The sequence below is a fragment of the Excalfactoria chinensis genome, chromosome 2 (assembly GCF_039878825.1).
Source record: "Excalfactoria chinensis isolate bCotChi1 chromosome 2, bCotChi1.hap2, whole genome shotgun sequence".
Lineage (NCBI taxonomy): Eukaryota > Metazoa > Chordata > Aves > Galliformes > Phasianidae > Excalfactoria > Excalfactoria chinensis.
The window spans coordinates 51,415,877-51,560,055 of record NC_092826.1 but is presented as its reverse complement, the minus strand read 5'-3'; the positions used below and the strand labels follow the sequence as shown (position 1 = coordinate 51,560,055).

General features: G+C 35.7%; 1 protein-coding gene across 2 annotated transcripts; it reads right to left on the bottom strand.

Moving 5' to 3' along the window:
• Nucleotides 1–38,633: 38,633 nt before the first annotated feature.
• Nucleotides 38,634–128,706, bottom strand: CDH7 (cadherin 7). 2 transcript variants are annotated; one of them, XM_072328487.1, is made up of 12 exons: nt 128,299–128,706; nt 119,174–119,573; nt 90,067–90,361; nt 82,420–82,539; nt 78,587–78,754; nt 77,146–77,333; nt 67,414–67,667; nt 62,875–63,011; nt 61,546–61,667; nt 59,599–59,716; nt 52,214–52,465; nt 38,634–41,892 (listed from the first exon to the last, which is right to left on the bottom strand). In XM_072328487.1, exons 2-12 carry the CDS (start codon nt 119,381–119,383, stop codon nt 41,399–41,401), a joined length of 2,358 nt encoding a protein of 785 aa, XP_072184588.1. In that variant the 5' UTR covers nt 119,384–119,573; nt 128,299–128,706; the 3' UTR covers nt 38,634–41,398. The 2 variants fall into 2 exon arrangements, with proteins under 2 accessions (XP_072184588.1, XP_072184589.1); XM_072328488.1 differs by lacking the exons at nt 38,634–41,892; nt 52,214–52,465 and adding an exon at nt 53,135–53,178.
• Between the last annotated feature and the right edge of the window lie 15,473 nt (nt 128,707–144,179).

The following is a 144,179-nucleotide window of genomic DNA, read 5'->3' as shown; positions in this document are numbered from 1 at the left end:
CTCCAAATTTCACTTCAATTACTGTTCGGTGATATTTATTTCTCTCTTGTATATTTACACAAAATATAAAGCTTCACTTCAACAAAAATCTTTTGTTTCCCCCCAGCTAAGTGAGGGTCATGCTCGCAATTTTTGCTTCATACTTTAAACTCAAAGGTTAAAATATGGTGTTTAAACGTTGAAAGAGAAGTCTCAATGAAGAAATTGGGGTCTTTGACCTCAATCTCTGCTTCTTGGGGTGGTGGGGGCAGGAAATCTTTCTGCGTTTTCTAGTTGAATCACAGTAACCCACACCTGACAATTTTAACCTATTAGGTTTTGGACATTTTCAGGTAAGATCAAAAGTACAAAAGCCTGTGAAAATAACATTGAAGTTTTGTCTATCTTTAAAATATAATAGGACAACTATTTAATTTCAAAAAGAAGTTATATTTTGTTTGCAATGAAGTATGATATGTTTTCCATAATTTACTTTCTCACATTCCGAATTAATCTGATTTTATTCCAAATTAAATTTGTGTTTATATTGTATATGGTCATAGGAGACAGCAACCATAGATGCGGGTAGTGATTGATATGAAAGTAGTGGACAATCATGGAAAAAATGAGAGAAGGAAATGATTACATAAAACTCACATAGGAGATAATAATAAAGATTGTTGAGAGGAAAACCACTTAAAATCTCATTAAAAGCATGGGTTATATTTTTTAATACTATTATTCTGTAGAAATTAGCCTTAGTTTTCTGAAGCATAAACAGTGAAAACACTGAAGAAAAATCATAAGCCTAAGACAGATTCGCTTACAAATATATTGTGACGCATTTCTATAAAGAAAGTTAGAGTCTCTTATTTTTAACGTGACTTGATAAGTTGTAAAATAGGAAAAAAGGAAGGAGGAACATGTATTAATACCCAGCTTTACCTCCAAATATATTGAAATACTATTATATCAGCAATCTTTTTTGACCTTTTTTCTTCCAGATAAAGTGTTAAAGATTATTATTTCAGCAAATAGCTCCAGGATTTTCTGAAACCTGGGTTTAAATGGATTTTTTTTAAATGCCTTTATGACATGCTTATAAAATTAAATTTATCTGATGAGTTAGTCAAACAGTAACTTCCACTGCAAATAAAAGGTTCATTGGAGTTTCACTGTTCCACAGTGAAAAGTAAAGGCATATCTGAAAAAAAGATGTTGACCTTATTTATTATTTTTTTGTTTGTTTGTTTGTGTGAATGTGTGTGTGTTTGCATGTGTGTGGTTTTTAATCAATAAGGACAGGATTAAACATTCCTTATGAAACAATAAGAAGTTACATTTAATCAGTACATAGTTGTGCTTCTAGGTTTTCTTTTACTTCAGTGAAGAGTTTGTACACATACAGTAACATCTTTTCTTTTTTTTTTCCTCAGCAAATCTTCAATATTACAGTTCAGATTTTCTGACAGAAGTTTCCTTGTAGTGAATCTGAGCTACTCTTTTTGTTTCCAACCTTCATTCATCTTTTCTTTACAGGTCAGAAGATACTGGGTGGGGATACAATCATTTATGACACAAGAAAGAATAGGTGGGATTTGTTAGAGAAAGGTAACTTAGAAGTGTTCTGAAATAATGCCAAACTCAAAACCACAACTGAAATGTCACTGTTTTACTGCTAAACAGCTGCTGATTATATAGGATATGTTAATACTTTTCATTCTATTTCCAAATTATAACTAAAGTATTAGTATATTATGAATCTTATTCATAATGCCTTATACCTTAAAGAAATAAAGTCACTATTCAGTTTGTTTCATTTGTATATGTAGAAGAGTAAATTTGTGTTCTCCTGGAAATAAAAACTTTAGTTGTTTTCTAAACAAAACAGAACAAAACAAAACAAAAACAAAACAAAACAAAATAAAAACCTTGAAAGTCAGAACATGGTATTTTTTTAGTTATTTTTTAGCCTCATGCATAATTAGCAAATAATCTGTACAAACATATTTTGTTTTGCTCTAGAAGTCATTAATAATTTAGTCATTAATGTGATATCATGGGTTTTATCATGGGTTTTATTCAACAAACAAAAATGAAGGGGGAGTCCACAGTTGAAATGTAATTAGACATATGCAATCAACATTTGTTTGAATGTAACCTTTTCTCAAGGAAAGGAGAAGCAGAAAGGACAGTGTAGAGACAAAAAGAACAGAGCTGAAGAATAAAATAGTATTTTCCCTTTTCCACTCAAAATTCCAAGTGACTGTTTTTTTTTTTCTATTTCCCAAGAATAATTTAGATGGCATTTTAAAACTGACTAAGTTCATCTAATTGAGAATAGAGAAAAGCAGAATCTTTTAGAAGGCATAATATTCCCTTCCTATTGCCTAAGAGCAAAAAGGATTCTATCCTACATCAGAGGCAATAAAAGAATACATTCCATGCTATTCCATGCAGGAGCAAGTTCAAAATATATATTTTAAATTCACCATTTCACATCCCAGTGTTTAGCTGCAGCAAGATTTTACAGTGCATTTCTATTAGAGAATAGAAATAAAATTGCAATTAGAAACTGGAACTTACTTATACAATATGAATTTGATCTATAATTTTCTCATGTTAGCATAGGCTACCTATGGAGCAACAGAATTTCTTTAAATTTCAAAAATTCAATTAAAAGAAGTTGAGTAAAAGAGGAAATAATATCTTAAATCACCAAAACTATTATATCATTGAACTATTATATCATAGAAAGTGTTAAGTTGGAAGGAACCTCAAAGACCTTCTACTTACAGTCCCCATGCTGTGCATTCCCACCCACCAAATCAAGTAACCTGGGGTCCCATCCATCCTGGGCTTTGAACATCTCCAGGAATGGGGCACTACAAGTTCTCTGGGCAACCTGTTCCAGCGCCTCACTGCTCTCTGTGTACAGTCTTTCATCCTAACATTTAAGTTAATTTTTCTTTTCTGTCTCCCTCCCACTTAGAAGCTTCTTTCAAGCACTGGAAGGCCACAATAAGGCCTCCTTGGACCATTATGCTCTCCAGTCTGAACAGGTGCAGCTTCTTCAGCCGTGTTCATAACAGAGGTGTTCCAGCACACAATGCTGATTCATATCTAGCTTTTTGCCCATCAAGACCTTAAGCTTAATATATATATTTTTTCCCGGTCAAATTCAATTCATGTATAATTTCAAATTAATGGTAGGTAAGGTCAAGGAATTCTTATAATTTCCAGCTCCACAGACATTTGCAAATTCTGTATTATTATCTTTTACATTGTTTAACATCCACAGTTTATTCTTCTCTTTATTCCTACTTCAATTGCATTCAACTCTTACTTTTCTTAAACCCAAAAAGAAAAATAACTTCTAAAAAAACCCTCATGATGTGTTTATATATGTAATTCAACATACAGTTTGACTGAAAAGGTTGGTACACAAAAGAACTTTTAAAAATATTTCATACTACTGGTATTCTGGAAAGAATGTAAATGTGGTTGTTTAGTTATTTTTTAAAAACTGTATGGTCTGTGAAAGTGCATGTTGTTTTACTATCTTGGGTTTCTTTGGAGTGTCAAGACATTTTAATCACCTTACTTGTATATACTAACTTAGTTTTGGATAATCTTCCTGAAGAAAATAATTCACTGAAAGAACTGAAATTACCTAATACAATTCACATTAAAAGGACAAGTGTTTTGAGGTTCCAGCTTTTCTAGCTAATCAACAATAGGATTCCCTGACCAGTTCTAGAGGTCAACAGTGGAAGTAATTTTTCTCAGGCAGTTATTCAGGACAGTTTAAATCTTCGCATATACTGAGAGTTTGTATTTTGCCTTTCTGTGTCATGTTCAAGATGCCTCAAAATGTCTCATGGGTTCTGTCATAATTCTCCAGTTCTTTATTTATATTCTGCCTTAAGCCACTCTGGATTGACAAAGTAATCCACATTTTCATTGCTGTCCAAAAAAACTGCTGACTTACTTATCTTTTCAATATGTAATAATTCCATTATAATCCTAAAGTCCAGTAGTACTAGTTGAATTAGCTAGATTAAAAGCAACACAGAATGAAGTGAAATTATTCTATGTTGGCACAAATATCAAAGGGTTTTAATTAGTAATAAATTAACAGAACATGTGACAAGGAACTTTTTGATAACAAGGACAAAAACTGAAAAAAAAATGCATTTTTATGATGCAGAAAAGTAGTATATAATGAAGTTTTAGCACTAAATTTATATTTACTTAACTAATTTCCTGTTGTATCTGCAATGCCTTAAACTGCTTTGATGGATCACAATCAAACAGCATACTAATATTTAGCTATGTAAATAGTTTTACATTTCTTTTCACATATCTAAACCCAATATATGGTTCAGTAGATCAGGACCATATTTTTTAAAGTTAGTTAATGATCTATTAGCACAATTAAAGACAATTTACCTGGTTTTGTGTACATCCAATAAATAATATCAAGATTCTGTAGCTTATCTGCTCATTCTGTTTTTATCTATGCAGACTTAGTATCAATCTTACTTCACAAGACCTCCTTTGTCCTTGAAATTTGCTTAACAAGCTGTTCATTCTTTGGTTGAATTCTAAGCACACAAAAAGCCAGTCTGCTGATTTTCCCAGAATTTAAGCTGAATCAGCCGTTGAAATAATTTTGACATCTACAATACTGGAAATATTATGTTTTGCAAATCCAAACTGAAGGCATCTTCAAGTCTCAAAATTGAATTCATTATTTTAATTAAATGAACATTATGTTTCGTTTGAAAATGTTATCTGGAGAACTCCCTCCAGCTTTCAGCTCCCAACCACAAGAAAGGCACCATCAAAAGACAAAACTCAGCAGCTGAGTTAGCCCACCAAGCTGAGCACAAAGAATGCAAGGAGAGGCTAAGAGAGCTCTGCAAGTTCTGTCTGGAGGGGAGACAGCTTCAGGGAGCTTTTGCCAGCTTTATACTGCTGACAGCAACTACTTCATCTATGGTTACACACATGATCAAAACAGACTCTTATAGAATGTCAGTGACAAAAGGCAAAAGTTAAACATGAAAAATTGTAATGATTATAGGATTTATTTTATTTTAGATTATAAGGGCCTAATCAGGTTCTATTTTGAGGAAATGAATCTTGAACACCTTTAAGTCTTGAGTCTAGAACCCTTAAGGTGTGGCAGACACAAGTCTGAGCAACCTGTTTTGACTAGGTTTTTTATTCTTTTCATGGGGTCAGACTAAATTCAATCTGAATAATTCTATGATTCTACCATATGTAACTCTTATTCTTAGATTCATCACTTATGTAAATAGAAATAAAAATTACAATATTTTTCATACTGTACTAAGCATTGTTATTTGTTTGTGACTCCTATTTCAATCAACTAACTGTACAGAATATCATCAGATAATAACACTTGTTTGGGTTTGTGCACATAACTTCCATTAGAGTAATCGTAGTGTACTGTTGAAAATTAGTTGTATTAAGAGCACAGGAACAAATGATTCCATAGTTTGATAAAAGTAACTTAATTTCAATTATTGGGTAGCAAATATTGTAGAATAAAAGGAATCACAGAACCAACCTGTGCTTCTGTTCTAGAGGCAGATCAAGATAAGAAGCAGTGAGGTGGACAACTAATGTCCTTAATTATGGGCAGAAGTCAGACAGCAAGATGAAACTCAACCTTACTGGGGTCAGTTGAAGATCCTGCAGTGTACTCAGTCTTCCCTGCATGTCAGCAGAACAGAAACAGGTACCATTCTTTCCCCAGACATTTCCAGAAATTTCCCTTATTTTAAGATACTATAGCTTTTGGCAAAGGGAAGGTTTTCTAACATAGTTCATATAGATTTTGAGGGGCTTTTCACATAGGGTTTATAGTGAATTAAAAGCCAGCTAAGTATGTTCAGTTCATTGTTGTCTTTTATCTTGCATAATCTTTTCTATGGCAAGTAACACAAATGTTCTCTTTTGGTAGTTTTTTTCATTTGCTTACCACTCAACACATCCTGATAAGTAATATTGAATAAAGTCAAGGACAATAGAGGATAAAACATAAAAAAAAAAAAAAAAAAAAAAAAAAAAAAAAAAGTTAGTACTAATAAAGTTAATGTTCACTAATAGATGCCAGGCAATCGATTATTATGATTGATTAGGTATGGCAATTAATTTCTAGTCTACATAGATGCCTACAGTTTAGTAGCTGACACAACTTGCTATTTATAATGACCACATTATCTTATTTTGAATGTGGTTGGTATAAAAAATACCAGTTATGTAGCCCAGCAGCAGCCTCTGAATATTCTTGAGTAAAATGCAAATAATGTTTCTAATAACTGCTTGTTTATGTTTGCTGATTGCAATACATCCCATTCAGAGATTTGGGAAGATTATGTTAGCAACTACATGTGACATGCTGGTTTAACACTTAGGAATGCCATAAAAAGGAAGAAATGTGCACCAGCTTTCCTTTTTACTTTCAACTCCAGTGTTTGGAAAATTAAGTTTTTAATCAGCTTTGCTCATAAGTGTTTTCTAGGGATTTTATTCAGATATATTTAACAGCATGACAAAATGTAGCTGTAAGAGGCATTTGTTGCCAAAAAAAAATTAAATTCTGACATATAATTATAGTTTACCTATTATCTTTCAATGCACAGTATGGCACTGTGCTATGCTTCGAGAAATAAGGAAGATAAGAGAATATAAAGAAGGAATGTCTCCTGTAATGGGATTACAAAATCAGACAGACTCTTATGTAAATTTACTAATTACTACAAGACCCTCCTAAAGTGGAATGTTGAAGAAAACCAATGATTGTTATATAAGTTTCATTGCTAAATACAGGGTGAGTGTGAAAATTAAGACTAATTTTTAAACAATTTAGATATCCTAACATCATAGATTCTTTTGCTATTGGCATTAATCATTTTATTCTACAACAATCCCATAGCCATTGATGTTCTGCTTCCCTATTCTAGTACAAGTACCTGTGCATGAAGATTGCATTTCATTCTTAAAATATATGTGTAGGGCATTAGTTCTGAAAAGGAGATGGAAGTATTGCTCTGCTTCAAAGGCTAAGTTTTTTTTAAAGAGTGTCTATTTAAATCTACCACAGTAATTTTCTCCAAGCTCACCTACTTATTGAATGCTTTCTAAATGATTACTGATGTTTCAATCAATGAAAACTATCATTAAAAAAAATGCTTCTTATATGTTAGATGTGGAAATACTTATTAATACATATTGTATATATAATACTTTATATATATAATACACATTTCTGATTCCAAATAATTTTTAATTCCCATAGCATTCATAAGCAATGAAACTGTGCCCATTCATAAAAGCTGAAGACAGTCTGTATAAAGATAAGAAATACTTTTTATGTACTTATTTACTTTTACAGAGAGTAAATGAAAGGTAACTAGCATTCTGTTCCTATGAAAAGAAAAAAATGATTTTTTTTTTATTTTTTATTTTTTTACTTTCTATGTAAACAATATTAAGATACAATCAAGAAAGAAAACTACACTGGTTCTTCATCGGGCCCTGATGGGATGCATCCATGTGCACTGAGGGAGCTGGTAGAGCGGATTGCTGAACCACTCTCTATCATGTCTTGGAGAACAGGAGAGGTGCCTGAAGACTAGAGGATACCCAGGGTCAATATGGTCTTCAGAAAGGGCAAGAAGAAGGATTCAGGAAACTACAGGCCAGTTAGTCTCATCTCTGTCCCTGTAAAGGTGATAGAACAGCTTGTTCTAGACACTATCTCCAAGCAACTGGAAGAGAAGAAGGTCATCGGAAATAGTCTGCATGGATTCTTCAAGGGAAAATCATGCTCAACCAACCTCGTAGCCTTCTATGATGTCATCACCATCCAGGTAGAAGAGGGGAGAGTAGTGGATGTCATTTACCTTGACTTCAGCAAAGCTTTTTATACTATCTCCCATGACATACTGACAACAAAGCTGAGAAAGTGTGGGATAGATGAGTAGGCAGTGAGGTGGTTTGAGACCTGGCTGACTGGCTGGGCAAGGTGGGTAATACCAGAGGGTGGTAATCAGCAGTCCAGAGCCTAGTTGGAGACCTGTGACTAGAGGTGTTCCCCAGGGGACAGTGCTGAGACTGGTTGTGAAGGACAGATCTGGTTTTCTTTTGTTGTCTCAAAGCTTGCTTCGTGAGGTTTTTCTGATGATAAGACTCTGACTGGCGACTGCTAACTATCTAGGGTGAATGGTGGTTGCTATTGTGCCATCTCTGCTTATGATTGCAAAGATAAGCAGAGACAGGACAAGCAGTCTTTTTCAGGGGTGCTGCTTGAAGGAGCTGACCACTGCAGAAGGCGGTAATGCTTGTGTCTGGTAAACAGAGGCACCACCAACCCCTGTTGGCTTATGTGTGGGCCAGGAATGTCACAAAAGCTGGTTTTAAACCATTTTACAAAGAGTGTTTGCCTTCAGAAGATGCTTGTTTAGACATTCAGTGTTTGTTCGAGATATCCTCAAACTTCAAAGAAGAAGAAAAACAACCCCACCGAAATGGGGGATAAAAGGCCCTCGCTAAACTGGGGATTTTGGGTGACGAACTTTGGAGATGAATTTTGGAGACGATCTAGGAGACGATCTATGGAGACGAACTTTGGAGACGATCTCCCAGAAACACCTTTGACGGAGAATTCCCTGAGGGGAAAACCTCTTCGGAAGGCCGGCTTGCTGCAGTGCTTCCTGACTTTCTCCCATCCCCCGCGGTGATCAGACGAGTTCCTGAAATCAATGGACCTAATGTGTACCTCGCTGGACCCACGGTGGTGACTATCTCTCTTGCTCCCTACAGACTCCTTGCTTTATTTTTCCTACTTTTCCTATCGCCCACCTTCCCTTCCCCATCTCCCTAAAACGGCCAGGACTTTAATAAACTGGTTGGACCAACATTTGAACCGTTGCTTCTTAATCTCACGCCGGGTATATACACATATCAAAGAACCTTGCCTCTCTCCTGCAAATTGGAGCGAGACACTGGTCATGTTCAATATCTCCATTGATGACCTTGATGAGGGGATAGTTTCCACCCTCAGAAAGTATGCTGATAATGCAGAGCTGGTAGAAGTGGCTGAGTTGCCATTCAGCAAGTCCTGGACATACTGTAGAGCTGAGATGAGGTTAAATAACATCAAGTGTAGAGTCTTGCACCTGGGAAAGAAGAACCACAAGTATCAGTACAGGTTAGGACATGACCTGCTGGAGAGGAGCTCTGCATAGAAGGACCTGGGTGTCCTGGTGAATGACAGGTTGGCCATGAGCCAGCAGTGTACCCTGATGGCCAAGAAGGCCAATGGGATTCCAGGATGCATTAAAAAGAGCATGGCCAGCAGGTCAAGGGAGATGATCCTCACCCTCTACTCCTCCCTGGTCAGACCTCACCTGGAGTACTGTATCCAGTTCTGGACACCCCGGTAAAAAAACAGATGGGGATCTCCTGGAGAGAGCTCAGCTGAGGGCCACAAAGATAATAAAGAGCCTGGAGCATCTCCCCTATGAGGAAAAACTGAGTAACTTGGGTGCGTTCAGCCTTGAGAGAAGAAGACTCAGAGGTGATCTTTATGTTTATAAATATCTTAAGTGCGAGAGTCAGAGAGACATGGCCAACCCCTATTCAGTAGTCCATAGGGAAAGGACAAAGGAAAATGGCCATATATATGAGCATAGGAAGTTATGCATTAATATGTGAAGGAACTTCTTCACAGTAAGGGTGATGGAGCAATGGAACAGGTTGCCACCCAGGGAGGTTGTGGATTCTCCTCTGGAGATGTTGAAGACCCTTCTGGATACCTACCTGTGCAGCCTGCTGTAGGGGGCCTGCTTTGCACGGGGGTTGGATTCAGTGATCTTTGGAGGTCCCTTCCAGCCCCTACAATTCTTTGATTCTGTGATTCAAGAGAGAAAACTGTGAACTGCAATACCACACTTAAGAGATGAATACATTTTAAGAGTTATTCACTGAACAGGGAAGTGGTTATCATGCAGGCTGAGAATTCTTTTACAGTGCCAGACAGCTTCATGTGTTTGCCTTTAAAACTACATTTAGGAATTTCCCTCCCCAAAAAAACTATTCCTTCTTTCAGCTTCTTGTTTTCAGTTACATTCATTTCCTCGCCCAGACACACTCAACTTTGCTTTAGAACTAGTAAGAATTCATTTCAGGATGGAATAGGTAAGTACTGCCAGAATTCCTTTGCCCTATCTGCATTATTTATTAATTCTGGAAATAATTGTAAAATATACATAATAATAGTTCAAAGTAAATGGAAACTGACTTTAAAATATTATTGATACATTTTGCTATTACTATCACATATGTTTTTTGGGTTCTGTTTTCTATGTCTTGCCTTAATTGGATGTAGGGTACAGTGTGTTTATCTATTTTGAGTTCATGTGAAGAACTAATTTATGTTGAAAACAGTATTCTCAGTGTAAATAAATGCAATTAAAGAACATATGCAGATTTCTATGTTTCTAGTTAATTATTAATTTGCTCTTACATTATATTGTCTTGTGTTCTGTGTATAGTCGTTATCATACAAATTCTTACTATATATTTCTGCAATGATATTATTTAGTACAGTATAAATTGTGTAAAAGAAATAATATAAGAAATATTTGTGCTAAGAAAACCAGCACTGTTCAGTCTGTAAAAGCATAATACATTTAATAGCATTGGCAAAGTTATGATATTTTGAAATATAAAAAATAAAATTTTCTTGTTATTCACCTATTGCAATAGTGACTACATGGATTTGCCCAAATCCTAACACAGCATTAAGCAGTAATATGGCAGCCTTTGCATATTAACTAAGTTTTATTATAAACTTTCAGTCCATAAATAAATAAATGAAATGTTGCTAATGCCAATGTAATTGTTTTGGAAAGAAAGGAGCAAATGACTGTGAAATTCTGGAAATAAACTAAAGATTTTTTTTCCATAATGTTCATATGTTTCAGATAGTACTCAAGCTCATTAGCTTGCTTTTTTCAAACCTATTGGTTTCAAGAAAATGTGTTATGCAGAAAGGAGCACTTGGATGATATAATTTAGATATGTAAAATCTGATAATTTTCTTCCTCACTAGTTCACTTTCACTTGGGCTTAGTAAAAGTAGAACTGTGTATCAAATATTCATTGTACAATGAACAATTCTATTTTTTGCTAATGCTTAATCGAAACTGATTGAGAAAGGAAGAGAAATATTCCTTTCATAATGCAATTGGCTTTCTTCACACTCTCCAAAATAATATCAGGGCTTCTAAATTGAGGAACCCCAATCCATAATATGAAACAGGTTTCCAGTTTAATTATATTTTCTAGCATTTTAAATTAGTAATAGTTAATGAGAAGTCACTGAGAGTTTCCTTAAAATTTAGATATATTAGTAGTCAATATTAGCTTAGGGTTAGTGTGATAATGAATTTTATTTTATTTTATTCTGGAACAGACATTATTGATGCTTGTATGGGAAAACTAGCATAAAAGCCACATAAACTGCATCAAGTGTGATCAACAGTGAAACACTGAAGAATGTGAACTACAGACTAAACATCTTCTAATTGATGATTTTTTTTTTTTTTTTTTGTCTATATAACTGTAAAAGTTCATTTCTCTGTCTTCTGATTTGGGGTCCTGATACTGTCAATTAAGTTAATGTGAGTTGTAAGCAGCAAGTATGGCTGCCTGCCTTCTGCATACTTTTTCCTCAGTATAGTTATAGCTTTAGACATCCAATTTGCTTATAATTATCACTATATTCAAGTACATATAGGTAATATTGTATGAGTCATATTAATATATCAGATAAGAGGGACATTTAACCCAATGAGAATAATGGAATCACAGGCATAGGTCAAGAGATAGTGATTGAAAATATTCACCCTTGAGTAGGAATAGGCAATATTATTAGACTCATTCTCTGTATCTTTAAGTGCCACTAATAAAAAAAAAAAAAACAAACAAAAAAAACAAAAACAAAAAACAATTAACTTGCATCCAGAAATTTTCTACTCCAGAATTTTTTTAATGGCCATGTTAAATTAAATTTGAAGCATATGATTTCTGAATATTCCATCCAGCTTACTACTATTTAGGTTAAGGCTACAAGAATCAAGTTGTTTAATACATTTCATACACATTGCTAGCACTTTCAGTAGACACAAACTTATGCACTGCACGGCATTCAATATTCCCCATGCAAATGCTTACATGAAATAATGAATAAAAATGCTTATGATTTTAATATTTTCATCATGACATTTAGAACTGTGTAAACATAGCAAGGTTTTCAAAAAATGAATTAGCATGAAGAACAATTATTTTTAAAATGTCATGACCTAGACAAATACTGATTTCCTTAATGAGATTGGAAATACACTCCATGCATCATGAAAGTGAAAACAGAAAATTATGCCATTTTAAACTAAATTGCTTTTATCATGGACCTCTTTGTAAAAGGGAAATGACATGCAACAAAATTTAAAAGATGGGATTAGTGGAGACAATTCAGATTTGTCAATGCACTGTTTAAGGAAACTGGGTATTAATGCAAAACTTAACTTAAAAAAACACATAGAATTATAGTGCTGGGCTATACTCTTAAGTAACACACTGGTTTTGTTTACAAAATAGATGGAAGAAAGAATATACTTCAGAATTAACACCAGTATCAATTTTCCTAGTAACAAAATAAATAAATAAATAAATAAATAAATAAATAAATAAAATAAATCATAGCTAATAAATTTAATAGTTCTATGAAAGGAAACTTGTTAGATGAATCTAGCTCTATCTCTGATAAACTCATACTGAATGTTATTCTACCTTCCATTTATAACTGCGGTTTTAATTACTTAATTTTTAGAAATTCTTTCTAAAACATAGTATATGATTAATGTAAAACTATGTAGCCTTTGGTCCCATGGATTAATTTTATCTTTTTATAAAGTTAGGACACTTTATCCCCTTCAGGACATATGTAAAATACATATGATGAGAAGTTATGTGTTTCTTTCCAAATCCTAAATAAAAACTATTACTTTTTTTTTTTTTTTCTTTTTTTTTTTTTTTTTGGTCTGATTGATTTTAATATATTTTCATAATGATCCTATTTGTTCTTTTTCTTTCCATTCTTGATTTTATATGTGCATTGAAATTTCGTTGTTTGCTATTAGACACTTAAATCTAAAACTTCTGTTATTTCCTTCATCAATCATTTTATCATTCTTTGTTCACATACTTCAAGTCACTATTTTAATCAATCTCTTCAATAATTACATCCTTCATAATGTAGTATCAATTCTCTGACATGTTCCTGAGTTAGTCAAATGTTTGTTTTTTCACCTGTCAAACTCCCCTCTTTAAAAAAAATAAGATCTTTCCAATTCAATGTCATAGTCCCAGTTTGAGTTCACAGTTTTCATTTCCTGCATACATAGTTCAAGAAACTGTATTTCTTTATCTAGGCTGTTGGTGTTTATTTCAGGGCGTATTAGTTGCTTCTTAGAGATCACATAAAATTTTTCCATTAACTTCAGTCGTCTGCATGTTAAACATTATTTTATAACTTTTTTTGTTTTCTGCATTTACTTGGTCACTTGTTTATCCACATTATTTGTAAAGTTGTATAGACTTCAACACTATTCTATCTAGCATTACTGTTTATTGAGATAAATATTTTTATTTTGACCTAAGACAGCTAAAAGAGAAGCCAATAGTATTTTATTTTACTGGAATTCTATTAGATGATTTTATGTTTTGAACAGTGTTCCAGCCCAAGAATAAGCCTGATAAAATACTCCTAGCAAAGAAAGATATTCTTGTGTTATGTACTAAAAACAAACATAAAAAATATAAAAGTCTTTATCAATTTACTTCTTCATATGTGAGTTTTAACTTTCTAGTTGCAGTTGTCAACTAATGAACCACTACACAAAGAAAGTCAGTCTTTGATGTGAGGATAATACAATATATCCTCTATTTTCTTTATAGTTTATTCAAGTGCATTCATAAAGTCTTAATAGAGTTAATTTTATTCATTTATTTGCAGGTATAAGAGAATAATATGATCTGCAAATTTTAATACACTTGGAAATAATAACTTAGATTTCATTTTATTCAAAAATATTTACTGGGATAAGTATTCAAAAACAAATTCCAAGGCTATGCATTGATAATGACCAGAACCAAATTTGTCAATAATTGATAAGTTTCTTGTTCTAACAAGACTCAAAATTGTTAGCAAAATATTTATCATGTTGACTACAAATATTGCTTCAATAATTCTGCTGTAGTAATAAACTACATATTCTCATTATTAAACATCTTCAGTTTTGTATGCAATCCATAGAACTTTACACACTGGGGAAATCTTGTATTATAAAAAATACTATTTTTGAATTTCTGTTCTCAAAAATGAAAATGTGAAAAACAAAATCCACATCAGTGGATGTCATCTGTAATAAGTGCAGAGCATTCTGATCAGTTTGACTGGCTGGATCAAATAATTCTTTTTGCTAGTCTCTGAGGGAATTTGCATTATACAGTCAGTGTCCCAGTTATAAAGCTGTCAGCGTTCACTGTTTGCCCAGAGAGTATATTACACCTGGGCAAGGAAAAAATGTCTACAGAGAAATCCTGACTCAATTAATTAATTATTTTTTAAATGTGTGATTCACAATCTAAATGTTTTATCAAGCTATCTTGTTAATAGGTGCAAATTACAATTAGACAAGCAAATGCACAGGAAAAGATGCCACCAAAAAATCTTGTATCAGAAAAGACTTTGTGCTAAAGTACTAAATTGTAAATGTTAAGTAGCTAGAGTTCAGTGTCTACTATTGTTCTGAACAAGGCTTTGCAATACTTAAAAAATGGGGTATCCGATCACAGACTACTCATACACTGCTGACCACAATAATTATGCTTCACTTCTTTTCCATCTGGATGCCACCTTGAGCTTCTTTCTACTTTCTAGAAGCTTTTTTTGCAGATGAGACACTTCTGGTACATAGACAGAATGAAGCATAATATACATGGGGTGTCCAAATATAAGGAAGCAGCAAGGGCTGATGGCTCCATGAAGACCTTGATGATCAGTGAGGTGATCCAGAAAAAATGAGTAATAGCATGGCTGGCAGGGCAGGGATCTCATAGTTGTGAGATGTGCTAACACTGGAATTTTTTTTTGAAATAGATCAAGAGACTACATTTCTAAAGCTCCTTTAAGAGAAACCATAACAGCAGCACAGCTGATGTGACTGGTAATGTTAGGGTTTTGTTAGTGACAAAATGTTGTCATTCTGGTTTCTGCAACAGACTTCCCCAAATTCCCTCTTCAGAAGAATGGCATGCGATTCTCTCATTATTCTTTGCTGTATTTGAAGGAAAACAAAAATGTGTAAAAATGTTAAGATCTTTATGCTTTGTAATCTTCTGAATGACAGCTATTCCCCTCTTCCCCTCCCCCCCCCCCCTAGAAATTTTGCACTATAGAAAAAAACAACAGAACTCTCCTGAAAAGAAAAAAGAAAAAAATCGTCAATATTTTAAGAAGCTATTAAAAAATTGAGAACTGCTTACGCCACCACATAAAAATACAGAATAAGAATCACAAAAAGCAAAACAAAACAAAACAAAACAACAACAACAACAAAAAACACAACAAAAAAACAAAAAACAGAACTCTTTTTCTTACGACATTCTGTAATTTGGGAGAAAAATGTCCTTCTTTGTAAGAGGCAATTTCAAACATTCCTTTTCAAAAAGATACTGGAAAATAGTATCTAAAAAACCTCTGATAGTCTTGACTTCTTTTCTGAAGACTGTTTTCTCAGATTTTTTTTTTCAGATCAGAAATCTAAATTCTAAAAGCCTCAGTGAAAGGAAATATCCACTAGGATCTCAATGAATCCAGATGTATCACAATGTCTTACCCTTAGAGTTCAGGATTGTTTCCCTTTAGCTGACAATGAAAGCTGTTGCAAACCAAATCAAAATCATGGAGGAATATGGGTTCTGAAGAGGAGCTGACTTCTGTGTGATCTGTGATGATATATAACACCACAGAAAGAATTTGAGAGAACAAATAAATAATGCCTAAAGAGTTTGGTGCAGATCATTGTAAACAAGGACAAACTTTATATTTCATGCACAAAACTCACAAGAGTCAGAGACAGGAGACCTCCTGTCTTCTCTTTGCAGAATTCATGCCAAAACTCTCTGCATTATAAGTACTTGCACAACAATAGTTATTATCATGGCAAATGGAACAGTCTGTTCCAAGTTACCCTAAAAATTTCATAAGTATATGCTCAAACAAAATGAAGATAATGCATTTCCTATGTTTTGAGAAAAAAAAAAACAAAAACGCATTAGTCTTTAAGAAACTATATCTGAGGTTCCTAGTTCCTTCAAATGTACATAATAGGGAAGCCATTAGGTAACTGGGTCGTTTCATAGAAGTTAAAATAGATACAGAGCATGGTGTATTTTCAGATTCAGTAGAAACTCAAATCTCTAACAGAAATATCTGTTGGCATAAGAGAAACAATATGAATCAAATTGAAATATAATGTCAATTTTCCTAATAGAGGCAAACAAAGTGAATGTAAGGTGAGAGCTAAATTAAAATATTTGTCATCCAGCAGCTTTTTGATAGAATCCTTGCGTGCAGATTGACAAATTTTTATATTAGATTTGAGTGGCTGAAATAAGATGGTCATTTTCAGCAAATATATTAGTAAATGATTAAAAAGAAAACATATTTTACTAGTGTCTCATCTCACTTGGGTTGTAAGGGAGGTGAGTATTTTTTTATTTGCTTTCAGTGAGGGCCATACAGTGGTGGGGTCACTGTCTCAGCCACTTTAATGACCTGGGGAACATGACAAGATTCATCAAGCAATTTATTCAGTATACTATCCTCAGTATTCTGTAACAATGAGAGCTACACAAAATCACAAGTTGGGAAAATCTGGTAACAGTAAAAACCACACAAATAGCAGTGCAATCACATAAAACATCAAAAACAAGGGAAATTTGGTAATAGCAAAAATCACAAATAACAACAAGGCTTGGTGTATCTAATTAGAAAGTAATACATACAGTCACCTCTAAGGTATCCAGTGATGGAGCCTTCACTTCTTTGGTCTGAGAGAGGAAGGTCCAACTGGAGACTTTCCAAACACATACCATCTTTGAGTTCTTCTGGGGGGGCTCATTCATCACTTAGGGCCAAGGAATTCCCCCAGATGAGTGGGGAGCATTCTTCAAGATCTCAGGTAGCTGACCAAGCAGAGCATCTACATACTATGCCTGACCTTTATTTGAACTTGTTCCTATGCATTTTCTGTTGTTTGCTTGGGGTTACATAATTATCACAGGGGGGAATGCATGTAAGGCACTGGGGAGTCATGTGGTGTTCTCTTGCTTTCCTTTGGCTATTCTCCCTGCTGCTTGACATGACTGTCTTGTCTACATCTCAGCATTAGCATAAGGCCTTCTTTTTTAGACAGTCTCTTTTTCATTACATCTGATTTGGTCAATCCCAATTCTAATTATATTGTACTATACTGTCTTATCTTGTTTTTTCAATACTCTATTTAGTAAATTAGTTCATTTCTCATCACTGTTGCCCCCTTTTTTTTTTTTTTTCAAATAATTTGGGATCCCCTGTTTTCCTATCTCTGGAGGCGTGGACTCTGAGAAATCCCTCCACCCCACTCATCACAGAACCAGGCCAAACCAGCACATAAGCCACTGACAAAGTCACTCCCCCAAAAAGTTATCTCTCTAACTTGAGAGATAATTAAATGGTCTAATTGTCTTCTCTGGACAGTTTCTGAGAAGGCTTAATGTTTGAAGTTATTCCTGTGCAAATATGCCTAGAATCAATAAGGAAGAGAAAACACTCTAATGTTACTTCAGGATTTAACACTGGGCAGGGTGATATGTGGAAAACTGGAAAACTCTCACTGAACTGCTATGGAAATATGTTTTATTTATTTGTTGGTTGGTTGGTTGGTTTGTCGTTCTGTAATTCCAGCTTTTCTGTCTTTGGAGAGTCATAAACTCTTGATTCATACTGTTTATATATGTAGTTCACAAGCTTACTGATAGGTTTGAAAATCTTAATTACCTAAAAGAGATAAATGAAATTACATTTTTTTACAGCAGATTTAATAAGGAATTTCAGTTTTTACATGAGGATATTTTCTTATATGATGCAAATGACCAGAAATAAATAAGTAAATAAATAAATAAATAATAAAAAAGGCCCTGCTATAGCTGTGTGTAATAACTAAATCATAAATAACTATGTGGTACATTTGGAAATGGAGAAGAGTAAACAAAATGTCCATTTTCTATGGTCCTCTCTGCCTTGTGATAAATTTTTAATAGTTTTTTTTGCACCTGGAAATGAGAAATTACCTGCTATGTGTTAATGTGTATAATGGAATAATTTAAAATTCCATTAAATTCAATTAATTATTTAACTAAAGATTTTTAAATGTACTCATCTTCCTAAGAGCAATGAATCAGAGCATTTCCAGTTTCTGACCAGAAACAACTACAAGTTATACATAAAGTGTTAATGTAGAATAAGGAGTGGTTATGAATCTAGAAGTTAAATAGATGAAGGATTCAGTCACAACTGCAGATTTAGCTTGGCATATAATTATGACCCACTGAATTCAAAATATATCTTGAATATTATTTTGAAAATGAATCTGAACGGTTGTTAATTAGGGAAGAATTGGCAGAAAGTCTGCAAAAATCTCAGTTCAAAAAACACCTCATCTTTATAGTAGGTTATTTTAATCAATAGACATACATATATTTCCCCTGCTGGAATGAGTTACAGCACGTAGACAGGGGAAACTTCATTGTTATTTTAATTATGCTACCTGATAAGAACTTTTATTTACTTATCATTTTAAAGGACATCAATATTTAACTATGTGTGTGGTTTACATTTTACTATATAGGTGCTTACAGTGTGGAAGGCCAGCACCATCTCGGGAGGGAGACAGACGGAGGGAGGGGATTATCCCACTCTGCCATTGTAAGATCATAGAATCATCGAATGGCTTGGGCTGGAAGAGACCCCAGGGATCATCAAGTTCCAGCTCCTCTGCCATAGGCAGAGCCACCAACCTTCATGTCTGGTAGCCAGGTTGTCCAGGACCCCATCCAACCCAGCTGAATACCTCTGGGAACATCCACAACCTCTCCGGGCAGCCCGTTTCACGACCTCACCACTCTCTCTGAAGAACTTTGCCCTGACATCCATTCTATACCCTCCCTCCTTGAGATCAAAACCATTCCCCCTATCCTGTCACTATCTACCCAAGTAAAAACTTGATTCCCCTCCCATTTTAAATACCGGAAGGCTGCAATGAGGTCTCCTTACAGCCTTCTCCAGCCTGAGCAATCACAGTTCCCTATGCCTGTCTTCACAGGGCAGGTGTTCAAAGGGCAGCAGCGTCTCTCATATGAAGAATGCCTGAGGGAGCTGGGCTTGTTCAGCTGGTAGAAGAAAAGGCTCTGGAGAAACCACATGGTGGCTTCCAGTACATAACGAGAGAGTGCAAGCAGGAAGGAGACTTTTTATGTGACCTGGTTGTGATAGACAAGAAGGAATAGTTTTAAACTGAAAGAAAAGAGGTTTAGATTCAATATGAGGGGGAAGTTTGATATTCAGAGGGCAGGGAGGCATTGGCACGCTGCCCAGAGAAGTTGTGGTTACTTCATCTCTGGAGGTGTGCAAGGCCAGATTGTATGGGGGTCCTGGGTAGCTGACACTGTGGGTGGCAGCCCTGCCCATGACTGGGAGGCTGGAACTAGGTAGTTTTAGATGTCCCTACCAACCCAAGCCATTCTATGATTCTAAGAACAGTTTTCTGTTTTGTATTATAGAGATTAATTCATGCTCTTGTTTTGGGAAATAAATTAATGAACTCTATTTGGCATTGTATCTCCCTTAAACTATTTCTGTAGTATATACTCTCCAATTTTTTAAATCCCTAAACAATGATATTTATAGTTTCCCAGAAGCAAAAGTCACTAATTTTCTTTCCATATCTCTGGGGCTTTTAAAGTCTAATCCAATCAATGGAGATTTGATTGGTTGCCAAATATTGTGTAAAAAAATAAAAATAAAATAATAATAATAAGAAGAAGAAGGTTAAAAGAAAGAAGCACAAGAATGAAGTGATAACAGGAGAAATCTGGTTAAAAAAATACCTGCTGCATAGCTGTCCTTGCTGGTATATGTATCTTGAAAGGTATGAATCTGCTAAGTCTGATGTGGAGAGAAAAGTACAGTAAAATCAAAAGCTTGTTAATAAAATTGTTGAGATGCCAGTTCCACAAAAAATAATTCCTTATGGGGGAAAGAAAAAAAAAAAAAAAAAAAAAAGTGAATGAAAGGTGTTCCTGTCAACAATAACTGATGAAATTGAGGTAACTGCATTGTTAGTGTCAAAGGAAGAAACATGAAGAAAAAAAAATAATAAAAAATAAAATAAAAAAAAAAAATTAGAAGTAATATCAGTCTTGAAAATCAAAGGAATAAATGATATACCTAATAATAACTACAGCCATGACTCCCTTTATGTTTTTGGTTATTTTTAAGGAAAAAAAAAAATCAAATGAAACACTAGAAAAAAAAAAAAAGAGTAGCATTTTAGGGAATAACTTAAAAGTTGAGATGTAAGTGAATTTAAAATGACAGTATCACAGGGCTTTGAGAAAGAATATTACATTCAGTATTGAATAGAGGCCCATCCTTGTCATGTTTGTTATAATTCAATGAAGTATAGATAGGTGTAATTTCAAAGTAAATTTTGAAGGTTACTGAGTCCACTGTTCTGCCCAAAGGAGGGTTAAATTCAGCCTGAAATCAGGTTGTCCAGCTGAGTTCTGAAAATGTTTCGATTACAGTAAGAGATAGTTTGGAAAAACAGCTTGAGCTAGAAAGCTAAGATTTTAGCAATTCTGAATATATTCATTTTTCTCATGAATTGAGAAAGGTTGCATGTTCAGTCCACATTCACCAGTCTGCTATACTTGTAATTCATCTTTTAAAGAGATTAGGTTAGTTCCAGTCTGCACTATGTAATAAAAAGTCTTGTGTCATATACATGGATCTTGTAATGCTGAGAGTTATGCTGACAAGGACTTTAAATTCATTCATATCTGGCACTATTTATAAAAGAAACAGAAGCCCAGGCAAATACCAGCTGGTGGAAGGAAAACACTCAGAATGAATTTTGGGAAATAAATTAAAGGAATCAAAGGATAGTAGGAAGTAGTTTACATTTTAAAAATGAGGAAGATCTGTTGAAACAGCAAGTATCCAGTACAGAAAATTCATTCAGAGTTCAAGAAGCAAGCTCCTTCTGAGGAACACTCCACATTCTTTTGCAGGCACAAAATAGTAGATGTAGAAAGATATTGGCTAAAGAATAAAACTGAAAGATCTTAAATATAACAACAACAACAAGAAAACAAAAAGAACCAGAAGTGTAAACCCACTTGAAATGTTAAACCAGAGCCAGGTTTGGTAAAAATAAAGAGTTTTAAAGATATAAGTAATCCAAAGTTTCAGTGGTTGTTTTTTTTTGTTTTGTTTTTGTTTTTTTTTTGTTTGTTTGTTTTGTTTTGTTTGTTTGTTTTGTTTTGTTTTTCCTGTAAAAATAACTAAATAAATATTTTTTAAATATTTAAAATCAAAAGGTAAATGGATATATTCTTTTTTACATATGCATTTTTGCCAACCCTTTAGCCAGCGTAGGTGTTAATGTTTCTCAGGTGATAATTACTTTCCCTGTTATGACAGTCTGTAACACATTTCTTACTCTCCTCTTGTCTAACCTTTTATTTTGCTTAACACAAATTGAGTCTGAAAATATATTAAAACCGATAATCATAATGAAGTTAAACTCATGGTGTCATCTCCTGGAGTTCTTTCTATGTCAGTTTCTTCCTTCCTAAGGCTTATAATTAATTTAGACCTCTTGGCTGATCTGGTTTCTCTATTTACTTTCCTGGTTGAGGTCTGGCCATGGCCTAGTTCCCTCCAAGGTGTTGGGGCTGCCCTGGTATTCCCAGCTGCCCTGTGGGATGAGCCTGAATGCAAGGACCTTCACTAATGGACCAAGTTTCATAAAACCAGAGTACACTGGCTTCTACAGTGGACTGGGAATGAAACAGCAGATCATTGGCCCTGACAGCTTTCAACCTGTTCTTAGGCTGTGCTTCAGCACAGTGTAGAACTAATATCAAAACTGAATAAACACTGAAGGAGTACAAGAAGATGGGAGTTACTTAATTATTTTCAATTGGTTTTATTCGCTGACATTTTAAGCACTAATTTAGTTTCCAGAGTTCTCTCCTCCTCTCTCCCTTGATGACATTGGGACTTCTGCCAGTTTTTTATTGCTTTGGGTCCTTGCTGTGTTGTTTGAAAAAGGAGAGCATTAGCAGGTGAAAAGTTTAAAATCTATTTTAGTCAAGTGACTACATGGGGGCAGGATAGCATTTGAAAGCTTTGCACTTTATTTGGGGAAGGTAAGAGAGACCAAAGGAGTCAGCTCATCTGCAGTAGACTGAAACTTTGCCAGATTTATGTATGTGTGCTATATATAGACTCTGCAGCCACACACCATGCAAATGTACAAAAAAGCCTTCGTTGCAATGTGAAAAATGAATAAATGAAGAAAAAGCCTACAGTGTCATTTGGATTAATAAAAAGAGAAATGTTTGTCTTCCAAAAAAGGAGGGCTGGTTGTTTTTCTTGCTGCTGCTTTTCTGTTGTTGAAACAGGATGAAAAAATTAAGATAAATCTTATTAGACGAGATAAAAAAAGGCCAGCAGACAGAACTGACAAGAAAAAACATGTGGAGTTTTAGATACCATAATCCATTTATAGGTACAGCCATTTTCGGATGAACGTTTCTTAAGAAGTCACTTGCAAACATTTGCAGAACTCCCTGCAGTTGTCAGCTAGATTGGTCCCAGGTATTCTTACCCTTCACTGCGTAAATGCTGACACCTTATTTTTTTCTTAAATCCACAAGCTATTAATTACTGACAACTTGCCTTCTGCCTCTGTGGTACCTTGGTGACTGAAAGATCTGTTCCAAGTTCAAAATTTGTCATCTAATGTTATGTCAGGGTTTTGCTGCTCCTTTTGTTTGCAGTTTAATAATTTAAATGTTACAGCTATCTGGTCTGAATCAACATTTCTGTTTTGCTCAGCCTGTACAGCTTGAAACCATAGACAGATTTTTGGTGCCAGTGTTTTCAGTGTTATAGTCAGCATAGTCAGTGACTATGCATATTAGCCATCTCGATCAAAAACTTTGTGAATCTGTTCTTTTCCTTTCATATGGCTGAAAAAAAACCAAACTGCTACTACTAATAATAATAAAAACTAGCAACAAAAACAAACAGACAAACAAAAAAACCCACCACCACCAACAGCACAGCTACACACACGCACAAAAAAACCCCCTACAACTCATGCTAAAACCTGCTGAATGATTTGTGATGAGTTCACTGAAAATGGTAGCGATTTATATTGATTTTCCTGGAAGGCAGCATTTTTTTTGCATTAAACATTAATAAAAATTACTAGACATTCCTGTATCGAAATCCTGCATTATAACAGTTAAAAATGATTCTATTAAATGCCCATATTAATAGAAAAATGAGCATATATGTAACTTAGATAAAAGCACAGCTGGATATTTATGAGACATCAGTTTTCTATAAATATAGAAATTTGCTAATTATCACTTATGCAGCTTGTGCAGTTGCAATAAGCACAGCTGGGGAATGCTGGTGTGGCTGTTTCATTGGCTAAAAACCTAAACTTCAGATTTACAGGTCTTTGCTTGTTCTCAGCTGCATCTTTATTCTACATGGGGTGGAGTTGTGGAGTCAGAAAGATGCAGTTCAGTCTTGGCAATTAGTGGTTCATGTTCTAGGGCTAGTGGAGTCAGCTTAACTGTGATCCCAGTCTATGCCTTGGGATCAAATCATGGATATTTTTTCAGAATGGAATCACTGAAAAGACTACACAAAAATGTCAGCATGAAAATAATTTTACATCCCCTCCAAACTACATTTCCTAGCTCCTATAATAAAAATCTGGAATTATCACACAGAAATTAAGTACTGCTTCCTTGTTTTATTGCTTCATATCTTTGTTTCTTCTCACTTTCTTCTTTCCTTCCCTGCTTCCTTCTGTCTTTTTACTGTTTAAACTAATGGACAATATAGTATGGAAGCATAGTAAGTATAAAGCGATAAACAGCTAACCTGATCTAATATGCAGGAGGCTCTAATTACTTTAAAATTAGCTGGCTACATAGACATCTGGTGGCTAACATTTAAAATTGACTCCTACTAATTAAATATGAGACATTCATGCTCAAACTTGATTTATAGCTGTGCGAGCTCAGAACAATTTGACTGGACAGAAATTGTAATATAGTTTCAAAAAGAGAGAGGATGAGAGAAAGGTAGAAAGGAAGGAAGGGAGGAAGGAAGGGAGGAAGGAAGGGAGGAAGGAAGGGAGGAAGGAAGGGAGGAAGGAAGGAAGGAAGGAAGGAAGGAAGGAAGGAAGGAAGGAAGGAAGGAAGGAAGGAAGGAAGGAAGGAAGGAAGGAAGGAAGGAAGGAAGGAAGGAAGGAAGGAAGGAAGGAAGGAAGGAAGGAAGGAAGGAAGGAAGGAAGGAAGGAAGGGAGGGAGGGAGGGAGGGAGGGAGGGAGGGAGGGAGGGAGGGAGGGAGGGAGGGAGGGAGGGAGGGAGGGAGGGAGGGAGGGAGAAAGAGGAAAGGGGGAGGGGAAACAAAGTGAAGTGAAGCAAATTGTTTGATGTATTTCTTTGTAGTTCCTGTCAGTTTGGACTCCTGAACTAACACAGGACTACTGTTTTCTGATTGCACCCTCCAGTAAGCTGTAATCCTTGAAAGGGTCAGATAGTCTTGTTTTTCCAGTACCTCCATCATGATCTGACACAATTATCCTTAAATTCAGAATTGTCTTTAACTACATAACTCCTGTTCAAGAAAGTTGTCTCCACATACTGACTGGAATTGTTGTTGCTTTACATTCACCTTTGAAAATGGCTAGCTGCACCAGGAACAGCTGAATACCACACTGTGAAAATAACTGTACATTTATTCCAGTTTACTTCCTCTTTCCCTTTTATAATCCAGAGATGCACTTTTTGAAAATTGTATAGGTTCATGATCTGTGCCTTTGATCCATTTAAAACATTCTGCAAAATTCATAGGTGGAGAAGTCTTGTAACCACCAAGTGAAACCAATCATTGAGCTATACATTTTTCACTTTTGATTACAGGGTCCTTTAGTCTGAGCCATGGTCATTCTAATGTTACTATTAGCATCATGATCTGGTAACCTGATATATCTATCAAAATGTTCAAGGCTTTTTTGAATGACATCATTTTCTTGTTATCTAAAATGTCAATGTAGTATTAAAAATTGTTTACATTAAAAATGTTGCCATGTCTCAAAAATACAGAAAAATGTGGCTACTCTACATTCTGCAATTTCATCTAGTCATTCTTGTCACTTATTTGGTTACAAAAACTTAAGAACAAAAAGGTACTGGGGGGGGGGGGGAGGAGGAGGAGGAAAGTACCAAAAGGCATTATCTACCATGACTGAAGGGCTCTACTTTCAATTTGTGAACAAAAAATATAAGAATGAATGAAAACAAAATGGTTAATCACAATTTATAAAAATATTCAAAAAAATGCAGTTGCAATAGAATATCTGCAGTCCTTTACTGTAAATTTCCCATAAAAAAATGTGACAGACAAATTAAGTTCAGCAAGATAATAAAACCATAGAATCAGAGAATCCTTAGAATTCAAAGGGACCTTTAAAAGGTCATCTATTTCAGCTCCCAACAGGGAGAAGCACGGCTAGACCACGTTGCCCAGGGCCTTATCCAGCCTCACCTTCAAAATCTCCAGGGATGAGACATCCACCACATCACTGGGCAACCTGTACCAGTGCTTCACCACCCTCACTGGAAAAGATCTTTTCCTTATATCAAACCTAAATCTACCCTCTTTGAACTTAAAACTGTTTTCCTTATTCTATCACCACAGACCCAGCTGAAGTCTGTCTCCTGCTTTCCTGTAGCTCCCCTATAGATAGTGATAGGCAACTGTCAGGTCACCTTGGAGCAGAGCTGTCTCTTCTCCAGGCTCGAAAGCCCCAGCAATTTCATCCTTTCCTGACAGGAGAGGTGATCATTTTTGTGGCCTTCCCCTGGATGCACTCCAACAGGTCCATATCTCTCCTGTACTGAGGACTCCACATCTGGATGCAGGTGAAGCCAGGTGAAGCCTCAGCTATGCAGAGTATAAGGGCAGGATCACCTCCCTTGATCTGTGTTGAATACTTTCATCCCTCAGCTTATATTGGTAAGATATACTTAGAGACTATAAAAAATGAAGAAATAGATGTTTTGTATTCATTCTGTGCATTGATGGATATTTTAGTTCACTAGTACTTTGAGCAATAATAACTAGATACATTAGAGTGCTCAGAAGTGATACAGAAAGAATTTTTTTTCTAAACCCGTATATAAATTTAAAGTATATTTTCTGCACAGATTATTACGTTACAGCATGTAAAAAAAATATAATTTTAAGCAGTTTTAAATGCAATGGCAAACTACTGGAAAAGTCATACATTTTGAATATTTTAACACCTGCTTGAATTCATAATTAGAATTTAATGCCATTGTGAACAGTGGATAAAAAAGTGATAGCTCATTCAAATGCATGTGCTTGTTATTATTCTATAGTTTCTAACTTCAATATAAAATGTCGTTTTCATTTTCTTTCCTGGTCTGAATCCACACTGCCCTAGGAAATAACTATCTTATGTGCAAAGTGTTAGTATGATCAGAATAGCCATATTTTATAAACACTCTGAAAAGCTGTAAAAAAAAGTATACTGCCTTCAGGCAGTAGAGAATTGGATTCCATATCTACTGAGCATTGTACACTACTGGCTAGTGCCCAGTTTCACAAAGGTAAAAGATGAACAAAAGATTTATTGACAGCTGTTTTATCAGACAATGAAACCTTAATCAAATGCTCTCTGTTGCTCATCCTGACTTTCCGATCAACTTGGTTTTGTTCTTGTTTTTACCAATATACAGAAACACAGATCATTCTGAAGGAAGCAGAGATGGAGATTGCCAGCAGAGTGCATTTATTTTCCCAGCAAACTTTTTCTTAGTTTTCTTAGTCTAACAAGCTAGAAACCAACTAAAATAACTAACTGCTGATGTTAGAAATGTTATGGGTCTGAATGACTTTCTGCACTGACTCATCCCTTGAAAGTTACACCTGCTTTTCGGAATTACTGTTGAGAAAGGCACATTGTGTTACCTCGGAAACAGCTGTGGCTGCATGTGTATATATTTAGATAGAAGGTATTCTGCTTCCTTCTCATTTCTGTTTGATATGCCATTTGCTTTTCATTTAAGCTGTTAATGCAGTCAGTCCCTTGCTATCACATCTGCTCCCTTATGCTCTTGAGTCTAGACAGCTGCAGAAGATGGTGCTGTAAGGATGTATATTTGGTGACACAGCACCATTTCTGTTATATCTAAAAGTTCTCCAGAAGAAAGAGAATTATATTATTAACATACTTAGGAGCAGAAAGAAAAATTGTACAGACCATCTTTAGAGGATATAATATTTCATCGAGACAGGTCAACTAATAACATCACACAAGGTGACTTCATTTCCTTTCATTTCACTTCACAATTGAGACCAAGGTTATTTGTCTATAAGACAGATGCTTGGCAGGAATGAGATCTAGCCAGGAAAAAAGGAGACTGAAATTATGGAATCTTATTCCTGTTACTGGAATTGAATTGCTGTGTGGCCTTGGGTAAGTCAATTCAACTGTCTGTGCTTCAGGTCTCAGTTTCTTCTGTGTAAATCAAGCTGTATTATCTAGCTAGATGCAATTAAGCTGGAAAAATACTTTGAATTCTTCACTCAGAACATCCAATAAAAATTTATAGTTTAATCACAGACTACTATTCTCATTCTACAATAACCTTTCCCCAGTTAAGGGAAACAATTGTATTGCTGATTTACAGGTAACAGGTCAGAAAAATTAATCTGACATTATAAAACATTCTGCTTTCTGTAGATGAGTGGAATTTATTTCAAAAATGCATACTTTAGAAAGCCATTATGTGTAAATTTCTAAACACTGCTTCAAAACAAATACAAAAGAACTGAGAACATATGACCTACAGTTCCTGTTACTTCCTTACTAAAATCAATCAGAGAAAGCTGAGGAAGAATCAAGAACTGAGAAATAATATGAAAAGAATGGGCATACAATTCTGTTTTCATAATGACTTATTCTTTCTTCTTTTAGAAAATAAAAAATAGGAAAATTGCTCATTGAAAATGTGAAAATCTCATTGTTTCTTCTTCAGTATTAATAGTATGATTTACCTTTGTTTAATCTCAGTTAATCTTCTTCCCTCTCTAAACTCACAACATTTGTTCTCCATTCCTTTCCTGAAACACTATAAAGAAAAATAATGGAAATGCCTTCTAAATTTCTTGTCTCCTGTGCCATGCAGCACAGAATAGCAGCAGTTAAAATTGAGTAATAAAGTCTGTGCACAAATATCATAAGGCAAGAGCCTGTCAGAGTTAGCTGCCTTTTGCCAATTAAGTACTGAGAAAGTGGGTTTGAGTGAAATATAGTTTGAGTGCAATCATAGGTTAATGGTAATAGGTAGATTCAGATATTCATCCAGAGATGATATAAACTGGGAAACAGTATCAGTACTGGGGGAAAAAAATATGTGTGTGTGTGTGTATAAAGTTGAAATTGTTTGCAATTATTTGGAAAGTAAGTATACAAGCAGTATTCAAGATCCTCTAACAACTAGACTAGCGCTCTTTTTAATATCAATCTTACATTTTTAAAATATTACATGTATTTTGCCAATTCTTAAATACTATATATTTATTTTCTTTATTGGTGTTATTTAATGACTTAAAAAATAAAAATTACGGTAACTGTGGTATTATCTCTGTTATCAACTTGGGAAAACAGTCAAGAATATAGATAAAACATAGATATAGGAACATATAAGGAAGGAAATAGAATCTGTAGGAAAACAAAGAAACAAAACTATAGCTGTATAGGCTAGTGTTCATTATAGATTATTATTTATACAACATTTAATTGAATGCACACACACAAAAAAAATCTGAATCTGAATGAGTCACAAGTCACAACAGAATCATATTTCAATAGAACACAGTCTCCATTATTTCCATATGAGAAAAAAGCTACAAAATTATATGGAAATATAGCTAAGGTCATCACAGACATTGTAACTTTCTTATTCCATAAATAAATAAATAAATAAATAAATAAATAAATAAATAAATAAATAAATAAATAAAAATGTAGGCACTTGGTACATGAAACCAGGTAGCTAAGGAAACTGCAAAGCAAATGAAACCAGTGTTCCAATATTTTCTGCCACTAAGCCTTGGCAGCGTCTTCTTGACAACTAGTTTAATGATATGTGATGATCACTTGAGTGTTTGAGCAAGAAATGACGAGAGTGCACTTGAAAAACTTTTAATATTGTTAGAGCCACTTGAGAACCTGTACAGAAGCCTTTGACAAGTCTACAAAAGGATGAAAAAGGATGGAAAGAAAAAAAAAAAAAAAAAGGGAAACAACAGCAACAAAAAAAATAAGTATTCATCTAGGAGGCAATCTCAGAGATATGTAACTTCTGTGTAAAGCCAAACAAGTAGGGTTTATATTTTTGGTCATTAAAATTTAAGACTTACTTCAACAGCCTTTGAAAATTTAAATCAGTTGAATAAGCCTTTCATCATGATCATTAAGTTTGGTGTTTTTTTTTTTTCATATGCATTCCCTTCTTTGGTAATGTTCTCAATCTTTGTGTTAAAAGGAAAATTTTAGAAAAGCTATAACAGAACTTTGTTTACAAAGAGTCTTCTAATTATGAATTATTAATGACGATGTTCTGTGTGTATGGCCATGTACAGTGTTGTCTTCTATGACAGATCATTCTTGTCCTTTTTATAATAGATAGATAGATAGATAGATAGATAGATAGATAGATAGATAGATAGATATAGATAGATAGAGATATTTGCAAAGAAAGTCATGAAGTCTCACTATTAATTTTACTATGTTTTCTAACACTATTTTTCACTATTATCTCATGGTCATGCACAGTCTTTCTCTGCACCTAATGCAGGTTATTTGCACAATTATGAGGTGATTAAGACTGTGTGGAATATTTTGAGTATGATCTTGTAAACACATTACACAGTGGGAGGAATGTTTTCCCATCACCGCTGAGAATACTGCAAGGCCACTCAGAATCTGTTAGCCTTTTCAGAGGCATGTCACACGTTCTCCCTATGACTCACCAGTGTATTTAGATTTCTGCTTCGGTTTCATAAAATTCATATAATTTCTATTTAAACCTAAAGTGCATATATTTATACTTTACATTATTTACTTCCATTATTTATTCCAGAAGTTCATTTGATACTTTTAATTACTGAATTGATTTTCCTGAGTATAGATAATAACTTCTATTTTGTGTTACCTGAAAACCACAGACTACACATTTACTTCCTGAAGACAGGTCACTAATAAAATTATTAAACAAATGTACCCCAAAAGTAACCACTGAGGAAAATCATTCTCTAATTTACTTCCAGTCAGATCTATTTGATGTAACTGCTGCCAGTCTTCTATTACCAGCTAATTGTAATTTCTCTTGAGTATTGAACTTTTGAAATACCATGTTCCATAGAGACTGTATCAACTTCTTTCTTAGAATCATAGAATCATAGAATGGCCTGGGTTGAAAAGGACCATGATGATTATCTAGTTTCAACCTCCCTGCTATGTGCAGGGTCACCAACAACCAGACCAGGCTGCCCAGAGACACATCCAGCATGGCTTTAAAAAACAAACAAACAAACAAACAAACAACAACAAAAAAACTTCTTTTTTTTTTTTTTTTTTTTTTTTTTTTCTTAAAGCTAGATATGTTGGACTGATGGGACTATGATGATCTGATACATCAGCCATTTTAAAATATGTGTATCTACATGTATTTATAAACAGATGTATGAAGTAAACCAAATGTGATATCTCTTTAATGCAATTTTGTGACTTGCTCAAGACTCAGGGAATTTCCATGGATTTGGTAGCATTGTCTACAAAATATGTTTAAGTATTTTCCACATTTGGAGAGCATTCCTTTATAATACATGACTCTCAGTTTCAAGTGATAGCTACTTCAAGGAATAGATTTTTCATGAATAAAGGATAACAGAGTATCCTGACTTCGTTAGAGTATGCAGTCTAAGCTTTGTCTCCATTTTATCTCAGATATCCTTATTTCTATTGCATCCTCTACCTTTCAATTCCTTTATTTATTTATTTGTTATTTATTTTGGTTACCAATATTTTTTCTCTTTAATAGTAACTTAAAATAAATAAATAAAAATAAAAAACCAAAAATCTGAGGCAGAATATCCCTTTGGAAGCTGCAATAGGTTAATGTTGATCTGTAACCCTTTCTATTACATACTCGTATTACTTTTCTCCTTTTTCCACCTCGTCCACCTCTTTCTATTTTTATCATTATCACTTATTGTTGTACTTTTCCTTCAAAAGTTCAACTGAACTAGATTTTGACTAATTTCACTTTATTTTCAAACACTTCTTGCAGATTCTTCTTTCATTCTTTGTCTTGTCATTTTAACATTCTTTCAGAAATATTCTTTCATGCAGTAAATTTCATACTTTTCCCATCTCCATTTTTATGCCTTCCCGCTTTGAGTACAAGCTCCTCAAGTACTAAAAAAAAAAAATAAATACATCTCTAATTTAATAATTACTTTTCACCTGATTTCAGTGTAACTGCTAGAAGTTTTGAAAGATAAGCATGGCATCTCTATAATACCAGGAAGGTATTATGGATCTTAACTTGAAATATCTTTGCTTAGTCTAATATTTTCTTTTGTTCCTAATGCTCTTTTAATAATGTTGGATTAACAGTTTATTATCATCTGAAGCTTTCTTGAACTTTCTCTTTTATGGCTTTTGCAGGTTTTCTTCAGTGACATGACTAAAAGAAGAAAAATTACATCAAGGAAGCATTTTGAAATGATATGGAAAGACATTGAGTATTTTAGTGTCTATGTTAATTCCATATTTTTCTTTCCTTGATGAGACTGCCAAAAAAGATGTTAATTTAATGGTCAGCAGTAATGTGAACACTTATCCTCTGTGAACTTGTTTCAAATCAGAAATCATTTGATGTAGACTCCTTGACAGACAACCCATAGGTAATGTCTTTTAGAAATTACTGACTAGCATCTTCTTTCCACTCAGAACTGTTTGCCTAGATATAGTGTCTTCCTGTTTTATTTTTAATTTCATAGAATCAAAGAAACTGTAGGGGTTGGAAAGAACCTTTGGAGATCACCCAGTCCTACCCCCTGTCAAAGCAGGTAATGTAGGGCAAGTTGGGCAGCAAAACATCCAGGCAGGTTTTGATCATCTCCAGAGAAGAAGACTCCACAACTTATCTGAGCAGTCTGTGCCAGTGCTCTGTCACTCTCAGAATAAATTTTTTCTCATATTCAGAAGGAACTTCCTGTGTTCCAGTTTGCTTACATTTCCCATTGTCCTGTCACTGGGCAAGTCACATCGTTTTAGCCTAGCATCATGCCAGCTTTCATGTGCTTGTTCTTCTGTCTGATGGATGCAAATATTGTGTTATACAAGAGCCTTGGATAAGAAGAGTAAAAACAATATTTTCTCTGTCTTGTAATGTATAGAAAATATTATAGGAAAACTATATATTAAAAAAAAATAAGATTATTCGTGAGATATTACTGCTGTATTCTAAGCCAAGATATCTTGCTACTCTATACTATGTCTGATTATACGCCTGAGCTAATAATTCAGTCAAAATGCAAAATTCTTTAAAAACAAAACAAAACAAAACAAAAAAACCACACATGAATAGTTAAAAACAAAACAAAACAACAACAACAAAAGAACCTACTATATCATTTGTGATGTAGCACTTAGAGGCATAACAATTTTAAAATAATTAGAAATTATAAGATAGTTTATTGTGAACTACCAAAGGTTCCCAGGAAAGTTTAAGGAGGCTTTATAAATAATGTAATTTTAATGAGAAATGTACAGTTTAAGTTTCATGTAATATTTTGGACATTTGTAGATAAAAGATTAGTATGATCACTTTCCTTATAATAACAAAATAAGTAAAAAGTTAGTTATGTATGGCCATTTACTTCTGTTAACTAGATTTCCTAATATAGAGAGTCTTGCCATATTTGGTTGCCTAAAAAGTGATGTGCTCAGATGTCTAGAATATGAAGGAACAGCTCTGCTTCTAGTCCTTAGATGTGATTAGTTACCCTGCTCTGGATCATGCACCTGAATACCTTTGAAGAGCTAACTGTAGCCTTATTTGCTTAGAGACATCCTGTTCTCTGGGTTGATTCACTGTCATTCTAGTACAAAGTTATTGCCAAGACTGTAGGTTTTGGAAGTACGTATTTTAAAATTTACAAAACTATAGTTTTTTATGATTAAATGGCAAATAGTGTAATTGAACTCTTCCTACTCTGATGGAGCTTCAAAGTCAATAAATTTTAAATTTACTAATCTCTGATTAGTTAAATGTTAGACTTAACAAAATACATTTCATTTTAGGAGGATTCCATTGTTGAAATAAATTTAAAGATAAAAATATAAATTTTCCAAACCTTTTTTGATAGCTTACAAAGATGGCTTCTTTGAATGTAATATTATTTATCACTAGCATGGTCATTGCTTTGTATGCATGTTTTTCTAATGCCTAATCAGTTTCAGGAATGCTTGATGACTCCTGATTCTCCCTTGTCATCATATTATATAACACCAAAATTACATAGTCTCTGTCTTCGGAGCTGTTTACTCCTGACCACTGGAAAAAATAAATAATAATAATAATAATTACAACAACCCCACATTTATTATGTAAATATTACCGAGCTATTTTTATTCTCAAAAAATACAGGAAACACTCATTTCCTCTTCAGAGCTCTATAACAGATGCTGAAGATGGATGAATCAAACAACCAGAGCAAAGCAGTGATGAAGCTGGGCAGATAACTTATTTTTCTGACTAATGTCCACTAATGTCTCATTTTCCTGGCATTAGTAGTAGTAGTTGCAAATTTAATAGTAGCATATGTTTATGTTTTGAAGGTCTGACAAGATTCTGGAACTGAGTATATGAAGTACGATACAAAAATAATTCAATTAGATAAATCATTCATCTTGGAATTAACTTGAGAAAGAGGTAAATAATAGATGCATGAAGGAAAGGATGTAGAATGAGACAGAAAGACCTTGTCATTTTGCTTGGTTTCCACACATCATCAGGCTTATGTTGACTGTACTGTAGGTGAAAACAGACTGACAGTCAACCACAGCTTTGGTATGCAGGAACATGGAATCATAGACTCATGGAATTATTAAGGTTGGTGAAGACCGTCAATATTATCAGGTCCAACCAGCAACTCATCTTCACCATGCCCAATAAATCTCAGTACCACATCTACGCTTTTCTTAAACACCTCCAAGATGCTGTCTCTGCAGTCTCCCTGGGCAGCCTGTTCTAATGCTTCATTACTCTTTCTGAGATTTTTTTTTCGTGATATCCAATCTGAACCATCCCTGTGTCTATCTCTTCATGAGTGCAAGTTAACCAGAATACAAGAAATGTTCAGTTTTTGAATTTGTGGGTTTTTTTTAAACATAAAGACCATATCAGGATGAAGTGTTTTGTAACAGATGGTGATAAATGGCTAAATGAACTTGACTAAAGTCTGTGTCACTGAAGGATGATGCCTCCCCTGTTTCTGTCTTGCTTTCAGTTATTCGCAGTTATATTTACATACACATTCATTATAGATGTTAAACACAAAAAGTTTCCCTTCCAGTCTTCTCTGCATATATATCTACCCATAAACACAAACAAATATATATATACATATTTGTTATATCTTTTTATTTCCAAGACACTGTGCCTTTCAAATGTTGAAATAGTCCTAGATTTTTATTGCAGTTATTTGTATTTGTACGGAAATTGTTTCATGAAAATTCTTTGTGTATATGCCAACATGTTCTATGTTAATGTTGGAGTACTAATAAAGTATATTGACCTGTGTTAAGCCACAGTAAAAAAGAAATATTGATTTCATACATAATATATTAATCTATTTCTCATGATGAGCTGTTTCTAGGTATCAATTTTTCATATTATTTTATTTTGCTATCATATAATAAGTTACAGTGAAAGATAAATCATAGTTTTCTACCTTGAAGCAAGTTTTTCAAGGTCATATAGCAGTAATTCTATATCTTTTTCTAATTCTTGAGCTTTGACTTTGATGCTAGATTGTTCTCCTTTTACCTTCTACATGTAACTACTACAAAAGATAATGAATGTGTACCCAAAACAGCAAAATGATATATTAGCAAAAGATTAAGTGCCATACATTATCTTTGAGGAGACAGAGGACAGAAGAGGAGAAAGGAAGAGAAGTGGGGGACAAAATGTTTAACTGAACATCTTTTTTTTTTTTTTTTTTTTTTTTTTTCCCCACTGTTTGAATGTTTACATTGTCCTTGGTAGCAAATACACAGTACTTTCTCATTCCTGTAGCTGTATCCTATATGTCACAGTAAAAATCTACTAGAAATTTAAGGGAAGAAAATTGTGAACATACATTCAGACACTCATACATAGAAATGGTAACCACATCAATAGATTAGATGTCATATGAGATATCCATTCAGGAGTTCATTACAAACAAACATGGAAAAAAACAAAACAAAACAAAACCTTTGAGGAAGAGCAAGCTACATATTAAGATTTCCACTTAAATTTTTAATCTTTCTTCTTTCTCCTTTTTTTTTTTTTTTTTTTTTTTTTTTTTTTAATGAAGATGAGACTAGGCCTAGTACTCTAGAATACTGGAAGATATCCTTCCACTTTATGGAAATATTATTACCTCAGAGGAAATTATATTCCAGTAGCATCTGGTAAAAAGTTATTTTTCACATCATTAGGTCATGTATGAAGCAATAAGAATACCAGGTGCTCTTAATTTTACTGTCTTATTATTTTTTTTTTTCTACCTTCCCTTTCTGTGTTAGTAAAATCTCAAGAAACAGAAAAGCAACTGACTGCGAAACAGGGAAATTATGATCTGTTTAGGTTGTATCTACAGTCATGGACATAAATGAAGCTACAGATGGTCATAAAGTAATGTTAAAAAAGAAGTGTCATAATTTGATTTTGGTGGCATAGAAATTCTTTATATCCTTATTTATAGGAAGGAAGAGCTATATTTAGCATGTGCACTTATATCAGAAATGAACTTTGTCAGCAAGGGTACTGTTTGCTGCAGCAAGGTTGTGTGAACAACACTGGTAGAAAATAGTTTATACTATGAAAAAAAATATTCCACTAAGGTATTTGCATTACCATAAAAAGAAGAGGACTGCAGCTCCTAGAAAGGGAAAGAACAGTAAGAGATTTTGCATAAAGAAAGAGCATCCTGTTCAATTTGGCACTCTTTCACTTTGATTCTGTCAGTGGTCATTTACCAGTCTCTCCTAACAATGTATAAATCTTCATGCCTATTGAAACTCATCTTGCCTGTACTTCAGCATGATCAGGATTTTACCTAGTATCTAGGTACATCAGTAAACACTTAATGTAATTTTGAGTGTGATAATAATAAAGGATGTATTGATGATTAAGTAACTATGAGAACATTAAAATTCAGACTGATCATTCTTGTCAGATGTAAATGGTCTGTAATACCTGGCTAGCTGTCATGTTCATAAATGAGTAGCTGGTCTCAATGACAGGAAAAGATGATATCAATCTTCTAGGAAGCACTGAGGGATGGCAATGGTTAAAGTATAGTAGTAAAAGTCAGTGCACATGAACACATTCTGAATGCATGATGTGTTACTATTTGTAAATATTACCCCTTTTCACATGGCTCAGGAACATAATATAATTAATAATGCTGAAACTGCTCAGTAAAGAACCTCAGTCATTCTAAAATCTAACCTAAGTCTGTAAATTTTACTGATCGTAGTGGTATCAAAAGACAGCATGTGTCAAGTTCTTAGATTACATGTGTATCCTGATTTGAATGGTACCAATAGCAGATTTACTGCAGTGTTTGATTTGTTTCACTGCAGTCTGCTGCTGAGGCATTTAACTGTTTCCCTGTAGTTTCCTGACATCAGTGTAAGGATACATTTCAGGACTTCCTTCTTTGCCATTAGTGGAAGAGAAGGTGAGTTCTAGTTTAGACTGCAGAAAAGTCAGGATATACTTGGCTGTTATTTTGATGGGAAGAAGAAAAAATTATTAAAAAATAAGTGTTAACTTATCCAAACATAGGCCTTTCATCAAGAGTAACAGCATTATCAGAAAAAAAAAAAAAAAAAAAAAAAAAGCCCCAAACAGCAACAACAAAAAACACCAACAAACACCAACATAAAATTTCACAGGTGAAAGAGGGAAAGAAAGGGGAGGGGGTGGGAGAGGGTGGGGAAGGAAGAGGACAGGAGGGCAGAGAATGGGACGGGGGGGAAGAGGGGAGGAAAGGGAAGGGAGAAGAAGAAAGGAAAAAAAAAAAAAAAAGAATCGGATATGTTTTGTTACTGATATATGCTGATGCATGTAGAGCTAATAGGATAAAAAAATAATGAGGACATGTTCAATTTTAAGAGAAATTCCTATGAATCACAGTCACACCTACCTTTTGAAACAATGAAAAGAACAACACGCAAATAAGAATCAATAATACATTATTTTTGAATTCTTTGGAGTATATGAATTTTCATATAATTATCTTGAAATTTCTGAAGTTCTGCATTGATTGTATCAGGCCAGTCAGAGGAATTATTAGGCTTAGTAAAACATGTGTTGTAGATGAATGGGAATATAACTTAATACAGTAAATATACCACATTTACTAGATTATTTTAAATAAAAAAATATACATGTAGATCAAAATGTCCACTACCTACAACAATGTAGCTCTTTTGAATTTTAGAGATTTTACCCAGGTCAAAGCTGAGTCTTGACTTAAATCTTCATGATGTAATACATGTATTAGCTCTCTTAAAACCATACACTTTTAAAGGGCCTTGGATGTCTCAGTTTAAAAAAAGACTGTTCAGTTGTCATAAAGAAGAAGGAAACAGGTGATTGTATTTCACGATATGTTAGAAGTTGATTCAGAGTTTGAGAAATTAAGTAGGAATTGTGGCCTGTAGGTCATACTGGAATTTTTAGAATGATCAGCTAACAAATAAAATGGAAATTCTTTTAAAACAGCATTTCTAGTTAATTAGTTCGAATAATTCTTAATTTTTTCTTGGATATGATATATATTTCTTATATTTTCCAGTATTTGTTCAGTAAAATATAATTTATGAAATCAAACTGTCACAACAGTAAAAGAAGAATTTGAATCAGAATATAGCCCATGAAAACCCATATATGAGGTAAGTTACAGAGAGCATTATGTAGTGAATGTATTTTCATACCATATGTATATATTATAGTAACATCTGTCACCAAATATTTGCAATTTCTCTCTTTCTCTCTTACTGCAATAATATGTTAATAGGATAGCATACTTTATGTAAACAAACAAACAAACAAAAACTGGATTATTTTAGAACTGTGCAACAGTAAACAAATATAACCAGAGTTTGAACAGTGTTAAATGGACAGAAACGTTGTTTTTTTTTTCCCCCACAGAAAGCACATACATACACAAAAATAAAACCAGATTTAAATTTCCTCCAAGTGCTGTGTGCAAAAATCATCATTGTTGACTTGTAATCCAGATTAAGGAATTATCTTCCCATAAACAAAAAGAATAAAAAACTGTTTGGTTTTTTTTTGGTACCTTGCTGATTTAACGGTTTCTTAACTATACCTCACTCTCACTGAACTACAAACACATGGATCACTCTCCTTTTTTTTCCTTTGTTGTTTTTGTTCATTGTTTTTTATTGAAAAATTGTACACATATGACTAAAAGTCATGGGCAATATCTTTCAGTTCCATTACAAAATCTGTCATATATATATATACGTGAATATATATATATATGTGTATATATATATATATATTTAGTACAACTAGAAGCAAATCTACTGAATTGTGTGAATCAATGATTGTCTACCAAAATGTAACCCAAAATTAAATATCTATGTTGCAGATTATTAAAATTATTTTGTTTTTCTCTGATGAAGCTGAAGGCCATTTTCACTTAGTTAATTGATACTGACAGGATACAAAAAACCTAAAAACTTAATTTCCCTTTTCCCAGCCTTGTGTAACCCATACATCAGAATTTTAGTACAGCAATCTTTCTTTCAGAAAAAAGTACTTTTAGAGTAAGCATCATTCTTTTTGGAGTACATTCTATTAACAGATAAAATCCTACAAACAATTCTGAATACCTCTCAGTAATTGCTGGCAAGTCAAATCATTGCTAGGTATAAGTGATTTTTCAGGAGCAGAGTCTAACTTAGGAATTCATCTACAGATAACCTAAAACAAAACATTCTGAAAGAATACTTAAAAACACTAGTTTACTGGTATATACGCCTTATTATCTAATAATAAATCATGAAGATGAAGTACAAATAGTCAGAATCATAAAAAAAAATGTCTTATTCTAAGAAATCCTACTTAAAATGATACAGTATTTTAACCAACAGCAGTTATCCTTCTATTTTGGCACTCCTGAACCAGTGTAGAAATTATATGCATTGAGAAAACACTTCTGGGGAAAATACATATATGCAGCAAGATATAAAGTTGGTTTCTGGAGTTAATAGTATTACATTGCTTAACATAATAAAGAAATTTAAAAGTCTTTCACTGTGATTCATCAGCAGCAAAAGATAAAGGGAGGGAGAAAAGCAGTCTTTGAAGCATATAGGATGTTTAACCTTGAAATTAAATCTTGCTTTAATAACACTCTCAGCTACCTCTGTAGTCATCTTCCCAAAAATGCAAAGTACAGATATTTTGTTAAATGTCTCAGATGTAATGGCTCAAAAGAACAACTGCATGTCCTTGTAGCTGCTCTCCTTTCTGAGAGATGAATGGTGGGCTCCATTTCTGTACTGTAATTTCTCCATTTCCATGCTTCATTTCCTACATTTATCTGAGACTGGAGAAAAAATCAGCATGTTCTGACAAGTCTAATACCATGAGGCAGTAAAATGGACCTGGATTTAGTGGAGATTAGAGCTCCAAAATAAATATAACGCTTTGTGTCAAATAATAATAAAAAAGGATAAATTCTCCTGTACAAATCAGAAGAGATAATAAAAAATAACAAATAGATAGCAACACCTTAATTATACCTACATGAGCATCACAAAACTTTTCAACCTTAAGAACAGGATATCCCTCCATACTTCTCATTTTATGTGGCTTCTAAAATACTCCATCATGTTGATGACAAATTTGGAATTTTGTAAAATAAATTGCAATTTTATTTTTCATAAATTTACCCAGAAATTTACAGAGATTTTCCATTAAATTAATTTGAAAGAAAACAGGGACAAACAACAAATTATCAGAATTTATGTTTGTTTTCACGTCTGTCTTCTGCTTTTAGCTTAGGAAGCTGTATACAACATGGTAATGAAAATTTGCTACAGAGTTTTCATTTGCAAGTGCTATATGTTGTAATGTACTGGGATATGTATTTTAAAATAAAATTCATGCTTTTAACACATAATCTTTGTGTTCTAGACATAGAAATACTGTGAAGGCATCTGCAGAGTGTAATTGCCTCATTGAGGTCACAGTGCATAGCATACTCTTGAAAGTGAGTTACCTCTGCAAGTATTTAAGGGTTGCTATCTATTTGAATGTGTCTGAGCATTTCATTTTATTAAAAATGATATCAAATGCTCATATACTTTGTGATCAGTGCAGTCTCTAGGACAAGTCTAATGAAGGTATGCTCCACCAAGGCAAAAAAAGAACCTAAAAGATTAAAAATGGAGAAGTATTTACAACTTTCTTCTGTCTGTAAGGTTGAGATATTTTGATTTAGTATTCCTCAGTGCATTTTCAGAGAAAGATTCCAAGGCTATGAGTACAAGCAGTCTGGACCACTTCCATACATATCTGCAAGCCTTTTAAAGCGAGGGCCCCAGTCACTGAGGTAATCATAGTTCTGATCAGAGTTTGAGCTTATTGAATCTAATGAGCTGAGTGACTCTGCCACTGAGCCATTCCCTTCAAATGCATATGTCTGCAGGGAGTCGTAGGGTGGTGCACAAGGGTCAACGTCAGCTTCTTTTAGTCTCTCCCAGATAAATTCCCTAAAAATGACATTATCTGGGATGCTTTTAAAAGTTGGTCTGCTCAAGAACTGAATCTCAGGTGTCACATCCCTCCTGGTCTTGGTGTCTCGGATGATGTTGAGGTTTCTTAAGGCAGCCATGTCAAAAGCCTCGGTGTCTTCTTCTCCACCACCCTCATCATCATATCTAACAATATTTTCTCTGATATCTCTCTCTTCATCAAAAATGAGGGGCTCTTTTTTCCGTCGCCTCATGGTGACAATCAGCAAGACAAGGACTGGAATACAAAAAGATTGAAGTTTTAGAAATGTTAAAGTTTGCTCATATTTTTCATAGGGGTGGAAGCACTCATTAATTTATATGGTAAAGACAAAAGGAAATTGAAGGCAATTTATGCAGTTAGACTTCAAATCTAGCAGGTTCTAAAGTGGCTTTTAAACTATGAGCTTTTTAGTTGTTAAAGAATTTATTTCCAAAGCCATTCTGAATTAATGTCTTCATTTCTAATTCTATATCCTATGTTATCTGCTAAACATAAATTTCAGGACTGATTCAGTCTCACTATACAATCTTACAGCCATGAAATAAAAAAGGGACCTTTTCTTGTACTCCTAATTGCCTAAGCAGTAAAAGCACATTCTTGATCGATGGGCCAAGGTTAATGGAATGAGTTTCAACGGGGCCAAGTGTCGGGTCCTGCATTTTGGTCATAACAACCCCAGGCAATCCTACAGGCTTGGGGAGGTGTGGCTGGAAAGCTCCCAGACGGAAAGGGACCTTGGTGTGCTGATGGACGGTCGGCTGGATATGAGCCGGCAGTGTGCCCGGGTGGCCAAGAGGGCCAATGGCATCCTGGCTTGTATCAGGAATGGTGTGGTGAGCAGGACTAAGGAAGTCATCCTGCCCCTGTGCTCAGCATTGGTGGGGCCTCACCTCGAGTGCTGTGTCCAGTTTTGGGCACCTCAGCACAAGAAGGACATGGAGGTACTGGAGCAGGTCCAGAGAAGGGCAACGAGGCTTGTTAAGGGCTTGGAGAATCAGCCCTATGAGGAGAGACTAAGGAAGCTGGGGCTGTTTAGTCTGAGGAAGAGGAGGCTGAGGGGAGACCTTATTGCTGTCTTCCAGTACCTGAAAGGTTCTTACAGTGAGAGTGGGGCAGGTCTATTCTCACTACTGACTTGTGACAGGACGAGGGGAAATGGCCTCAAGTTGCGCCAGGGCAAGTTTAGGTTGGATATTAGAAAGAACTTCTTTACAGAAAGGGTGGTTAGGTACTGGAATGGGCTCCCCAAGGAGGTGGTTGAATCGCCATCCCTGGATGTGTTTAAGAGCCGCTTGGATGTGGTACTCAGGGATATGATTTAGCAGAGGTTTGTTGTTGTGGTATTGTTTTGTGGTTGTTTTTTAAGAGATAGGCTACTGGTTAGGCTGCGGTTGGACTTGATGATCTTCAAGGTCTTTTCCAACCTGAGTGATTCTATGATTCTATGATTCTATAAAGTAACTCAATAGAATTTAACAACCACAGTTTGGGAAGTGTCTGAACTAAAGCATATGGGCAATCTCTTCTGGGGGAAAAAAAATAAAACACCACCCACTTTACTAGATCAGGGAAGACTGAATTGTTAACCCATGTGTAAGACTCTCTTACAGACATTCAAAGAATCTTTAGGTAAGACTCTTCTTTCCTTTTTAAGTCCAAAGCACTGTACTTAAGGTAAATGAATTATTAATAATGAGAACTGTCAGCACTGAATTTTACTGGATCATCTAGCATAAGAAAAGGTTATAATTTTTAAATTCTAGTTTTTAATATCTCCTTTAGGTCTAAAGTTAATGTTAAACTATGGTGACAAAAATACTGTGAGCAACAAAGACAAGACTTTCCTTTTTCAAGTACAGATTTGATAAAGAAGCATCACTAATGGCATACAAAACTTGGAAGCCAATAAAATTTTACTCATATGTGGGACATGAATCATCCTCCTACAAAACAATTAAATTATCTTGTAGCATCAGGATACCATTTGCTGAGATGATACTTATAGAAAAGAGAAGGCACTGCTATCACTGTTAAAAAATATTAGTAACTTGAACACTAAACATAATTCCACAATCAATTGATCCATTCTGATTTACTGCTTATTTTAATCTTAGGTATATATTTCTATACGTATTCACATGTCTCTGGTTTGACATCTATTCTTAAGAGTACTTTGATATGACTGCTAAATGCTTCACAAACTTCTGGAAAATAAAAAGCTCATTTAGATATAATCAAGTATGAACTTCTCTTGGCAGTCTCAAAATCATCCTCTATAAATTGTTCAGTTCACTCTAAAAGTAATACCTCTTATTTATTTGCATGGAAACAACAACAGATGAACTTCACCACCCATCACCTCGCTGTGCTCTCATTATTTTTAGTCTCCATAAATGTTCAGCAAGCATTTATTAATGTCCATGGAGGTATCCAGTGACAAGCCTTTTCTTTGTGTGCACTTCCATGTCAGATGCTGTTCTGTCAGACTGCCCTTCTGCTGTCATCTGTCACATGACAACAGAATGTAATGGAGTATTGGTGGGAGGGTTCAACCTCTACTGCCATACAGCCAGCATCTACCTCTGATGTTGTGGGCCAACATCATGAAATAGGAGGTTTTACTTTCAGAGCAGCCCTTATATAACACAGGACACTCTTGAAAGCCTTTCCATGCCGGAATTTTTAAAAGCAATATCAATCCAGTTATCATGAGTCATAATTTAACGTGAGGATGACTTGATTAGAATTAAACAAGTTATTCCGAGATGTTATGTGTAGAAATCCATGTTATACTTACACAGACATTGTAATATTGTTTCAAATAGGCTAAGGAGTAAGCTGTTTAAAGGCAGGCCTGCAAAACTTTTTTTTTTTTTTTTATTTCCCTTTGGAGTCATGTATGTCTAAAAATAATTCTGGAAAAAAGTTTCTCTTTCCTTTTTCTTCCTTTTTCTTTTTCCTCTTTCTTTTTCTTTTTTTTTTTTTTTTTTTCTTTCCCCCTAACAAATATATATATATATAAAATATATATTGAAAGCACAAGTCTAATGATCCATCTACTAACTTGTGACTCTATCCTATTGCTATATCAGCATCACTCTTTCACTTTTAGCCCCTTGGCATCTCCCTGAATCTTGTCTATTGAATTAATACACCACTGGTTTAGGGCACTTTGTTTCAACAACATTTACATAAGCAGTTGGAAAATATAGGACTTTGACCTTTAAAGTGTTTTTTATGAAATTTCAAAATATTCTGATATTTCTAAAATAGAAATTGAGTAGTAGATATAACAGCAGTATTATTCTCATACTAAATTTATCAGACAACAGTTGCACTCTTACAGCTTTTTCCTATTATAACAAATATTTTTAAGTGAAAGACAAATTACTTTGCTGACAGTGTTAATACACATATAAGTCAAAAAATAAACATATATTTTTTGAGTATTTTTAATATTTACTCCACAATTTTTCTTGCCATGTAGGTAAGCAGACAATGATTTTCTTTAATCAAGAGTAAAAGTGTTTTTCCACTACTGTTATTCTTAACAATCTTCATTTTGAAAGTTAAATAACTGTTAATAAGTGAAAAAATATGAAGCTCTGTAGGCAGGTCTGCCTGAAGGAGCAATAAAAATCAAGATGCAATGAATGTTTTATGCAGTATTCCTTGTACATTACACACTTGCTTGAAGCCAGGAGAAACTTGGAATACTTCTAAAGATTAAATCTTTTAGCATTCAGATGGCTTTGTGAGATTATTAATTTCTAGCCCTTCCAGCAACAGTGAACAATGTTTAACCACTCAATGAACAAAGTTTTTAGTTGCATTTTAGCAACTGCAGAGATGAATACAAGTGCAAAACAAATTTCACTGATATCTAAATCAAGTGAAAATTATTTTAAAACTGATCACATTCTCACCAAGTCATGGATTTTTTTCTCCTATATTTATTGCAAAAGCAGAGGTAAGACAAAATAATTAGTGAGTGGAGGTGATAGCCAAGCCACTTTCCATCATCCATCAGAGCTGCTTGTTGACCGGTGAGGTCCCAGAAAACTGGAGTCTTGCCAATGCAACTCCCATCTACAAGAAGGGGTATAAGGAGGATCTGGGGAACAGGCTTGTTAGCCTGACCTCGTTGCCATGGAAGGTTATGGAGCAGATTGTATTGTAGATGTCACACAGCATGTGCAGGACAACAAGGGGAAGAGGCCTAGCCAGCATGGGTTCATGAAGTCAGGTCTTGCTTGACCAACCTGATCTCCTTCTGTGATCTACTGACCCATCTGGTGGATGAGGGAAAAGCTGTTGATGTAGTCTACCTAGACCAACAAAGCCTTTGACACCATCTCCCACAGTATTCTCCTGCAGAAGGTGGCAGCCTGTGACTTGGACAGGTACATTCTTGGCTGGGTAAGGAATTGGCTGGAGGTCCAGGCCCAGAGAGTGGTGGTGAATGAAGCTAAATCCAACTGGTGGCCTGTCATGTGCAGTGTTTCCCAGGGGTCAGTGCTGGGGCCTGTCCTCTTCAATATCTTTATTGATGACCTGGATGAGGGCATTGATTGCACCCTCAGTAAGTTTGGAGATGACACCTAGTTGGCTGGAAGTGTTGATCTGCCTCTTCTCTCATGTAACTGGTGATAGGACTAGAGGGAATGGCTTCAAGCTGTGCCAGAGGAGATTCAGGCTGGACATTAGGAAGTACTACTTCTTTGAAAGAGTGGTCAGGCAGTGGAATGGGCTGCCCACGGGGGTGGTGGAGTCACCGACCCTGGAGGTGTTCAAGGAACATTTGAAAATTGTGTTGAAGGACATGCTCTAGTGAGAACTATTGTTGATGGGTGGATGGTTGGACTGGGTGATCCTGTGGGTCTTTTCCAACATTGGTGATTCTATGATTCTATGAGTGGCTGAACATCTAGAAAAAATTATTCTAGGCACTTTAGAGAAGAAAAAAATAACAAAAACAAACAAACAAAACACAAAACAAAACAAAGAAACAATCATAGTTGAAATGTTTTAGGGACAAATGTATTGCCTTTGGCTCTATACTGATACATTGAATGAATGCTAGCAAGAGATGCCAGGACTGATTTTGTGTGTGATTTAACAACTAAATTAATAACTGATATTGGAAGTAACTAAGGATTAATACTGAATAACTACAACTAATTGAAATGCATCTAAACTAACATTTTGTTTGGATTTACCTGAATTGGTAAAAATGTTGATTTTGTTTAACAGGTAAAACAGTCAAGAAAACTTGTCACTTGCATTTGTGTGATAGAGTGTAATTTTTTGTGTGTGTTTGTACAACTATAATCATAGCATTGATAGTGTCAGTTAAGCTAGATCAGTTTTTAAAATAATATTGAACAAAGGAAGATATTTTTGCTTTGACACGTTGCAGTGTGTTTAATGGAATTATTTTGAAATTTCCAATTTAGTGCAGTCTAGTGAAAAGTGAGGCTCGGGTTACCCATGCATACTTCTCTATTTCTGTCCTTTTCACAGAATCACAGAATCACAGAATTATAGGGGTTGGAAGGGACCTCTAGAGATCATCGAGTCCAACCCCCCTGCCAAAGCAGGCTGCCTACACCACGTCGCACAGGTAGGCGTCCAGGCGTGTCTTGAATATCTCCAGAGAAGGAGACTCCACCACCTCCCTGGGCAGCCTGTTCCAGTGCTCCGTCACCCTCACCGTAAAGAAGTTCTTGCGCACATTCGTGCGGAACTTCCTATGCTGGAGTTTCAGCCCGTTGCCCCTAGTCCTGTCCCCACGCACTACTGAAAAGAGACCAGCCTCGCCACTATAGCTCCCACACCCCAGGTATTTATAAACCTGGATCAAGTCCCCTCTCAGCCTTCTTTTCTCAAGGCTAAACAGACCCAGTTCCCTAAGTCTCTCCTCGTAGGGGAGATGGTCCAGGCCCTTCACCATCTTTGTGGCCCTCCGCTGGACTCTTTCCAAGAGATCCCTGTCTTTTTTGTACTGGGGAGCCCAGAACTGGACACAGTATTCCAGATGAGGCCTCACCAGGGCAGAGTAGAGGGGGAGGATCACCTCCCTTGACCTGCTGGCTACGCTCTTTTTAATGCACCCCAGAATGCCATTGGCCTTTTTGGCTACAAGGGCACACTGCTGGCTCATGGCCAACCTGTCGTCCACCAGAACGCCCAGGTCCCTCTCAGCAGAGCTCCTTTCCAGCAGGTCTTCCCCCAACCTGTACTGGTGTATGCAATTATTTCTACCGAGATGCAAGACTCTACACTTGCTTATGTTAAACCTCATCCGGTTTCTTAGTGCCCAGCTCTCCAGCCTGTCCAGGTCTCTCTGAATGGCCGCACAGCCTTCAGGCGTGTCAGCCAATCCTCCCAGCTTCCTTTTGTACTTAAGGAAACTGCAGCATAATTATAAAGAAGCTTTAATAGCTTTAAGACAACCTGAAGAAGCCTACATGCAGAGATGTACAGAAAGTGATAGACTTAAATCACAAGCATTACCAGGCCCTGTAAACACTACACACCTAAGGCTGGCATTTACTATAACAATAAGTCACCACAGCTGCAAGTGAACATGCACATTTTTTTATGTCTTAGCTGTGTCGTGAGTTATAAAGCCGAAGACTGAAATCTTTTACCCATCTAAGTACCACACTAATAACCTACTTAGTTTAGTTGTATATTGCAGTTACTAGTACAATCAGATGAGGTCTAGGAAACCAGAAACCATGGCTTAAGAAATCTGTGTTTAATTCCCAGTTAACAAGCTTTGTGTATAACAGTTGCTTAATCATTTTGGATTGCTATTCTCAAAACAACTGTAACTTCTGATTGCCCAGACTTGTTGACCTTAGTAAGGTATATAATTTTGAGAAAACAAGCTCTGCATTGCATATTCAGCCATCTTTTACATGACTCAATTTGAATTACCTCCAGATTGAAACAGTTACTGATTTATCGGTTCTCCAACTGGAGGAAAAAGAGCCATACATATTAAGCTGTTCCATCCTTTACCCATTTTATTTATTTAAAGAATAAGATCCTTATGACCTCGACTGTTTCTTCCTGCTTAAGAATTACACTATAAGATGTGTTGATTTAATTAGGTTCTTCCAAGTGCTGGGAGAATAACTTATCTGTTTCTCAAGTGAAAATAATAATAATTTAACTATATATTTTCAAATTAAATCTATATACTATTAAATTATAAAATCTAATCCCCCTCCCCCCCCCCAAACAAAAAAAAAAAAAAAACAACAACAGCAACAACAACAACAACAAAAAAAGATTTCCTTTACCACTTCTAAGGAAAGTCAGGAAATTAAAGGAAGAGGTTATACTCAGAAGTATGGAAGGTTAAAATCAAGAAAGTGAATTATGTCAATCTAGCTCCCTGTTGCTTAAATACAAAGAAAATCTTTAACTTCTTGAATATAATTGGGTTATCTACATTATTCGTGTGTGTATGTATGATTTTATGCATATATTTTATACAAAAAGAACTTTTAACATAAGAAATTGTTGTGTCTCACAGATGATAACTGAAAAATAAACTACCATGAATTGAATTATCGTGTAATTTTAAGAAGTAAATTAAATCTTCCTTATTTCTCTAGGAAAAGAGAAATATATAAAAATATTCTAAAAAGAATATAAACGAGCTTTCCATATGTTTTTTTATAGAATAAATTGCAAGCTCTTCTTTATAATGTTTTTTTCTTTAAAGCACAACCTCACTGCAAAGTGTATAATTATGAAATGAAGGTTTTTGATTAATTAACAAAGTACTGGAATTTTCTTGTGAAAGAAAATTTAGGATTTAATCTCTATCAGTCAATCTATGGAGTGAAATATATTTCAGTAAAAAGTCTATAACTTTTAAAATTGTTTTACTTTGAACCAAATAGATCTTACTGTGTTATATGTGATCGTAATGAATTCATATGATGTAGTAATAATTTTTCTTCTTAGCATTAGCGAAAACTTTGTTCTTATCTAAAACTTATCAGTTATTTAAGTTAAAATAATTACACTGAGAAATCTCATTGAGACAATCTGAGTCTTCACAAAGACAAATGATTATTCATTAGACACATGGTTCTTAGGGGCAAAAACAAATATTCAAGCACATCATACTAACATTAAGCAGATAAAAGCTTGTTGAGAATTCAAGATATTATCACCAGAATACATGTTCTCATGACATTTTTACATTTGTGCAAATCTCATCCATCCTTATGAACAGGTGAAGTCTATTTTTTATGCAGTACTAGTTAATCTTCCGGATTATTACTGTTATTATTATTTTTTCTCAGGAAAGTATGTGAAAGGGAAATGGGACTATAAAGGAAGTTCCTAGCAGTACACCCACAAAATTCATCCAGAAACTGCCCTCTGGTAAAAAATGAGAGGAAGAAAAACTCTGGAATCAGACAAGCAAGAATTGCTTGGCGTTTCACTGGGGATACATGATCCTTAGGCATCTCTTACCTGTGAAGATTGAAACTTGGCTGGGAACAAAACATCTTCAGTATCTAACATCAAAATGCAGGACTCAAAGCCAAGGTTAACATACAAATACGGCATGAACTGTGCCTGCAACTTTGAATTGTACCCCAAAAGAATAGTTTAGAAGGGAAACAATGAGAGCACATTGAAATATTTACTTGCATAAATAGTGCTGACACATTCATATTAGAAAGTCCAATTCCTTGACAACTAAAATCAATGGCAAGGCAGTCATCTGCCAGATTCCTCTTGAGTGCACAGCTCACTACTGAAAATCTGTGTCCATACAGTTTACCATCAGATCTTTAATCTAGAGGTGATTGGAATGAAAGTTCTGGTTACTTTACTGGTTGTGTTTAAGGCCTGGTATACTAAGTAGAATAAGCGAGTTATTATTACCTGATAAGGTGCTGTATCTTCACTGAAAGCTCTTCTTTAATACATAAGACTGAAAAGCACATGCCCAGGACAGCCCAACTTTTAGCTGTGATAGTTTCGTATGCATTTTTCAGAAATTATTTATATATATATATATAATTTATATAATTATTTTTATACGTATGTATCTATTTCAGTTTGGGATCAAATGAATTCCTGTTGTTACAGAATTCTTAAATACATTTGACTTGTGCTTTTAATGGATAATGTTCTACTAATGTCAATGTCATTTGACAAAAGAACCTAGCATCATGCATCACTTAGAACTGTACCATTAATTTGTATGTACAAATAAAGTTCATTTGGAAATACAGATGACCTAGAAATACTGAAAGAAAAAAATGTATTTAAAAATGTTTATTAAAATTGTTAACAATTCCATGTCTTCTTAAGTTTAGGCCTGACCACATGTTAAAGTAAGATTGAACAATCTTTTGTCATTGGCCTTTTTTTTTTTTTTTTTTTTTTTTTTTGTCACAAAGTAGCAGAAGGAACATTTATTTTTAGGAGAAGGAATATTTTCTTCTAATGTTTATGATGAAAAAAACCCACAAAGTCAATGAGAATTCTCCTCTATGTGGTTAAAATGCTGCCACAAACAAAAGCACCAACAAAAATCTCTTGATCTGATACAAGTTACTTGGATAACAGTAACAGATAATTCACCACTGAGACTGCCTGAATTTGGAAAGACTTTAGCCTTCTCCTTCATCTTGGGCTGATGGTGTGAATCCAGCAAATAGCGAAATCTCTCCAATGATAGCAACACTCAAGAGAATTCCTGTGTGCTGAACTGGAACAGCTGGGACCCTTTTAATATCATATCTTTCTGACACCAAGTGAAATTACACCTCTTCTCATCTGCATCCCACAGATACAAGGGTGGTTCTTCATCTTTATTCCTTGATTTAGGCTTGTAATGGTATCATGCAGGCACATTGTTTAAGGATTTGGCACAAAATGAGAAATGCTAACTAAACTAGGCTCTTGACAATTCTTTACTGTTTGCATACTGATTGCTCTCAATCTTTTATACAGCTGTAGTTTCACTCCATAACATAAAATTCAACCATGCCTTTAGTTGCAAGCTTAACAAAAGATCATTCTGTAGATTTTCAATTAAATACAATAAGTTTTATCACTAAATTATATCAATTGTATTTCCTGTCTTTTGTTCACTACAATTAAATAAATAAATAAATAATGTTTTAAGAGTTATATCTCTGAAAAGATCTCACTGATCTGAAAATGACCAGCTATTACACTAAACTGGAGAAATACTTCCAGAAACTGTATTGTCTACTTCTTAAATAATACATTTGTTGCAAATGATCTTTTCCATCTAATGTTATTTCATATATGCCTCTGGAGGCAGCTTGTAAAAGAAACAAAATATTTGAACTTGTAAATCCCAGACTGAGGATTTTGTGTAGTTCATAATGCAAAATACTGTTCTGCTTGCAATGTTAGATATTCTACTTAAAAAAATGTAGTGATTAAAAAAAAAAAACAACAAAGGGGGAGGGGGGGAAGATCTGTATATATATATATATTTTGTTACTTAAATGAAAACTAATAATGATGGAAGACTTACCTAGCAGTGTTAAAACACAAGCCAATATTGCTATCAGGGCTCCAGTGCTAAGTCCTGCAGGCAAGATGTATGCCTCTGCATTGCATGTCTGAGCAATACCATCTGCATCGCAATCACAGACTCTTATGGTGAGGGTATTAGTGCTACTAAGTGAAGGTGATCCACTGTCGACAATGAATATTGGCAAGTAGAAAACAGATTGTTCCTGTCTTCGAAAACCATTTCTTCTGGTTAATACAGTTGCAGTGTTATCTAGGTGAAGGAATAAAAGGATAAAAGTAAAATACTTGGTCTTACTAGAACATAAATAATACAGGCTTTTACTCAAAAGAATTTAGAGGCACATTCGTATTATTTCAATGAACTTACATTTCCTGGTGATACATTCCTTTATCTACAGAGGCAGGATCAGATGAAAATTTAAGTTCAACTAAACAGAAATATTTATATTTTTGGGACAGATTGTTTCCAAATTGCAGAAGTCTATTTGGTTTTACTTTGCTCACACTGCCACAGTCTTGATGTATAGTTGAAGATGTGATTATTGTAGAGGGGAAGAAAAAAGTCATACTCAATAATTAGATTAAGTATTTGCATATATTTCATGTCTTATTTTCAAAGTTCTGTAACAACTACTTGTAGTATAGATAGTATAGAAGTAATGAGCACATTCATAGGTGAGAAGGCTCTGAAGACCAGTGACTGATTTTTTTTTTTTAAAGTAAAAAAGAAATTACCCAATTGGCAAACAAATACAAGTAATGTCACATATAATAAAGACATGCACTTGTTTTCCATCTCAGCCAAGATTCAACAAGCTGATTAATATAATCAATCTGAAATGTGTGCTGCAGTGCTGCTCTAAGCTGGGTGACTAAAAAGTCCATGTGTTCCAGAAAATATTTGCAAAACTCACTGTGTTCAATACTGGTTGACCGCTCCTGAGAGGTAGGGAGATACATCTCCTAGAAATGTATAGAAAAGGTTGGTCGGTCGGTCTGTCTATCTATCATCTAGCTATCTATCTTTCTATAGATAGACACTGATAGTCTGGTAGAGGTAACTTATTGTGTCATCTATTATGACCTTTCTGAAAAACCATACAAACATTTCTTCATATAGAACCGTATGCGATATGTATAAAACTAAATAATGCCAGAGAGGCAACTGCTGCACTGTCTTAACTCCACTGATTTTACTAGCATTAGAAGGATCTATTATTGACCTTAGCATACTACAAGTTTTTTGAAAAAGAAACTTTTTATTGAGTACTTTACAGTACTTGCAACAGTATCAGATTTCTAAGAAATATATTATTTTGATCATTATTTACAGTTCTTCATTTCAAACTGTAAGCTTCTTGAATGAAGAACATTACATATGTCGGTAACTACATGCAAGAAAAGGCAATAAATAGCTGTGTGAGAGATCTATTTTAGGTCACATGTACAAAGTAAAAAATCCTCAAAGTCTGTAAAACATTACACTTTAGTCCACCATATGTCTCTTTTGTCTTATTAATAAAAATAACTTTGCAACTTTGCAACCTTGGTTAGTACTGGTACATGAAATAGCAATGCAAAAGTAAGGTAGTTTTACTCTTTAGTTCTGGTCCAAAAGTAATGCCTTCAATTTTATTTTGTTGGCTCACAACCTCTGAGGGGAATGTTGGTGATATGGCAGGAAAGGCTGAACCTTCCCACGAATATTTTGTTACATTTTATTGCCATGCAACACACTGCAGCAGAGGGGCCGTCTGACAAAATGCTGTTTGAAATGAAAGTGTGTATGAATAAAAGGTGTAGAATTGAATGTCTTCATGTGGAAAAAAAATGGCACCCACTCATATTAATCAGTGCTTGCTGAACATTTATGGAAGCCAAACACAGGATGTGAGAATAGCTGAAGGAGTGAGTGGTGTGATTCAACAGTGGCTACAGCAACAGACATTCACCTCTACTGGTGCCAGTTTTTACAGGCAACGCACACAGGCTTTTGTTCATCACTGGCAAAAATTCATGGCTGTTGGTGGTGACTGTGCTGAGAAATAGGTTTTGGTATCTGAAAATATGTTCTACCAAATAATTTTATTGTGCTCTTTGTGTTGGTTGTATTTTCCATGGAAATAAATAGAAGGAGTTACATTCAGAGTGACAGTGACCTGTGTAGTTCTCCTTGCCTCAGCTCATAGCTAAACTGACTCATAACCAGCTAGTGCAAAAAGAGCACTAATTAGAAGCATGTTCTCAGATATTTTAACTAATAGAAATGTGATGTCAATGGGAGTCTTTTCTGTTGTAGATGCTAACGAGGCTGAACCTTATAGTACAAGCATATAGGCGATAGCGGGGCTTTTTCGGGATGTGACGGTGATAGTAATCCAGCCTCTTCCGTCTCAAGCCCTGTGAATCACATTGGCGCGCATTTCAAACGTGCCCTAGGGGGCGTAGACGAAGTAGTAAGGTATATAAGGTATTGATTACTCCTAATAAACGCCATTTTGCCACGTTTCTTGATGAGTCACGGTGGTCTTTTGGCTCTGGCAGAGGTTTCGCAAGAAGCTGGGAAATTGGGGGTTTCCGAGTCACGGCAACATATGGTGCCCCGTGTGAGGAACCCCTAAATTCCTAGGCATTTTTCTATTTTTACTTCTATTCTTACTTCTTCTTCATTGCTTTATAGGGTGTACAGAGGGGACGGCTGTGCACCCCTAAAAGCAGCTCGGGGGGACGACGAGGTGCTTTTAGCTTATCAGGTTCACCGGGGGGACGACGGGGGACCTGTTTCCTTTTCCTTCTTTCTTTTTCAGAGCAAGAATCCGCTGCGTGGCGAGCGGGGGCGTGGCGAGCGGCGGCGATATTCCGCGGTAGGAAACCTGAGTGAGCAACGGGAGCGGGAATCGTGGAGCGGAGTGTTGGGGCAGTGAGTCAGGCAGCTGCCGAGCTTGTGACCTGGGGCGTGATCCTGGGTGCTCTTGGAACACTTGTTGAATCGTGTTTGTTAGTTGGGCTTGTGTTTGACCCGGAGCAGCCGGGAGGGCGGCCGGGAAAAGCGGCTGAGGACGGTAGGACCCAGGAGAGCCGTCTGGGGAGGCGGCGGAGAGATGGGACGGGGTCCGGAAGAAGTGGAGAAGAAAAAGTTAAAGACGGCGAAGATGGGACGGGGTCCGGGAGAAGCGGAGAAGAAAAAGTTAAAAGATGGCGAATTCCAATCGACCACACCCCCTCTCAACCGCCAAGTGGACACTTCAGCCCCATATCCTTTGTCATTAGGGGGTGGGGAGTGCGGGCGCGCGGTTAATTCGAGCGGTTGGGGAAGTAGGCGTGTTCCAGACCCGGGGGGGGGAAGTAGGCGTGTTCCAGACCCGGGGGGGGGAATGGAAGTAGATGGAAGTATGGTGCCGTTTTCAGTGTGCCGCCAGCAGAGTAGCCCGGTCCAGCAAGTTTCGGCCGGTGGGCCGGCTTCGGGTCGGGGGGGGCGGCGGCGCGGCTGTGGGCAGCGACGGGATAGCCCGCCGCCATCGAGATCGCCAGAGGGCGTGGAGTGGAACCATGGCACCGCCCAGTGGGATGGAGGGTACCGGCGTGATACCGCCTTGGGAGGCGTGGAGTGCAATCGTGGCACCACCTGCACAGAGCCGGGGGGGCGGCGGGCGCGCGGTGCGGCGCCCCGCTGCCCGCGCCCGCCCTCCGCCGGCACTTCCGCATTCCCTCCGTCCCAGGGGGCAGCCCGCCTGGCGCGCGGGGGGCCGGGGCTCGATTCCCCGGCGCGGAGCCGCTCCACCTTCCGGCACCGGGCTGCCGGCTGCTGCCGCGAGTTCCGTTTGCCCCTGGCTTTAAACACACTAGAGACATTAACGGCGCATGGCCCTGTGCTTCCTCACGACACTGAAAGCCTCGCATACGTGATCCTCAAGCTGGTGCAATATACACTCTGGAAAGAGGGGTGGATGACTGAGCTTGGGAGGGGGGTGGCAGCTGAACAAGATGATCCCTTTCACCCTGTACATGGTATAGACATGCAAGAGGGAATTAGAGCAGAGTGCTTGGAATATAAGTTTAGCACTGAGGTGATGCAGCTGGTGGGTCTTGATATTCAACCACGTGTTAAGAAACTATGGAATATGCAGAAATTGGTAGGAGCCCTCCAGTGGGTTCGGGGTGCTTTGGGGATACCTTCTCGTTTGATGAAGCCCTTGTATGGTCAGCTAAAGGGATCTGACCCAAAAGAACCCCAAAATCCGTCTAGCAAAATGGCTGCAGCTTGGCAAAAGATCTTACAGAGCTGCATGGAAGGATTGCTTGCACAGTGGGACACTGCTCAAGGCCTTGAAATGGCCCAGCTAGCTCAGTTGGTAGAGCATGAGACTCTTGATCTCAGGATGGTGGTTTGGCAGGATTCCAACCGTAGTTCACAGGCTGCTGTCTTCACAAACCGAATGGTCAGCGTGCAGATGCTTGAGGTGATGGCTGTGACGGTCGCAGTGCACCTCTGGCGAATGATACCCTCTAACACTGTTGCTGACTCCATCTTTGCAGCCAAGCAGTTGGCCCGGATGGACCGGGAGGACTTCCCAAGTTCAGAGGCTGCTGGAATTTTAGATGAGACCTTGGCCTCTCACACGGCTCCTGTTGCATCCTTATATGTGTGTGGTCACTCTGAGGTGCCAAGCCTTTTTACCAGAGGTAATGCAATAGCAGATACAGTTGCCAGCACTCCTGTCTTTGGCCTAGGGTCACTGCAGATCTGGCAAACTGGTGTCATCTGGGAGCCTTGCTTGTCTCCCCGTCAATGGCTGGCTATTGCTGTGAATACCTCCTCTACTGTCATCACGGCCACTCAGCATGTCGGGTCTGGCTTGACTGCAGTCCGATACCATTTGGCAACTGCTGTTGCTATGGTCGGTTTGTCCAGTCACGTTGAGACTGACAATAGGTCCTGCTTCACTTCTCGTTTTACTCAAGAATGGTTGGTGAAGACTGACTATGGGAAGTGGGATAAGAGTTCTTTTCTTACAGGAGCAGTTGGTGGGGAGTCCGAATCTGGTACCTGAGACTGTTCTGCTGCTGTTGGTCTCAGTGATTAGTACCGCTCGAACAACAAGCGCGGGAACCTTCTGGATTCAGTCTAGAATTGTCGGGTCTCAGCCAGCAGTAGATTCACACTTATCTGTATTTGCAACTTCACTTATCTTTTAGGATGTGTTCTTCTTTTCCTATAGAGTGTGATTCTAGTTACCTAGTCACTACATATCGATTACACGTTAATGTAATGATGGTGCATGTTGCCGTGTGCTGATGAGCTGATGGACGCTATCGAGGCTACGGATGGAAGACTTTTGACTACTGTTCATCATACAGAGAAGATGCATCATGCAAGAAGGATGAAGAATAGAAAGAAGAATGACGAAGAATGAAGAAGAATAGAAAACATCATGGATGAGAACTGTTTCTCGGATGGTTCCAGACATCAAAGGGACTATCTTAATATACAGTTCATTTAGTTGTGGTATTGTTTTCTTTTGCACAAATGTAACTTGCACTACTCATTATATCGGATAGAGCTTTTAAGGTTTATATAAAGTCTATAGAGAGTAGTTATATTAAGAGTAATATATTGATACAGTAATAGAGTTATGATAAGAGTAATATATTAATATCGTTAGAGTTGCATTAAGATTAGTATTAGTCTTACTAAGGTTAGATTTAACTAAGTAGATAAGTAATTCAGTTAAACTGAGCACAATAGTATAAGTATATTGCATAGAACATATAGAATAATATCAAATTTATAGTAGATTATACTTGGGATTTGAGTGTTCACATTGAAAAGGGATAAATTGTTGTCTTGGGGGGCGGGGAGATGTTGTAGATGCTAACGAGGCTGAACCTTATAGTACAAGCATATAGGCGATAGCGGGGCTTTTTCGGGATGTGACGGTGATAGTAATCCAGCCTCTTCCGTCTCAAGCCCTGTGAATCACATTGGCGCGCATTTCAAACGTGCCCTAGGGGGCGTAGACGAAGTAGTAAGGTATATAAGGTATTGATTACTCCTAATAAACGCCATTTTGCCACGTTTCTTGATGAGTCACGGTGGTCTTTTGGCTCTGGCAGAGGTTTCGCAAGAAGCTGGGAAATTGGGGGTTTCCGAGTCACGGCAACATGGAAAGGCTGAACCTTCCCACGAATATTTTGTTACATTTTATTGCCATGCAACACACTGCAGCAGAGGGGCCGTCTGACAAAATGCTGTTTGAAATGAAAGTGTGTATGAATAAAAGGTGTAGAATTGAATGTCTTCATGTGGAAAAAAAATGGCACCCACTCATATTAATCAGTGCTTGCTGAACATTTATGGAAGCCAAACACAGGATGTGAGAATAGCTGAAGGAGTGAGTGGTGTGATTCAACAGTGGCTACAGCAACAGACATTCACCTCTACTGGTGCCAGTTTTTACAGGCAACGCACACAGGCTTTTGTTCATCACTGGCAAAAATTCATGGCTGTTGGTGGTGACTGTGCTGAGAAATAGGTTTTGGTATCTGAAAATATGTTCTACCAAATAATTTTATTGTGCTCTTTGTGTTGGTTGTATTTTCCATGGAAATAAATAGAAGGAGTTACATTCAGAGTGACAGTGACCTGTGTAGTTCTCCTTGCCTCAGCTCATAGCTAAACTGACTCATAACCAGCTAGTGCAAAAAGAGCACTAATTAGAAGCATGTTCTCAGATATTTTAACTAATAGAAATGTGATGTCAATGGGAGTCTTTTCATAAGTCTGTCGGAAATGTTAGTAAGAAGTCTGCATAAATACTGCAGGCAGCTTCTATTTTCAAAATCATTTTTCAGTAGGTTGCATGCCTATTGAAAATGTGTGGTTTTTTTCAGTAGGCTGCATGCCTATTGAAAATGTGTGGGTTTTTGTTTGTTTGTTTGTTTTTTAAAGAATCCCTGTGCACTTTTTTTTTTTTTTTTTTTTTTTTTTTTTTTTTTTTAATGCCTTGAGTTATTTTAATAAAACATGAATTCCTGGACATTTTTCATTTACTGCCCCAAGGTAATATCTAGACAAAAATGCATAAATACAGTGGGAAAATGTGAAAAAGAGCAACTTCTGGGAAAAAAAAAAATGAAAAAAATAATAAAAAAAGTGAAGCTCATGTTTGGGTCAAGGATTTAAATGATGCAGACAACAGCTTTATTCCCTTGACAGATAGTCTACAGATAGAATTAATTTAGGGGCTGATTCTGCTTTAATTTACATCCTTACCAGAACAGAATTTTATGTATGTCATAATCAGTACAATATATTCAAAACACAAGGTGTTAGACATGAATATTTACTCAAATGAAAAGGTTCTGTTGCCTTTATATTCTTACCTTTGTTGTCCTGAAGTGTAAAATTATGGTTATTTGCTGCTTCTGCTGTTAAACTGAAGTAGAACTGATGACCATTTGGTGGGTCATCTTTATCAATTGCACTGATTTTCTGGATGATCTGTTTTGAGATACATAGGTATTTCATTGTTTGGCACTTGAAGGAGCATTCATACATGCACATTATATAACCTCTCTATTACTACTGAAGTGTCAAGACTCACTTGAATCCTCTTGTTTCGGTTTTCTTAACTTCCAAGCATGTGTAGATATTACTATTAAGTAAAACATGACTTTTCCTTACTTTCCCTGTACTTGAAATTTATTCAATAAAAGTAATGCTCTGCAGGACCTCAAGATAACTAGTTCCTGTCATTTGTCAGTGTTTAAAGTCATAACGGCGTAGTGGTGGAAGAAGTGCTTCTGAATATCCAGAACACAACCCTCTTGTAGTTATCATTTTTTGCAATCAATATTGCACTGTAATATTCTGCAAATAAGAGATTATTATTTTAATTATTTCTATGCACTTTTTTTAAATTTTATTTTAAAGAGAAAAAGAAGTATGAAAAACAAAATGACAAATCCTATGTATAATAATATTTTTTTTTCTTTTTTTTCACTTTTTAAATTTTATTTTGTAAAATTCAGTCAAAAATTATCTCTAAGAGATTTTAATATTGCTTACAATCCTTAAAGGAATAAATACTATGACATATAAGTTCTGACTGGACCACAGGGACAAGAAGCAGATACGCCAATAGAACATTCTTAATCTATTCCTGTGTTTCTCATGAATGTGAGCTAACAAATGTAGTTTTTTTCTGCTGAGAATTTAATTTTTTCTGTACTTTCGAAATGTATAATAAACAGCATCATCCACAGAAAGGAAAATATTCTGGAAGAAAGCGCAAAAGTATAAAGAATCACAGGGAGTATATAGGATCTGTGTGAGTAAGTCATCTACTAGCTTTCTGGGAGAGAGAAGGGAGAATTAGATGTCTTATGAATTAAAATCGAAAAGTTAAAATGTGACAGACACTAGGGATAAACAGCATCAGAGTCTAGGACTATGATGAACTTTATTAAGTTATTTGAACCTAAGACTATTTGGAAGTTATGTTAGGAATTAAAAACACTAAAGAGTTTGCTCTCTTGTGAAAATTGTACTTTATGATCCATACCGCCTAAGAAAAATAAAAGTGTATATTCATTTCAGAAAATATAGGAACTTTGACTTCGAACTAGGTCAGTGTTGGAACCACTTCCCAGTAAAATAATGAGGAAGTAAGTATTCTTAACATTATTTAAAACACAAGAACTTAGCAAAATGTATTAATTATGCTGTAAGGAAATTAGAAGTTTTAGAATATAGAATATGTCATTTTTATATCTTCATTTTTCTCTTGAGTTTATACATCTTATAGAATCATAGAATGGCTTGGGTTGGAAGGGAATTCAAAAATCATTAAGGTCCCACCCTCTTGCTGCAGGCAGGGTTACCAACCACTAGATCAAGCACTAGATTATGTTGCCCAGGGCTCCATGCATCCTGGCCTTGAACACATTCAGGGACAGGGCATCCACAGACTCTCTGGGAAACCTGTTCCAGCATCTCACCACCCTCTCAGTGAAAAGCTTTCCCCTGACATCAAATCAAAATCTTTCCTCCCTTAGTTTAAAAACATTCTTCCTTGTCCTATCACTATACAGCCATGTAAAAATTTGACCACAACACTCTGGCTGCAACCTTCCAATTCCTTATCCACCAAACAATCCACCCTTCCACCACTAGGTAGGGAAAACTAAGAAAAATTTGCTTGTGCTGCATATCAAAGCATCATTCTTACTGCCCTAAGTTGATTCTATTTTATCTCAAAGCTGTAAGGAATTAAAAAAAAAAATTAATGTCTAACTGATAAAAATAAACGTTAGTATCAAGAACTATACCTGACCAGGTTGAGCATTTTCACAGACAGTTGTCTCATACTCCATGGCAAACTCAGGGGCATTGTCATTGATGTCAAGGATAGTTATGGCTACATATCCTCTCCCAATTTGTGCTGGATTCTCTATTAAAAATATAAATATATTAAAAAAATAGCCAACAATGTAATTAACTCTATGACAATTTTCTTTGGGTCAGTATGATCTGAATTTGCATTGTTTTGCATAAGCTTGCCAAATCAATTTCAAACCCTCTTAGAAAGTAAAGGAAAGATCTTAGTTTAATTTTCTGGACCAAATTAAAACATTTGCGTTTTTCAATAGTGTCAATGAAATAAAGATTTTATTTTTTCAAGTTTTCAAGGCTAATTTGAAAATTTAACTCATTAATCAGAGCATTGATTTGTATCATATGAAAAGATAATAGCAAAGTGATGTACAAACATCAGCAGGGGTGCATAGTGAGACAAAACAGCACTATTCATATCAGGAATAGCCAGTAATCTTTGTTAAATTCAAATTAAGAAGTTAAAAACAGAATTCTTTCAGCTATGCTAAAAACAAAAAACAAAACAAAAACACCCACAAAACAAAACAAAAACAAAGAAAAAGAACAATCCAAAAAAAGAAAAAAAAAAACAAAAAACAACCAAAAACAAACATGGGGGGAGAATGTAAAACCCAAAGTATTTAATGTGTATACAGAAGTATACCGATCAGCAGTGTTATTAATTGATGCATGCTTCTAGATAAAATGTGATTTTGTGCAAGACCAAATGCCACCATTTAGTTGGTGGATGAACCTCAAGCAGTATATATTTGGTAGAATAAAGAAAATTATCTTCTGTGTATATTGTATCAATTTTGTTACATAAAACTCTGACTTGGATAGACTACAGTACTGCTATTTACTGATTTTTACCACTTTTATCTATTAGTGATATAGCAGGACAGAATTAAAAAATGCACAAATATTAAAAAATGTATCTATCTTTTAGTGTACTACAAATTTTCTTAAACATTAAAAATTTTTAAAGAAATACATTCAAACATGGATCACAATGTTTGTTTGTTTCATTTTTCTTTTTATTCCATGTGTGAAATATCAAGAAATTTTGACACCAACTTTCCCCTCTATTGATATAAAAGGGATCTACTTTTGGGCAAAGCTGAGCCAGTGAGTGACACTGATTGCAGTTCTGTGATAACTTATTTAAGAAAAGGTACAAAATGTTGCACAGCAGCTGGGAAATGAGGGAGAAAATGCGAGATCCCAACTAAACCTGAAGTTTTGTACATAAGCAGTTCATCAGTCTTTTAATTATTACTTACGACTCTCCATAGCCAAGACTGTAATGTTATGAACAGCATTAGTTTCCCTGTCCAAAGACTTGGCAGTTGTAATGACTCCGCTGTTGGCATCAATATTGAAATACCTCTCAAGGTCTGTGTTTCGATCTATTGAATACCTAGGTGAAGGATGAAAGAAAACTTTTGATTTATGTTCAATTATAGCTTGTAAAAATGTTTCATTGATTTCTCATTAGAAAGACAGAGCTTCCATTGTTTCCCCATATTGAGCTTAGTTTTGTCCATTTTCTCCAGGGTTTTAAAAGAAGCAAAGCTGTAAGTAAAGGCAAGAGTATGCAGGCTAGTCAATGAAAGACCTGCCCTGACCATGGAAGGCTCTGTTACCTCAAGTAAGGCTATAGGATTTCCTTCTCTCTTCATCTCAGTCATAATGGAGATATTTACTTACTCATGGAGTAGCATCCTCCTAGAGAGAGCAACCTGGAATTTTGCTACATGGATATACCAGCCAGGCTTTTCTCCCACAGGGGCTCACAGTCTGAGCATAAATCTTTTTTTTACCAGCATAGCCCCTAAATCACTCAGAGCATTGGGGGCAGGGAAAAAAAAAATAAATAAAAAAGAGGATGGAGAGTAGGTCAAGGGACTGTATGTCATCCACTTTGCTATATTTAGATAAAAACTTAAGTTCATGCCCGAGACTCTTTGACTTAACATATTTTTTTTGTTTTCAAACTTGTTTTAGGAAGGAAAATGAGCTTTTTAGAAAACACCATGAGTGAAAAGGTCAGATTGCCTGTGGGTGTTTTGCTTATGTCCTTTTCAAGAGAAAGAGACAGTTGTTTAGGCAGTGTTAGATTTACAGCTGGAATATTCTTGACAATTGATTTAGTATTGGGTCAGAATCTTGCACTGTCATTTAGATCAAGATAAATTAAAATGTCTGAGTCAGATCAAGTGTGTTCATTGCAATTACTGTCACACTGACAACATATAAGATTATTGATACAGCATTAATCAAAACCTTTTAAAAGTGTGGAAGGAAAGAATTATGGATGATAGTGCAAAAGCAGGACTTTCCAGACATAATGATATTATGGCATGATATGTTTGTTCCGTGTTGAAATATACCAGCTGTTGTATTATGGGACTGTATTAAGTATACTCTCTTTTATTATGGGATTTTATATGACCATTTTGATTTTAAAATATTGGAAACAGCATTGTTTCTCTGTACTATCTCACAGTAAGAGAAAGACATAAAGATTTTAATAAATACAATAATAGAAGTTTTCATGAATCGATGCTTTCCCTTTTTCACTATAATTTTATTTCCTTTTAAAGTCAACTTGAACTGAACTTCAATTTTTATTTTCTTTCATGCCAGTACTGTTGTTTATTTGGTCAACCGTGCTCTTCATCTGCTTTGTTCCTGTCAAGCTTTCCCTAGAGACTGTGTCTAAGACCTCTCCAAAACAGTCAGTTGTGGCAGGTCCAGTAGCTGTGATTCAGTCTCCTGTCAGCCCTTATGTTTCCTAATTATTAACACTATTACTCTGCAATTTGAAAATTCAAAGCTCTTACAAAATTGTAAGAAATTGTACAAAGAGTGAAACAGAGAGGAAGGGAAAGAAAGAGGAGAGAGAAAAGTGAGAAAGAGACAAAGGAAAAGCACATAATCAATAAAAGAAAGTAACTAAAAGGAAGGAAGGGAGGAAGGGAGGGAGGTAGAAAGGGAGGGAGGCAGGGAGGTAGGGAGGGAGGGAGGAAGGGAGGAAGGGATGGAAAGATTATGAGAGCCTAAAAAACAGGTACAGAAATTAGACAACTGACAGATTGTTATGAAATAAGAATCAAACATATTTTTTTTATATACATAGGTACCAAGCAGTTTTGTTTAATCCTTCTTTACAAGTATTGTACTCATACTTAAATTATGAAAAACAGTTTTAAAAACTTTTAATACTTTAATTCCCTGAAGCCATTAAAACTTGAAAATGTTTGAACAGCAAAAGTTTTAAACCCTTTATTTAAGCTAGTTCAAACATCAATAATGGTCCATATGAGTTAACCTCTTATTTTCAAACTATTTTTCTTTTTCCATCTCCTTCTCCTTCTCCTTCTCCTTCTCTCCTTTCCTTTCCTTTCCTTTCCTTTCCTTTCCTTTCCTTTCCTTTCCTTTCCTTTCCTTTCCTTTCCTTTCCTTTCCTTTCCTTTCCTTTCCTTTCCTTTCCTTTCCTTTCCTTTCCTTTCCTTTCCTTTCCTTTCCTTTCCTTTCCTTTCCTTTCCTTTCCTTTCCTTTCCTTCTTTCCTTTTTTTGTATTGTCAAAGTATTAAGCACATATGATCCTTTATTTGCAACCTTTTCTGAAATGTAACAAATCAAAATTTTTAATTTATCAATATTTCAATAATTGGAACTATAAGTACTTACTTACAGCTTAAAAAAATAAACTTCTTAAATCAATTGTGAAAAATGCTATGCTTTAATCCTCCTTAACAGATTCTTGTTTTAGGAGAATCTGATCTCTGATGTACATCACAGCAGATGCAGGACATCTCTTTATAGTTTGTCAGTGTCTCTGACAACATATAGAGCAAGTTCACAGGCATATAAGGAAACCCTCACGATTAATCATTTTCATCTCCTTCAAATTCCAGACAGCTATGAAACGGAAGAAATCTTCCAGATGTCAGTTAAACTGGTGATATTACAGCTTTTTTATGATGGAATTGTTAAAAACAACAACAACAAAACACCAACAAAAACAAAGAAACGAACAAACAAACAAAAACACCCCCAGAAAAACTCTCTAAAACCCTGTAACAGGGCCAATAAATTCATCCTTAGATTTTCATGGGAGTCAAAATCATACAGAGCATGGACTTAATTTGTGGAACTGGATTTAATCCTCTCTACAGAGTTCTGCAAAACAATATAATATACCAGAAGCTAACATCCATGCCAGAAAACACTGCCGCAACAGAGAAGGATCATCAAAGATAAATTTCACAAGTAAATCCCTGCCAACTCATCCATCTAGAACTTGTTTATTCATGATAGGAAGCAGCTATTTTGAATTGGCTGCAAATATATGTAATGGAGGAGAGAACACTTGCATAACATCTAGGAGTAAAACATATGCTTTACTTTTACGACTAGAATTCCTGCTTCAAAAATAACAAAGCTATCAGTTTCACAAGGTCATATTCTATACATGAAAGTAAAAAATTGGCATCACCAAAATAGATGGTGTCCAAATGTGATGTTTTCTTCTCTGTATGCCCTAAACAAATAATAATAGCAAATGAAAGTTAGTACTAACTTTCAATTGCATTATTGTCCTCCTGCTACAGCTATTTATATCCTCAGAATTCCCCAGTCAGAGTACTACCCTGCAGATCGTTCCTGTGTTCCTCTGACAATATTACTACTATGCATAACAAGAGCAATGAGTAACTCATTAGTGTTCTAAATCAGATGATGAGTGTGGTGGTGGTGGTGTTTTTTGTTGTTGTTGTTTTTTTGTTTGTTTGTTTTGTTTTTTTGTTTGTTTTTGTTTTGTTTTTTTTTTTTTTTTTGTCAGGTTCCTTATGCTCTTGGATATTAGAACATGAATTAACTACACGTTCTTCATGTATGAGACAAAGGAAAAAGCCCTTGAAAATTGTCATGTGTCTATAGTGTTTTTATGTGTTTCTATTTTAACTGAAAATATTTAACTATAGCACTACTACAGAAACCAGAAAATTATTGCCTTTATCACCCTGACAATACGGGATGTATCTTACCCTATCCATTTGTCTCGCATAAACAGTCTATTGTTATATATTTTTCTTGTGAGTTTTCAGTTGTGGTTTACCATTCAGAAGAGTCCGAGTGCTATTACATTCTTGTGTATAGTGCAATCAGAAAATGAAAAGAGAGAGAGATATCTTATCCATAACTGAACAAACAGCATAATTTGTTACAGATTATAACACATTCTTCCAAAATTTACAAACATATTAATATAGGTAATATAATGAAGACTATTTTGCTTTGGAATCCTGAATTTATATTTTTGCCAAATTATTTATTTATTTATCTTACCTACTTATTTTACAGAGACTTAAATGTATTATTTTTTGAAATGTTATCAATTCATGTGTATAAAACTGAAAATATGCTGAGCATCTGTCTCCTTCTGCAAAGAAAAAAAAAATATTGCTTTCAATGTAAACAAATAATCTCCTACTACAAAACAAACAAACACAAACAAACAAAAAACAGCATCAAAAGAACGGATAAATAAATATACAATTAAGAAGTCTTATAAGTTGCATCACAGGAGATTTAAATTCAATGTTAGGAAATTCTTCATGGAGAGGGTGGTCAAGCATTGGAACCAGCTACCCGCGGAAGTGGGGGGGTCCTGAAACATAAAGGTATTTAAGAGTTGTGTGTTTGTGACGCATGGTTTAGTGATGGGAATCAATAGGTCAGTTTGATGGTTGGACTTGTAATCTCTAAAGTCTTTTTCAACCTAAGTAATTATGTCATCCCATAATTCTAATTACCTGACTGGACTATTTGAAGCATCTGGATCATGGGCAGCAACAGTTCCAATGATAGTGCCGACTTTTGCTGCTTCAGACACCACCATGGAGTATAAACGAGAAGTAAACACAGGTGGCTCATCAACATCTTCTACGATTATCTTCACTGTTGTCATGTCGCTGAAGGGTCCCAGACTTAGGAAACGAGGATCAACATGCATATTGGCTGCTTCTATCCTCAGGGTATAACTCGTTTTAGCTTCAAAATCCAACTCCTACACAGATAAAATTATTTTAAAATTTTATTAACCAATAATGTTGCAGCAAAACTCACAACAGTCAGAAAATATAAAATGAGTTTTGCCATCTCTACCCAAGCAGTACTTATGATTGGCAGAACATAGTGTACGGCTCTTCTTTAGTCTTTCTCCAAACACTGTTTGCAGTGTCTTGCAAACATAACGTAAAACTTAACTCAAATGACAATGACATAATCATGAGATACTAAAGTTAATTTTCATTACTGTGTTAGTTCTGTTTAAAAACTGTTTAATTAATGTAACAAAAAAAAAAAAAGAAAAGAAAAAAAAAAAGAAAAAAAATGTGGAAGATAGATAGATAATGGATTTGTGAATATTTCCATGTTTCATGTTGCTGTAGAAAAATATATGTAGAATTTTTCAAGAACACCCTTTAGTTCCACTAAAATTAATTTCAGTGAGTATAACTCAATGGGAAAGATAAAACTGTAAATGCTGCCTTGTGAATGAAAAAAGATTTCTCTAAGTTAACGGTAAAACATTCTATGACTTCAATAGAGTTTAAATATTCCTTCATTATTTCATTGCTGTGAGTGAATTATTTTTGTCTCATCTTACATAGCATCGAATACAATGTGCCATAGTAACTAGATATTAGAAATAAATATATTATTCATTGCTGAAAACACCTCATTTTGGTTTATTTTGTTTTTGCATGGTTTATTTTGTTTTTGCATAACATTAACATTAATTATCAACTATTTCTTGAAGCTCTGTATAAATTTGTAGAGATAATGTAGTAATCTATCAAACTACATTGTTCTTATGAGAAGATTTTTTTACTTAGAAGCTTGAAGATAGTTTTGCTTTATTTATTAAGCAAAATCTTTACTGTTTCTTTCTACCTTTATTCGACTTTTATTTTCTTCAATTAATTTAGAGTCTCCTTTGGAATTAATACTACATTAGAATTCCAAAAGTATCCTCCACAACTCATGGAATAACTGTGGTCAAGAGAACAGCACCATTACAAGAATTGTTTTGGAAACAAAACATCTTTTTCCTCACAGACACTGAAGGAAATTATTGAAGAAAAGCACTGTAGTAATATTATAAGAATGTACTTTACATCTCGATTCTTAGACTGTCAGCTTGCACCTAATATCTAGCTTAATATTTATTTGCAGTTCCCCATTAAGAACAAAAACAAAAGACTCAAGCAGTTTTGAAATTTCAAAAATTTCAAAGCTGCAGTCTGATTAGTCTACTGTATTTTCAAACTAGATTTCCAAGTGCGTAAAACAGATTTAAAAATGGTTTCAGCAGTTCTGATCCTGAACAAACCATAAATATCTGAAAGGGACCTGCAACATAATTTGACAGCATCTGCAAAATATTCCTGTACTCACTCAGAGGAGCAGCAGAGGTGAAATATACATCTGTTGACCTACAAATGTGAGGGTCTAAGTTTTCCATCAAGTTACAGTAAATAAATCCCAAATGAGCATCTTAAAGTCTGTGCTTAAGCTGGCATTACAATACAGCTGTAAGCAGCCTGGATTTAGAAATGAAAAATGAATTGCAACACATCATACTTGGAAACTTTTATAAACTTCATATGACAGCAAAAATCTTTTCTGACGAGGAATGTATATGATCTTCATTTTATTCTAGCACTCACTTCCTGTACTAAATCAGAGCTTAAGTTCTCTAAAAAGATAAAAGAAGGGCTATCTGAATACTGGGCAATACACTTGATACAACCGAATACTGGTCAGTGTTTGTTACTACTGACATTGTTTTGAATCTTAATCTTGGTTTTATATTTAAATTTCAAAATATGAACTATGGAACACAGACTGCCCAGAGAAGCAGTGGATGCCCCATCCCTGGAGGCATTCAAGTCCAAGCTGGACTGGGACCTGGGCAGCCTGATCTGGTGGTGGAGGCTCTGCCCACAGCAAGGGGTTGGGACTGAGTGGCTTTCAGATCCCTTCCAATTCAAGCCATTCTGTGATTCTACATTAAGATGAAAAATCTCTCAGAAAATAAAGCAATTGATGCTTCCAGATGAACAGCAAGGTTAGGGAGAAGACAGCCACATATGGAAAAATATTAAAATTATTTTCCTGTTACCTTGTTTTATGGACTACAGAATTGACCTGAAGAATGTAATTGACAGAAGTCTGATATCAGAATTTGGTTTCAGAAATTGATTAATTGGCTGATGGGTCAGGCTAAGGGGATTATAGTAAATGGGGTTACATTAGGCTGGCAGCTAGTCTAGGCATTCAAATGAGCATGCATGTTGTACATGAGTCAGTAGTATGCCCTGTCAGCCAAAAGGCCCAATCATTCCCTGGGGTGCATGAAGCCCAGCATTTCCACTGGGTGAGGGGAGGGATTGTCCTACTCTTCTCTGTGCTTTGTGGCCTCATACCAAATACTGAATGCAGTTTGGGTGCCACATTATAAGAAGGGCTTAGAACTATTAGAGTGTCTCTGAAGGAGGGATGAAGAAACAGTGAAAGGTCCAGAGGGCAAGATCTGTGAGGAGTAGCCAAGGTCCCTTGGTTTGTTCAGCCCATAGTAGAAGAGGCTGAGTGCAGACAGAAGGGAGGCCCACAGCTTCTTATCAGGGGACTGGAAGGGCAATGCTGAGCTTTGCTCTTTGGTGACAAAGACAAAATCTGAGGGAATGGCATGGAGCTTTGACAGGGAAGGGGCAGCTGGGGGTTAGGGAAAGGTTCTGCATAGAGTGGTGGTCATGGAACAGTAGGCTGCCCAGCGCAGTGGTCATGGTCCCAAGATGACAAAGTTCAAGAAGTGTTTAGAAACTGCCCTCAGGCATAGGCTTTGAATTTTGGGTGGACATGTGTAAAGCCAAGTGTTGGCCTTATTGATCCCCAGGTAAGGATATTCTGTGATTCCATGATTCTCTCTGACATGGTAGACAGAAAATTCTGTGGTAGCTTAATTTTCATTAGAGACTGGGTTTTTTTTATTTTGTTTTGTTTTGTTTTTAAATAGACGTACACATGATTAGCCCAGTACTCTTGATACTGCTTATTTTCCTATTCAACTTATATTAATACATTCTATCACATACCTTCTATTTTTAATATTCCCGAGATGCTTTGAATAGCTCTGTATAACTGATAAACTCTATAGAAAAGTTGAAACATTGTTGTGACACCCAAATATTCTAAACGTGGGCAGTTTTCCACTGAATAAAAAGGAGGACCTATTGTTAATTTGTTAACAAAATATGAAGGAGTAGCCAGTGCATGCCTAGTTGCAAGGTAAAATAAGCTGTGATTTTTCCACACCGATATTCCTACATACATCACAGGTCTTGCAACTCCAAGATTCAACACAATACTATCACAAAACTTTTCCTACTCTGTGGATTGTTATATTTTCATGTTACTATTTTGACTTTGAAGTTGCATACACTGTAGAAGGGAAGCCTGAATCATTTCCATTAGTCACTGGTAACTATTAAAATCTGACAGTTTAAATTACAGCAATACTTAATCAAATCACCTGATCTATTTTCTTATGTCTGTTTTTCATCAGCCAGTAGAAAGTGAATCTCAATAACAGGAAGGAAGGAAGGAAGGAAGGAAGGAAGGAAGGAAGGAAGGAAGGAAGGAAGGAAGGAAGGAAGGAAGGAAGGAAGGAAGGAAGGAAGGAAGGAAGGAAGGAAGGAAGGAAGGAAGGAAGGAAGGAAGGAAGGAAGGAAGGAAGGAAGGAAGGAAGGAAGGAAGGAAGGAAGGAAGGAAGGAAGGAAGGAAGGAAGGAAGGAAGGAAGGAAGGAAGGAAGGAAGGAAGGAAGGAAGGAAGGAAGGAAGGAAGGAAGGAAGGAAGGAAGGAAGGAAGGAAGGAAGGAAGGAAGGAAGGAAGGAAGGAAGGAAGGAAGGAAGGAAGGAAGGAAGGAAGGAAGGAAGGAAGGAAGGAAGGAAGGAAGGAAGGAAGGAAGGAAGGAAGGAAGGAAGGAAGGAAGGAAGGAAGGAAGGAAGGAAGGAAGGAAGGAAGGAAGGAAGGAAGGAAGGAAGGAAGGAAGGAAGGAAGGAAGGAAGGAAGGAAGGAAGGAAGGAAGGAAGAAATCTAATGTACTCATATGTATATATGTGATATGAAACCATTGCTGTTTAGAAGAGGTAGATAATATAAGGACGAGGTTACATCATCACATGGTATAGGGTTATAAATGGCAACACAGTCATTATTTTCTTCTTAGTTCTCTACAGTAGAATTTCTTAACAGTAATTTTTCCTGAGGGTTGTGACAATGACTGTAAATCTGAAGTCATCATCCTCAGTCTACTCCAATAAGACACAAATCCTCAGATTCTATGATTAATACAAAAGTACCAAGCTTTGATGCACATTCTAGTTTAGGAAAATAAAATTTCTAAGGCATGGTAAGTATGCAAACTTTCTTGATCTGAAGGAAGTCTTTCAACAAATCAAGTACAGTACAATTAAGATATTATGTACCACAGAATGAAAGACTGAAAATATTGAGAAGTTCACAATTTTTTCCTTTCTCTTATCCAGTTATTACTAATGCCTGTTATATATTAAGCATCTTTCAACTAGCCTGTGGACTATACCGTTATTATTTTCTTTTAAAACAAAAGCATAGATTCCAGTAATGGAGTACCAAGTCAGCAGCTTACAAATCACTGCATTGCTGTAGAAGGTTAAAAGGACGATATATACATCAGTTCATCAGCACAGTGACTAGATCCTGACAGCTTCATTAATATCTGTGCATTAATGTTATCTGATTAGGTCCTGTGCAAGACCATTTATCTTTCTTTCAATTGCAGGCCTGTGTTCTTGTGTTTTCTTTCTGTCTGTTTTTTTCTTCAAAGGGGTAAAATTTTTTTCCTATGTGAAGGAAATTACAAAACAAGTCATCTATATTACAGAGACTGGATATGAAGTTATCTTTCACAGGAAACCTATTTTTGTAATGTTCATTTTTTACTGTATGGTAACTTTATAATAATGTACTTTACAGAGGTGAAAATCCCATCTTTAAGTCTAGTTAAGGTTTTTTTTTATTGAAAACCGCAGTAGATCAAACAAACGCATATTATCTCTCAAAGGAACCATGGAAGGCTCACGTTCTTACACTGTAAACTCTGATATAAAATTGAAAGCAAAATTTTTAGCTGGAAAAAAAGAGAAATGTTAACACTAACAGAAAGATAAGTTTTCAGTAAAAGGCTTACACATAAAATACCCATTTTTATAATTGCCATTATTATTCTTAAAATAAAGTCAGAATTTAGAATATCTTAGCAGACAATTTCTATGAGAAAGTACTTTGCAAAGCTTATTTTCACATTTTGCAATATTACATTCCAATGATTTGGTGATAGCGGTAGTAGAGCTGTGTATTTGGGGAAGAAATGAAGACAAAGTGAGCAATAATGATACAGTGGGAAATCTTTACACTTGTCATTTGCTACAGTAAGAAAAGACAACTCTCAACAGAGCCTTCAGACTTTTTTCAGTGAAGTCCAATAAAATTTCTCCATACGCTTCAAACAGCTTGAATCAGATATCACATCTTTCCAAAAAGTTCCATGTGATAGATATAATAAAAAAGTACCATTCAGCCTTTTACACTTTTATCATTACTACATGAAGCACCAAGTAACTGATAAAGGTGTTGGAGTGTGCATATAATACACCAGATTTTATCTTAAGATGTTTTGCAACTCAGCTAATATTATTACTGAAGACTAGCCTGCAAGTTAGTAAATAAAGTTGAAGTCATACTTTTATGGTGCCTTTCTCAGTAAACTATTTTTAGGAATACACATTTGGAAGTTCTATATGGTCTGTATTGCTGAGAAATGAAGCCAAAATTCCTTTTATTTCTATTATGAATGGGATTCTTTAAACAGTCAACATGAATTCAATTTGAAGTTGTATAAACATAGCTGTGCAAGGACACTATAAAATTTATTACATTAGTTGATTAAATCATTATTCATTTCCATAAATGTTTCTTCAGTTCTAAATGAGTTACTGTAGAGAATGATCAAACCCATAAATAAATAAACAAATAAATAAATCTAATATCTGCTGAAAAACTTCTTCCAAAAACTTTCATCACAGTGGAATGATTTACTATTCACATGCAAAAGATCTGCATCCTTATATTTACAGTATTTACAGAAAAATGAGAATTACAAATGAAACCATGGAAAGGAATTAATCTTACTTTACAGATGGAAAATTGATTCACGATGTGAATGAGGATAAAATTTTCTAATACTTTTGTAGAATATAATTACCCAGTTCCATTTTAAAAGTTGTATGAGATTTTATTTTTTCCCTACAAGATCATCTAATATTGATTTTTTATGTTATGATATCATTATTTACTGTTATGACAGTTTAGGCACCTAGCTAAGCTTTACTTCGGAATTCACTACAGAGTGTGTGTGTGTGCTGAAGAGGAAGAAATAATTTGGAGCTAGAGAATAACAAAGTTATTCCATTATTTGCAACGTCAGAACTCCAGCATGGAGTATAAGTAGGTGATATATTTAGATAGCTCTGTATAGGAGAAAAGTAAAGTAGGAGCTTATGTTTCACTTGACAAGTCTGAAACTTTTGTTTATATATTACTTTTATTAATATTATGTATTATTATATTTTATATGCCTTCCTAGATACATGTTAGATAAATTATTTGCATGTAAAGTCAGCTAACAAATTTTGTATTGGAAGTTAGGCATTATATATTTAGTGCCGTAAATGCAAGTAAAATAGTTCAATAATGTTTCTTTTGTATTTTTGTTTTTGTTTTAATAGAAGCAGTATAAAATACATATTTCAATGAATATCGGTGTTAGAATAAAAACATGTATATTTGTTTTTCCTGTCTTTTGGTGTTTTAAAGTCTCTGAGTCTTTGAGGTACAGAGGAAAAATACGTGCAAATGCACATTGCTGCTTACATGTTAAAACAAAAACTAAATTTGCATGTGGGAGTCAACTTTTCACATTGTTTCAAAATGGTTCCCCTTCTTGGAGTGGAGTATAAAATCCTCAGCTTGTGTGTGAAGTTCTGATGCCAAACATCCTCCACAACACCCAGTACTAAAGTGGATGCAGCATCGCCTTCATATGCTCAGTCATACTGTGTTTTGGATGTGTGACCTTTGTATGTATGATTGCACAAAAGTATGCAAAGTTAAAGAACATATTTGCTTTTAGAAAGAAAGTATACGTTTTCTTTCTGCTTGATGTGGATGCAAAAGCTGTGATCTGAGTGTATAAATATGCACAAGTTTAAAATGATGGGCAAACATTTTGAGGCTGAGCTGTTTCTCAGTGTTTCACCTGATTTCAAGGGGGAATAGGAAAGAACAAATGGCTCTCAGATATGTTCAGAGCTTCATGTGGCTGATAGTAAAATGCTTTGGCAGTTATCATGCTACAGTTTCTTCCTACATTCTTTACTAAAATGCTCATATCATCACGCAAGTATTATGTCTGCCCAACTCTGTGGGGCCCTGTCAGGCTAGCCTCTAGTTAGAGCCCATTTAACCTCTGAACACTCAGTAATGATCTTCCATGTGCATGCTCTCAACAAGAGAAGAAGTTGCAGTTTTTTGTGGCTACTCTGCTTGGACTCTTCACTTCTTTCTTCCCTTGCAGTCAACTCTCTGCACTTCATTTGCAAGGCTAATAGAAAAGATCTTTCATCCTTGAGCAAGGTATTTAAGTTCCCTGGAATCCAAATGGAGACCTAAGAGCATCTAGAGATTTGGGAGGTACCCTTCAGCATGAGGATTCAAGTTTGAATACAACATGGGAAAGGTATTTGATAATGGTATTAAAATGAGAGAAATTTTGCAATGTTGCAGGGAAAAAAAAAAAAAAAAAAAAAAAAAAAAGTCTGAATTATTGTGTTAAATTACAGCATCATTTACTAGCTTTAAAAATAATTTGCAAACTGAAGCATTTCTTTAGGTCAAAAAGTGCAGTCAAGTAGCCTTTTCATTGGGAGATTCTTGGCACAAACACTCAGTACTGAAACAATCACTTCAGTTCCCTAATTCCCTAATGAATGTGATTACAGAAATAATAAATGACAACTATTTTTCTGCTGGACAATTATTGGTCCTCTGGAATTAAAAGAGTCCCAGGAAAAGGATTGTGACTACAAGTACAGACTGAAAATTAAAATGCTTTTATAAGCTCACACATTAGTGTGTTGACAGTCTGTCTGTGTTGCTTTCTGTGACACTGATAAATACCCTCCCTCCAAGGTGGCCATAACTCTTCCAGATCTTTCCTCAAATATCTTAAAATGAGCAAGTTGAAGTAGCCACACTGAATTTGGCTGTTGAACAAAGAATGGATTAATTTTTCATCAATTGCATTTCAAATGTGCTAAGAAGAAATCAGCAGTCTGCAAGAAGACTCAGACAATTGTTTTTCCCTTGAAGAAAATGATTTATATTACATTTATTAGTGATTGATCTTTCAAAATTGCTGAACATTCTGCATTTTCACTAACATCTACAGACACTAACCAGCTCTCAGCTGGTGTTCAGGGCATCAGAGAATTAGATCATTACTTTGCAACATCATGGAGTATTAACGTATTATTTCAAAGATATGATACTGAAATTTTATATTACTTTAGAGAGAAATTGGTGCATCGGAAGAAAAAAAGTGGTACATGAAATTTGGAAAGATTAAAGAGTACCTCTGCAAGAAAAAATATTTAAATAATCAAATAAACAAAAACAATATGGCCTTGTTCAGGAATATACTAATTCTAAAATACTAAATCAGTCTTGCATTTTACAATGTGTTAAATAACTTAGGAGAGATAGGGCCATGTAGTTTTAATGTTGTTGATGTCAAATATTTGCAACATGCTCTTCTGTACAAGATTTTCTTTCTTTTTTCTTATCTCAAAACTAAAATTTTCTGCCAAATTTTTTTTTCCACACTTGTTTCAAAAAAGTATACTATTTAAAATGTGTTGCAGAAATGTGAAAAAGTTGAGTTTTAATATTTTTATATAAACATGATTTTTCTTTCTAAATTGTTAGTTACTTAACTGCAAATATAAAAAGCCAAAAATTAAAATAAATAAATAAATAAATAAATAAGTGCTTGTTTGGGGGTCTGGGGAATAATATAGATAGTTTTTCTTTTTTAAAGATATGTTTTGGATTCATCTTGGATTTTGACCTTACATTTTTACTATAAGACATACATTTTTCTTTCATATAAAAACAAATGAGGGAAAATTTGAGATTTCTATTTGTGCTGGAGAATTTTTAAAAACAAACAAATGGACAAACATAAACCCCAATAAAACAAACAAACAAACAAACGAAAAACAGTAACAAAAAAAATCAAAGAATTTTCACATATATCCTCAAATTTCCCTCCCTTATCTTGCCCGGATTTAAGCAGAATCAGTCAGAAAATCAGACTTACCTTCTGAATTGTGATGATTCCCTCCTGGGTGTCTTTGTCCACAGAAATTTTGAATACTCCCAAACCATCACCATCTACAATCTTATATTCCATTTCAGCATTGGGTCCCACATCTGCATCTGCAGCTTTTATTCTGGCCACTACAGATGCCACAGGTAAGGACTCTGGGACATTATACTGATACGATCCTGCAAAATTCAGAAATACAATACATTCAGAGATTTCTGAATCTGTAAGCTAAAAAGTAATCTATATTCATATATATATATATATATATATATATATATATATTTAGCTTTTTATTGTGATGGATCATTTATTTTCTTGTTCCATAAGAGAGAAATCCAAGACAAAGACACATAAATTTTATTCAGCGTTTAGTCATGATACAAATGTCTGCAATTTTCCAAGATAAAAAATACATGTTTTCCACAAATTAAGGAAACAAAGAAAATATATCAAGTTTATATTAAAATTAATATAAAGCCTGATCATATTACAAATTTGTATCTAGTTTACCCACTTTACACTCCTAATATGACTAGAAACCAAGATATATTCATTTCTTTAAAAGTAAAGTCACCACCTGCAATCTTGAACATTCCACCATTTTCATTCAAGTATAACACCATATACATGCTGTCAAAAAGATATCTGCAGTCAAAAAGCAATAATATCTTCACCTTCAAAAACAACTTGTGCTATTCTATCATTATTTCAAATGATTAGTGGCAGGAAGTCTGTTTTATATAATTGGAGGTGAGGGTGGAGTTAATATATTCCACCATTACTTAAACTTAATTTTGCAAGGACGTTATAAGATAGTATAAATCACACACACACACACACACACACACACACAAAAAAAAAAAAAAAAAAAAAAAAAAAAAAAAAAAAAAAAAAAAAATCAAATCATACCAGACAGAATGTTACTTATAAGCTGGGATAACATTACAACAGTGAACTCCCTTCTTTGGATGGGATGATAGCCAGCTTGGTTAGAGACGGTTGGGGGAAGATGACTTTACAGATCTACAATTTCTTAGAAAACACTACATGCACAAGAGAAACCCTGCTGAACTAACAAAGAAAGGTTAAGGACTAATGGTCAAGATAAATATTGTTCATTCTGAAGTCTAGCTGATAGAGATGCTTTAAGGTGTTTATTTTTTGTCCTTTTATGAGTGAAGAAGTACATCAACAAATGCACCTGTTCTATATAACTTCAACTAATCTGAAATAGATAAAGAAAAAAGATTCTTCCAAAGTAGTAGTAGTAAAAGTAGCAATAACAACAACAACAATCATAGAACTTGCTCTGAGTGGTTTCCAAAGTATTTAATAAGTAAGCTGATTAATCTCATTCTTTGTTTAGGTTAAAGCATAAAAAGTAAATAAAGTAGCAGTGTTTAGAAATAATGCTACAAGTCATGTAACTTACGTCGTGGGAAGCGGGGTGGGTTGTCATTAACATCAGTCAGAGTGACAGTTACAGATGTTGTTCCTGATAATCCACCATTTTGCCCAACCATGTCCTTTGCTTGAATAACTAGTAGGTATTGGTCTTTGGCTTCTCTATCCATATTCGGAAGGGCAGTTTTGATAATGCCTGCAGTAATACAAGCCATGTCAATTGTTGGAGAAGTAAATACATTATTGTGAAAACGGAGTTTGACCCTAAAAGGTAACAGCAGACCAATGACTGCAAAAAGGGAGGAAGTAACTTCAATGCTGACATCACAATAATTTACTAGGAAATGAACTGCTATACTACAAGCTTACTTTAAGTAGTCGCCAAAACCAACATGTTTTAGTTTGTAGTACATTCTCTGGGTCCATGACCATGTTCACTTCTCCCTGAACTATAGTTACTTGCATGACACTTCCTTGTCTGGAAGATATACTCTTCTGTGTTTGATTTCCCATTCTCTTATAGCTATGAAGAACAGAATATTCTGTACTCATTTTTAAGATTCCAAGTTCAAAATTATTTCACAATGTCTTGCATAGTCAATCATTTACCAATTAAGACTTACTAATATTGATATCACACCACACTTTGCATAAATATTAAATTATCTTGTTTCAGCAAATATTTGCTTAATAAATAACTATTTTGAAAGCAAGAATGTGATTAAGATGCCCTAATTTATTAAAGGAAATACTGTAATATCTGTAGTAATTTTTTATACATATCCATTTGATAGGCTGCATACAATTTGTAATTATTTGATTTGAAATGTAAACTTGGAGAAAGCTCCATGCTTCATTCTTTCAGTTCTGTTGATACAGATCAGAAAATAAATATTGCTTCTCAAAATGGGATGACTTTATGAATATTTCATGCCTGGCACATAGTAGAACTGCTAGCTCTGATTTCCAGAGAGGCAGCTACTTACTCCAGTAGCATTCAGTGTCAGCAGTAAAGGAAACATAAACAATCTAAATAAAGGAGAGGCACGTTGGGGCATATAACTCTTCATCTGATATTTGCTGAATGTTTAGTTACAGTTTTATTTCTTTCTTCCCTTCTGAATTCAGGACTTGCCATGGGCTGAAGCATTTACTTCACAGACTTTTGGCATTATTTCACTTATTTGACAAGACTTTTAAAAACACAATTAACATGCAATTTCATAAGTTTATTGTCTCTACATTACTTTACCTCGCCTGTTTGTTTTTCTATTACATTTAAATTGCCAGGCAATGCTAACCAACCATTTGGGAGCTAAATATCATGCATAAAGGAAATCTGAGTACAACATCAAAATGAAAATATACGCAAACATTTCAGTCACAATTCTTAAAGATTTCCATTTAGCAGAAACTACCATAATATTGCTCAGAGGCTGATTGCAGCCGTTGTGACAATGTATGTTGTACACATATAAGGAGAGAAAAAAAAAAGCATACTATACATCATATCTTTTGGAGAAAAAGAAAGTACTATGTATTCCTGTAGAGGATGAACTTTTTCATGAATATATGAATGTTTATAAACATATGAATGTATAAATATGTTAATATTTTGATACTACTTATTTCTGCAAGTTTAGGTGCTGTTAAATTGAGTGTGACCTTTCAGATATAACATTAGGATTCAGGTATGCTTCCCAGCAGTTCTTTTTGTTTCATTGGTTGATTTTTATATGACAAATAGGGTAATTATTTGGTTCCCCTTTTTCTGCAGTTTATTCATCTCTGAAATACAGATTATAATTTTTTCTCCATAGGCTGATATCAGACTGAATTAAGCAAACTGAAAACTATTTTTAACACTGTGAAAAATCATCAAGCCACATTATCATATTATTTATGTTGCAAAATACCTCTAGGATCACCAAGTCCAGCTACCAACCTCACCTACTGAGTCCAATCAGTAAACCACATTTCAGAGAGCCACTTCTTAAAAATCACAGTCTCTTAAATACTATCCGGGACAGGGACTCTACCACCTCCCTGGACAGCCTATTCCAATGTTTGATCACATGAAGAAATTCTTCCTGATACCCAATCTAGATCTCCCCTGGTATAACTTCACTATATAGTGAAGAATTGCAGGTCACAGAGGGACCTGGATAGACTCGATCAATGGGCCAAGGTTAATAGCATGAGTTTCCTTAAGGCTAAGTGTCAAGTCCTGCATTTTGGTCACAGCAACCCCAGGCAACCCTACAGACTTGGGGAGGTGTGGCTGGAAAGCTGCTTGACAGAAAGGGACCTTGGTGTGCTGATGGACAGTCAGCTGAATATGAGCCAGCAGTGTGCCCAGGTGGCCAAAAGGACCAATGGCATCCTGGCTTGTATCAGGAATGGTGTGGGGAGCAGGACTAGGGAAGTCATCCTGCCCCTGTACTTGGCATTGGTGAGGCCTCACCTCTAGTACTGTGTTCAGTTTTGGGCACCTCAGCACAGGAAAGACATGGAGGAACTGGAGCAGGTCCAGAGAAGGGCAACGAGGCTCGTGAAGGGCTTGGAGAATCAGCCCTATGAGGAGAGGCTAAGGAAGCTGGGGCTGTTTAGTCTGGGGATAAGGAGGCTGAGGGGAGACCTTATGGCCCTCTTCCAGTACCTGAAAGGTGCTTACAGTGAGAGTGGGGCAAGTCTCTTGTCACTGGTGACAAGTGACAGGACAAGGGGAAATGGCCTTAAGTTGCGCCAGGGCAAGTTTAAGTTGGATGTTAGGAAACACTTCTTTATAGAAAGGGTAGTCAAGTACTGGAATAGGCTCCCCAGGGAGGTGGTTGCATGGCCCTCCCTAGATGTGTTTAAGAGCCATTTGGATGTGGTGCTCAGGGATATGATTTAGCAGAGGGTTGTTAGAGTTAGGGTACTATGGTTAGGCTGCGGTTGGACCTGATGATCTTCAGGGTCTTTTCCAGCCTGGGTAATTCTATGATTCTGATTCTAAGATTCACTTGTCACTGGGAAAAGAGACCCATGTTTTCCTTGCTGCAACTTTCTTTTATTTAATTATAGAGAGGGATGAGTTCTCCCCTCAGCTTCTTGTTCTCCAAACAAAACACCCCCAGTTACCTCCGTTGTTCCTTAAATGTCATGTTTTCTAGTCCTTTTACCAACTTTGATGCTCTTGTCTGCATGTGCTTGAGCAACTGAAAGTCCTTTTTTATAATGAGGGGTTCAAAACAGAACAAAAATATACAGGAAGGACAATATTTGTTAAAACAGAGGAATAAAAATAAAGACTGCATTTTACTGTGGCTAACAATATTCACAATATTTATGAAAATAATTTTTAAAAAATGTTTAAAAAAAAAGTTTTGAAAGTAGCAGCAAAATGGTGTGTCAAGTGAGAATGGGAAGCACAGTGCTTTTATGTTCAAACATGAGGAAAAGATATATTTTCAACAACAAAATTCTATTTTAAAAAGTAAAATGAAGAGACAGTCATGGCATAAATCTATACTGTAGGAAATCTGATGAGAAGATGATATTTGTATATTTCCAGAACAATCTGAAAGTAAAACCTATTCACAGCATCTTGAATTTATTATTGTCTTGAAATACTTCAATAGACAGTATGTCAGGGAGATAGAAGATTGACAAGGAGATACAAATTTCCATTCCAAAATTGAAAGGTTATCACATAGCTCAGTTGTGTAGCTTTTATAATCTATTCAGAAATAGAAAAGATCAACAAAACTCTAATATATTCAATTAACTAAGGGACTGCACTAATAAGTTCCTAGTATGTTTTAATGCACATTTTCTACTTTCTCAACATTACAGTAAAGAGAATTTATAGAAAATTACCTGTCTTTGGTTCCACAGAAAAGTAAGGTTGTCCTTGCAATATGCTGTAAACCACCCGGGCACTATTGCCGTAAGTAGGATCATCTGCATCAGTGGCTGTAACTTGCACCACAGAGGTACCTGCAAATGTTTAAGAAACTATTGTACATATAAGATCCACAGATCCAAACTATATTCAACATACAGTGACAATGTACAACTGGAACAGCGTGATGAGTGTGAGATGTCTTTTTCATAACTTGTCATTTTTTCTGCTATTCTGGATACAAAGTAAGGTCCTATCTGTAAACCAGTATCAGGTATTAGAGAATTTGGACTTCCCAAATATTCTCAGTCTTTGACTCACAGCAATAAAGCCCATATCACTCAGCAGTTCACTTCAGAAATAAAGAACTTAGTTAGTGGAGAATATGTGAGAGCAACTAAACATATCCTCAATGATGACAAGGTCTGAAATATGTCTAAGTATTAAATATAGTGACAATTTCCCTTTGAAGTCAACATAGTAAAATTATAACATATAAGCAGCTAGAGATTCAAATGTAACACATATATCTGCATTATATCTTTTGATACTAGACACATATATATAAATTAATTTTATCCTACAAAATTAGTCAAACATTTATACAAGACAAAGCTAAAGAGTTTATACTTCAGATAAGACAGACCACGAACATCTGAGAGTTCCCTCTAAATTCCTTTAAAAGCTATTCACTTTACACTGGGTCTGCAATGTTTTAGTACCATTTGTGGTAATCGTCTGCCATGTAATTTGTCTACAAGAAATATCTGTATGTTAATAGGAATTAGTAAGAAAAGATGTTTAGCTGCTTAGCAAGAGGTGTACATTTCTGATAATCTTGTTCAACATTCACCATCCACCTCCTGTTTGTCATATTCTCCATGTTGGTTCCTTTTTTTTCTTTCTCTGCACTGCTTCCATGATGAATGCTGAGAGCAGGATAAAAAAGCACTTGGGAGCCAGGGCCTTGGCCGTGGTCACCACCTTTTGATAGGCAGAAAAGATTATTATTTCTCACTGGCAGATTGTCTGGAACAATGAGACCTTCCACTCAACACTTTAGGGAACCATTTGGAGGTTAAGTTGCAAATTAATATTGTCGCAATTTGGCAGATGCCCAGTTTAGGTCTTCAGCAGAGGATCAAATTCCCTGTTAAACAGGATTTAGTCAAAAGATTGGAGAGCAGTATTAGTCACAGAGAGTGTAAATTTTCCAACTGAACACATTTTTTTTTTTTTTTTTTTTTTTTTTTTTTACATGAATATGAGAGTAACAAACCCAGAAATTACTCTTTAAAAAGAAACTGCACTAAGAAGTGATCAGGGTGAATTTAACACAAGTTGCACCCTGGTTTGTTTTATTTGGAAATATTCAGGAAAGTTTTGGAGAAAAATTCTTAAATCTTTCATGTCTGACATAGCATGTGCATTATCTATTTTCCTCATCTTTTCTGTCCTAAGGTAAGTATAGAATTGTAAACGGGTTTTGGGATCAAGCTGAAGGTTTGGAAAACGAGAGGAATAAATGAGGCTCTTTATAAAATGGTACAGATAACAAAGGATGAGACCTGCTGGGATGAATTCTGACCAAAAGTCATCCTTCATACGTTAACTTTATTCATTTCACTTATGACCTAACTAACCCACATGTCTGACCTCTTTTCCTACAGTATCAATGACAAAGTATTATGATTGCAGTTCTGTCTCAAATTCTATTTTTCTCTCTTGTGGACTGTAATATTTTTGGACAGAGAAGGTTACTCTCCACCTGAAATTTACATAGATGGGAAGTTTAAAAAGAAAGCTGTTAGTCAATCCATCAAGTCATTTATCTCTTACAGGACTTAAAATACATCAATTTTATGTTCACAAATAACTAAGAGTTTTGATTCAGTATATCAAACTGATTTTACTTATTTCTTCATAATATAATTTCATACTGAGATATATTTTAAACATTCCTGTCTCTCAAGCTTGAGTAGAAGGATATCATAATGACTATTTGACACCTTGTACTCCATGAGAAAGCTAGGCTTAACACATTACAGAGTGTCTAAGTCCTGCCAGTGAACCTTACCATGTCTGCAAATACTGGGAAAAGCATTTATAAACCTCCTTGCTTTTGCCTCTTTTAAGAATTTCAGACCAACACAAGATCAAAGCAATTAATGCTCTACAGTCTCAACACACAAACTTTGGAAATCCTGCAAGCTTAGAAGAGCTTGTTTACTGTAAAAATCTACTGATGTAGCAAAGACTTTACCATTTGTGAGATGCATTAAAGTCAGTATCTGAATCAAATTGGCTCTCTCTTAAACTGAAGATTTGCCAAATCAAACACATATATCCTCTAGAAACAAAAACAAACAAACAAGCAAACAAACAAACAAACAAAAAAAATTAGGCAGAAATTCTAACTCCAAATCTTACTGCACTCATCCTACTTGATTGTATTTAGCAACTAGAAAATGATCACACTTATCTACTTCCTTTGTTCTCAATACTTTTTCCCAAATCTCACAGAAGAGAAAGATTATTTAGAACAGCTACTATTATTATTATTTCTTTTCACTCGAAAACTTTGAGTTTTTGGAAGTTCTTTATTTAGTTAGAGATTCTTGCACAAAATATTTTTAAAAAGAATATGCAAGCTAAGATGGGGTGTTTTAACTATGTGAATAAACCTACATGAAGGAAATCTGTTGCAAAGAAACGTATGGACATAAAGGTCAACAATAAAGATTTCCAGATTTTCCCAGAGGAAGAGGATATCTCTTGAAGAATAAGCATTCCTCCAGAGGATCATCATTGCAAAACAGAGATGTCCTAATTTTTCTAGTAATAGAAATAGTAATTCAAATTTTTATTTTCTTTAAAGAAAGCATAACCAAGAAAACTGTACAGATACTATTGATAGTAAATTTATGGATTGAGGAAAAATGGTCAATTACATCATATTTCCAAATACAAAATAATTTTTCAAAAGGATAGTTCATATTCCATCCATTACATTGTATTCTTCTTTACTGCTGGATATTTTCCTTGACCTTACAACACAGGCAGTCATCTATCATGCATGTGTCCAACCTTAAGACTCGGAGGTACCATTTGACAGTCTGCATACCTTCTCTCCATCCAACAGTCTGTGATCCAGTACAACTTGTTTACTGCAGCATTCCTCTCAGCCCTGGGCTGAGGTGTAAACAGAACACAAACCCTACCTTGAACTTACATTAATAAACATTTGGTGGACAAGAAGTAGGACATGAGCCAGCAGTGTGTGCTTGCAGCCCAGAAGGGCGATCGTGTTCTGGGCTGCATTAAGAAAGGGAAGGCCAGCAGGGAGAGGGAGGTGACTATCCCCCTCTACTCTACTCTTGTGAGGAACCATCTGGAATACTACATCCAGGCCTGCATTATGGGAAGAACATAGAGCAGGCCAAAAAGATAAACAGGAATGATTCACTGAATCATTTCATTTATTTATTTTTACTAATGATTGCTAATAACAAACTGACTTTTTAGTGGCTGGCATACATTTCCATCTTTCCAGAATGCCTAAGCTGTCATTTTTAACCTAAACTTTAACACATACTAATAGATAACAAAGAATCACAATTATCTAAGAACCTGAACTATTTCAGTTCTGATATTAGGGCAAAAGAAAGGGAAAACTTTTGGAGAGGGCAAAAGAAAGGGAAAACTTTTGGAGAGGACCTCTAATTTAGAATTTAGAATGATATTTGTACTTTAACTTACTTAAGTCAAGATACAGTGATTTTTTGGACATGGTACAGTTATTGACCTTTTTTTTTTTTTTTTTTTTTTTTTTTTTTTTTTTTTTTTTTTTTTTTTTTATGTGGACAAATAAAGGCAAGATAAGAGTGTTGTTCATTTTATTTTGAGTTAGCAATTCCTCAAATGGATTGGTTTTAAATCTCTGAGTTTATAGTTTTAGAAACTTCTGCATACAGCTTTTAAAAAACCTTGTTATTACAGTGTGTGATGTATGATCAAAGTTTTAAATAGGTCTGTATAAGAAATATGTGTGTAACTTTGGTTTTTAACATTTAAGGGAAAATCAACTTGCCAACTTTTGAAACGCTAATATTTGAAATTACATACTCCCTTAAAATTTAATTGTAACCACATTAACAAATTAAATACAGGTGTTTAAAGACAGCCAGTTAGTAAAGACATATTGACTAATAGAAGTCAGTGATGTATAGTGCTCAAAACACTTCTATGTTGTGTCCACATTTCTGAGTGATATTAGCTACTACTAGAAGTAATAAACACCATTAATATGAAGGCATCCATAATACCTCCTTAATACCTACATGCAGTAGCCCAGCCATGTTTTGATCTACACCCTTTGTCATTTCTATGCTTCAGCCTCTGGCATTCACTCAGATCTCATGCAATTATACCTATAAATCCTTTCCACTCTAGAAGCACAAAACAGGGGACAGGATTGACTTTGAGGCAGACTTATGCTCATTACTTCCTCCTCTTCCCCCATAGCCTCTTCAGTCTTTCTTTACTCATGGATAAAGCCCAAGTGAGATAAACAGAAACAGATGTTGTTTGTGAATATAGAGCATCACAGTCCACTAGACACTGGTACCAAAGACTTAAGTATGATGTAAAGGATTTTCTTTCCTTTATCTTCCTTTTCCTTTTCCTTTTCCTTTTTTCTTTTCTTCTCCTCTCCTCTCCTCTCCTCTCCTCTCCTCTCCTCTCCTCTCCTCTCCTCTCCTCTCCTCTCCTCTCCTCTCCTCTCCTCTCCTCTCCTCTCCTCTCCTCTCCTCTCCTCTCCTCTCCTCTCCTCTCCTCTCCTCTCCTCTCCTCTCCTCTCCTCTCCTTTTTTTTTTTTTCTTTCTTTGTTTTACATAAATATTTTTCAATCCACTTCTATCAGGTATAATATTTGAAGCAAGAAAGACAGATACTCCTCCTGTTGAGTGATAAGTAGAGCTGCTCATATGTGTGGAGAGTCTAGAAAATGTCATAAAGACAAAGCTATGTTTGGTATTGAAATTGTATTTCCAGTTATTATCAAGACAAGTTAGTTTTGTATATAACATCACAGGGACTCTACTCTTTTAAGTATAATTTGCAATCTTTTTGTATATGTATCTGTGTGTAATATAATATTGTCAGGTTTTTTTTTTAAGCGAAAGGAATTAAAAAAACAAAAAACAAAAAGCAAACAAAAAAATCAACTCCAAAGATCTTTAGAAAATACGTTTCTTTTAGGTTCTTGCTAAATTCTGTAATAAAGAGTTTACTCTCTTGTGGATAATCAATATAATTGGACCTGAGCCAAACATAATTTGAACCTGACCTGGGTCATTTCAAATAATAATAGAAAATAATAGAAATAATATTTCTATTTCTATTTCTAATAATATAATATATATAATATTTCTATTCTTTTCTAATAATATAAAAGATTGGCTTCAATTAGCCTTAGATAGTATCTTAAAATATTTGTGAAATGTAATACAGAATCATTTTACTTCCACAACCACCCTTTCGGTTAAAGGTTATGGTTCTCCAACCTTTATGATTAATTTGGGTTTACAGTCCTGTGATCTCTTTCTTTTTGTTTAATATCCAATTAAAAATCCTTGTCAATGATATAATTTCATACTAAATAAAAGATAATTTCTCCTTAATATTTCATGAATGCTCTAGGTGGTTAATTATAAATTGTGTTATATGAATAAACTATGAATCTATGTGACTACATGAGTCAACTGCCGCACAAGAACTTCACGGTAATCCCTAATTCGGTAATCAGTAGTTGTGTGATACAAAGAGTAAAGTTGTTCAAAATGTAGTGTTCATCTGCTAAGATGAAACTGTCCTTAGTCAACACAGATTTAGATGATGCACAGTTACAATTAACAATAATTTTGCAGTGTTCCATCTAAGCTGAATATATATTTGATACTGCAGTGCACATGGGACAGACTTTCTTTCAGTCATTTATACAGTACAGATTTAGCAAAATGTGCAAAACTAGATCCTTTAAAGACAGTGTCCTTGTGTTCTGCATTGCAGACTATGTACGTTAGGGCATGGATCTGTGCATGTAGGTAAACCTCAGATTTTTATAGGAATTTGTCATACATCAGAATATTTGTACAAGAGAAGAAAGAGTTAACTCATCCAAGAAGGATATGTAGAAATATTATTCCTTAGAGAGCTAAACAAAGCTGTAAAATACTAATTATTCATATATTCTACAGCTCAGTTAATCTAATCCTAAAATAAAACATAAATTAATATTTACAACATATTTTTCAAGTGCTGAACATTTACGTTTTAATTTCATATATCTGATTGTCTTTATTTTTCCCAAGTGCTGAAGGAATTTCTCAGGAATATAAAAACTTCATTTTGTCCCTGATCTTTCTCAAAACCTGTGGTGTCTATCCTTCTTTCCAGGGTCACCACTACTTCTTCAGACATCCACATTGTATTTCAGTAACAATGAACAACTGTGAACTATCAATGAGAGAAAGTATCAAATTTTCACTGTTTAGTAATATAAATAAATAGAAAAGTCATTGGCACTGCTTTACTTATATTCTATTGGCTCCTAAAGTGAGAATTGGGTGTAAAATGTAATGATTGCTCCAGAGTGCACAGGCATGGGAGAACATTTTTAGCTCTCTAGATCTAATTTAGAGGCCCTGTTTAGTATGCAAAAAATGCAAGAAATGGAGTTGAGGACACCATAGCAAATTCAGCTTTACCTAAGAGTATCAAGTTTTTGTATGGTCTAAAATCAGTCAGACATTCCTAATTGCAATCACCATTAAACTTTCTCAACCTGAAGATCAAGAACCTGAGGTCATACATTTATTTATAACTTCAAGTTAAAATAAAACTCAAAATGTCTCTTCCCTGGACTGAGTCAGACATCTTTTGATGGGACACTAGCACCTACCAACAAATAACAATTTCCTTTCTTTAAAATGAAGAAATGGTGGCCTTTATGTTGAAATTCTTCCCTAATTTGAATTTAGGAATAAAAGCTTCTGAGAGGGTTTGAAGCTTCTACCAGCCATTTTTCTCTGATTCCACTGGAATACTATCAACTATCTTCATCTGTAGCCCAGTGTTTTCCACTTGTATATTCTTTGCAGAGAGCTAGATCTCAGCACTGGGAAAGATTCACAGTAAACTGTTAACAGTATGTACAAAACTTACAAAAATATTATGTACTAGCAGGAATTTGAAGAGTTTGTTAAGAATGGACTTAATCTGAATACAATGATATATTATCACCTCTGAATAACATACTATAGTGTGAAATTTATTATTGTTAATGAGAATTATAAAGTAAAGCCTCTGGGCACTGGAATGGGAAATACATCATAAAATGCTTAACTGCATCCCTACATAGCTATTCGAGTTTCACAAAACTTTGAAAGGGATAAATACTTAATCTAGCATGTTATTTCCAGTTAAGTCTTGAAATATCTAACTGTTACAGGTGGCTCATAGATAATTAAGTAGCTTAGTGTGATACAGTGAAAAATAATGAAATTTTTAAAAGGCAGTAGTAAAAAGTTTCCCAAAGCACCAACAGTCTATTTTGCACTTACCCACAGGAGACATCTCAGGAACTCCAGCAGTGTAAGGACCATCCAGAAATTTTGGCTCATTGTCATTGATGTCCTGAATCTTAATGACGAACTCAGACTCTGGTTCCACGGGTTTATTAGTCAGCCTATCTAGTGCTTGTGCTCGGAGTGTGTAGTAGGCCTGCTCTTCTCGATCCAGCCTCTTTGTAGCGTGAATATCCCCTGTGTTCTCATCAATAATGAAAATGGAACTTGCCCCTTCGCCTGACAAGATGTATTTGATGGAACCATCTCCTTTATCAACATCAGAGTGAAGCTGGTGAAAAATTGATGAGAGATGAGATTAACTTCCGAGAGAGTCAGTGGCATGGAGATATGTAAAAATAATTATGTCAAGCAGTAGTACATGAAATTTTATTGTTCTTGGAAAGATAAGCTGAATGTTTATTGTGCACAGCTCACGAGGGACCATTTGAAACTGTCAGCTTGCTCTTCTGAGCAAAATGATTTCGCTCTTTTCTATAAACATTTCATTTTCAAATACATTTTATATTGCCTAATAGGTTTCTTGTATCAGAATTTTACACAACCATGCACATACAAATCTATTAACACATTATTAACATAGATTTTACTCACACCTAAGTGTAATTTTTGGTTGTCAGGTGCCCTACTAAAGGGTGTGACTTCAAATGAAAGTCGCTATAAACTTGATGTTAGTGTTTGCTCCTGTGTCTGTACGGGAAATTACATACTGTTTTCCCCATTGTATAGTTCATACAATCAGAATAGAATGGCCAGTGTTTCGGTTTCTCACTACTATGTAGTAGAACAATAACTGCACTTCCATATATTCTTCATTGCCATACAACTTAAGAATAATACAGAGTATGAGAGAGACTAAGAAATGTCCTAATGCTGTCTTAACTACAGCATCAAATGCCAGGTGTAGTTTCTGTGGAAAATTTGCAGCAGACTCAGAAGAAAGGTATTTCATTAGGTCAAAATGTATCTTTGACTGGAAAAGCAAAATAGGTTTACAGAACAAAGCTTTCTTCCTCATTCTGCAAGCTCTTTTAAGTCACAAAGATTCCACATTTTTTGTAGCTCTTTTTTCTCTACCGAGCCACACTTTCCTGTTGCAGAATCCAGTTATACAAACCTCATTATTTTCAGACATGTATTAGCAACAACAAGTGCCCCATGATACTTTTTAGTTAGCTAAAGAGACAGAATTATTTGTAAATAACTGAAGACAACATTCTTTTATATTTTCATTTTGCTCTTTCTCCATATGGTGAGTTTGTAGTTAAATTTACTATCCCCATTATTACAAAGTCCTTTTATTTATATTTTTATTTTTTTTTTCTTCCTCAGTTGGAATGTTGGAATTATCATTGAAAGAGAAATCATTTCCAAAGAACACTTGCAAAAAATTGGTATCTTGAGCATAACTTTGCACAGCTGCAAGGCTTTTCCCTGTATATAAGAAGGAGAGAATTGGTGACCAATTCTGAATTTTTCAGATGGATAAAAAATCTGTCTATTTCCTACACATTAGCTCAATTACACTGTTATTATATCGCATAGTTTTGCAATTGCAGGGTACTCCATCTTGCTTTAAAGATAGAAAATGAATCTGAGCTTTGGACTGGATCGAGAAAACAGTACTAGGGTGCTTCAAGCAGATTAGTGTACATTATTTCAAAATGTAGCTTATCCCATTTTGTCTGCTATGGAACTCCTCAGATACTTAAAGAAGTCTGGGAATGCTTTGGTGCATTTTCTCAAACCTTTAAATTCTTGTTTCTCAGCACACTCAAGATCAGTTAATGCTGACACTGTGAGCAGATCAAGAGAAAATATATTTCACTCCCAGCTTCTTTGAACATCCACAGAACTGCCTATAATATTGAATTAACTTGATAAATTATACCACTGATTATCTCACAGATCTGGCAGCAGTGGCTCTTGGTAGTTTTTCAGACCTGACTGGAAGAAGCAACCATTTATTTATTTATTTATTTTTGCAACAGAACAATGGTGTGTGAGAATACGAATCTATTCCGCTTGTATTTCTCTTTTTCCTATGTTGTGTTTCAAGGTTTTTCTATGATGTACACAACATCATATTACTCAAGAACAGAAGCCATGAGGTACATAGATTCATTGTTTTTATCTCCTTGAAGAGAGTCAGTGTTTTTCCATATCTCATATTCTAGCAGAGCATCGGTCTTTTTGTGATGCGTTTCCTGTAAAAATAATTCCTCATTTTATGGCATAGCTAAAGATATGCTAGATGAGAGAAAGAGCAGATGATACGAGCATACTCAGCTGTTTATCAGGTAAAGCAGATGCTTGCACATTAGAGATGTGCAAGTAGATTCTTCAGGCAGAGATGGGAACTGAATCTACATCTCAACTTGCAGAGAGTAATATTAGCTCTCTCTCCTGAGGATGAAACCTCATGTGTCAGCACACCAGACTGTAGCCCTCACATCTGGATTTCATGCTGTACATCTGCACAGCCTCCTTTTCACCTTGTATTTAGATCAAGACACCCAGACTAAAATTTTAGCAGGATTGCAAAAGAAAAGAGACCTTCAGAGGAGAGTCTAGAACTATAAATCCTCAAAGATGCACCAAGACTTTCACATACTAGAGAAAAAAGAAAAATAGTAGTTCCAGAATTTCCCATTTGCTCATGTAGTAACTGTCTGATTAACACATTGTATTTGAAGGAGGTCCACTCTGAAGGCCATGAATCTTCAGGAGGGTTACACTACAGTGGCTCATGCTCTAAAGCAGCACACTGAACAAAAGCCACTTTTTGAAACCATGCCTTAGTAGAAAACTGCTACTGCACTGCTGGTGCAAGGGTCTGGAGGGCAAAATGTATGACTGGTTTGCTCAGCACAGAGCAGAGGAAGCTGAAGGGAGGCCTGATGGTGGCTGCAGCTCTTCACAAGGGGAGTGGAAGGACAGAGTTGATCTCTGCTCACTAGTGACAGCAGCAAGACCTGAGAGAATAGCACAGGGCTGTCTCAGGGGAAGGTCAGGTTGGTGTTAGGAAAAGGTTCTGCACCAGAGGGTGGTTGGGACTTGGAACAGGTTGACAGGGTAGTGGTAACAGCCCCAAGCTGCCAGAGTTCAAAGAATGTCTGGACACAATACTCACAGACACAGACAGGGTGTACCTGTGTGGAGCCAAGAGTAGCACTTAATGACCCTAGCTTTTTTCAACTCTGAATATTTTTTGATTCTGTGATTTCACCTCTGCTACCACCAATGTGACTTCAAATTACCACACTTCAAGCTACATAAATTAATATTCTCATCTTCATTATAAATAATATTCATTGTAAATTGTCTTTGAGAGGGGTTTTTGCTCTTTTGTTGTTGTTGTTGTTGTTGTTTGTTTGTCTTGCTATAAATAAGTATATTTAAGATTGAAACCTGGGATTAGGTACATATTCTTATTTGTTCCCATGATTGTTCTGGCACTAGCTATAGAGAATGATATTATTCCCCAGGACAGTTGCACTTCACAGAATATCTCCATAAGGAAGGCTGTGCCATCTACTATCTTGTCTATTACTCTTATCACTTTCTACAAAGAGATTCCTTTAGGAGACAAAAGTGCAGCTCATTCTTTAGCTGCGTACAGAAACACTGACTTCAGATACAGAGAGGAGAAAGAAAAACTGCTTCAAATTCTTGTTTCAAGAGACATGAAAGATTAAAAGATTTGATAAGTAAATCTCATCCGATCTCATTCTGTAATATCCTAGAAAAAAAATTATTTCAGAAGAAGTTTCCAAAAAAAAATATTATTTTCTTATCTTTGTGCCCTTCACAAGAACCCCTAAGAAGATGTAAGTCTGGCTCACGTATGTTCATTTCTCATGCCACTTTCTGAAGGGGCAGTGCTATATATAAAACGTTTGCATACTTACAATTTATTTCATTAATTTCCACCTCCACAACATTATCCATGATAGCTACTGTCTAGTTTACCTTGGCTACCAACTGAACTTATCCCTAATATGCAAGTCATTATGTAATTATTATATGCTGATTCAGTTGCTTCTGTGCTACATTCGACATGCAGTTAACTCAAAAACTTAGTGTTTTCATGTTGTGGTTCCTGAAATACACCACATTTAAGAACAAGTACAGACAACGGATAGATAAAATAGCAAGCTTCTGTAGAGGAAGCTTCTGACAGGAAGATAACTTTGAAGTTCTAGAAAGGTTAACACAGAGTAAACAGATTTAATAAGTAAAGCCATCCAACAAGCTTTTATGTATTTTTTTTTTTCTCTTTCGAAGAGAACAAAATCAATCAATCAAACAAACAAACAAAAAAATAACATATATTTTTGGCCCTACAGTAGCAAAAGCTCAGTATAGTGTCTCATCCAATGCATTTATACTTATTTGGACTCAGAACACTGAACAGTAAGAAATAGAGAACACTGAAAAGTAAGAAATGCATTTTGTTCAGAATCCCTAATACTCAATAGTTTCTGAATTTAGTCTATTCGTAGTTACAGATCTTTATATCACATGCCATTAAAATGTACTAAAGCAATATTTTCAATAACAAAGGACTTTAATATATATATATATATAATATAATATATATATATATATATTTTAGAATCAGTAAGCAGAGGTACTGCACTACATTAATAGCAATTTATCTGGTAATCACTAACCTGTCTGAGTTCTGAATGAGAGGTTTGGTATTACTCTGATTTTCAGTTTGTTCCCCCTTAAATCAGGTGCAATATTCATATGCTTTTCTCTTCCTCCAAGTTCTAACTTTGTAGATGTTCCTATCCGTGGGCTAACGTTTCAGTGCAAATTCTACACATTTGAGTCTGGGGCCTTGAAGAAGAAAAGTTCAGATGCTAGAACATGATGAACTGATAGGTTTTCAGCAGTAGCAGGATCCCAGAGTAATGATGACAGTGTAAAGACACAGAGAAAACGAGATATTTCAATGCAGCCCAGCTCCATAGCTGACACAAGAAGAAACATGCATATGTCTGCAGAACAGCTAAAAAGTTTTCTCAAGCTGGAGTTGCCTTGCCTACACCCTTTCTTTTCTTCATATGAAAGTAGCTAGAAAAAGGGGAAAAGGAGAACTTATACATCCTTATGACTGTACAGGTGCCTATATACGCTGGTCATGTGGAAATAGTCAAACTATCTTTATTCCTGACCTCTCTAGAAGTATGGAGAAACAAGAAAGAAGAAAAAGGACATCATTTGAGAAAGAACACAGAGACAGAAGTAATCATATTGTCTGTTTTGTAACTTACTATAACACAACAACAGAGAACTTACTATTTCTAGATATCACAGAACAGTGGAGAGTTGACTGTGAAGGAAAGGCACTCACCTCCATACGGAACATGCTCCCAAGAAGACTTAGAGAAGGAATTTGTGTACAGATCAAACGTGTAATTGCAAGGTAAAGGAAAAGAAGACAATTACAAACTAAGGCTTCACTTGGCCATTTCTTGTTCATTACATCAACCAACCATTTAAAACTTGTTTTCTTGGATTTAATAGTTACTTTAGTTGCAGCTAGGAGGTTTTTGAAATCTCTTTTTCTTTCTTTTGGATTATCGCTGTCAATAACAGCATTTTGAATTGAATTGTGATAACATCTAAATTAGTAGATATTTGTATTTTCAGGTTTTTCATTATCTTATTATTATTATTTTTAATGACACTGTTAACTATCAGAACAACTAAGGACTCAATATTGATGATTTAGAACAATTTCAATATAAACAAAAATTAATATTTAAAATGTAGCACATTCAATGGAGTAAGCATTAAACTAAAATACAGTCTTCATACACACCAAGTTTCTACAATGTGTAAGGGCATCAAAAACATTAGTTATTGATCTTGCTGTTTTCAAAAGTAACTGTGAAGCTCTCAGTTTTGTAAACTGTAATCATACTTCATTGTGAACTGCTTCAGACATCTTTTTGTGTTTTCTTATAGGTCTTGTTGCAAAAGTCATGGGGGACAAACAGATTCTCAAGATTATTGATGTCGGCAAAACCTTGTGATTCATGATTCACTTCACACCTAAGCAGTAGTGAAAGTACTATTCAGCATGCAATGATTTTTATTTTATTTATTTTTATTTTTTCACCAAGAGATACTGAGAAAGTGATAAAGAAGTTCCTGAAGGGTTTTTGTATGCTTTTGGTTTTATTAATTTATATAAAGCTATAGCACAAGCCTGGTCTCAAAAAGAAATATGTTCGTCTAAATTCTGTTTTTTTCAGCTCAACAGAATATACTGAGGACAAGAGATCAAGTAAACATAACTGTTTATATCCAAAACTCCTTACATTCGTAATTAAAAGAAGATTAAATTTAAGGAATTTGGGGTATACATTTGTAAATCTGACAGAATTTCCTTGTACCAGCAACGTTAGCAGTACTGTAGGGAACTGACACAGACCACAGTGCCACAGTGGCAGAGTTTTCCACTTTGACATAGTAGCAATTCCACATACTGTTTTGTTGCCTCCAGACTTTCCCCTTATCAGGTAGAAGCAAAAACAGACATGGGAACACAACAAGGTCCCATGCTGTAGACCACAGCATAACTACATTATTTTTATTTAATACATGGAGTTTGAAGCAGTCTAACTCAAAACCCTGTTAACATAGGCAAGATTTTTTTTATTATTATTTATTTATTTATTTATTTTTCTCTGTGTTGAACAAAAAACCCCAGAATTTAATCTAGAGTGTCCAGAGAAGACTGAAGACCCAAAAGCTTCTGAAATGATTAAGGTCCAAGACATTCCTGAGAAGTCTTTGAGCCTCATCCTTACAGGTTGCCTGAACTCAGGCTGTCTCCAAACCCTTTTACTTTGCAACTGATAGCACTAGAGAGCTAAGACTGACCACCAGCTAAAACATATATACCCAAAAGCACCCAAAAGGAACTGGATATTGAAATAATAAATAGCCCATAAGCCCATTTTGCATTCAAAGTGTGAAATAACTGTATTTCACATTCAAGCTTGTACTCCAGTTTGGAGTTCCAGATGTGCCAGCTTGTCCCAGTTTGTCCTTCTTGCAAACAAATTTCATGTTTATGTTTTTGGGCCTTAGAGATCTTCACATTCAATAGGGTGTAATATAACCAGTAGGAATAATGTTTTATCTTTTGTGTATTCACATAGATGCCTGATTAAGTCAGCACTGGACAGGAGAGAAAATAAATAAAAAGATAAAGATGGAAGAGATTAAATGTAGATTTAAAAACAAACAAACGTGGAATGAAAATGTTAGCAGTTCTGAGACCGCATTCATAGGAGACTTCAGTAAATAGTATATAGCCCTTATACTCCCCATTGAGGCGAGGATTCTCCCAGGAGGAGAATAACCCTAATGACTCAGCCACAGAAAGTGAAGTGAATGTTACTTTTGTCAACCCTTTGAAAAAGGAAGGTGATGCAGGAAAGAGAACAGAGAAATTGTTTAAGCCCTTGATGATTTATCATTCAAACAAAATTCAAAATAGAAGTAACCAAATCGCTAAAATTTATACTTTGTAATATTCCAGTTAGTTTCTAAGTAAGCCCTCTAGGCATCTAAGTGAGCAATAAAGTTTAGATAGAAAAATCCCCTAGGAATAAGAGACGTTGTTATTTAAGTGCTAGTGAACTGAATAATTAATAGGAAATAGTGAAAAGTGGATGTGCTAAGATCATTCATGTCACATTTTTCACATTTTTCTTTCAATAATGACCAATTGTGTCCATAGTATTCCTTCTCTCTGTACACTTCTTTGACAGCTCCTTATAAAGACAAACAATGATCATGTACATACAGAAACATATGTGCACGTATGCATATATACACACATGCATATACACATATTGTATCCTTACTGTATCTTTTCCTACATCTGCAGATGCTGAAATACTCATAAATCTGTGCCTACCCACACCATGCTCCTCCCAATTTTTATAAGAGCACAAGATATCCTGTAGCAACAGGAACCTGTGCAGCTGCCCATTACAATCAGCACATCTACAGGAAGAACTCAGAAGCAGTTGCTGCTGTAGATTGAACTGAATGGGCATATCTAGCTGGCTACGTATTCTTGAGTTTTAATGGATGATCATCACAGCATGTCACTCTCTGAAATGACTATTTGTCATTCACGTTCTTAAAAGACTGTTTGGCAGCTTCAGGAGCTAAATCTCATCTGTATACTGTGCATCATCACATACTAATTGCATAGAATCAGCTTGGGGGGAGGCACAGCATTACTGTATTGTAGCACCACCAAGAGCCTACAGGCAACATAACACATTCAGAAGAATGGAAAGGAGGACAGTTTTTCCATCACACACACGTTTGAGGTTTATCAAAATATACCTGTTAGAATTTAGAATGGGTCAAACAGAGCACACTGAACTAGGCCCATCCTATGTAAACAGTATGCATATTGCAGTTCTTTCAAATCACAGTCAGTCCCTAAGGAATTAATCTTTGGTATTTTTGAGTAAGAACCAAGATTTAGAGTAGTGAATTTGCCCTCTGACTTACTATATAAAAACTGCTTCCTTTTTAGCGTACATAGATTTTTGATGAAAGAAAAAAGTCTGGAAACTCAATTGTTTTAGGCTCCTGCATAAATAAGTCACAACAAAATACCAGTGGAGTAAAATTCTATTTACAAAACCCTGAAAAATTTACTCACAATCAGGAGAGAGACTAAATTATCCTCTGTACATATCACTTGTATTTTCATATGACCCATACCGCACCATACTACCTACTATTACCTACTAAACTAATGCATTTGCTGGTTCAGTGATCTGAATTATTTTGTTACCAAGAATCACCGAAGTCATAAGAAAAAAAATCTCCTAAAGTCACTACTCTCTTTCAGCAGAATAATAAAACTGTTTGAGGATGAACTCTTCCTCACATATATCTTTTATGAAAGTGAACAGGCTTAAAAAATGCAACACGACAAATGGATATCAAAGACCCTAGCATACTCCACAGAAGAATACCTCTGGGCCAGGAGATGTCCATGAGCTTGAAAAGGTTTATGCATGTATAGCAACTTACAGAAATAGCTATCAAGAAACTTCACTCACTGCTCTTCTCAAATTATTTCTTCACTGTATATCAAACAATTCCTACTGACACTATTAATATATATAAAGAACTATTTATTGAGTATATACTTTCTTTAAAAGACATAAATATGTTTATAGAGCATGTATCTATATATGCATATATATATATATAGAAAGAGAGAGAGAGTAATCTCAAAACTTTCTTAGGACATTGCACATTATAAGAAAAATCATTATTTTAAAGTCTTGGATTTTATTTATTTATAAGGGATCAGAATATATATGAACACACTTCAAAATTGTACAGGAAATGAGTGGAGAGAAGACAGCAATGGTAGAATTTATATATCCTAGTCCAAGATGAATACTTTCTGTTGTTTTTTGTTTGTTTTGTTTTCAGTTCTTAGAAATAAGGGAAAGAACAGGACAAGTTGTTTTGCCTCTATCAATTGTTCTACTTATCTGTGATAATTCAGGTCTGGCATTTCAGTCAAAAAGATGAAAGCATGGTAAAGGATCTACTTTTTCATTTCTATGTCTAAAGAATTAGCTGTAATAGCACCAAATGGGAAAATAATCACACATGCTTCTTGTTGAACTATCCTTATCAATAATAACAACTTTACAAGCAAAAATTCGTTTGCTATTAAAGTAATTTCTGAGATAAGGTACAGACTTATACTGAATGTGTTTATTTTAGAGAAGAAATAACACCTCTCATATTGCCTCTTCTTTATCAAACTACTGATCTATAGTGATTACCTTATTTCTGCGTCAACTATCCAAAATAGCTTGCAGCACTCTTTGGTTAGTAATGATTTTTTCATACAAGCTGATTTCGAAAGAAAATTAGTACCAAGAAACAAAATCCTGGAGGATTTAGAGCTTTCTTCTACTCTTTCCAAAAAGAAACAAAACACACACACACACACACACACACACACACACACACACACAAACAAAACAAAACAAACAAAAAAAAACTTTCTTACATTTCTTGCAAGAGAAAGTAGGGGGATATACGGGTGTTTGATGTTATGTGGTACCCAATCTTGAAATTTCATTTGCTCTTGGAAATTAATTCTACTAAAGCTTCACTTGTAATCTTACCTTGTATGTTAACGGGAAATATTAAAACCCTATCAGGCTAGAGGACAATTGAAAATGTATGGCTGTAAAGCAGTTGAAGAAATTACCATGACTAATTATGTCTGTGGAAGCTTATAGAGTGCTGGACTGTGGCAGACAGCACAATCTGATCATTTTCATTATGAAAAATTTAAAATACATGAAAAATTGTTGGTGTCTACAGCCACACTAACCTTTAATTCTATGAAAACAGTTAAGTATTTGCTAAGTAGAACTTATGAAATTATTAAAACAAAGCAGAACTAGTAGATTGGTACATGGTATTCATTTTACTCAATACACATGGCAGAGAATCAGCGTCTCTTATTATATGTTGCTTTGTAAAAATTAAATTTATATTGCCTTTCATAAAAACAGCCAAACATTTTAGAAGTTCAGACAAATGCAATCCTTAGTATTGTGTTTAGGAAAGGTTTATAGTCAACTTGAAATGCTATAGAACAGTCTTTAATACAATTACATCTGTTACATGTTATAAAATAATTCACACTACCTAGGATGTTTCTCAAAGCATTACCATAAACCAAATTCTGTGACTATTCCTACAAAGATTAGTGGGACCATTCCTAGATTTGAAGTGCAAAATTAAGAATTTGATATAATGCCCATATCACATCAAACTAATCCCTGTAGAGTTATGCAGAGAAGACAGTAATATCTGCTTAAAGTTGAAAGTGGGTCAAGGAAACAAAGAGACAATACACAATTTTTAACATAAAAATTTTACTGCAAAATTTTAATGAGTAAATTTTGCATAAATGAACTTGCAATGAAAATCTGCAGTAAAAACCGATTTATTTTTTTTCCCTTATTCCATTTAATTTTTAAGTTCTTGGTTAATCCTAATTGTTTTTACCCCAAGTGTTTGTAATATAAATACCCATCCATTCATTCATATATACTGGCTAGTTTATTAACAGCTAATTGTTCAAACTTTACTTCAAAGGATATATAATAACAGCCTCGTTAGATCAAACTAAACCTGCATTTTAATTTTTCTAGGTTAAGAGAGCATCCTGACTGATGTCATGCTCATGCATTTCAGGGTTTGCTTATTGTTCATAGAAGTTGGTACTGAACATATGCCTAAGCGCCTTTCTGAACCAGAGCCTTAATCCCTGAGCAAAGAAAGGGTACTTTAATAAACAGCAATGTGTATTACATCGACTAATTGTAAGAAACAACACTGAAAGCTTAAGTGATTTCATTATATAAATTCACACTGTAGCTGTTCAGTATTCAGAACAAGCTGGAGTAGAGAATGCACAATAAATACGGACCTTTGAAAATCTGTTTGAAATTGTTCAGATAATTTAAAGTGATCCCTTGTGAATAAACACTTTAAAAGTTTTGGGTTTTTCTTAACTTTTTATTATTATTATTATTATTATTTATTTTTTTTTTTTAACCATTGCAATTTGCAGGTCTAGGAGGGCTGATCTCAAGATAGTAATTCATATTTTGATAGGCATTTTCACTCCACAGGATTAAGGCTGGGAAATAAATGTTTTTAATGCCTGTGTTTTATGCTGTTTTTCTGAAAACACTTGAGGGAAAGGATAATGTATTAGTATTTCAAAACCATAATGAACTGTCTTTACATGAACAATGCTGGGTTAATTGTACATAAAACCTTCCAGCTTAGAGGGATTTTAACAGCTGTATGTAAAGGGCAGTGATCTCCTGATGCCTTTTTCTATTTTGGTGAGGAAAGTTTAGTGAAGACAATCTAAACAAATTCCTATGCTGTCATTACTTTGTGGTGTTTTTTTTTTGTTTTGTTTTGTTTTTTGTTTTTTTTTTCCTCCCCCTTAAATCATATTTTGACATTTAAAATGGTGACTAGTTATTTATGGATTAAAACAGAATTTTAGAAAAAAAACAAAACAAAAAACCATGGATATGAATTTTGCCCTATTCAACACTAATGCCAACTCAGGATTCGTCTGTTCTTTGTATTCTCACCATAAAAGAGTCTTGCTATATATCTTAGTCACTTCCATTAAATGCTAGCAACACAATCAATTTATAAGATATTGATCAATAAATGATGTGCATGAAGCAAGTATTATTTTATGTTGGGCATGTGCACATGCTGTCTCTACACTAAAATTCAAACTGTGCAGAACTGTTTTTAACTTTGAAAACCATCTGTATTCTACAGAAAACGTTCAAAGTCTTCTTTCAAAAACCCATTCCTGAAGGATTCAGTACTTCACATATATTAAGAATTTTTTACTTATGTAAAGACTCCTCAAATTACCTAATCTTTTAAACACTCTGAAAGCTTTTGAATTGTTTACATAACTCAAATTCTTACCTGGTCACTGACAAAATCAGACCTTTTTATCTAATCATTGTTTGTACTTTGTTTTCCTTCTATGTGTAGACTAGTTTAACAAAAATGGAACAGACAATGAGTTCCTTACAAGAACTCTCCCTGTATATGAAAAACAGCCACCAACATAAAGGTGTATGAACTGTTAGCATTATTTATTTTATCAACTGCAAACAACATCAGTCATCTTAATTTATTCTCATCTGCCTCAGAAGTTTCAACTAAGATGATTGTTACTAATTTTCCCATACCACCAAGTACCTCCTAAAGCAGCCCTTTATTATGCTATCCAATTACTTTCTTTCCATAAAGATATCTGAAAACAATGAATTATTCTTGGAGATTAGATTTTAAAATCACTATAATAAACGCCTTCAGCATCCAACACTGATCTTTGCTATGTTTCACTTGATGCAGCATGTAAACTTCTCCACCAGATTGTCTGAGCACTCTTAAAGCTTAATTGATCCAATTTGCATGTCTCATCCTGGCAGAATAGTGCCTCACTTCTATCTTCTCGGACTAAGTGATCACAATCTAATCATTCTGTATACAAAGCAGATGGAAAGTTTCCAGCTCCTTTGCTGTCCCCTTGTATACATCCATATTAAAAGAATTCTAATTCTATAAGAAATCTGATCTTTCTGTATTTTTGTAGGATTACTGTTTCACTGATTGGCCTTCTGTCATCAATAGTAGTGTGCAGAACTTCATACTCAAAGAATTTTCAACTTTTGGCTTACACATTCAGCATGGTCCACACAAAGAAAACAAAAACAAACAAACAATAGAACCTTAATTTAACAAACTACGCAAAATGTTTCCCCTTAGGGCAGTTCTGCAAGGTGATTTTGTTGTTGTAGATCAGAACAGTTCAGTTGATTGCAAGGAAAGAACAATTGCAATTCGTTGAGGATCTGTTCCTTCACTTTTAAAGAAGGACAAAATAATTATAAACCACTCATGAAGTTGTGAGCCTTGTACATTAATACATAATGACATTTTGACAAAATGTGATAACTTTCAGAAAGAAAATATATATATATATATATTATTTTTTCAATTCAGTGAAAAATTTCCAAAAAGCAACTTTCTGCAAATGAAAAAAATCTTTTTCTCCTCAACAATTTGCAAGTTGTACACTAAATACAAAAGTAACTTAGTAAAAACTTCTTATATTACTTATGAATGATTGAGATCTAGCTTTTGAAAATAATCCAAATAAATAAAAACTTCCACAAAGAAGAAGTCACAAGCAGATCAGTCAAACTAAGGTAGATTAAGGATGTAAAGGTTCAAATATAATTAAAATGAAGCATTCTGAAGGAAACAGAAAGTTCCGCTTGATCACTTCACTTGTAGTTCACAGCTTGAATTTGTATTCCCCTCCTTTCTCTGATTTATTTCTCTGATTTACACTTTCAAATATAATTGTGTTTCTGCAGCCTTACTTTATTTCTCACATTGCTAACTGGTGAGCCCTAATGTCCTCCTAATGATTCCACAGTTCTCCTGCCCTTCTGGAAGTTACTGGTTGGCTAGTTGCCTGATTGGCTTTTAATTTTTCTGCATATATTCATTGCATCCCTTCTTCCTGTTTTGTTTTCTTTACTCATCTGCACTCATATGTTATCAGCAAGTTGAGAGGACATACGAAGATTGCTTTATTGTTTTCAGTGAAGAATGCATGAGAAACTCCACTGCAAGTTGTCTACAGAAGTGATCAAACACTGGTAGTCACTGACAGCACTGGATATGGAGTATCTGTCAGTCTTCTCTGCAGCTACCTTTATAGTAGGTGGAATACTCAAAAAACAAAAACAATAGCTGTATAATAGGAATCAGAACGCACTATCAACTGCTCCAATATTATCAAAGAGAAAGCATACCAGTTGAGTAAGAGCTGTGTTCTGTCAATATATATACACCAAAAAATGGCAGTGCAAGATGAACAAAAATAGTTGCTCAATATCAAATTTATTGAATTAAAGTTAAGTGATGAAGAACAAACAGAATTAATAAAGTAAACTGATCTTATTATTGGGGGGGAAAAAGCATCAAGAGAGTAGGAAGACTTTCTACTAACATGCTATTTGCTACAAAGTGTGATACTACAAAACCAATAATGCCTTTCTGCAATTTGCATTTCAATTTCAAATACACTCTGGACAAGACACATGCAAGCTGCCTGCAGTGCAGACTTGGTTGAGTCTTGTAAATACAAACTCTCATTCCACAGGATGAGTGATGCCTCCTGTTATATAAGTAAAACCCCTGCTATCTTGCAATTCTTGTTCTTATCGTGAAAATGTATAGTCTCATAGCTTACAGATGGGTTGTGCAGGTGTAACTCAGAAAAACACAACAAAAAAGTCCATAGATGACACTCAAAGAAGCAATAAAATGCAGTTTGCTGACTGTCATCTAGCTTAGCTCAGCAGGACTGATAGTAATAATAAGTGGAACAAAATTGTCTCCAGAAAAGGCAAGTGCAACTCACACATGGAATTCATCTACTGACAAAGTGTAATTCTGTTCTCTCCTTTAAGAACAAATTTTCTGCTACTCACATAAGCAGACACATATCACACTGTCATATTGTACTCTGTGAGCACACCCAGGGCGTGGAGATTCTTGTTCTTAAGCTGCATTTTCCATATGGCATACTGCTGCTGCTTCTAGTAGTCCCACCATAAAGATATTTAAGCCTTCCATTGGTGTGAATGTTTTCTTTGAGTTCAACATTAATCATTGTACCTAAAGAGAGCCTACAAAAAGGATGGGAGTCAAATCTTCACACGGGTAGATAATGGCAGGACAAGTGGAAATGGGTTTAAATTGTAGGATGGAAGATTTAGGTTGGATTTCAGGAGAAAGTTCTTTACGAAGAGAATAATGAGCTGATGGAACAGGCTACCCAGAGAGGTTGTAGATGACCTGACCCTGGAAGTGTTCAAGGCCAGGTTAAATGGAGCTCTGGACAGCCTAATATAGTATTAGATACTAATATTTATTATTTAATAAGGTTAGTGGCCTTCTTGTGGCAGGGGAGTTGGATCTTGATGATCCTTGAGGTCCCTTCCAACCTACACCATTCTATGACTCTGTCATTCTATGATTAAAGAAAAACATCAGGAAAGCTTTTTGAGTAATTGGACATGTGGCATCAGAAGTATGAAAAACAGAACAGCACTTACTTTGCCTTTCAAATCATCACTCAGAAAATAATGCTGTCTTCTACAAAACATTATTTAAAATCATCTCCATGATTTAGAATTTAAAAAAAAAATCTATATTACTTAATACCAAAATTTCTGTTGTTACCAATAAAAGTGTAGTTTGATTTCAAAAACAAATTAATATTCAAACTCACCATTCATCTTTGTTTACAAGTATAAGTCCAGCTGATCAAACTAATAATGTGGGGGAAAAAAAAAAAAAAAAAAAAAACAGAAAAAAAAATTGTCTGACTTCTCACTACTCTCTGTAATGGCACATCTGAGCTTGCATCAGTTCTGCTTTCAGCAAAGGTTATTTAAACATGCAAGAATCTTGGACTCCAAGAAAATCTGTATTATTGCTGACAAATTTCTTCACTGTAATAAATGTAACACTTCTGACCTTGATGGTTAAGCTGCAGCATGTTTCCCCTGTATCATGCTAATTACCTTATGAAGTAATTTTCTGGAGAATTGAATCTGATCCACAGCCTGTTAGCTCTTTCTGCTACAGTCCACAACTATATTCCAAATTGTTCTTTGCAGTTTAAGAATTGTAACAAAGCATGCACAAAATAGCCTGAATTAGAAAGTGAGCTGCTGTATCTTAATATACAGAAGATACGATCATTATAAATTCACAATTCTGTAATCTGCAGATACAGACCCTATAATCCTTAGAAGTCTGAGGAGGATCTGTCATCAGGATGGACATCCTATTGTTCTGTATTCCTCAAGCTTTTGCTGCCTGCTAGAAGATATTTTAAAAGCAAAATAAAGCAGCTGGGACTTCAACCTTACCCATCCCATATGAAAAACAATCATTGATTTATTTTGTGTTTCTAGAAGTAAAATTAGCAAGAACAGCCTGGAAAATATGGATTTTTTTGTCTTGTCCCATTTAGATTGTCTATGTGTTTATCATGTTCTAGGCTTCTTCAGGTCAAATTATGAGATCTCTGCCTGTCTGTAGTAGGGTTTCATAAGAAATATTTACCTATTTACCTCCTCCTTTTTCTACCCTTTTCTTACCTTGTTCAAAAAAAGGATATAATAATGTTTATCCTTTCCTTTTTTTTTTTTTTTTTTTTTTTTTTCTTCCACCCCATCTTGACAGTATTTGTTTCTTGTTTCTGCAGCTGTTAAGTATCACAGATTACCTAGTCATACAGTATTCTCCTTTCTATTACAAATGAGCTTTACTTACCTTTAAGTCCATTCCAACTGTATCTGCTATTTGGCAGTCATAGTCTTCTCCACAATTGGAGTATGACTGGATCATTGGCCAGCTCCCCTCATTTCCCATCTATTTTAACAATAACTAAGTCACCTAACATTACTGATCGTAAAGCACTATTTCCAGGATAACTATGTGGTAGATTAACGTGACCTAAAATAATGTATGCCCTGTATTAAGGTATATAGCATAACAAGTAAAGAACAAAGAGAAGCAAGACCTATAGGTATGACTTTTATATATTAATTTAGTTAATATTTTAACAAGTGCTCTGGTATCTTCTTCAAGTTTATGTCTGTTTCTGGATTCAGAAAAAATATACCATATTCCTTCATCTTGGTTAATGGGTTTCTTGCACCTTCTCTTCAGGAACAGATTTTTCAGACTAATTTTAGTTTTATCAGAACCTTTACCATTTCTCTCCGTCTTAAGATAAAGCTGAACTGAATAAATGTGCCAGTCCAATTAAGAGTTATTCTTTGATGTAAACTGCCTCAGTTGCTTCTATATGCACATATCTATGTATATACACCACCACTAATGTCATTCCTGCTGGTTTCCTTCATAAAGCCTCTTTGGACCAGGCTCAATTCATGTTGTTGTTCAAAGAGATAACTTACTTAAATAACTTCTCACATTTTAATAATTCCCTTGCTTTTCACATTTTTTTAAAAGCCACACACAGTTCAGCTGAGAGACTAGAAGAGAAAAGCAGTAAGGCTTTAAGATCCATAGTGTAGAAGTGGACATGAGCTTCCAAAGAAAGAAACAAATACCATTAGACAGCAAATAATAGTTTCACTCTGCTTATTTCCTATTCAGCCAAAAGTATAGTAAAGTACTTTTGCACCTGTGCTTTTAATCATCAGGAATAACAGAAGAACCATAAAGATCAACAAAAGACTGAAAAGCTTTCCAACGAGGAAAACATCTAAGAAGGCAAAATGTGTATTGCTTTTCTAAGCTACAGTTAGAGTGGTTATAAGAAAGATATGCGTGGAGAGGACAAAAGCCTACACATATACAAAGATTACAAACATCAAAGAAGATTATTTGTTTTAAAGATTTGATGTAAACAATATTTAAGAAGCTAAAAAGCTAACAACATGCAAAACAAAAAAAAAGCAAAAAATATGCCAAGTTTTTTCCCAAATGCTTACTCTACACATATGTATGTGCAAATTGTGTACGAAAGTTAAATACTCAGCTTATTTCTAGTATTGCTCTTATACCATAATTACAGAAAGATTTAGAAACTACCATCTGTTTTTCACAACTGTATTTGAAAACTTTTAATTGTTAAGCTACAGCAAAATAAATCTTTCCTAATATAGTACCTATCTTCCTTTGAAGGAAAAAATAAAATAGTGAATTTCTTGGTTGCCAAGTCAGAAGGTTTACAATTTGATACCTCAATATGAAATGTTTAAGTAGCTTATCTTCCTTACATGTGAATCCATGTGCCAGATTTTCTGTATTTTGGAAATATTTCAGATGGAAAATAATTTAATGGGCTTAGCTCTTCACACATGAACTCCGCAGCTAGAAAATCATATGTCTCTGGTCCTCAATGCAATTTCTCATGATTGGCTGATATAGGAAGAGTAAATGGGATAGTATGGCTATGGTAACACTTCATGGAATCCATGCAGAAAAATCTTATGTTACCTGGAAAATGGCATTGTGTTTATTTCTTTCTACTCAGAAAAGACCAAAGGGTGTCTTGTCGTATAGGTAGAACACTATGATGGACTATTCTTAGCTTTTTGCAACATATATCCTATCTATCCCTATGAAATATCATAAAGTAGGTTTCAGTTATCCACCACTGTATGACTACACAAAAGGAAAGCATTTTTTATCATCAAAATGTGGAATATGTTGTAAAATCTTGTCAATCAATCCTCAGTATTCCTCTTTTAATAAATGGAATAAAACAACAGCTCAAAACTGAACTTAGAATAGTCAGATGATTGAATTAAAAAATTGATAATCTCAGATGGTTTTCTAAGATTCATAAAATTGGTCTTCTCAACATTCTGGATTAAATCTTCAATTACTCAATGAAATACAGAACTTGACAGACCATATGAATTAAAAACAAACAAACAACAACAAAAAATTGCCTTCTTTCCAACTGTTTTGAACTGCCATATCCCAAAGGAACATCCTGCAAAACAGAGCCTGAGACTGTAAGGCATATTTTGTATTTTCAGGTACATGAACAGTTTCACATGAACTATTAAGTTCCAAAGAGCAGTATTTGCCTTTGCAATCCTATTTTTCTGGATAACAAAATGTTTATGCTTTGCTATATTGTTTATGATTTATATAGAGCTACTACTATACCATGTGTTTCAAACCAGTATAAAGAGCAAAATTACTTTTGCAAAAGCACAGACCAGCAAAACCAGCAAACACTGTACTTTACTTGAATATCGAAGGCACTACTCATGACAGCTATATTTAATCTGAGTAATGAACATTTACAAGAATTAATCCTATATATATAATTTTATAACCATGTTTACACTATTTTGATTATCAGCATAATGTGTTTCTCTTTTGTCATCAGCAGAGCTGCTTCATTAGATAAGTCTGCGTCAGCAAGTAGTACAATAAAATGGGGAGTGAAATAGTTGGTGCTGAGGGACCAATGTCCATGTTATGTGTTCTAGGTTTTCTCTTTGGGCTAGCAAAGAGAATAGTCTGGTCCTGTTACAAGCTCAGTAAGTATATTTATGAATCTCATAATTCTGATTTAATTTTGACTAACTGGAGTCTAGCTTTATCCACTCAAATCCCACTCCACAATACAAACTTAAATATAGTAAACAGAAACAAAAGGGAGATTCACTGCAGAAGTGTATTGTTGATTCAAGCAAAATGTTAATGCAGACACTATCTTTTTTAGTGTATCCAAATGGATTTATCTTATCAGTGAACAGGAGAAACACACAGTAAGAAAACCTGTTATTTTTTATGCAAACAAAATATGTATTAATAAACAAAACAGATATTTCCTGTACCATTTAAATTATAAAGTTGAACATATAGAAATAATGACTAATGAAATAAGAGTTAATACCATGGAAACACTTAAATTTGAATTTCAGTCTTGAAATTACGATGCAAGAGCAGTGGCTAATTTCTATATTTTTAGTGTTTTATAACATATAAGTAAAATTTCATAAATAATATGCATTAATCAATTTTATTTTCTTTACATTTATCATAGCCTCAGGTTACAGTTAAATATGTACTTGCTGCTATCATATCATCCCAGCTCTCAGAATATAGCATAGCAACGGCATATTTATGCAGTATATTTTTGTTCAAAATTGAAAGCTCTACAAAAACACTGTTGTTAATTTATCTGCATGTTTATTTTTTTTCTTTCAAAGCCAATGCAAAAATGTTGCCAATATCACACATTCTAACTGTAATAAAATCTGATCCTTTAAATTTGACAAAGTAGATTTCCAGTTTCTGATAATCCAAATTCAACACTACAAAGAATCACACACACATACACAAACAAACAACAACAACAAAAAAAAAAGAATACCATATATTCAATAAAGATTGCATTGGTAGTATCTTGGGGAATAAATGCCACTGATTGTCCTGAGCTCAAACATGACCTCTTGTACTAAGAAACCATAAAAATGTTCCTTTTCTCTTGAACTACCATTTTGTAAAATTAAAATACAGAATTAAAAACAATTTTCAAAGTGTGGGTTGGTAGTCATACTCTGGACCACTGACCACTTAGGCAGAACAGAATTAGAGTTATCTTAACAGCATAAATTTTACTGGGGTTTTTTTTTTTTTTTTTTTTTTTTTTTCTGAGAGTAACTTATCTCTAATTGTTTCTTTCAGAGCAAAAAGTAACAGAGAACTTGCTGGTAGTATAAAGCAGCTAGTAATTACTGTGACTGAAGTGTCCAGCCTTAATTCTCTCAACTTTCCAGCTTTAACACTTAGTTCAGACACTCCTACCACTGTGCATTCTGTTTAGACAAAGATCTGTATTGGAGTTAAGAGATTTTCTAGTACTCAATTACCAGTATATTTAAGAGCCAACATGCTGGGTTATCATTCCCAGTACTTCAAGATCTCTAATTACCGAGATATCAGATGTGTTCCCTGACCAGTAAAAGCAAGCAACCAAAAACTGACATACATGAGTACTGTTTTATTAAGTGACTACTCAAAAAGAGACAAGGAATTTGAGAAGTGTGATGTGTTGTTAATAATAATAATAAAAATAAACTGGTGTGGAGCAAAGAAGAAGAATTTTGACAAAGCAGCAGTAGACCTGGATTAACTTTTAGATTGTGACATGAAAAATACTAAATATATGGTATAAGGAAAAAAAAAGCAAAAACACAACAGCTCAGAAAATACAGAGCAATGGCAGACTACAGGATGTAAAATTTTACAAACACTTCTATCATTTGAAAGCAGTGGAAATATCTCCTTTATTTTCACTGGTCTGAAAGAAGATTTGTTTTGTTGTTTTTTTTTTTTTGTTTTTTTTTTTTACTAGTAACCTTGTACAAATGTAAGTATCAAATGGATCTGCAGTTATAACTTTCTATCAAGTTGTCACCCATAAAAGATGGAACACAAAGGCAAGAAAACACCCCTGTTATCTGTTCACTTTGTTTAAAATGTAGTGTTGATACTCATGTTCAGAACAACAATATTCTGTCTTCGTGGCAGTGGAAAAGAGTGAGCTATTGTTCTCAAGCTATTTTCTGGATGTTGATTGATATCTCCACATTTCACTGGAATCTGTTGTTGCTTTAATCTGCTACAGTCTCTTGTCCTACAAGACTCCAGTCTGAAGACACAGAGTTGTGTTTGCTTGCACTGTGCCTAGTACAGTGGGGATCTGATTCATGACTGTACTTCATTAGCACTAGAATAATGCAAATATTGACAATTCATGGTAGCTGCTGTTTTATAGAAATGTTTTTCCAACACATTGCAAGACTAGAAGACTAGAGAATAACAGAACAGCCAATAACACAGACATTACAACTAAAAGCAAGCTTTTATAAAAAGAAATGTTAGAATAAAAAAAAAATAAAATAAAAATCAGCTGAAGCATCATGAGCTTGACTGATATCAAAACTCTAGATCTCCTCAAGCTCTCATGAAAATGAGGCTTTTTGTGATAACCTGTCAAGCACACAGGAGTCTTCCGTCTACACATTGTTGCAAAATTACCTTTTACACTTGCTTTTCATCAGAGGAACCTATAAAACATAGTTTTAAATAATGCTCAAAAAAAAAAAAAAAAATCAGAGTAGAGCACTGCTGGTACAGCCTCTTAGTCTACTGAAATACATAACTGGTATTACAAGTTTATAGAAGTAGCATAGCTCTGCCACTGAATAAAAACTTAATTCACAGATGTTGTCATCACCTTCACTAACTCTCCTCTTTTGTAATGCCATGTGTTAAGGATCAATGTTCTATATTATAGTAAAAGATCAGAAAGCTCCATGTCCTAGTTCAGTATCCAACCATAAGACTCTCAACTCTATTATCACTTCTAATAATTAAATTACATATAAATTGTCTTTTAGTGCTTGAGCATGTGAAATTGTCATCACTTTAAATCCCCTGCATAAAAACCATTTCTGTATCCATTCAACTATGTGAGCAAGACAATGACTTCTTACAACGAGGGAAAGAGGAAATTATAGTATAGCTGTGCAGACTAATGAAATAAACCAGGAAAAAAATTAAAAAAAATAAAAAAATAAAAAAATCAGTAGATTTGGGGTTATCCCTTTGGATAATTCTTGCTGTGTGCCTTAATCTCACTGTTCTCCCCAGAGACACTTTAGCCTTGCATGCTAAGTAGAAACATTCAGATTATCAGTGAACTCCATTATTCAGGGTAATCCAAATAAAATAAAGCATGGAGTATCACAGAGACCACAGTGACTCTCCAATGAAGAAAAATCCATGTCACTTGTGACTTTATTTTACAAGCTGAGCTGGTAAATTCATACCACTTCTGCGTGGATGGGGCACCCCTTTGACAAGACCTATTCAATCCAGTAAGCAAGCAGTACTTGAGTATTTTGTTTGTTCATTTGCAGCACTTGTGATGGAATAATATTGACAGAAGTGGCAAGTCCCATTTTACTTAAAAGGTCAACTATTATCAATTTTCACAGCACAGAACAACAAAGAGTCCCTGAGATGGATAAATATCAGAAACACAGTAGATTTGCTTTTTCAGTTTTAAGAATGGACTTTTGGGAATTTATAAAACAGTGCTTTAAAGATTTTTCTAAAAGTAAAGACAACATTAACAGAAAAGGAAAACAAATTTTTGTATAACAAAGACAAAGGAAGTTCCTCTGAGTTATTATGCTTTGTTTTCTATGTAGTGCACAGAAAAGATGAGGAACTTTATTTTTTCCCCAGAATTATTTGGTCAAAAATACAAATTAGTTCTGTGCAGAGTTGTAGCCATTCTCTGTTAGGTGCTCACCTGCAGTCTTTCAGAGAAGGTGTAAACATTAATCTTACTGTTTGAAGGGTTGGAAGCACAAGGCTGAGAGAGATCTCAGGTCTCCATGGATTGCCTCTACAATCAACAAGAGAAAAATAGTTCCACAGGGAATTGCACCCAACCCACCTCCTGCTCCCTTATACAGAAATGCGGTAGCCTCCACCCTTTTGCCTACAGTTAGCCTTCATATTTTCTTCTTTCTCTCCATTTCCAAAAGAGACAGTAAACCAGGGGCAGTGGTTTCTAAAGATTCTTTCTACTGGGGAGTTCTTCACCTATTTCATACACTGATGAAATTTCTTCTGTTTCAGTGGCTGATATTCAGCATATTGCTCTGAGTTTGACTGAGGCCAGTGTTTCCACATTACTCGCGGCTTTAAAGTATCTTAGCAAAGATGCATATTATCCAACATAATACATAATACAAAAGTCACCAGATATCTGAAAAGGCAAGCTATAATTGAGAAAAAGAGCTCTATTTCATCACTGTGTCTGTACGGCTTGATCTAGGGACATGCAAGTATCATATGTGAATAAGTGTCACCTTACTAACATATACCCTGACACCTTAAATAAAAACAAAACAAAACCCCAACAAACAAAAATAGTATTCTCCTCTCCTCAGCCATCATCTCTCCAAACTTTTGAGGCTGGAATAGACATTCCATGCTGTATGCCAAATGACAAAATACACGTTTGGTAATTTCTCCCTATTAGTTTAGAAGCATTTCCTTTCGTCATATCACAACAGACACTGCGAAGAAGTCTATCTGCCTTTAGATACTGAAAGGCCAATATCAGTTCACATCAGCATCTCCTGTTCTCAGGGCTCAAATACCCCAAATCTCTCAGCCTGAAAGTTGAGTTTAGAGACCAATTTACTTGAAACTATTCCCATCTATCCCTAAATTGAGAGCCACTGAAAAAAAGACAGTTGGTCTACATTCAAAAGAAATACGTGAGATTATCTGCCAGCCTTCACACCGAGTAAGTATAGTTTACAAAGTGAAACAAGGCTGTGAACACTAAGTTTATCTGTGGGCTTCTTTTGATTTGTTTGTCATTTCTTGTTTGTTTGTTCTTAAAGACAAAAGTATTACTAAATCTCTGTGCCATTCCAATGCTTTCCAGGAAGCTAACACTCTAGCAGCCAAACACTGATGGAACTAAAAAAGACCAAACCAAAATAAATGCACAAAGCCACATTCTTTGGATGTTTGCTTGGTTGTGTTACAAAAAGAAAAATAATAATAATTAAAAAAAAAAAAAAAAAAGAACAGCTAGAAAATATATAAACAGATTCATGAAGTTATACTTTAGCTGCATCTCTTTTTGCCTATGAATGTCTATATATACACCTTAATTATATGGCTACATACAGATTAAAAAAAAAAAAAAAAATCAATACTGTAGCATACACTCCCCAATTTTAAGTGTTTACATATTTAGTCATATAAAACTATTCTGGGCTATTATTTTAATTGCCTAAATAGATTCCAAAGACCTTTATATAGAAAATACATAATAAGGCATTTTACAAGAGATATTAAGGAGAAATAGTAAACAGATTTTGGAAAACAGAAGACACTTATGCTTTCAGCTACATTAGTATCATAGTTAACTGCTTTACCTCCTACATGGCTCATCTAAAAGATAAAAGGGCCTATATAAACAGGTAAATGAGCTAAACAGTTAAATGTTTCAGCCCTTTCAGTGAATGTAACATATGCTCTGCTGACAGTTCGAGAGAAATTGTGTATGAATCAGTCTGCAATCTGGTTATATGCTAAGCACCTCCCAAAAGACACTCAGATTTACTCAAGTTTCAACCTAGAATGATTAAAATTTATACTATGGATAGAAAAGACTAACTTGGAAGAAAAGAGAAAACAAAAACAAACAGCAACAACAAACCTCCATTATCTCTCATTCCTATGGGTCCTCCTCCAGAGGTTTCTCCGGAGAACCTGAAGAAACAAGCCCTTGTTCCCTCAGGAAGACAAATACTTTTACAAAACCAACCAAAGTGCCCACCATTCACAATAAATAGGTTTCAAGGATGCAAGAATCTATACCTGTTGCAGGGTATATATAAGAAGTCTTACTATAAAAACGTTTAAAAAAAAAAAAAAAAAAAAAAAAAAGGCTGAAAATTTTTTTAAGCAGAAGACTCACCTATCTGAAGTAAATAGGGATCCTATTATAATTTAAGGGGATGTCATGGTTTGTCTCGGGTTGGTAAATAATAGTGTGTTAGGTTATGGAGTTTTGTTCTCAGCTTAGGGATTTGCATGAAATAGATATAAATTGTTAAGAAAATAAGGTTGCTGATTGCTCATAACTATATATGTGTGTGTGTATATTAAGCATAATGTAATGATGTAGAATAAGGGGTGGAATGTCATGGTTTTGTAATTTTGCTATCAGTATTCCACATCATAACATCATGTAAAGCCTGGATAATTTCACCGAATGTGCAGCTCACAGAAGAAGACTGCATATCCCAGAGAACATCACGGTCAGGGATAAGTAACAGGACAAGGACACTATATAATCTCACTTCGGGGCTGGATTCGCTCTCTTGATTCCTCAGAGCGTGGGGGAGCAGTCCAAGCTGTTTCTCCTAGAGCTACAGTAGGTCTCTCTGTTTCAGGACTTGCTCTCTCTCCTATTTTGCTTGATTCATTAGCCTTAATTTCAATTAATTTATATTATATTGTGTTATCCTGTATTCCGATATAGTATTTAGTAAATAAGATTGCCTCCTTAGATCGTTGCCGCTGTTTTCTTTTCCCTTTCCCTTTTTCCCTTTCCTTTTTGGGCCAGCGGCTCTGCGGGCCAGCTGACCCCCTGTCACGGGTGCAGGTAGATTTTCGGTTAACCCATGACAGGGGAATAGGATTTTAACCCACATATTAAAGATTAAAATGTCAAAATGTATGCACCCAGGATGACAGAATTAACGACAAACATGGAATTAACATTGGTATTTCATGACTTTTGAGTAATTTGCCATGTAACACTAACATTTTCCAAGACTGACTTCTAAACAATTGCCCAGGGCTTCTTAAAATAGGATAGTTGCAAGGAGGAAAATATCCCCTAGGGTAGCTCCATTTGTGTGTTTCTGAAGCATTTTTCTCTCACAGACCTTTTAAAAACTGAAGGAAGGTTCCTTCTTCCTGGAGGTGCAGTCAGACTGGCATTCCATAAAGCATCCTGAACTTCTGTTCAGGGAGCGCAGGACTGACCTCCCCAGGAGCAGAGCGTTCGACATAATACAAGGTAGTCTGGCTGCTGTCTCCACTTCATTTGATCAGAAAGTATTATGCCAGATCTTCGCTTTCCTTACCAAGGGGGAAAGGAAAAAAAACAAAACAAAACAAAACAAAAAAAAGCCTTTCCTATCCAAATCTTAGTCTCGCCAGTCCCTAACCTGAAAGGTTTGAAACAAGTACAGCAATATTTTTAGGAGGGGAAAGTGACTGCTGCTCACTTCAGAGTGGTGCTACACATAATATGTTAACACAGAAAGAAAATCACTTCTTCACCTCTTTGCTCCCCTGCATGGGAATACAGCTTCGGTCATGATTGCACCTCAGGAATCACATAGTAAAAAGCCTTTCCAGTGTGAAGGTTAGGAACTGGGCATGCCTTATCTCATAAGATGCTCAGCAAGAGCTCTGTTTCCAGGAAGACAGGTTTCCTTTTGCAAGTGCAGATTTTTGTCTGCTTTTCCTATAAAATGAACTGCTGGTACAAATGTGAGTTCTCGAGCCAACAATTCATACTGCTGATACGAAAAAAAAAAAAAAAAAAAAAAAAAAGAAAAGAAAAAAGAAGACTGCTTGTTTTTCAGAAGATATCTGCTCATGAATATTAGGACTCCTGTAAAGGACAGGAAAGAACGGACTGTGAAGCTAAAAATAACCTCACAGATGAAAATACTATGTACTCTAGCACTACCACTGCACATTTGGACAAAATACAACAATCAAATGAATATAAGAATTGCTATAGAACCAAACACCTCTCAAATACTTAGAGACATTTCCTTTCCAGGAGAGAAATTCTAATTTGTAAGTCATGTATACTTTTCTAGCACCAGGCAGAAGTGCCAAAATGTATCATTTTTCCAGAAGCACAAGAAAAGCTCCAATCTGAGAATGATTTTGCCTGAACAACAAAACTTACAAAGCCAAGTAGTAGCTGCATGGCGTCAAAATGAAAACTACTACATACTCTCCAAATTAACAGAAATATTCGTGAGCATTGCAAGGGGAGATGATTTTTGATTCTAGCACTTATTTCCTAAGGTCTCAGTACTGCAAAGTAGTGGCCCTAGTTCACAAAAGCACCTAAACACAATCATAGCTTTAATCATGACAGCAGATCCCCATTCAACTTGATTATTCAGATGGCATGATTAAATTCTAAGTGCTTAACTGCATTAACACAAACATCAAGGTTTTTGTCTCAGTAGGACAAAACAAGTATGCTGAAATTCCCAGCACTCATACATATGAACCATTTGAATTCAGATTACTTCAACTATTTTTCTGTAAGCATGCCATTTTGCCAAAAACAAACTGTCTCTCCTGTGTTTTCTATGCTTTTGCTCTATTTCAGCGAGAAATTCTATTTATTGATTCCGATATTACATAGAGAAATGAGCTTTTCTTTCACTAGGATGATTACACAAAAACATTGCATAGAAACACAAGAGGGGTTTCATTTTATTTTTTTTTCCCCCCTCAGTAATTGCTGAAGGAAGCACACTGCTCACTAGCACAGCACAGTGAATGAGCTAAAGCTAGTGTTCACAGCTGTGCTCAGTGTGTTCCACGTGCAGCTACAGATGCTGACAACAAGACATTTGGGATGCCCTGATGCAAGGGCTTTTTCTGTGTTGGTCTGGTGCCCATCAGAGGGTGAGCAAAGCCACAGGGCTGTACTGTCCATGGAGGGCAGCAGGCCCCTGAGGTACCATTCTGCCAGACAAGCAGAGCTGCAGATGTGCCCTCTTTTCCACTGTCACACCCCCAGATGCCCAAATCTTTCTCTCTCTACCACAATACTGCTGGTCTTTGCTCAAAGAGCAAAACAGAGAGCAGCTGTTTTCTGTGACTAGCTTTTAGTTTGTATGAAAGAATATTTTTATATTTCTCTACTCCCATGCAACAAAATATAACTAATATTACTAATAAAGTACTGTCATTGTATAAATGATGATAATATTTTATCGACACTGTACTCCTTTAAATCAGCATAGACAACATATAAAGATCTTAGAAAATTACAAGGACTCAGAAACATAATGCACTGCTTGCTTGGAAGTGCTAAAAGGTTTTTGTCTGTGCTTTTCCCCAAATTGAATAACTTTGCCCCATCCCAGTGTATTTCAACCACACTGACTGAGTTGCAATTCTCAGGTTGCGCCTTATTATTTCACTGAAAAGCAGGCATCTGTACCCTCCAAAGTTTACTTAAATCCCCTACCTTTCCTACATAGAGTGGGTCTGAGCCCATGTATTCTTCCAGCACAAAGAATTGATTCCACACCCAGCTGCGTTTGGTTCTTGTCCTCCCAGATTGAAAATAGGGCTTTGACCTGGACCTCGAGGGTTCAGCTTGATTCATCCCAGAAAGACAGAGGAAAAGAGCTATTATCTGCAACAAATGGCAGAACTCCACTTTGCCCAACTTCATCTTTTTTTTTTTTTTCTCCCGTGTAAGAAAAAACCTTGATGAGAACGGGCACAATTCCAGTTGTCTCTTCAGCTCTTGCCTCCAGCAGGGTGTCAGCTGGGAGTCCAGAGATAATAATTTGTGGAGTAGTTGATTGGGAGAGGTCAGCACTGCTGAGCAGCCTTCACCAAATAAAAGGCATAATAGGTACCTATTGGGGAAAAAAAGCAAGAACAGTCAATTTTATTCCATTTAAGAACGCAAATTCTTTTCCACATTCACTTAATGCAGGAATGTTAATTTATAATTAATTTTTCTAATCATCAGTACAGTTGAGTTTACTAAGTCTCTCAGAGCTTAGACTGTGTTCCTTGGATTGCATTACTATTGCTGATAAATCTGTATTTGTAGCTACAAGATTTCCTTATGGCTGTTCTTTCTGTATATCAGTTTCCCCAGGACAAAGCCTGAATTTTCTTCTATTCAAAATAAGCAAAACAAGTGTAATTATTTCTCAGTTATTTGTTTTGGGTTTTTTGTTTTTGTTTGTTTGTTTTCCTCCTCTGCCTACTATACTCAGCTTTACTTGCCATTACCACAACAATTATAAACCAGCTTACAGGCAGGAAGCTATATTAATGGAAAAGACATATGCTAGCTTAACTCTCTTACCAAAAAGCAAAATAACAGTGTATAAAACGAAACAGAACAATTTAATTGATTCTTAGTCACAGCAGACCAGATGTTTGGATTTGCAGTGATCTGAATATGACCAGCTGAAAAGCTCTGAGAGTTCCCCAGTTGTTTTTTCTATGTATATTCCTAAAACATGATGAGGCACATTAGACTAGAGTATGTACTTATGCACACGTATGATCGGAAAACAATTTGATTTTATGTTTTCATTGCTAACTTACTTTAATGACTAATGATATTTCAGCAATAACATGCAGAATTTTTATCCTTCTGTGTATCTTGTCCATTTCCTTTTCAAAATCCTGATCATTTAGTAACTAGTGGAATTCAGTAAAGATTAAAAAATCCTCTAACACTATTTAAATCAGTCTTCATTTCTGTCTCTTACAGTTAAGAACATTCTCCAGACAACTAAGGATATATTAATATAAGGATTATGAAGGCATACACTATGTTAGTCAGAAGGAAAATGCAGCTTTGCATTTCAGGGAATTCACCTGCAGTATGACAAGTAAGCAATGCTCTCTGAAAGAGGCATTCTTCTCGTCTGAGCAAACAGTGAGGCAGATGAGAAGTATTTAAGAAGTGCCAAACACAAGGTGAAAATAAGGATGAAATTAAAACTCATAACAAGGCTTTCAATTAAAGTGAACTGTTGCCACTTAGGAAGTCACAGAAGAATGAAGACCACATCCTTTGTACATTGTATTAACCTAAAAAGAGGAGACGTTAAATCATGTATGCATTAAACATTCTTAGATAGATTATTGTATCCATAGCTGTAACTATTAAAACTGCCTGGAATGTGATCTCTGATATCTGTTTTCAGTATGTCAGGCTCTTTAGCTGCAGAACTACGTATGTGCTGCCAAAGCACCTAGAGGGCAGAAACATGAAACAAATAAAAAGATCTTCTGATTATAGACTGTATTTAAAGCCTTTTTATAATAATCCCTTCTGCGGTACTACCCTGTACTAGAAAGGCTTTGCTTAGAGACTAGTGGGATAAACCACAAACTCGTGGAGCAAGCATGCTAAGCAGCTGCAATTTGAAAGCTTCCATATGTGAAAATCTAGTGTCTACCCACAGGCAAAAATAAATAAATAAATGATAACAGGAAATATCTTACCTAGAGATCCTAACTTCCAAAATGTGATGCTACAGTTAAAAAAAGACACCTCTCCGACACACACCAAGATTCTTTTCTCAGCAGTGTTAACATGCAAGTGTAGCAGAGTCCAGTTTAAAATGATACATCCCAAATAGTTGTAGCTCAGTTTTGATGTGGGCCGTTGGGTAAATCACAACCACATGACATCATAATTACTAGAAGGACTACCATAGGTATCAAGGACAACATCTCAGCACTTCTAGTGCCACTTGGAGTTTCTTCCACTCCACTCAGGTAAGAAGAGCATTGTCTGTAACAGCGGCTGTTTGCCCACCCCTTAGTTTTCCCTCTCTGTGTCTAAGTTATATTAGGTTTAATACATCTGATATTGATAAGCTGTCAGTTTATTTCAAAGAGGCAGCAGATTGTTACTTAACAGAGATAAAAATATGAAATGGGATTTCTTAAGAAATGTCAGTAAAACGTTTACAATATGTTAAAGTCTTTCCACTAAGCAGTTTGAAATGTCTTGTTCTTGCTCTGAACAGACATTTCAAACCTAGAATTGCTCTAACCTTTATCTCAAACAGTATTCTCTTATATCCTTTCTTTTACACCTGCAGGGAAGTATGAAAGCCACCATATGGAGTGCCATAGTCCCTAGCCACACACCACAGCATGGAACTGAAAAATGCACCCAAAATACCAACTGAAAAACAGTCCATATGCTAGACAGCACAATATGATGAAAAACAGAATGCTCACACCCCCTGGAAAAAAAGGAAAAAAGTTGTCATTCTCAAATTCTTTCAACACACAGTCTCCAGAATCCCAATTATTTTTGTTTGGCTATCTGGCAGCATTCTGCTCTGAAGCCCTCTCCCCTCTACTCTTTCCGTTCTTCAGAATAAATCTTCCAATCTTCCTATACCTCTTAGAGCTTTTTTTTTTTTTTTTTTTTTTTTTTAAAAAAAAAAAAAAAAAACCTTTTTCTATTTGGGGAAAAAAATACTTACTATATAGAATTTCATCTTTTTTTTTTTTTTTTGCATTCGTAGATATTTTAGGTCTTTTCACATTGTACATATTTATATGAAGCTTATATGGTTATATGTAAAAAAAGAAAATGTTTTTAAACATTTAAAATGTTTTGTGATAACATCACCTTCTCTGTGAAGTTTGCATGTACAAAAATGTAATACACAAGCAACATCACAGCACTCATGAAACTGAAAGGAAAGCTGAAATGTTGGTGGTTTTCTCCTCATCAAGGTACAAATTTAATTCAAGGAGCACTTGCAGTACCAGATATCACTAATAATGACAGTAGTAGAGGGGATGCAGTTTCTCCAGTTTAGGTCCTTTATCTATTATCTCTATTTACAGGCTTGAGTATGAAGTGAACAGAAAACTGACCTGCAATTACTTTGTATTTAAATATACGCTGTTAATAAATGGTATCCTGTTGTGTACAAATTAACTACACAGAACTCAGAAATATTTGCGCTTGCAATTAATATCATTCATTATTCTAGCACATTATTGCACCTTTATATAAAGCTACTTCACTCTTCAAATGGGCCAAAACGCAATCATGACTCCTCAAGACGCACCTTCTTAAAAAACTGTTTAAGTTTTAAAACTTGAATTAATTTCACTAACCTCTAGTTTCCACATTCCCTATTTACTTTGCATATAGGCCTGACATTCACAAATATGGAAAAAAAGAAAAAAGAACAACCAGTGTATAATTCAAGTAGCGTGTTCTCTGATCTGGACAATATGTGGTGGTGTCTTTTGCTCTATCAGTAACATGTTAAGTGAACTACAAAAAATCCCACCTCATTCCACAATCTCTACCAACAAAAATAAATAAAAAAAATAGAAATTAAAAATATTAATCAAACATCCACTTTTTCATGTCATGTTCCTAAGTATCTGCTTGTTCTATGGGATTTTAAACTGTAGAATATGAAAAAGTAATAAGCCCTTTATTCAATATAAACCATAAAATTTATATTTTCTCCCATCTGTTGTATAGAAGTTGGGCTGTATTTGACCCATAACCTTGTTGCAGAAGTTTTCTGGTGAGCACTTCTAATCTGAAAAATGTTACTACTTTACTTTACCAAAACAATCTGCTAGTGTCAAAAAGACACCATTATGCATGGTCTCCATGGGACAATCTTGGTTTGATGAAAGCATTCAGATCATGAATAAAATCCTCAGCTTTAAGGAATAATTCTCCTTGTTGCTAGCAATTAAGGATCATTTACACCCACTGAAAATCTCTCTGAATATTTTGTTTGACTTCATAATTTCCAAATCAACACACAAAGACTAGTCCGTGTTATCTGCATGTAGCCATGAGTCTCATTAGATACGGACAAAAAAAATGTCATCAGCCTCCTAGCCATCCTTGTGAAAGTCCTCTTTCCCCCACCACTGAAATTCTTGCAGCCTTGAAGTGTCTTTGGTGAAGGTTCATGATGACCTTCCTTTTTCTTTTATCACCTAATATTTGCAGTAAAAGTACAAATTTTTACAGACTTTCACTCACATACTGCTACTGGTGTCACAGTACCAGTTTAATATATGAACTATATTATTTCCTTGTCAACCTAACATAGAATTTTGTCCATCATCTTATATTGTTCTAAAGTCTTTTCAGCAAAATTCTTCAGGCAGAAGTAGGAATCCCAAATCTTTTCCATTACTGAACTCCATTGGACTGGATTAGATTCCTCTATTTTGAAAGCTCACTTTAAGATCAGATCATCCATTTAAAGTCTAACTGGAGAGTTTTTCAATGTTCTTGCTTCCTCCACCCTTACTCTCCTCTTGTAAGATTGCTACAGTCTTTGATACTATAACAAAACTCACTGGTTAAACTTAGATCTCACCATCTCTGGAACTGCAGCTCAGAAAACACCTGCCAGTAAATCTTGTTTCAGCTTGGCCAAGAGCACACAGTTATCCTCCCCCCCCACACATTCATTTTATACATTCAAGAAAATAAGACGTGGTGTGTTGAGATAATTCTGAAAGTAACTGTTGACACTGGATCTTGAACCAGGATTGCTTAAACAAAGCTGAACTAGCAGGTGAGACCCCTAACAGTCTAAGTAACCTCATTGAAATATTTATGTTTTGACATACAGTTTAACAATGCCCACTGGAAAGGGTTTCAATTTCTGTGAAAGAAAACATTGCTCTCAGAGGAACCGCAGACTCATAGCAATGTTACACATCTAAATATCACAGGAGACTCTTCTGTAGGCATAGGAACTCAAGGACCCTTGAGACAAAGGGTTTGGAAAAGAGAACATACCTAATTATGGTGTAGATTGCACTATCCGATCACTATATTTATATATATAAAATATAATATATATATGTATATATTCCCACAGAAATGCAAATAAATAAATAGTTTTCCCTTTTATGAGAGGGTACCTTGGAACAAGTGAGGTGGGGACCACCATTCCATGAAATGAAGGCCTGGGAGCCAAAACCAAGTAAGGCCTCTTAACTCACTGTGCCAGATGACATTACATCTACAGACCACAACCTCCTGCAGCTAACTGGCCTAAATATTCACACGGGAGATCTGTAAATGAAGTGCACACTCTGCAGTCTGCATCTGGTTATCAAGCAAGAAACTACCACAGCTCCAAACATATGGCACTGTTACACTAAGTTGGCTCCAGTACCCTCTGACTCAGGTGGAACAACCTGGTGAGACAACAGGAAAACACTAGGCACACTTTGATAAATGATACGGCTTCACAAAAGTGCAGAGAGAAAACCAAACTGCTTTTGGTTTTTCACAGTGCTCTGCAGTTAATCATAACACAGTATGTGACTGGAAAGTTCAGTTGTTTGAGCTTCCTCCCCAACGCCCCCACCCATTCTCTCTAGCTATATTGACAAATAAATGTTTATATTATTTTCTCCAAATGAAAATGCTTTGTCGGTTTTTCTTCCACCTTGCTATGCTACATTTAATAGATCTAAGTTGCTGGAAAGGATTATGCTAATTTGATCCGTTATTGAAAAGAAACAGCAGCAGTATTTGTAATTCTGTGACCAATCAAGTCAAATATTTAAATTTCCTCAAGCTCAATTTCTGCAGCCTCATTTAATTTGAGGAATTTCACATAATACCTCGGGAAAGAAATGACTTAGTGACATTTCCTTGCAGAACCACTGAATTCCCAGAGGAGGCACTCCTGCATTACTGCTCAGAGTTAAGCCCAATTTGACAGGCAGGACAGAAGTAATCGTCATGGATTTTATTCACCTTTCCTCAGTTAGAATTTAGTGATTTTTATTGCTACAATGAAACAATGCCCAGATGCCCAGTAGTAGCGTGAAACAACACAGGAGAGGAGAAGAAAAAAAAAAACAAAAAAAAAACAAAAAAAAAAAAAACAAACAACCATACTTGATAAATTGAACTAAACTGGATTGGATGGCTTAGGAAAGCATTTGTTGAAGAACCACTGAGTTGACCAGACACTGAAGTCAATAGCCAAAATAAATACAGTGAAAGCTGCTAACCAGCCCATCACTAAAACAGTCTTCTGAGTAGTATATTTGTCTGCAGAGCATCTGAAATTAAAAATACCTTCTATTTTCATTGACATTGAAGTTTGTTTGTGTGTCATAAACCTTTGAGGAAAGGCTTAGCCAAGTTTACAGCAAAGTAAGACTTTAAATTGGAGTAAAACAACCTCAGGTTTTGCATCAATAATGACTTTGAGTCAAGTGCCTGACTGACTGCTGGGAAAAGAAAAAAAGAAAGAAGAAAAAATATTGAAAAACACAGACAGAACACTCAAAGTTATACATGAAAAGGATCTGTTCTTCTCATCAGATAATTCACGGGTAATCTGCAGCTAAACAAATGATTTACTATCATCCTTTTATATGGGAGGATAAGAGTTTTTTGCTATTAAATCAAAGACAAATAATCAAGCATGCTTTGCTATTATATCAATAAAAGTAGACTTAAAAGAGCTGTAAGGCTGTCATCTGACATTGTTAACACATTTCTAATGACCTACAGCAGACTTTAATTACAATAAAGTCTCCCATTATTAGGGTGAAATGCCCTCTGATTAAAAATCCAATCTTCAATGGCTTTTGCAAGAAAACAGTCCACATTACCAATGATCGTAGGTTTATTTGTGTGGTTTTTTTTGCTTTTTTTCCCTTCACATTAGCTCAGACACATTTCTAACAGTGCAGTGGTAGCCCAGATTATTAACTTGGATTTTTTCCTAAAATACCAGGCCATTTTACATCTCTATTAACTTCCCAAACCCAATTTTTTTCAGATGCTTAACATTAAAAATTGTCAAAATCAGCTTTCAGATGCTTTGCTCTGCTCTACTTCCCATGGATTTTACTGTAATTATTTTTAAAATCTTACTTAGCCTTTCTCAGTGCCCCTGAGAAAGAAGAATGCCTAGATGAGATCCCCTGCTAAAATGCAGGCTGGGAGAGACAGGAAAGTGCATACAAGGACTTTAAACAGGATGCCACATTTGGTCTTCAGGGAGTTGGGTTAGACTTACTTGGTGTTTTTACTATTAATTTTCTCCCAAAATATGCTAACGCCACTGTCACAATGAACTAGTTTTAATGAGGCACACAGATTATTTCTAAATGCTCTGACTTCACTTTTACATTTTTAAAACTGCTTTGATATTACTAAGAGTAAACCAGCATCATTTCACAGCTCATCTGCTGACCTGTAGCACCTTTGGAAGCTATAATCTAAGTAATCTTCAATTACTTACACAACTGTCATGTTGTTAATGTAACTTGCCCATCCATCTGAATAACTCTTCACATGAGATCATACAAACCTGTCTTCACCAGAAACAGGATAGGATCTACCCTATGCCAGTAGTAAACCCGTGCAAACTTCCCATGAGCAATTAGTAGACATGATAAAGTCACACACCACTGACAAGGTGAGACTGTTACAGAAAGACATGTCGGAGTTTGGTTCCTTTATCTATTGATTTTCTTATTTCTTGCAGAAAGTAATTTATTTTCTACAAAACATTATGATCACCAATGTTTTTGCTGAAAAATGGCACAACACTATGTCTTGTTAGAGAAACTATTAAGTATATGCTGCCCTTTCAAGTCTCTGCTTTGACTTGAGAAGTTATCTATCAGAACATGAGATTTTTTTTTCTTCCAGTAGGAAAGAGATTAAAGTACCATCATTTCAAGTCCCAGAATCAAGTGTCTCACTGTTCTCTGCCCTCCCTTCCCTAAATCCCCTGGTTTGCTGGGAAAGCCATCATTCACAGAATCTTTGCTCACCTGAACTCTCTCAACCTCTGGAAAGCACGAGTATAAAGGCTAAATCCTCTATCAGAGGGGGGTATTTCCTTCTGTTTACCAACTACAAGCTGGATCCAGATCACAAAATGCTTGCTACCAGTACACACAATCTGTTTTTTGAGCTTTCTGTGCTTAGATGTATGGATAGATGGGGGCCAGGGCAGGGGGAAGGGTCAGTGCCAAGCACTGCAGAGCGAGCCCTACCAGCTGAATACTAATCAAAGAAACAAGCTCCCACCATTTCCACGTTTGCAAACTCCTGAATATCCTTGACATACGAGGAGGAAAGCTCTGGGAAATAACTCCGGAGATTTCCCGGCCTCCTCAATCTCTTGCTGTGTAGCATCAGCGCTGAACTCAGAGCTCCAGCAAGACAACGGCTCCGGCAAAGAACCAAGGACTTGGTGCTTGATGCTGACTACGCTGTGTAGAAGTCCACAGTCCTCCCTTCCCCCACTCCATCTCCCCCCCGTCCGCGAGACTTCTCTAAAGAGTCAGGAGATGCTATTGTTCCCTTATTCTTTTCAGAAAGCGCACACGCAGGCAGAACATCGGCGCTCGCACTTCCCGACCGCAGCCCGTTCCCGATGTTCCCACTGCTCCTTCTCCACCGTCCCCCCGCACCGCGGAGTGGAAACTTGCCGCGGAAAGCCGCGTAGGGACACGGGGAGAGGAGCCTCGCTCAGCCCTTCCCGCAACTCCTCTGACCTCCCTCTGCCTACACGAGGGTGGGGAAAAGGAGCAGGTGCGGGCAGCACTTACCTGCAGCCCCTCTCTCTCGGCTGACCGGCTCACTGAGTGCTTTAATCCCAAGGGCCGGCGGTGCCCGAGCGACAGAGCGCTGCCAGGGTGCTCCCAGGCGGGGGCTGGGCTGCGGACGGCGAGCGCCCGCCTGGCATGGGGACTGCGAGCCCGCCCGCGCACTGCCTGCACCCGCGGAGGCACGAGCGCCGCCGCTGCCCCGTTCCTCCTCCTCCTCCTCCACTCACTGCACGGCGCAGGCAGCCGCTGTGAGCACGGAGCGAGAAGTGGGTGCCGGTGCCAAGCCCAGCTCCGACTGGGTGCGGATCCTGGCTGCGGGAGGAGGAGGGAGAGGAGAGAGGGAGGAGACAGTGGAGGTGGGGATGCTGCTCTGGGCAGGGGATATCACCGCACAGCGGCCGGTGCCGGCTGCCAGCTCCCTTCTTGAGCGCGGAGAAGGCACCGCGACTTTTTGTACCTCCCGAAGACCCAGCGGTTGCTATTGAAAAGGGATCCAGAGAGCGAACAGCCTACCCGACCCCTCTCCCCCCGCCTCTCCTCCTCCTCCTTGACAGGATATACAGATGGAGCCCTTTGGATAAAAATCAGGAGCAGGGTTAGGGGGTGGGGCGCTAGCCAATCTATCTCCCGATTTGCATTTGAAAGCATGGAGCTGGGGCAGAAAGTTTAAGATATTTTTTAATCCCCCCTGCCCCATCGCCCCACTCCCAACACACAAGCATATCAGCCGAGCACCCAGGGCGCGAAGACAAAGTAGCAAAACTAATCCGAAGTATCCGAGGTCCCTACTTTACAATTTTGCCCTTTCGATCTCCCCAGGATGCCTCTGTTCCCATCCACAAAGCCACCCATTAGCACCCCTATCTCCCTGGCAGGCGCTAAGGAGCTGGGAGCTGCGGGGCAGCTAGCTGGTTGGGGGTCGGGGCCCCCTCTCTGTGCGCCCTCTGAGGGTCCCGGGCCGCTGGGCGCGGTGCGGGTCCCCCGATGAGCAGCACGGATCTGTCACCGCGGACGGCAGCCCACTCACTTCTGCTGCCCTCAGTGCCGTCGTCCCTCCTCCCTGGCTCTGTTTAACCGGAGGGGGGGAGGGAGGAAGGAATAGTTGTAATAAAAAAGTATTTCTAAAGACCTGGAATAAATAAAGCAGGTGCTCCCATAGAACAAGCGGCTCTAGAGGAGGCCGAGGCACGGTGGCGTGCCTGCGCCGGGTAGAGCGCTGCTCACCGGGAAGAAGGAGAAGGCTCCGTGCTAGTTGGTGCCTGAAGCAGCCACGCACAGCCCCACATCTCCCGGGGAAGATTCTTCTCCGGGGGAAGCCGGTCTGAGGGATGAATCTCTGCTTTGCTGGGGATTGGTTCGACTGGGAGAGCAGCAGTACAAACTTTCTACCTCGTTTCAACAATGCTGAATGAATTTGGGTCTGCAGCAGAAAGGAGGTCCTCCACTGAAAGGCGATCGCCTGGGAGTCAGGTCTCCTGCAAAAGGCAGAGAGAAGTTCCAAGTGCTGGCAGAGCTGCTGAACTGACATTTTCCACGGGCAAAAATATTTTTAACACCTACTGTTTTTAGAACAATGGATCATACCAAGGGCAACCTTGGTCAATGTCTTTTGATTTATAGTTTTGTGAGAAAAGCATTCTCAACCAACTATGAACCAACTAAAAATCTGCGTTTATAGCTGAATTCAATTCCTCATATATATATGTACTGTGAAGTGTAGTATCAACAATAATAATGTGAAGACAAAATCACTTCTTAAAATAGAAAAGTATTTATATCACAAATGATCTTTCTTTCTTTCTTTCTTTCTTTCTTTCTTTCTTTCTTTCTTTCTTTCTTTCTTTCTTTCTTTCTTTCTTTCTTTCTTTCTTTCTTCCTTTTGTGCTTCCTTTCATATCTTCTATCATTTTACTTTCTGGATGTGTTTCTATCCTTTGAATTCAGTAGTATCTACATGTATGCATATTTTATAGATGGAACAGGTAAAAGCTCTGTGTTTCTTGCCTTATAGCTTCATTCTCAGATATGTGATTTCTAATATCACCCCTATACACAATGGGAGGCCGCTCAGTATATGGCATTTGTGGACAGAATAGGTGGTTTAAAGAGGGCAACTACAAGCAATCTTTATTCTGGAAGTTATGTAGCATCTGAGCATGTGGTTACGGTGTAATAGGATGTATTCAGGCAAGAAATCCTGAAACATGATTGCACACAGTTGCTTAAGATTGCAATTAAGGACTCTTCTTTCTTTTGTCCTCTTACTCCCAATCCCTAATTCATCGTTCACAAATTAATCAAAATAAGACTCTTTGCACTGATCCTTGAAGGACGAATTTCAAGGACAAATTATCTTCTTGCTCACTAACTAACACAAATACCCTTCCTTCATCTTCTTTCAAATTCATTGTCATGCAGGCAGTACTGCGGAACTTTACTTCTTCATACTTATTTTAGCAGCTATAACTTCAATCATGAAATATATGTATATACATTTGAGGCAAATATATATATATATTAGATTAGATTTATTTATTTATATAAGAGTATTTTATTATTTGAGAGTGGGATGAAACAAAAAAAAAAAAAAAAAAAAATACAGGGGCAGTGATCTTCATAGATGTTACCCACCACCTTCCAGCTCTTTCTTGGTTCTTCAGGTTCAGGGGCAAAGTAATTTTACAGTCACTTGAAATGTTTAAGTTAGAAGGATTATTCCTCATTAATTTTGATTCTTATATTACTGATTAGAATTGGAATAGCCAATTGTCAACCAATTATAAAGCTTTCATATGTAGACCCTCATGGAGTATTTCATGACATTCTTACTGACTTAGTGGACCATTCTCAAGAATGTAGTTTGTTTTCCAAAAATATATATTCTTTCAAGCAAACCCCATCATTAAAATGCACGCCTGTAAAACATTTGAACTTATTTTTACAGTGTTGAAATTAGGATAGATATTTCTGTATCTTTTTTATTATTTTTTTTTCTTTTCTTTTTTTTTTTTTTTCCCCTAAATGCCTACCCTGTCACATAAAAATAAAATGTATCAAACCCTTTGACTTTTACAGGGGAAAAACAGTACAATGACTCCAAAAAGAAAGTGTGACTAAGCAGGCCAATTTAATTTCATTGCCCAGGCAGAATCAAACATAAAGAAGCAATTATTCTTAGTAACTTTTGGCAATTTACCACTTCTAGTAACACAAGCAAATGCATATATATATATATATATAAACAGTTTGTTCTGGACTGTCTTCTTGGTGGGTTTTTGCCAGTGAGTCATTCCATTCCAGTACATTGACTGGAAGATTTTGGCTGTAATCCACGCTTACAGTGCTGTTGTATTTCTTTCTAATATCTTTTATAGTGCATTTAGTCATTCTGAGAGGTATGCATGTACCGTTTGCAGAGGAAAGCCTATGGTTTGTCAAAAGAAACACTAGATCTATGTCTTAGCTAGGCCCTGTAAAGGTCAACCACAGGCATCAAAGATCCTGTTGTTCCTGACTCCTTTCCTTTGACTTCTGAAAGTGTTGTGGGTGTTCCTGCAAAATCTGAGTTGAAATACTGCACTGTATACGAGATCCATAGGCAAATCTAAGACTGACCAGGAAGCACACTCTCACACACTGTCAAATACTTAGACCATGAGGGCTTTGGTGTCTACTGCTTAGGGAACATTTTGACTTGAGGCAAAAACAAAAGAGCTTTATCATTCTCCTCAGTCCCTTAGGCCACTGTCAGTCTCTTAATATTAACATTTCCATCTTTGCGATCAAAGTATGCATTCAAAAAAAACACAGAGACTGGTGAACAGGATGCTGATAACTCATTGACTGAGAAGGAAGAATTAATTTCCATTATGTACTCAGCAGCCACTTGCAGAGTTTCTTTTGATAGTGGAATATATCATGTTCAGAGGCAAAATGCTAACTTTTTGTTGCTCTACCTGAAAGCCTCATGAAAGCCTCATATGGCTTTCATGAGGCAAACAGAAAAGCCATAGTAGATCTTTTTTTAAAGGAAAACTTTATTAACAACCATTAGCACATGGTTGCCCTCTATGAATATTAATGCAATTATACAAGACTTTTAGGTAAAGATACAGAGGTATTATTTACAGGTGACTCTAATTCTGATGACAACTTTTCACCTTCATATCACATAGGAGGTCACTGTCCATTTTGTGGTTATATTGGCTCTGTTTCAAATCTAGCACCCAGCATTTCTTATTTGATTTTTAGTCATCTTTTTTTACTCATTTCTATAATTAGCAGGAGGAAAAACAAGAGGTCTATTGAAATTTAAGAATCAGGCTTTAAATCCACAAAGTAATGTCTCTGCTTTTCACTGTCCACCCAGTTATGACTTAATTCTCTGTTTAACAGAGCTTTTGAGTTAGGTGCATTGTTGTTTACATTGCAGGAGTGTTTTCCAACCCCCATGGAGCCACAATAAATTTGGAACATACCTAACAGTCCCAAAAGTTCAGCAGCCTTCTCTATAGAAGACTTTATGTAGAAGATTTGGTAGGCCAAATTAGATAATAATGCAAACTAAACTGTAGCAAATAAAAATAACAGTGATTCAATCAGTCAGTTTATTAGATCTCCACAGTGGCCTATGACACATAAGAAGCAATTTTACCAATTCAGCATTCCCATCATGGCTCCAGCTGTTCTAACTCTTGTTCCTCTGTACTTTGTCTTGGCATATTGGGCACACACACATTAGCACACGTGGTTAGCTGGTATACTCATAAAAATTATATTCTCCTTCAGAAGTAAATCTAGTTAATCTGAGGAGTTATAACTGTAAAAGTCATAAGAAGTTGGAAAGGTGGAGGATGGTAAGTAAGTTGTCAGAAGGCTGTAAAGAGAAATGGAGAATTTCATTATGACCACATGGGGATGGGTAATTAATGCAAGCAAGGGTAGATGGATTAAAAGGAACCTAAGACCAGAATGTAGTCTATGTGGCCAGGCTCCATATGTCATTTGTCATATTATAAGTGGATGTACCAAGCTGGCCAACAATGAGACAGAAGGAATACAACAGGACAAAGCTGGCAGTGTTGTGCGCAGAGCATACTGCAAGAACTGGGGGTTACCAATAGGAAAAAAAGTCAACAGCCAAATAAAGCTTCTGTGAATAAAAGTGTGAAAATTATTTTTAAAACGTTAGAATTCATAAAACAAGAGCTAGGACTAAAAGATGGGAAATGGAACATTGTAATCAAAATTAAAAAGGGGGAGGAATGCCGAAGATATAGCTCATGAGAAGTGTAAACAAAGTGCCACTTATTCCTGTTTCCTTGGACCACATGATGCAACACTATTACTGCAGTGGTATAGAGTATGTTAAAACATTTCTCTAACAGACCTCTCAAGTAGCTGCATTTATGTCCATCTCTAAAATACTGATGAACATAGTAGTCTTTTAAACAATTTTAAACAAGTCTTGTAAACAAATACATCCATAAACACTGGGGTCTCAGATTGATGTTTCATGCTAGCAATATCCTGCTGGTGGAGAAGAGGCATCAACATTTTTATAATCAGAACCTCTCTCTTTTCTGATGTATGCAGAAAAAAAATTAGGTTAGATAAGTTTCTGCTGGATATTAAGCTCAGTTCTGCAGGGCATTCACACTGTGGCAAAACTGAGGTCAATTTTTCAGGGGAATTGCACTCTAGACTGAGAGCATTTGTCTGATCCTATGAAAAGTTAAACACAGGAAGTCCAATTGACTTCAGGGAGTTCTGCACTCTTCAATGAGCTGCTTCTGTGTAACAGTCTTCTGAAAATCTACAGCTAAGTTACTCCTGGAAAAAAATTCCTATGCGTACACAAACAAATCAGTAAATGGTTATACACAGCAGTATTTTATATCACTTTGGATCAGGGTCTATATTCTTCATCATCTAGACAAAATTAATGTGAATAACTTCTCCACTGACATCTAAGCCCAAACCAGACTTTTATGTTCCAGTGTAACTTGTCACTACAAACTTGCATATTTCCTAGAATAAAATCAGACTTTATATCTACAATCTTAGAAAACTTTTCTGAGTAACTGGACCATGCTATAGACAATGTTTCATCATAACTAATATTCAAGATGCTCATAACCTTCCCTGTATGAACACATCAAATAAGTAAGCAAATGCTGACCATAGCAACAAATGGACACACTCTCTTTCTCCCTCAAAAAATAAAAATGAATTCTAACAGGACTAATATTTATAAAATGTACAGAATAAGCACTGTAAGCCCTGGAAACACAGTGAGGAGGAAGCATGCTGGTGACCCCTTTTCACTTTAAGACAGTAAAACTTTTAGTGTCTGAATGATAACCTAAATGCTAAATTTTAATACCTGAATATTTATGAAGATAGAATTCTAAAACAACATGAAAGCTCTCATATAGAAAGCAGATTTAAACATTTTGTAGATGAGCTAGATAAAATAATTGACTATCTTCATTGTATTGAACTGCTCACTGTAGTAAATAATTGGTGTGAATGCCAAAGTAGACATGATTATATATATCAATTTTCTACCAAACTAATATATTCATCTTTTTTTGCTTTTGTTAAAAGTCACAAGACCTCACTTTTGTGTTTAAAATGTTTAAAACTTTCTAAATCCCTTAATCCTACATAATTTCTACCTGTTCTTGCATTCATTAAAACCAGAGGGAGGAAAAAAAAAAAAAAAAAAAAAAAAAAAAAAAAAAAAAAAAAAAAAAAAGGTTTGATTCAGTAAGAGAAGAATAATTTTATGAAAAATCCAAGTCTTTTAAATCAGAAAAAAAAGCTCAGGGAGTGGAACACAGCACTTTGCCTCACTCTAAAAGAAGGTGGTAGAAATCCCTTTTCATTCTGAAAATGCACATCCCAGAGCAATATGTCAGTAGTTGTTCTGTCAGAATCAAAACTGTGTGTTACTAATTCTGCTTCCTCCTACATCTACCAATGCTTATGCAAGGAGAAAGAAAAGGGCTTCAGGTCAGGTGAAAGAAAATGACAGTTCCCTAGAACCTTCTTGCTCCCACATTTAGGAGGTTAATAGTGTACTGCCCTGGCATCAGAATCAAAAGCCACTCAGACCCCTTCATTCTTTTGGTGTATTTCCTCCACAGTATGGCCTTTGGAGACATTAGACACTGGTCACTAGGATATCGTGTCTGATCATTCAGCAATACTGACCTTAGTGCTACAGTTCTACATGCTTTGTTTTCTCAATAGAAGTACTGCATTTGCTTTTCTCTGAGTCACTGGAGTTTATGTCCTGTGTATTTCTGCTGTGAACTTTCTGAGACAAGACTTTTCTAGATCAAAAATTTCTGCAAATGACAGAGCACAGATAGAACGTAAGAACATAAGAACATGATAACTTAATGAGAAGTATCACCATATGTTAATAATTTACTACACATGTATGTCCATCACTTTAAGTCATCCAGTGTCATGGAGTGTTTATCCAGTATGCATTCATCCACACATTTAATATGTGTTCATTCACACACACTCATGTTTCTTTGAGCTTATTGACCATGGTCCATTCAATCCAAAATTCATTGCAGGAGGTCCTGCAAGATGTCTTCTTGAGGATTCCAGCCCTACCTTCTGCATCTAAAATTTTGTGCTTAGGTAAAGATTTGTTGCTTAAGTATGTAACTGAACAACTCTACTAGACTTATTTTGAGGAACTTTTATTACAGTTACTGTGATTATCATCAAAAGAGTGGAAAGAGATAAAAATGGCTTCATATATGAGGTGCAGTATACATCCTCAGGCCCAGGGCCAACAAAAGAATAGGTATCTTTTCAGAGGCAGATGTCTGAAAGAGGATAATATACCCACCAGTTACTCAGCTGCTTCATCTGTCATCTTTATGAAGGCATGTCATGGTTGGACAGAGTAAAATTGCCTGTGAAAAGCTATGTGAAGAAAAAAGGGAGACAGAACCAGGTAACTGCCTCTTCCTAAGTGCAGAATGAAATCAATGCTTAGGGAATGAGAGTGTAGGCAAGAGAAGGGAACAAAGGAAAACAAACATAAGAAAAACTTTACAAAATATATGTAAATAATATCAATTATAGCTACAGCACTAAAATACTGTTGTTGCTTTAGCATTACTATTAGTTTTTTGTTTTTTTTTTTTAAATAAAAATTAGACGGTAACAGATGTGAAACAACCTTAAGCATAAATTCCTTCACTCCTGTTATTAAGCATGGTTAAGATTTCAGTTTTCATACACCCTCTAGTTCTGAGAATAAAAGCAAACAAAGGAAAATTTGACTGTTCTTCCGCATTGTAAGTCTACTGAGCTCTGTAATTTGAAGATTTGTTTTCTGACAGTTTCAGTGGAAAAAAGAGGGAGAGAAGAAAATTGTTTCTCCAAAGGCATTCTGACCCATGAAAAGACCCAACTGTGTGTGTTGGGAAACATGTCCAAGCTCTCCTCTATTTAAGGCTTCTTTCTCTTTCAATAAAATGTCAGTACCTCTTTGAATACATATTGTCCCTGATCAAGACCCTAGTGAAAGGCAACAGATGTTGCTAAGATTGTGCCCAGGCTATCCTCTATCATTTCATTTCTGAAAGGGAGAAAGGGAGAAGAAAACTTGCTTTAAATCACTGGGCCATTTTGTACTTCAGCAAATCTGTTTGCACATGCTCGACTGGCCTCACAGAAAGGGCTGAGCCTTTTGCTTTCAGCCTGAGGTCAATCCTAACGCTCTTTTCAGTGGTCCACACTCCTTTCACATGGAGCAGCTGCCTCTGATTGCTAGAACAAATTGAGGTGATTCAGGCCACCAGCAGGGCTATGGTACATGTGCTTTTCACCAGAAAGGGAGGGAAAGCCTTAGAACAGGACCAACTGGGGCTGCCCACAATAAACCGTAGGATTAGATTTGATACACTCAATATTAAGACATGCTCTTGCTGAAAAGTAGGCTATAGTGACATAAACTACAAGACAGTTGGACTGTGAAAAGAGGGGAGAAAATGGTGTTCAAACATTTATTAAGTTACACCTAATTATTTAATTGGGGAATATTTAAAACAGTAACACTGTCAGGTCAAGATGGGGAACAACTTGATGTTTAACTCCCAGCAGAATACTCTCAAGTAAATGTGATTCCAGATAAGCTTCTCGCCTCTATAATATTCTTATAAACGTCATCTGCAAGTTCTCTAAACCATTTCTGCCATCAATCTCAGGAGAAGAATAATCTCCATTTCAAACTATTTTCAACCTGTTTCAGTAACTGAAAACTGCTATAAGGCTGTTATCCAAGGAGAGCAGGGGAGAAGACAGAAATGAAGAAAATTTAGTATTTACCTCTTTTTAATTTCTTTCTAATCTAGCAAATGAGATAAGAGCACACAGTAGGCATTAGCAGTGAAAGATGAAGGCATAACCCATCCCATGATCCACCCTGCCCCCACCTTTGCTAGTTCAGTCAGTCTCCTGCAATTATTTGGTTCAGTCCCAGATATCAGATCACAGTACATTCTTCTGTGCAAAGGATCAGACCAATGACTCTCTGAGGCTGAGGCCAAACAAAGCAATACAGTACTACATTAAACCACGATACCAACAATTTGCCACTTCAAAAGGATTCACTCTTTGGTGCTTTTGCCAGGAAAGCAAAATCTTTATGCATATATAGGTAATTTCACAGATTGGACAAAATAATAATAATAATAATAAAAGTTAATTTGTAAAACCACAGATTTACAATCAGAGACATTAGGAATTACAATTACTCTGGGTCTGCATTCATATGGAATGACTGAATCTCACACATGGCCTTTGAAGTACAGTTATCCGTGAGGTAATTTAATAAACCAAAGAAGAAAGGAAAAAGATGTGTTTCATCATCATAGTATCATAGTATCATAGTATTGTGCGAGTTGGAAGGGACCTTAGAGATCATCGAGTCCAACTCCCGGGATTCGAGCCCTCTGTGTAGCAGAGCGGCACTTCTACCCCCTGCTCCACAGGGGGGGATTCGAACCCGGGCCCCCTGGTGTTGCAAACGGGAATTCTACCGCTGCGCCACCGGAGGCACACAATTTACTCAATTAGCCGTTATAGAAATTGAAACTGGGGGAAAAGATATCTAAAACTCTGCCTGATGACTTAGAAATTTTCAGCTGTGGTACAGGAAGTACAAATAATAATAAATAATTAACAAGGAGAACAAAGCAAAACAAAGCAAAACAAAATGAATTACGGTCACAAGATTTTCTCAATCTTCTTTTATTAGTATTTCATTCTATTACTTGCAAATGTGTTCACACAGAAATCAGGGGGAAAAAAGGTTGGATATTCAAAGAATAATTTTAATATAAAGTCCAGAAAGAGTTCATATCTTCAACAGAAATTCACTTCTTTTGTTGGTTAAAGACAATAAGTAAATAAATAGCATGTATTTTCATAGCACTTGTTAAACCTTTGTTTTCTATAAGACACTGAAAATTGTGAGTATAAGGAGAACTGCATCCAAAAACTCACTTTCATTTGTAAGATAATATACTAGACAACATAGGTTGTGTCCAAGATATACTAAGTAAGGGTTGATTTCAACTGTGCAAGATGTGGAATTGTGTGTTTCAGAGTCGCTAGCAAGCTGAGATATTCCTCTTCTCCTTCTCACCCTCATATCATTTCTTACTATAATGTTAGCTGGAGCGACATCACGTAAGTAAAGAAAGAAAATCTTGTTTTCGTCTTTCCAAATCAATTTTTAGCACAAGTCCATATCTGTACAATTGGGCAGAATAAAAGATATGGATGGTAGGGCAGAAACAACTATTAATAACAGTTTCACTATATGTTTTCTTCAAAAACTTCTTACTTACATTTTGGGGAACTTCAATATAAAGAGTCTTTGAGCTTATCTGATGGTAACTGGTTGTATTGCTTATTTTTGTTTGTTTGTTGTTTGTTTGTTTATTTTTTAAATCTCATTCTGTTATTGGGTTATATACTCTTTTAGGTCTATTCCCAATCTTCTGGAGTTATAATTGCATGAAGTATAGCTATTGAATGAGAAAGAGGAAGGAACAGAATCTTACTAAATTTTCTTCAATGGCAAGTTTTGGAGATGGAAATGGGGCCTTCTGGGAATAATCTGACAGAAAAGATCAGTCACTTCAGCATGCTTCTGCCTACACTTGCCAGATTTGTACAGCATGTAAGCAGTAATGTATGACTGACAATGTCAAACTCTGCTGAGAACACCAGCAGAAAGGGTATGGGCATTTGCCAGTTGTCAGTCCGAAGCAATATGCACTTTAATAAGCTAGGCACCAGGGAATTCATGTTCTGAAGGAAACAAATAATCACATGAACTTCTGCACAGTTTCTTTCTGTGCATAAGCCAAACTAGGCCAAACCAAGCAACTAAACAAAAAATAATTAAAAACTCCACCACAATTTAATGTATAAGAGCTTGTGCTTTCCTTTTCTTAGAAATGAATGAAGCTTTCATATATCGATATTCAGGTGTACAAAATTAATTGATGATATATAAATAATTTGATAATATCTAGTCATATACATAAAGACCCCAACATAAAGTAGATTAAAAGTGAAATACTCTACCTTTAAAATCTTAAGAACCTCAGCATTACAAAAAAATTCATAGATGGTTATTGCTATGTCATGTTTTAATAGAAGTTAATCCATATCACATGTAATATATTTCAGGCATTTTCAGTACTGACAGGAACAGGAAAGACCTCTGTGGAGCTAAGTCTGATCTCCTGCATGTGTGTGGTCTTAACTGGTATTATTCACCAAGGATTCATAAGAATCTCTGACAACGCGGAAAAACTCTGCAAAGCTTATTGTTACAGAAACTATTAATTATAGATTATTAAAGGTTTATTATACCTTGGTATAGTTAACAAAATATATAATAGAAACAGGCAATATAACTGATTTAGAAATTCAAGAGCTTTTTGAAAAATTCCTTCCTTTGAGGTTGTTGAGAGATGACAGGGGGTGATGCACAGACATAACACTCGTGTTATATATATATATATATATATATATATATATATATATATATATATGTAAAGAATTAAGAGTCATAAAACAGAGTAGTATTCCATCTCACAACCCAGAAGTGAGGTTTTTTGTTTTTTTTTTTCCAAAGCAGTGCCAGTAATAGCTTTATTTACACCAAACTGCATTCAGTCTTCTCCACTATCCTTAAAAATCTATGGAAAAAAAAATAAAAATAATTTTAAATCTTGCCTTTTTCACATTACTTTAGCACCGGGTATAATACAAAAATGTAATAAAAGTCTGAAAGATACTGTGTGTCACTGTCATAGCTTTGTTATTTTTGCTATTAGTATTCCACATCATAACATCATGTGGAGTACAAAGAAGAAGAACTACATGTCCCAGAGGACCTCATGGTCAGAGAGGGAAATACGTCACAGAAGTGATGCTGGCTCTCTCTCTCACTACCTGGCAGCGGGTGTGGGTGTGCTTCCAAGCCATAGTGCCTTCAGTTTCAGTAGGCTTTTCGATCTTCAGAAAACTCTCTCTCTCTTATTTTATTTGATTTATTAGCTTCAGTTTCAATTAGATTGTATTATATTGTGTTATCTTGCATTCCAATATCATAGTTAGCAAAATATGTTTTCCTCAGATAATTGCTGCTGCTCTGTTTCCTTGAGCCCAGCTCTCATCCCCCTACCCCTTCCCCTTTTCTCTTCCCATTTCTGGGGTCAGGGGGCCCACAGGCCTACTGTCCCCCTGTCACAGACATAGATTGATCTAGATAGTTTCGTGACAGTTTTAAAATTAACAAATAATTTTTAGGGAAATAAAAAAATTTCACATCATATATTATTTTCTACCTGAAACAAGCTGTTGTTAATCAAAGGAGATGGTTCATTCTCTATGGAGGCTACAGTTTTCATTGTCTGCTGTTGGCATGCAGCTTGCTCAAACTGTTAATTTAGTGCTTATATTAGATAACTACATTTGGTTGGTTGACGATCTTGGGTTAATCAAAGACCATTCAGAAGACTGGACAGCAGTTCAGAGATTTAACCCACTAATGGGAACACTTCAGGTCAAACTGCGCTCATTCTATTCATTCACAACCATTCAAGGGATTCACTTCAGTTATGATTATTCAATAGCCAGCATCCATGGCCAATTGCAAATGGCGGTTCTGAAGGGACAAGAAATACTCATAATAAGGTATAAGGAAACACCATGGCGACTGTATAGCATAGCCCCATGAGAACTCATTATCCCAGTTTTGTTCAGACATTTCATTCTTTTGTCCACTTGGGGCTATTAACTGCAGTTATTCTTTTTGTAATGAAGTTGCTAGCCTTAAGTAACTTTACTACAAAGTAAAAAGTTATCTACTGCACTAGAATCTACTGTCCTCTACCTTGTTCAATTTGAATAAAGCCTGAAAACAGATATAATGAAAATAATGAAAATATGGACTGAAATGCCAATAAATTAGTAATAAAATTCAAGTTTAACATGAACTCTGTATTTTTATGTTTACTTTTCTCATTCCCTGTTGCTCAGAATCCTTTTACTCTCTGGACAGGAGTACGTAGATCTATCAACAAAATTATTTAAATCAAACAAAAATTGAATTATTTTGAAGGCTTATGATCTTGATTTAGTTTTAAGCCCAGAATAAGGAAAAGATTATGAGTGAAAGGATTAATACCTACTGATTCTTACTAGGCACTATAGTCCCCAGATAGTACAATAATAACTCAGAGAAGTAAAATCAGAACATGGACTCAAATTAGTTGACTGAAAATGAGATTATGGTGGTAAAGATGCTTTTAGGGAATTGAAATAAGATAATGGTTGGAGCTTGTGCACATCATTGTTCCTTCAGTATTCCCGATTACAATTGTTATTATGACAGCAATGATAGCCTACTGGTTCACTTTGTGTAAAAATGCCATTAATTTATTTTATTTTATTTTTCTCCATTCACCTCTACATGGAGAATTTATTCATTTATTTATTTATTTTTCACAAGATATAGAAAGAATGTATACATTGAAACATATTGAAATACTCTCTGCTTTGGAACTCAAATAAAATTTGCAACAGCCAAAATTCAAAACTCAGACTGTATGATATTAACTGACTGGGGAGAGATCTCCAGGTTTTTAAACTATCTGATGCCAGCCCCTTTCTTAGAGTGGGGGCTCCGGATAGGCTTTGAATCCCACTATATTTTCACCCTGATGGTCAGATAAACTCCAACACACTATTCAAAGAAACCAGAGGAGAAAAAACTACAATAAAGGGCTCAAAGGTTGAGAAAGGACTGGGAAATCACTCACCAACTATCCACACGGGAAAAATAGACTCAACAGTGGGAAATCAGTATAATTTATTGTTTAGACTAACAGACTAAAACAGTGAAAAACAAAAAGAAAGCTAAACCACCTTCAATTCTGTTCTTCCTTTTTCCAAGCAGTGCAGAGGAACTGGGAGTGAGGACAGTATTCAATCTGTAACACTTAATCTCTGAATCTCTTTCATCTTTAAGTTCTTCCTTTGCTCCAGCATGGGTTCCTTCCTATGGGATGCCGTCCTGCCTGAACTGATCACATGCGGACTTCCCACATAATGCTGCTCTTTAAGCAGTGCTGTAACATGAATCTGTACCACAGGGATCATTCTTCAGGATGAGATTACTCCAACACGTCCCCATAGGTGGCAGCTTCCCCAGTCCTCCTACTCCAATTTGGGCTGCTCTTCATGGGCTGCAGATCCAGACCAGGCTGCTCCTGTGGAAGTATCCATGGACTGTGCCTCCTTCAGGCACCATCCACTGCTGCACGGCTGGCTTCTGCATGGCTGCATGGGGAGATCTGCTCTGTGCAGTATCCGTGGTTAGCAGGTCTGCTCCTCTGTGGGTCTCTCCTGGGCTGCAGAGAATTTCCGTTCTTTGCCTGGAGCACCTCTTGCCCTCCTTCTTCACTGACCTTTGTGTCTTCAGGGCTGTTTCTCCACATTTTCTTGCTCCTTTCTTCAAGTTGCTTTTGCGCAGTTTTTTTTTTTTTTTGGTTTTGTTTTTTTGTTTTTTTGTTTTTTTTTTTTTTTTGTTTTTTTTTAATATTCTTTTCTTAAATCTGCTCTCCAAGAACATATCCAGCAGCACTCATGAATCAGCTCTGGTAGCAGTGGGTCCATTTAGGAGCAGCTGAAGCTGACTCTGATCTGACATGGAGCAGTGCTGGGCTCTGCTCACAAAGGCCACATCTGCAACCTCTGTTTCAAAAATGTTGACTGGACATGCAGAGATGAGAACAGAAAAGCCAAATCGCACATGGAAATGAACTTAGTGAGGCATGTGAAACATAATAATAAGGGATTCTATAGGTAAACTCATTGGAAGTGAAAGGCCAAGGAGGGTATGCCCCTCTGGTACATGAGAAGGGAGAAATGGCAGCAGCAATGGATATGGATATTCTTCACTTGAAGTCAGGCTTTCCACATCTCTCCTATCCTTGAATCTCTAGGCAAGGGTTCTAGAAACAAAATCTCTTCCACTGAAAGCAAAGAGCAAATCAGAGATTGTCTCGTGAAACCAAATGTGTAAAAGTATATGAGGTCAGACTAGGATCCTGAAGTAATTTGCTGATGTGACTGCCAAGACACTCTCCATCATATCTGAAAAGTCATGGCTGTCAAGTGAAGTCTCTGGTGGCTGGAAAAGGGAACCTTCACTCCCATCTTTAAGTAAAGGATAAGGGAAGACCCAAAGAAATACAGGCTGGTAAGCCTCACATATGTTCCTGGGAAATTATGGACTTTTGCAAGCCATTTGTCTTGCT

What these genes read in the sequence shown, in the direction of transcription:
- CDH7 (XM_072328487.1), bottom strand. Translation starts at nt 119,383, where the DNA reads ATGAAGTTGGGCAAAGTGGAGTTCTGCCATTTGTTGCAGATAATAGCT. An exon ending in TTCTGTGGAACCAAAGACAG is followed by an intron (nt 78,755 to 82,419) that starts GTAATTTTCTAT and finishes GTATTACTGCAG; the next exon opens with GCATTATCAAAACTGCCCTT. An exon ending in AGTCTTGGCTATGGAGAGTC is followed by an intron (nt 61,668 to 62,874) that starts GTAAGTAATAAT and finishes TATTTTTAATAG; the next exon opens with AGAATCCAGCACAAATTGGG.